The 144,179-nt window shown below is 44.2% G+C and overlaps 1 protein-coding gene across 2 annotated transcripts; it reads left to right on the top strand.

Moving 5' to 3' along the window:
* Nucleotides 1-72,691: 72,691 nt before the first annotated feature.
* On the top strand, nt 72,692-134,064 carry MAF (MAF bZIP transcription factor). 2 transcript variants are annotated; one of them, XM_083165265.1, is made up of 3 exons: nt 72,692-74,201; nt 95,586-95,646; nt 132,637-134,064. In XM_083165265.1, exons 1-2 carry the CDS (start codon nt 73,132-73,134, stop codon nt 95,617-95,619), a joined length of 1,104 nt encoding a protein of 367 aa, XP_083021391.1. In that variant the 5' UTR covers nt 72,692-73,131; the 3' UTR covers nt 95,620-95,646; nt 132,637-134,064. The 2 variants fall into 2 exon arrangements, with proteins under 2 accessions (XP_083021391.1, XP_083021392.1); XM_083165266.1 differs by lacking the exons at nt 95,586-95,646; nt 132,637-134,064 and adding an exon at nt 76,707-78,506.
* The last annotated feature ends 10,115 nt before the right edge of the window (nt 134,065-144,179 follow it).

Here is a 144,179-nt window from a genome sequence, read left to right as displayed (position 1 = left end):
GTGAACCGTTATGTACAGATGATTGAGAATCCACTAACTAGAGATGATTGAGAACTGCTAAGTACAGATGATTGAGAACCGCTATGTACAGATGATTGAAAACTGCTATGTACAGATGATTGAGAACCGCTAAGTACTGATGATTGTGAACCGATATGTACAGATGATTGAGAACCGCTATGTAGAAATTATTGAGAATTGCTATGTAGAGATGATTGAGAACTGTTATGTACAGATGATTGAGAACCGCTATATGGAGATTATTGACAACCGCTATGTAGAGATGATTGAAAAGTACTATGTACAGACGATTGAGAACCGCTAAGTACCGATGATTGACCACTGTTATGTACAGATGATTGAGAACCACTAAGTACAGATTATTGAGAACCGCTATGTGGAGATTATTGAGAACCACTATATACAGATGATTGTGAACCGATATGTACAGATGATTGAGAACCGCTATGTAGAAATTATTGAGAACCACTATGTAGAGATGATTGAGAACCGCTATGTAGAAATGATTGAGAACCACTATGTAGAGATGATTGAGAACCGCTATGTAGAAATTATTGAGAACCACTATGTAGAAATGATTGAGAGCCACTATGTAGAGATGATTGAGAACCACTATGTAGAGATGATTGAGAACCGCTATGTAGAGATGATTGAGAACCGCTATGTACAGATAATTGAAAACTGTTATGTACAAATTATCGAGAACCGCTATGTAGAGATGATTGAGAACCACTATGTAGAGATGATTGAGAACCGCTATGTAGAGATGATTGAGAACCGCTATGTACAGATAATTGAAAACTATTATGTACAGATGATTGAGAACCGCTTTGTGGAGATTATTGAGAACCGCTATATACAGATGATTGTGAACCGATATGTACAGATGATTGAGAACCGCTATGTAGAAATGATTGAGAACCATTATGTAGAGATGATTGAGAACCGCTATGTAGAGATGATTGAGAACCGCTATGTAGAGATGATTGAGAACCGCTATGTAGAGATAATTGAAAACTGTTATGTACAAATTATCGAGAACCGCTATGTAGAGATGATTGAGAACCGCTATATACAGATGATTGTGAACCGATATGTACAGATGATTGTGAACCGATATGTACAGATGATTGAGAACCGCTATGTAGAAATGATTGAGAACCACTATGTAGAGATGATTGAGAACCACTATGTAGAGATGATTGAGAACTGCTATGTAGAGATTATTGAGAACCGCTATGTAGAGATGATTGAGAACCATTATGTAGAGATGATTGAGAACCGCTATGTAGAGATGATTGAGAACCATTATGTAGAGATGATTGAGAACCGCTATGTAGAGATGATTGAAAACTGCTATGTACAGATGATTGACAACTGCCATGTAGTCATTACTGTGTGAATTATTGATGCATCTGTGAAGGGCTAGTAATATGTAGTAGTAAAGTCAGCGAGGGAATATTTAGTAAGAATTATAATGCAGGCATATGGGATTTCTCATTCATAAATCCTATATTTAATGTGATTTAAGAAATCCCACCTGTTCCTTTAATTGAAGTGACCCATCCTAGCCTTTATTTGTAGTCACTAGAAATCTTCTTGCATATATGTGTTCTGCCATTTTGTCTGTGCCCGGGAAAGGGGACGTTCCTTGCCTCTCTGCGGCAGTGTAATGGAGGGAAGAAGCCTACTGAGAACAGAGTAATTCCTGCCAACACTCCACAACCTAGTAACATCAGGCCTGTGATAACCCAACACACTTTAACATCTACTATAAATTTATTCTGGGTACTATAGAAACATAAGCTGAAGACCGTATACTTTGCACCTCTGAAGAACAGACTGTTCCACCGCAGACATCTGGCAACTCTCAGAGGAGTCAGGGTGTCTCCTAACACCACAGGAGAGTTCATCAAAACTAATTTAATGTGATGTTATATCAGAAACCATAACATGCTGCTCTTAGTCAGGAGGAGATAAGGGTTAAACTGCCGCATAGCAGCTTATATATGAGGAGACCAAGAGGTATTACTGTCAGGAATCATACACAATGCACCATATTTGCCCGAAATTATGGGAGCAAATGTATTGTATTGGGATCTCCCTGTATGCCCCGTATCCCTATCCAAATCAAAACCTTGAGATCCCCCTGTATCCGACCCACACTGTATCCAACCCACACTGTATTCCGCACTGTATCCAACCCACACTATCCAGCACTGTGGTATCCGACCCACACTACGGGGGTAATTCTGGTTGACACGCAGCGCTGCGAATCCAGCAAAAATGGTCCAACGGACATCTCTATTTTCAAGCAATTCCTATGAGCTCCAATTCCTAAGATTTCAGAGAGGGAAAGCACTGTTGACTCTAGGGGCCTGATTCAGAACTGCGCATGCGTATGTTTTGCAGTTCGCATGCGCAAAGCCGTGTTGCGATGCACTCATGCAACGTTTGCTGTTTGCAGGCCATTCCATACCGCATGGATGATGTTCTTGGGCATCATTACATCCGGCCCATAGAATCGGATTTTTCATTAGAACTCTCATAGGCTATCAATGCTTGAGCAAAGATGATTAAGTCAAAATAACTGAAGTACTAATTAAGTCGGGATCCTGACTTTAGGTAGACAGTCAAGAGGTTGACCATTAATTATCAACATGCATTAGGTCACCATGGTCAATTGGTCGACATGGTCAAATGGTAGACATAATTATGGTTGACAGTATATGGTTTACACTAGAGATGGGCACCGGGGGCCGACGATTTGGATTTGGAGTCGACGCTGGGATTTGGATTTGGCTTTGTCAAGCGGCGGTGAAAAGCTTTGGAGTTGGATTTTTTTCAAAAATGGTCAAAAAATGCCCAAATCACGTAATTTTTGCATTTTTTTGTTGTTCCCTAAAGTAATATTAACCTCAATAACATTCATTTCCAGCCCTTTCCAGACAATTTTGACCACTTTAAAGCTCACAATGTTAATTTCATTCAATTTAGGCCAAGGTCTATAGCAAGCTGACAGTATCCGTATGGTGTATGGTGTATTGTGGTGCAGTACACACAAACAATAAAGAAGGGCAAAATGTATTTGTTTATTTTATTTTTTTAAGGCGCAGCTTGCACAACACTGCGTGGAGGCAGAACAATCATAGACGGAACTTCTGACAGTATCAGTATGGTGTATTGGGTTGCTGTACACACAAACAATAAAGAAGAGCAAAATTTTTTTTTTTTTTGTTAAGGTGCAGCTTGTATAACACTGCGTGGAGGCAGAACAATCAAACATGGAACTTCTGACAGTATCAATATGGTGTATTGGGGTGCTGTATACACAAACAATAAAGAAGAGCAAAACTGTGTTGTTGTTTTTTTAAGGCGCAGCTTGCACAACACTGCGTGGAGGCAGAAAAATCACACACGGAACTTCTGACAGTATAGTATATGGTGTATTGGGGTGCAGTGCAGCACACCACACACCATAAACAAAGAAAACAAATATGAAAAGCTGACTGACCGCACCTGCCCTCTGGGCACTGACACAGCCTGCCTAACACACGACCAGTACAATAACCTAGCACAAACCCCAGCACAAACCCCTCTGCACAGCACAAACCCCTCTGCACTGCACAACACCCCTCTGCACAACACCCCTCAGACCACTGCCAGTAACACCCCAGACAACACTGCATAGCTGTGCGCATGTGACAAAAATTTCTTGAATTACCGCGTTCGTCCATGCTCGGGTTTCCGGCTCGTGGAGGGCTCGGGGGGCGCTGTTTGGAGCGGTTCGTATTCCACGGAATCCGGAGCGCTCATCTCTAGTTTACATGAGCTTTTCACTGTTTTTATCTTCCATTTTTGGAACTTTTTCATACTTTACCATCCCTGTGGACTTCGATTGCGACGGTAACTTGTGACAAATGCAACTTTAGCAGAATGAGGCACATGGCTCAAAACAAGGTGTACGCACTGAGACCCCAAAAATCTTAAAGTTTAAAAAAAAAAACTTAAAACCCGTATGAAACCTCTGCTTGTGTTGACCTTTTTTCCATCTCGACCTTTTGGGGTTGAGAGCCCTTACCCATAATGCAAAGCTCTACCTGTATTGGGGGAAACAAGTTGGGACTGAATAGTGAGTACCCAAGAAGCCTGTATCTGTGTGCACAGGACTGGATATCATTATCTTAAGCACATCACAGAGCATTGCCCTAGGGCTATACATTTATTATTTTGGCTGTCAGGCTGAGACTGTAAGGACACAGAAATGGTTTTAAGAGAATATTTCAGAGGTCGCAATTCTGTAAATTTCCAAAGTGATCTCGGATGTGTACAGAATCCATTCTCTGCCCTGCGTCGGATTTAAAAGAGAGTCGTTATTGTTTAATGTATTAACGTCTCTGTTTGTAAAAGGAAAAAGAAAGTGGATCGATTAGCATTTAAAAAGGTTCCTTTTGTTCAGTCATTTTGCAGTTTGTCTGTTGGTCTTTATTTCACAGTTCAAAAAGTTTTGCAGCGATGCGAGTGTTTGTTCTGGGCTAATGACAGCCATAATATAAACAAGAATACAGATTTGGTTCCTCGCTCCCTTGATCCTCTTGCCACATACTACACATCCTAAAATGGAAACAGATGGAGCATTTGAAAAGACCATTTTCTGTTGCCTCTATGTGCCTACATGTGACATTTCAGTGACGCCCACACCGCTCCACAAACCTCAGCAACAGAGTAGATCTTATTACATACTTTTCCCTTTGTCAATTAAAGCGATATTGCTCCTTTACCCAGGTGATTATAAGGAGTCCATGATTTAAACAGTGTTATTTTATTTTTTCATTTTTCTTGATAGTGTCTGTAGAGTTCCCTTTAGTTACCATCCATCCGTGAAAAGACAACAGCAGTGTATTACATGCAGCCCTAGTGCAGGCAGTGATGTCACTTGGGTGGGGGGTGGGATATTATGATGTCACCACCTTGGATTGTGTCACCTAGGAGCTGGGAGAACAGGAAAAAACTGGAGGCTGCCAGAGCACTGGGAAACCAGGGTAGACTTACCCCTAAAGCTTCATACCAGGCCACAAACCCTGTCTACCACCCACAAATGTTAGCTGTCAGCAGTGCCCCAACCAGAACCCGAGAGACCCGGCTTTCTTCTAAGAGCTGGAAGGTGGGTGGATCCGGTTCAGCAGAAGACAGCATTGATAGAGACTAAAGACATAAGTAAATGTGGCCATACACTTACACAATTTGGGCCCTTTTTACCCAATTTTAGTGTATCAGGCCGAGAAATAGCGTGAAAAAATGTTAAATTGTATGTGTTTTATCTCCGAATGCTATTTGATGCGCAGTCCCATGGACATTGCATCTGGAGATCGCAAGGGCTGCCTAATAGACTTATTGGATCCAGCAGCGCCCTCAGGAATATAATAATAATAATCATACAGATAGTGGTAGATGCTCAATTAGTTCAGTAGCATTTCCCAGGTGCATGAGGGAGGGGTTAAATACTGGGTCAGTAAAACAAGACATTTTTTCCCTCAACACACTGAGCAATGCTAGTAACCAATCTAGAACACTACATGATAATATAATTCAGAGATATTGGTTACATATACCTGCGCAGGTGTATGCTATGCCCCCAAGCCGCGTCAAGGCTTCTCTGTATATTGGGGGTCCCTAGCGCTATATCTAGGTGCAGGGTGCGGCACCCCAAAAAACCATCATAAGCTGGGAAGCCCAGCGCGGCATGCCAGTGATATACTAAGTGTTAATAATTAGTGATAGGTAGCCGAAGCTATATAAAAGGGAGAGATAAATTAATGTAATTAAAATAGGATAGAGATAGTGTTAGTGAGGGAAAAGTGTTAATAGAATGTAAGGGCATGCCGCACTAAAGCCACCCAGCCCAACCAGTCCAGGGGCACCGCACCCCACACCACCGTTACCCTAAATTGGGTCTACGATTAACCAGCAAGGAGCCACATGATAATGGCTCCTTACTTGATATATCCAACCTAAGAGCTACCTACCTTGGAGCAACCCCTGACTACTCCATGTGGCATATCAGGACCCACATCTCCTCCTAATATGGGCTCCCTTCTGCCTCTAACAACATACATACAGATAGTGATAGATGCTCAATTAGTTCAGTAGCATTTCCCAGGTGCATGAGGGAGGGGTTAAATACTGGGTAAGTAAAACAAGACATTTTTTTCCCTCAGCACACTGAGCAATGCTAGTAACCAATCTAGAACACTACATGATAATAGAATTCAGAGATATTGGTTACATATACCTGCGCAGGTGTATGCTATGCCCCCAAGCCGCGTCAAGGCTTCTCTGTATATTGGGGGTCCCTAGCGCTATATCTAGGTGCAGGGTGCGGCACCCCAAAAAACTAAATAATAATACAGAAACAGAACGTAGTTATTAACTACACACACAACTGCTTCACCATCATAGTAACAATGTTTGAAGTGCGAGTCGTAAACAAGGTGCAAGATAATAGAGGTGGACACAGTAGCATAGTCATTGCGTCTATGTAAACATCAGCTGCGCTAATGCCTACTGCTGTAGGAGGCGTCCTGTGTAGATAGATGCCTGCTGCCAGCTTCCGTGATCCACTGCTGTGTCCGAAGATCCAGCATCGGATCATTTGGGTGAACATCGGTCATCTGAGTAACCCTCAGGTGTTTTCACGCTGTCAGGATCGGAGAAGCTGCGTCTAAGGACTCAACCACTTGCCTTGGCATGTCCACAAAACGATGCCCACATTTCCTGGGTCACCGGCATATGCCACCGTTTCCCTGCCCCCAAACGGTGGCAGCATATCAGTCATGATGCGCCTTAGGGGGCACTGTGACTGTTGTCTCGGGCAGAGATCTGCACATGCACAGACCTGACAACATCGGAGATGTACACAAACTATCAGGCTCATGTATATGTCCTGAATCTGACCCAGAATTCCCAGTATTAACTCCAGGATCGTTCGCATTGCTACGCTCAAGCTGTTCTCGGACCATTCTTTGGATGCTCGTTTCTATAACTTGAAGCTCAATAACAAAATAGAAGCTTATGGTGTAAAACATTCAGAACACATTTCCCCATGACTATAAGGGGGTGAATCCTCTGTCTCCTGGTCTTGAGTACTTCTTAGCCCCTGTGCTTTATGCACTTAAAAACATTACGCTTAATTAGGCATAAGAGCCAATCTTTCGCTTAACTGATCAGATGGAAGTTAATGGTCCACTTCTTTTAATCAGAGGCAAAGAGACAAAGCTCCTTTGCATGGTACAAAAGGGCCCAGACATACAACACTCATATCCCTTTCACATCGTCACTAATTACCGGGTACAAGCCGGTTTCTTGCCGGCTCGACTCGGTAATTAGTGTGATATGAAAGGGGTTACCAAGTCCCGCAAATGGGTAGCAACACGGCAATAAGAACCGGTAAAAAAGCAGAGTTCTTACCGGTTCGTTGTCATTTTGCAGTGCAGTGTGAACATGTTAAACGAGTCGAGCGACCCGTTTCCCGTTCACACTATGGAGGAGGCTCTAAGCAGGGCCGGCAACAGAAATCTTGGGGCCCCATAAATTGTTATTTCTGGGGGCCCCCCCACCCCCTGCAGTCAGCCGCCCGGCACTCGATTGCTGTGGGCGGCTGACACATAACACCCGCCCACAGCAATTGAGTACCGGGCAGCTGACTGCAGGGATGAGTGGCTGATTCTGGGGCCCCTCTGATGGTTGGGGCCCGGGTCAGCTGTCCCCTTTGACCCCCCCTGTCGCCGGGCCTGGCTCTAAGCACTACCTCCTCCCCAACCCCCGATGACACGCCAACTCCCCGCCGTGCCCCCGGATGACGTCATAATGCCAGTTCGCTGAGGGGATGTGAACATCCCAAAATTCAGGGTTTCCCCCGGACTGAACTGTTTCAAAGTCCCGGTGCGACCCTGCATTTTGCTATGTGAAAGCAGTATAATATAGATCATCAAGTCTACTAGTAGTGAGTACATTAACATTGGCGGTTTATATACCAACAGCTGCGCGAGGCAAAACCTCACTATTTTTTGCTCACACCTCACCTAGAACACACTAGCCGATCCTGGCTACCGCGGGGACCCAACAGGGTTGAAGTACATACACACTTGCCAATGCCATTGGGGGGGGGGGTGGCGACGGCAGGGTAGAGGGAGCAGGGTCAATGATTTGCGCCATCATCTGTAAAGGCACAGATGATGGACGGGGTCATCAACAACCTGTGGGAGCATGCGTCTTTCACAGGTGGAGTTATACACACCGCTATATAATAAACGATATCGCTCAGAAGGTTAAAAAGGGTATGATAGCTCTCAGTTTACCGCCCAGTTTAAAGGGTATAGTAGCGCTAATTGAAAATTCCATTAGGTTGCATGGAAGCTGCACTGGAGGGACAGTAGGTGGCACTGTGTCTCAAGCTGTCACTGTGTATTCTGTCTTTGCTGAGACAGAGTACTATATTATTCCTTCTTCCTGCGAGTCCTCCATGACATGTTATGAAGTGTTCTGGTCACAATAAAGTTTATCCCACAATCGTTCCTGTGCGTTTGATACTTGAACAAAGAAACATATTTTGCAACAGACAGGAGACCATCCCTCGAGATACATTTTATTTTCAGTCCGCAAGAGCATACAATCTTTTACTGCCGTGCACACAAATGACTGGCACAGTGGCAAAGATTAAATTACAAAATAGAAGACACAAGTTTCTTGGTGTCACATATTCTATGATAATCAATGCAAAGAGAACCTGTTAGCGTTTTGCAAATACCAACATTTCCGATCCCATCGGTGTCCTTACCGACAGAATATGCTGTCGTAACAATACTTCAGCATTATATAGGACGCTGCTTCGAAAACAGGATCTCAAAGCACTTATAAAAATGCTTCACGAGGAGAACCGACAGTCAGATCTATTTAGTCCCTACTCACTTATGCAAGCCGTGGCAGGAAAAGCGCCATCCTACAGCATTTTGATGAGAGCATGTCTTAACGCTATGTTCTCGTTCCCCGTCTGAATGTATTTTGTAAATAAAACAGACTGGGTCAATGGCTCCCAGGAGACGGCGCTTCCCAATAATGAGCGAAGTGGCATTTACAGGAAGGGTTTCAACTTTTCTTCTGTGACATGAGTTTTTGTATGTCCTATATTAATTCTTCATTTAAAAATGACTAATGTACACATCTAATTAAAGTTTTATGGCATTCTGGCGTTCAGTGTCAACTGTTTGTTTCCAGTTTCTCGCCTCGTAATGCTGTCAAATAAATATCTGCTTGTTCTAATTTAGTGACATGTTACTAGCAAGTGGAAAAATGAAAGTTACTTTGGCGGAGGAAATGTGAGGTGCAATGGGGAAGTTGCTGATTGCACCGTTCCCTCATCTTGGAAGCATTCTTCATACTTGCCTGTGAAGGTCCATACACACTGGGCGATTTTGAGCTGAAAGCAGCTCACTTTTACCATTTGTGCATCTTTCAGCTCAAAAGCCGCCCAATGTGTATGGTCGGGCGATGAGCGGTGAGTGTTGACGAGTGCTACCACATTGTCGCCGGCCACCGCGGCTCATCTGCTGGGGGGGCGGCTTTCTACAGCGTCCAGCTATAAGAATCCTTCCACCCCGACAATATCGCTTGGACAGGCAAAAATAATTTCTGAGAGGGTTATTCTGGTTGAGTCCACCAAAAATTGCCTTGAGAATGGTGGCTGGCTGCCACCCGTTCGCAAGGTAAATTCGCTTGCAGGGCATGCAAATGGATGTTACAATGTAACATCCATTCGTAGCCTGGTGGGATCCGCCCCCATCATTCGATGGTCACCGACCATCGAATGATGGCAAAGGCTCATGCATCTGTAAGGTTGCCTCAGAGAACATTACAGATGCGTGTCTGCTCGGGGGGAAGTAGGCGGACAGCCGGTGATCCGGTGATGTCAGCTGCCCACCTGTCCGTCATGCCTCATTAGCATGGGAATGCCTAGCGTTCTCATGGGAACGCCCGTCAAACGTTGGGCATTCCCATATGGTAATGGGGCCCCATGCCTGAAGGTTGCTTGCATGCACCCAGCAAACAATCTGTTCACCATGGCCGCATGCAAAAATGCACATGCGCAATAAAAAAACCATCGGTCCCGGTGCGAACAAGCGGCACTTGGGAATGCACCTGAAGAAGGTCCTGATAGTAATAGTTATTTTCAGCACAAGACAAAATTGAGGTACATACTTTTTAAACAATGCAAATTTTTGATATGATACAATATATTTCTATTCATGCAAACTATTTGATTCTCATTAAGTTACATACTCGTTTTGCAATACAGCATTTTAATTAAAAGTTTCCTGTCCTGATCTGTCAATCAATCCAGCTCTTCTATTCCTTTATAATGCCATTTTTTTTATTAGAATGATATTTTCTAACTGTAATTAATTGTTTCAATTGTAATGTCATTATATTTGTGTTATCAAGTTCTATAATTTGGCTGTATAAACGATTTTATTATCTTATTATCATAGTATTGCCATACACCCATTTTCATTATATTTTGTATTTCTTAATAAAAAGATCCCCTGAAGAAGTCTGTATAAGATGAAACGCATATGAAATCAGATCCAGCACCTACGGGGTGGACCAATTTATCGGAGCCATTACTTTCCCGTAAAAGGGTATCCCTCTGCGAGGGACCATATAGTATATCTGTTCCTAACACAGAGTAACATCACTGTTGATGCAATTGTACCTCAAATGAATTGTGTTATACGGTATATCATTGATGTTTGACGATTTTTTATAAATTGTTATTTTATTAACCCTTTGAGTGCCAACTTGAGAGATGTGCAAAATATCCAATAAAAATGCCGACGTCGCTCATATTTGTTATATGAATTCAAATTAAAAAAATGTCTAAATATTTTTTACAGGTCATTGTTATGATGAATACAATAGTTTTCTTGCTAATTTTCACACCTTTGACTAATGAACTTGTCACTCAAATGTGACATTAGTGACATAAGGTGTATATACAGATGGAGCGCTTTCTGTGTTGCCACCAGCTCGTCATGTTGCTATAGCAGGCAGGAGCTGGCGGACAGTGCGACTGGGAGGTGCAAGCGTCTCACAAGCGGTGCAACCCACTGCCGAGAATGGGGCGCGAGCGTCTCGTACGGCGCGGTAAAGCGGATTGCGGACGGCGCGATGGGAACCGCTCTGATGAGAGCGTCTCCCTCCATCTGTACATAAGGTCAAACCTGAGCTGATGTGGGAATGGAACTAAGCAGAAGTGACAGACTAAGCGAATTCAGCATGGATCGCTAATTTGACAAACTGCGAATCGATCGATTATCATCCATCTGGGCATGCGCAGGGTTTGTATTGCGCTGCATGAACTCAATTTGGGAATACAAATGTTTAACAATCGCAGTGCAGTCGCAGTTTGATTGACATGAAGCTGGCGTTTTGAGTCAGAAATGTGTCATTTTCTGGGTGTTTTTGAAAAATGCAATTGTGCCCAAGCGTTTTGGGGGTGGGTCTCTGACATCAGTGCTGACCTCTTCCAGCCCGATTCAGCTGCAGATTAGTGGAAGCCTCCAACTTCCACACATTTGCTCAGAAGGCAGGTACTCCCTGATGTTCTAAGAATTGTGAATGTATCTGAGAATGCGCGGCCATTAGCGAGGATTTCGCAATACTCCAATAGACGTTTATTCTCTCCTTTGTTCTTGCAGTCCACTGCGTTACCTCTATATAGTGATCCAACCTGAATTAGGTTCTAGGTCTGGGCCAAATTGGGTAGGATATTTTAGGTGGACAGTTATCATGTCGGCAGGTGCCTCCTCATCAACATGAGAACGTCTACATAGTTGAAGTGTCAACCTTCTCAGCATGCTCACAGTGACCATGTCAACATTCATCTTGTCTATATGAATGCAATGTCAACATAAAATCTCAAAATATATTTCTATAAACAGTATAAAAAACGTAAACATCGTCCCCAGTATTATATACCCATTATTCCCAATCACCCCCATTGGGGGCAATAACGTTCGTTGCCCTTGTAGATCCAAGGGAAGACTTTATAGAAATTCGAAGAGAGAAGCAAAAACCATCATAATTGATCTGCATGTAGCTTATTTTAGACAGACAGACAGACAGCCTTCTACCTTTGGTCATCTTCACCAGGCAGTCTAATCACCCCCCTCGCTGTATTAGGCGTACTCCTAGGCCCTTATTCTGATTGACGCAGACTTTACCGCATTCTTACGGATCGCGTCTTTTCGGCGTCTGCGCATGCGTGGAGAACGCAACGCGCATGTGCCACGCCTTGACTCCGTACCAGTTCGGCCAAATCCCGTACAAAACTGTTCCCCGCAATCAGTCGGGAAATATGGGCGTATTATGGGCGTCATGCGGAATGTCACATGGGCGTAGTTTCAAAGTGGGCAAAACGGGGCGGAAACATGGGCGGACACGGGGGAGTACACTTATGTTGGGGGGCGTACATTCGGATAGCACTCCGAATGCACGCGGTCAAAAGGGGAAGAAATGTGCGGTGTCCACAAGTGTACTATTGCTTTGCGGACACCACTCGTTCATGCGGTAGGCGAACGTACGCCTAATGACTACAAGCATTAACACCTGAACCCAATAGAATCTACTCCTTTACTCATTACTCACTAATAGGCCGCTTGTCAGTGCTTTAATTGAAACCATTGCTGCTTCAAGGAACCCTTCCTAAACACCCACATATCCTGTACTTGTCAGACACTTTAAAACTGCTAACAATGGACATGACACAATATTAATACTAGCAATACACATGTGTATTCGACATGTTCCAAATAAGCAGTTTTTTATGAGGATAGGTAATTGAATAAGTGGGTCATGTGATGTCTTGCAGAAGATACTTAATAGTGGGTTGTTTGGCGTAAATACTCCGCTTACGTGCGGTAGCACCGCTTGGCTCCCGTTCGGATGCGGTATTCCCGAGCATACTCTGTAATACTCTGTAATACCGTGCCGAATCTGAGTGTTTCTCCCGCACACGCATGGTTTGTATGTCGTCCGTAAACACGCCCTGTTCTTAAAGAGTGAGTCCGTCCGAATGCGGAGGACACGTGGGCGTTTCTACGGACGATGGCCGCATGCGGCAAAACACCGTAGCGTGCGGACCGCTCCGTAAGAATGCGGGAATATCCGCACCGATCAGAATAAGGGCCCTATTACTGAAAAGCTATGCAGGAACATACGTAGATAAAATCAGCACTAAACTATTGTATGTGTGCTCCTAAACTCAGTGCGCCATAGGCTGCAGACTATTGGTTAATCCATACATGTCCAAACTATGGCCCTCCAGCTGTTGTGAAACTACAAGTCCCATCATACCTTGCCAACAGTTTTGCTATTAAGGAATGCTAAAAGTATGGCAAGGCATGATGGGATGTGTAGTTTCACAACAGCTGGAGGGCCACATGTTGGACATGCCTGGTTAATCAGAGATGGGCATATCTCCCAAAAATCACTTCACAGCAGAGACTTGTCTGCAGATGGGACAGTGGCCTTCTAATCAGGACAGTTGAGAGGTATGGTTACAGGCGTCAAGGGGGAGAAACAATACTTCATTTAAATGAAAATCTCTGAAAAAGACAGATTTAAAAGTGTAATTCATTGAGAACTTGACCCAGTTGTCCCTTTTATCGCTGCATAATGCCCTTTTTCTTACTTCCAGAATCCTCAGGACAGAGGCAACAGTGAGATGCATTGTGGGAATGGCTGACAGTGGTCCTGACCTTTATGTTACTTTTTACATTACTAAATACAGATTACAAATATTTTCCTATTTTTTTTTTATTAAAAAGGGCATTTGATCTCCTCCGGTATAGCAAGAGCACGCCAAAGTATTTCAGTCTTAGGTGTGTATTTAATGAACCATGAATGTGATGTTTTGCACTTGCCAACTTAAATACAAGTATAGAGCTTTTCGGACATTGTTCCAGCTCCTGCGGGCTCTGAGTCAGAATAGGGATGTAGACTTCACTATTCTGGGTCTTGCTCTTCATTGCTTACAGTAACACTATTAGGAAAAAAAGGAGAAGACCGAGGGGACGTAATAAGGTCTAATTGGGCAAAAGTGCAGATTTTTCTGAATTTTGTTTTGCAAAGAATTTAATGCAAGAATTTTTTTTAAAAGGCAGAAAGGCAGGTTCTGCGCTTTGGCGTTCCCTTTACACTGAACAAACTGCCACTGCACACCTGGTGGCAAAATTACAGAAAGAACAGACCCTATCACATTCCTCCAGTTGTCAAGTACTTTCATTTCAAGTGAAACTGAGGCAACAGTGAGTAACTGAGATACAGTCAGCATCCCAGCTGTCAGGATGCGTGCAATCAGTACAATGGTGCAGGTATCCTGGCTGTCACCAGAAGACCATTGCAAGAACACCGAAAGGATCAGGATTCCGACACTGGAATACCAACAGATGGCATCCTGATCGGTGATTATATGGAGTGAACAATGCTTAGGCCAGGGATGGAGGGGTTAGATTTAGGCACTAGTGGGGTGACTTAGGGAAGGGTTAGGAGGGGGTTCGGTTTAGACACTTAGAAGTGGGATTAGCATTAGGCTCAAGGAGGGGGGTAGGTTTAGACATTTATAAGGGGGGTTAGTGTCATGCTGCGGGATGGGGGAGTCAGGATTAGGGGACGGGGTGTGGGGTTTAGGGGTAGACACTAGTGGGGAGGAAGGGTTTGGGTTAAGCTGTTGAAAGGGAGGTTTGGGGGGACAGGTGGAGGGTTAGAGCCAGATGTATCAAGCTTCAAAAAGTAATAAAGTGAAGAGTGATAAACAACCAGCCAATCAGCTCCTAACTGTCATGCTACAGATTGGGTTTGGAAAATAACAGTTCAGAGCTGATTGGCTAGTTGCTTGACATAACAATCAAGAGATGCTCCTGGCGATGGAATCACCAACTGCCAGCCGCTGGAACGGGACGCACTAGATGCTCGCTTGCCCCGTTCTGACGGAGCTCTCCGCCACCCTCCGCTGCCTTCCGGCCGCTCCCCATCTCTCCCGTACCCCCCCCCCCCTAACCCTGCCCGTCTCCACTTCAAGGAGATGGGCAGGTTTTCCGCTCCCTCCGCCAAGTGACTGGGATGTGCGAGTATGTGAGACGCTAGCGAGTCCCCGTCAGATAGAGCGCCTCCCCGCCACTTCCCGTCTCGCCCGTAGCCCCCAGACTCCCCCCTAACCCTACCCGTCTCCACTTCAGGGAGACGGGCTGGGTTTCTGCTCCCTGCTGTCGAGTAACTGGGATGCACGAGTATGTGAGACGCTAGCGAGTCCCCTCCAGATGGAGCGCCTCTCCGCCGGCGATCGCCAGCTAAGGGAATCTGGTAAGGGATTCCTAGTGCTGGCTGAGAGGTGCTCCACCTGTAAGTCTACTGCCAGACCCCTGTATGGGTTCCCTCCATTGGGATGCCGTGCCGGTATCCTGACCGTCGGCATCCTGACCGGCAGTCATCCATATGTATCCCGAGGGAACTCTCCAGCCATGCTTCAAAGACCAAAGCGTAAATGTATTAAGCTGATAAATTGACAATTACAGGTGGAAAGAAACAATTTTTGCAACCTGCTGGTGCGACACCAAAGACACCTACAGCATAACATTTTATTCAACAAGAAAAGGGGAACGCTATGGCTGACTCTAATCAATGCTCTTATTCATTTTTTCTGTGCTTCTCATAGCAAAAACGTCCTCCAACTATGGTGGGGATGACCAATGGGTCTCTCTGCCATTTTAACCATCCTAACAATTCGTGGTTAGAACATGTGGAATCTCTAAACAACACTTCTATAGTGTATGTACGTCAGGGGGACTCACTTCACCAGGTTTAATACATCTGTCCCTCTGCAACGGAACTTTGCACCTCCTCCAAACTGGATTACAGAACAATGTCACTGTCATCTTGCTCAACTCTATTCTTAATAATAAAGTTATCTCAGGGGCTATTGTTCCGGTCGTAGTCAATGAACTTGCAGATTGCTGTCAATGTAATTGGTCGCCAGAGAGTTCATCTCGGTGCATCAACAAAGCAAGTTCCGTCTGATAAATGCAATTGATTTGACAATTAGTCAGAGCAGTAATATCACAGATCAGTTATACACCCTTTCCTGTCTGCAGTTATTATGTTGGTGGTAATAGGGCCATAGGATAAAGGACTGCAGCTATCTGCCCGCACAGTGAGGTCAGATGTGTCACTGCAGTTTCTCTCCTTATTGTATGCCTCGCACCTCTATAGACAGTGGGCGTATCTGCAGATGTGCCTCCAAACACTGTGGTTCGGCAGGTCAGTTCCTATGTCTCTGTATTCGAATAAGTCTGTGTATGGGGTACACGATGCAGGGCTACGATGCAGAGGGTTCCTGAGTGGTAAAAGTCGCAGACCGGCGTATGTGGTGCTATGGGGGTTATTCTGATACACTTGGAAAGGCACAATCACTCTCTAATGGACAAAACAATGTGCACTGCAGGTGGGGCAGATGTACCATTTGCAGAGAGAATTAGATCCAGGGGGGGGGAGTTTCATCGCGGCACGGCTGGGGGGGGGGGGGACCAGGCAATGCGGCACAGGGGGCTGGGTGATGCGGCGTGTGGGGAGGTAGGGGGAGAGAGTTAGCGCTCACCTGCATACCGCTGCTGCTGCTGGGTCGCTCGTGTATGTGTGCACTGCAGGAGACAGAGCATGCAGTGAATGATTTACTCAAGGGGGGGGCGATGCGATGCTCCATCTTCCGCCCTCTAGAGGCCGGCGCCCTAGGCAAATGCCTAAAGCTGCCTAGTGGTGACGCCGGCCCTGGGACTAGTTCAAACTGATATCTATATTGCAGTGTAAAAATAAAGCAGTCAGTATTTACCCTGCACAGAAACAATAAAACACCCAAATCTAACTCTCTCTGCTCATGTTACATCAGCCCCACCTGCAGTGTTGCAGGTGTCTGCTGCCTCCCTGCATGGTTTTGTCCATTAGAGAGTGAGCAGCTTTTTTCAGCATCTATGAAGCAAATAACACGCAATATTTAAGGGAAAATATGATACGCTACAGGTCCCGGGGTCCAGTGGGCCCCAAATAGCACACCTGAAGTTCCTGATCCCATACATTATACAGGAGAAGCCTGGAGAGGGGACCATCAGCAGCACTTCAAGGGGTGGAGACTGATCTGGACGGCATTAAGCCCCACCCCCAGTTCAGCAAATACTACATTTTCTTAGGTCTACGAGGAGGGGGCTGGACAAAAATGACACAATTTTTGTCCATTTAGCCCTTCCCCCGCCCTGAAGAGCTGCGAATCGCAGTATTTGAATGCAGAGCGGGGGAGATGAGCAGGGGTGCCGAGAGGGGGGGGAGCAGGTACAATATACCCGGTGCCTCGGCCTGTCAGGGGGGCCCTGGTCTGGACACAAATGTTTTTTTTATTTGGTGGCAAGTCCGCCGGGTCTGAGTCAGCTGTTCAGCGATGGAATTGGGAGTGCGGATGTAGGCAGACGTGGGCTGGTGTGGGGGCAGCAGCATCACAGAGGTCCTGAGCGTTGTTCCGCTCTCCGACTCCAGGGCCAGCTGAAAGCTAGCCACATGACTTTGGAGTTTACCGTAGCTCGACAACAGGAGGATACTTAGGGTAGATAGTCCCTGTGTGCCGGGAGGAGCTGGGTCAGAGAGAGGCCACCTCCCGCGGGAGTACCACCAACACCACAGAATCCAGCCTGACCCTCTCCACATCCAAGCCTCCATCAGCAGCAGCCGGTGCCGGTGCCATGTCTCCAGCCTAACAGTCCCAGACCTGGTTCCCCATCCATGTCCAGGTCACTGTTTTCCAAGGTGGAAGGTGGGTGGCTGGTTGCTCTTTGTCTGCTGCCTCCCTGCATGCTGCTGGGGCTGAGATCCAACTCTGGAAGTCAGCATGTAACCCCTGGCAGAGCATGTACTGTAACTCCATGGAAACGAGCGTGTTAACCCCTGGCAAAGCATGTAACCCATGGCAGAGCATGTAAACATACCGTCCAACATGACCAATTCCATTAGGTACAAAATGCTCTGTTCCTGGACTTCCCTGCCAGTGGCAGTTACAGAGGTTGGACTCCAGCACAGTCCAAAATTCAAGAGGGGGGTCACATCAACTGCCAGTGAGTCCAGGACAGTGATGTTTGGGGTAGCAGTTGATGTGACCCCCCCTTTTTGAATATTGGACTGTGCTGCATCCCCACATCTGCAACTGCCACTGGCAGGGAAGTCCAGAAACAGAGCATTTTGTACCTAATGGAATGGGTCATGTTGGAAGGTATGTGTAAATCATTTGCAAAGATCATGTAACCACTGGCAGAGCATGTAACCTATGGCAGAGCAGGTTAATCCCATTGCAAAGAGCATTTTAACTCCTGGCAGAGAATGTTAACCCCTGTTAGAGCATGTAACTCTGGGCAGAGCATGTAACCCGTGGCAGAGCATGTAATCCATGGTAGAGCAGGTTAATCCCATGGCAAAGAGCATGTTAACCCCTGGCAGAGCATGTAACCCCTGGCAGAGAATGTTAACCCCTGGCAGAGCAGGTTAATCCCATGGCAACAAGCATGTTAACCCCCTAATATGCAATGAGCATTACGGTGTGTGGCATAACGTGTAATGAGCATTATGGCATGTGGTATTATATGCAATGGGTGTGTGACATGTGTTATAGGCATTACAGTGTAAATGTTTGTACGTGTATCCACCTTGGAAGCAGTGGCGTAACAATGGGTCCGCAGAGTGTGTGGGGAGTTCCGTCCGTGGGGGCCCCAGGAAGTTTTTGTACCGGGGCCCAGGATTTCTCTTGGCGGCCCTGGAGATGAGGGGGGTCCGGTGCCATGCGGGAGGCTTGCCCACCTTTCTGGGGGGCCATGAGGGGGAACCAATTTTCAGGAGCCTCCCGACCATTCTGGGAGGGTAAGCAAGTATGCATTATACGTACCTAATGTTGTCTTCACAGACATCACCAGGGAAATGATGCAGCCTCCATTTTCTCAAGGATCAAATCACATTCAAAAGGACATGGGTGCAGTGGTGCTAAAAGGGGGTGTGGGTCACACCCACTGAGGGGTGACACCAAACTGCTGACTTCTCGGTAACCGAAGCCGGGTGCTGCACTGTAACATTATATGCAGCACTCAACTCCTGTCACAGTTTAGGGGCCAGCACTGCAGTCAGAGTGCTCCAAGGGGGCAGCCCACACCTTCCAGTCCCCTAGAGTGACCTGCAAGGTCACAGTACTTTATGTTGGTGCACAAGGAACAGGAACTTCCTCGCTGTAAGCGGCCCCTGCATGGGTGATGCACATGCAAACAGATGTGACTTACCTACTGTATACTTGGCAGCTATCAGTGAGGAGATGGCCCATGGAGATTGCATAATGCTCCCTCTTCTTTTAACCTGCTCATGCATGGATTATTGCCAACATGCACTCTAGAAATTGGGGCCTTATTCTAGTTCACTCTTTCTGACACAATCCTTCTTAGATGGACAAAACCATGTGCACTGCAGGTGGGGCAGATGTAACTTGTGCAAAGAGAATTAGATTTGGGTGGGGTTTTACATCAAAGTGAGATCTATATTGCAGTGTAAAAATAAAGCAGCCAGTATTTACCCTGCACAGGAACAAAATGACTCACCCAAATCTAATTCTGTCCGCACATGTTACATCTGCCCCCCCTGCAGTGCACATGGTTTTGTCCATCTAAGATGGATTTTGTCAGAAAGAGTGAACTAGAATAAGGCCCTTGGTCCCTTGCCTATTACAGATTTGATGTGATTTGGGACAGAGGCAGATGGAATCCCTGTTGAAGGTCAAGATTGTGGAAGTGCAGATTTTCTCTTTCCATATATCACAGCGTTACAGAGACTATATACATGACTGACACACATAGGGTGAAATGTAATAGGATGAGAGATTCAGAAAGTGAGATATTTGGTAAGAAATCTCCAGTTTTTTTATATCGGCAATCATTTACAGTGCAAAATCACACTGGTTTCACAGTGTAAGTGATTGCCGCTTCAAAAAAACTGATTTCTTACCAAATCTCGCACTTTCTGAATCTCTCATCCTATTACATTTCACCCATAGGCTTTGGTGTATCATCTGCCATTCAAGGGGTAGAAACATAAAACACTTTTTAAATTTTTTTTAAATAGAATTGAGTTACATTAAAAGAGACCAAACTATGACGGGTGGAGCGGAATCAGAGCGCCTAGCTTACACTATGTGCAAGACTTGAGCTTCTAGGGGCTGGCCGTAGGGGGCAATGTCATGCATAACCAGGTTAGGGTTTTGTTGATTAAACCCACATGGCGGCTCTCGTCAAACATGGGAACTCAGGCAGCGGTAGAGCTATTTTGGAACAAGTCATATGTTATGTGTTTCTGTCAAAACTTAATGATGTTTAGCACATGGGGTATGTTAAATAATTTTCATCTGCAAGGAAAATGAGTGTCAGACATTATGTACTTCGTGACCGTCCTGCCCACTCATGTCCTGCCACATTTACTGCATGTACTACTTACCTAATGCTACACACAGTAGTAGGGTTTGCGCCCCGCATGCGCATGTTCTTTTAGGCTCATGTGCAAATCCCGACTGCGAACAGGCGCGGTGCGTTGCTTCCTTACAGTTTCGCAGCTTCCCGAGTCAATCAGAATGACCTCCCAAGCTCCTAAAAATTTAGCCCCAATATCTAACACTGGGCCAGATTCTCTAAGCTTCAAAAGTGATAAAATGGAGAGTGATAAACAGCCAGCCAATCAGCACCTGTCTGAAGTTTTTCAAACACAGTCTGTGACATGACAGGTAGGAGCTGATTGGCTGTCTGTTTATCACTCTCCATTGTATCACTTTTGAAGCTTAGAGAATCTGGCCCACTGTCTTTAAATAATGGTGGGTATTGATTGTTAGGTGGACAGTGTAAGGACTCCTGAGCAGCTACAGCAAACCACACTTATTACAGCAAATCGTTGTCTTGGCAAAGAAAATCCTTAGTGGCACCACTGGCAGAATCCCAGGTTGACCCTATCACATTAAGCCAGGACCTGGGTTGCCGTGGCTTGGTCTGGAGTCTTCCTGGCAGTGCATGAGTTTTATGACTTATAAGAGATTTATAATAAATAAGGATATTTTATGTAACCTGTTTTGGTTATACACTACTGGAGTATTACTCTGTAGTCTGTTACACTTTTATTGCTTTTCTTTTTTTTTTTCTTTTTTTAGTTTTCTGAATTAAATAAGTTTGTTTCGTATGCTTATGGTACCCACATACACAGAAATTTGACTTTTGTGAAGTCAAACTTAGTCAGGCACCAGGCCAGGCAACCAGATTTCAGTGAAAGGAATTTCTGCCTACACTTCCTGGTTATGTAACTGATTTTCCATCGTGACCCCGGCAACACGGCACAAAATGCTCTGCTCCCAAAATCCGACACTTTATTCACTATTACAGCTAATTGCAAAATTATCTAATTGATGAGAGGAGTGCTTTAATTAACACCAAGTGATAAGTTCAGGAGCAGAGCTTTTAGTATCGGGTGATAGGGGCCATATTGGAGAGTCTAGCACTCCCGGCCCCCATCTCCTGCCACACGTGAGCTACCAGCATTTTACAGCGGGGGGGGGTGGCCACAAGGATGTGATCGTGTTGGCCACGCCCCCAAAATATGTCACGGTCTCCCCCCCCTCTTTCCCTTTTCGTCGGCTGCCCTGCCTCAAAGAACTGGCAGCCCAAATGTAGGCAACCCTGCCCTACACAGGCTAAAAGGTACTGTATGGGGGTTATTCACGCACCTATCCATGAGTCCGCTTTGCCAGGCCTGCATTTTTTTATGTCACTCCAAGAAAACGGCCCGGTAACACCCCCAAACGCGATCGTTGGCATCGCGCATGCCTACTGTGATCCATATGCATGGGCAGTCACTCCATAATCGATCCGCTTGGGAAATCGCACCACAGCGATCAGATCTGAATAAAGTCTATAGCAGCGGCGGATCCACCAAGGGGTGACTAGGGGCGGTCGCCCCAGGGCCCTCACATATCAGGGGCTCCCACACTCCAGATGGGTGGGTGTCAGGCAGTGTGGTCCGGGCAGCGCGTCCCTGGGGTCCGACCAGCGCAGGGCAGCCAGGGGGTCCCTGTGGTGCCTGGAAATTCAGCGACCTGCTCTCTTGTTGCACTGTCTCCAGACCTACCCCCCTCCCCCCGCCTGATCACCCCGTGTCCCAGGTGCCATGAAGCGGCCGTGCCTGTGCAGCAGCTCCGATTCCGATAGGCAGCGAGAATAATAACTACTCCGGTGACTGCGGCGGGGGTAGGGGGGTGAGAGAAGACGAGGGGGGTTTGAGAAGAGGGGGGGCCCCCACAATTTTTGTTGTCCAGGGCCCCCACAGACCTTAATCCGGCCCTGGTCTATAGTGTGATATTAAATATATCCTAAAGCATTAGATTTTAATATGATTTACTGTATACACCCACATCTAGTGGTATATTTACTAAAGTGTGGGGTTTTCGAAGGGGAGAGGTTGGCCATAGCAATTAGCAACCAATTAAAATGTGTTTTGAATTAAATTAGATACAATAGAATGGATTGTGAAAACACACCTCTGAAAAGTTGTGTAAAGACGACAACGAAACCTGTTGTGTGTGTAAGAAATATAACTTGAGCTCAGGGTAAGATTGGGTCCTACCCAGTACTATTATTTTATTATAATTAATTTAATCTTTTTCTGCTCTCTCGATCATGTATTATTTATTGTTTGTTGCTGCGCTCTAACTTTTTTTTATTTTTAACTTTTTCTTTTGCCCTCTATACGGTATATGTACAATATATGCATAGTATATATTCTTAGCCCACACAGCTGCGATACACTCTTTGTACAGATGAGTTGGGACCGCGAAGGGTTAATCTGTGATTAAAAATATTATCTTTTCTGTGCAGCCTTTCTTGCAGTCATAAGCGAGAGAGAGCCGAAATTCCGCCCCTTCCCCATTCTCTGTCAGCCAAGTGATCTGATTTTGTGACACAGCTGCAGCAGAAGAACACTGTTCTGCTGATAGATGGGGCTTTAGATAAGATTACATGGTATGCCTGTATCTTGATGACACACTTGTCTAAGCAGCCTTTTAGAGGATAGCCTAATACACATTCTGGGAATACTGCTAATGAATCGCATTTATCCGTCTTTACTTTGAATTATTTGCATTCAGGTTTTGTTTACATTTATGGATATATATATATATATATATATAGATTGCGGATCATTTTGTCAATCTGCATAAGGAGCTGAAAATGAGTTGGGAGTAAGCTTCCAACATGGTTCAAACACCTCCTATGAATGTATCAATCATCCTCGGAGAAGTTAAAGGAGAACACCCAGTCCACGAACCAAAGATGAATTTAATGTTTGGGACGAACCATTCAATAAGGTCAGAATGTAATCTCTCCCATTAGAAAACCACCCCAGATAAATGTATGATAGAGGAGCCCAGGGCCGGCGCCACCACTAGGCAGCTCTAGGCATTTGCCTAGGGCGCCGCCGGCCACATGAGAGCGGTACTGAACCGCCAGGTACCATAGAAAGTTTAAACCTGCAGAAGCTGAAAGTGCCGGAACTCATCCCAGCAGGGTCAGGGAGCGGGGAGCAGGTGAGTTAAGTGATACGATGCCCCCCCCCCCCCCCCCCCCGGCAATCCACGTGCGGCACCCACCTGCAATCCCACGGCACCCCCTGACACCCCCCCACCTGCGGGTAGTGCCACGCTGAAAGGGGATTTGCCTGGGGCGCAGACAGTGCTTGCACCGGCCCTGGAGGAGCCCCCAGTTTAGGGCTCCATCCAATCTAATACCTTTTAAAAGTAATTTGAACGGTAGCACATCGTCCAATTGTACTCTTTTAGCCAGAACAGTATTTTTTTTATGGTTTGTACCGTCCAAAACCAATGTTCTATATTGTACCGTTTTTTTCGGCGGTGACCCCTCCCTCTCTCTGGCTTCTCTGTCCTGGAAACAAGGACTCCGGGAAGCGAGGACACTCGGGAGCAAACATCCCCCACTTCCTTCCGCCATCTCCTCCTTCACGTACACAGTATCGATCCATGTATGACCCAACTAGGCAATGGAGACCCGAAGCAGGCCAGACTGGACATGGCGGCATCTTCCTCCAGGCACTCCTTGCAACAACAAGTGTCCGGAGCAGTGGGACAGCAGCGGGACAGCAGCAGCGGCCTGCCCCATGCCGGACTCCAATCCCCATAGCCTGTATATACTGTACCACAAATCTATTAAAAAGCTAGGAAAGGAGGCATGGCCACACCCCAGGCCTTTACCTGTGGCCATGCCCCCTCCCCCAAATTGTACTGATTTTTAAGTATGAAATGTTGGAGGGTATGCAGTAGTGGGAGCAGACACCTTCTTAGTGTGGAACCATGGAGCCATAAGGAGTAAGGGAAATGATTATATGGAGAGAACACTGACAGGGTCTCCTGTACAATGCCAGTCACAAGTGTTTGAGTTGATGCTGAGGCTCGGTAGATGGCGGTTCTGGCCTCTGTTCAAGAGACAGATGAACTGGTGGGACCTCCAGAAGACTGCTCTCTGGTAAATGTTTTCCCATTTTTCTGTGCATAAAATATATTGAAGTCACGATGACACAATAAGAACGCCCTGGGAAAAATGCATTGCAATCATTTATCTAATATATAAAGACATAAAAAATGTGTTCCAGATGAAGCTAAAACACTGCAAAAAAAAGTTACATTAGGTCTAGTGCGCAAAAACCATCAGGTTCAATGTATATCAGGGTGAGCATTTATGTCTAACACACATGGGTTACTGTGGTCGGGATGTAGAATATTTGGAGGTAGAAATACACCGTTAAAGGTACAATGTCCGACCTAACCACAAGATACCCATATAATCATCCATTCTACTGATCATTAATTCTACTGGCAAAGCCGCCATCTTGAGTGCACTGCAAAGGTTACAATGGTCGGAATTAAGATATTAGTGGAGCTACAGTATGGCGTATTAGAGCCACAGATCCTCCTATAATACCCCTTTCAGACCGCACTTTTTACCGGGTAAAATGCAGTTTTTTTAACGTTTCAAAACGGTAATATGTGCAGTGTGAAAGGTCCGTTTTGAATTTACCGGTTCAAGAAAACCGGTAATTCAAAATGGTTAAAAAGCAGGATCCTACCCGTTTCCGTGTCCCTGTGTAATGTGATGGGACAAAACGGCATTGAAACGGTAATGCCCCTTTCAGACCGCACTTAAACGTGTAACATACCGTTTAAGATATGCGGTGTGAAAGGGGTTAAGGCTGTCTGACCCATTTTTAAAAACGTTTTAAATTATCGGGTCAATGCCGTATATGCGGAGTACCAGAAGAGGCAGCCATTACGGGCTCACCACATCGGTTACAATGGGTAGATACACACCAAAGGAATATCTGCTCTTCTTTACGCCATCTCGGGGTGTAACTGAGCTATCTATTAGCTCCCCCCCCGCCCCCCAGCTTCCAGCACTGGGCTCACACGCTGCTGCTCCTCATCATCTTCTTGGGAGTAGTGGTAACAATTACCATCTTTCTGCATCAGATGCAGTCCATAGAAACTGGGTAGGGCTGCCCTATAGGCCAGGGAGGGGCTTCCCACAGGAAGCATGCCTCTGATGATCACAGCCCAGTCTGGCAGTCTCAGCCGAAGTCACAGGAGATGTTGCTATGGGCAACCAATCAGAACCTACTTCTTATTGGTAAATAAGCTAAATAGCACCTTCTAGAAGATAATGGATAGTATCTGATTGGTTGCCCCAATCTTAGTAAATTTCCCCCACAGTCTGGCTAATGCAGCCATGGACAGTAACTGGCTCACTGATTTTGCAAGGGGGGCTGCAGTCCTGAAAGCCATATGTTAAAATACGCCATTGACGTCATGGTGTCTTAGCCCCTAGTATCAATAGTGTGGCGCCATACTGTCACCATTACCCCTTTCCCACATATTCATTAGATGCAAGAATAAGGCCTACAACAAGTGCACCAACCAGGCATTATCGGTGCACCACACTGAGGCTGCACTCAAGCTCCGCGAATTCTCATTAAATCTCAAGCCCTTACTGGGGATTTAACCAGTTTTAACTAGAATATTTCAAGATATTTTTAAATGACCTTCTATATCTATTTCTGTACAGTTAGCAACATTTCAGTTCTTCATCCCAAAAAAAAGATACTTTCAGTATCCTGATCCCGAAACGTCTGAACACAGAGCATTAGGCGCTTTCTACATTCTGCCTAGGATCCTGAGCTGTACACCTCCTCATGCAATAGTAATGATACACAATACTTACATTTGTGGCAAGTAATATAAAAGTTCCAGCGCGAGAACACAATGTAATGACTTTACTAAGCAAATCGTTCCACCGCGCTGATACAATGACTGTGTCTTATGCTGCCAGTCTGCAGACACAATATAATGACATTCACCGCCAGTCCCGGTAGCTGAGGCAGAGGTGTCAAAATGTTGACATTATACAGTGCGTTCGGATTCTAGCTACATAAATAAGATGAAGATGTATCAAGCCGGCATCATGTTTTAAAAGTGCATTTTTATTAATAACCCCTGTTGGCTGAAAGCAACAGTTCATCCGCTGGCAGGAACTGACAATATAGACGTGTAGTACAATATAAATAAGGGAACTCGGAGTCTGAAAAATAGACAGTATAACATAAATATTTATATCTCAGTCATACAGAAAACACGCGCACACATACACACGCACACACACGCGCACACATACACACGCGCACACACGCTTTATTAAGCTGCAAATGCATTGATTGATTTAAATGTGGAGATTTCACATCATTAACGTATAAGTTAGAAAACATCACTTACTCTTTATATCTTTTATATTATATTAGTTAAAATCCTGTCAGAAATGACAGCTTAGTCCCTATCTGCTTCTGCCTCCAATCTCTGTCTTTGCTAGAGATGGCCATCGACCATCAATGATTCAAAAATCATCAATGGTTTATGGCCGTTGTTGAATACTTTTGCCATCGATGGGGGATAACCAAATGGGTTGCTTCCATCGCTGGCACAGCAAAACCCATGTTTTGCTTTGTTTTGTTTTTTTCACTGGGCATAGCTCCGCTCCCCCACCATCTGTGAAGTCACACCCCCTACAGGGCAATCAGTCAAAGGAAATGGATGACCATCAATATGTAAAAACATTGATGGTCATCCATTGCATAGTATAGCACTATTGGTGGCCAGTCGCACTATTGCCATCGATGGAAACCATCGATGGCAAAGGCAACGACGGACATCCCTAGTCTTTACAGCTCTCTCTGTTCGAAGCATATCATTTTGGTTTCAGTTTCTGTGAAGGAGTAATTTAGAAGCAGTGGCGTAACTAAGTTTTGTGCGCCCCCCCCCGCCGTTAGGGGGGGGCGCCCCCCCCACGCCCCGCACCCCCAATCCCCCGCCGCCCATGCAAACCCCCCTCCCCCCAATCCCCCGCAGCCTTACCTATCGCGCTGGTCCCGGCGGCTCCGTTCTTCTGCTGAGGACCACCACAAAATGGCCGCCCCCATACAGCAGACAGTTTCAGAGAACTGTGTGCTATATGAGGCGGCCATTTTGTGGTGGTCCTCAGCAGAAGAACGGAGCCGCCGGGACCAGCGAGATAGGTAAGTCTGCGGGGGATTGGGGGGGTGAAACTATAGCACCGCAGCCCCCGGCGCCCCCACATGCACAGCGCCCCCCCCCCCCCCCGCGGTGGAGGGGCTGCGGTGCTATAGTTACGCCGCTGTTTAGAAGGTAATTCTGGTTGACTTGCAGGAGTGCGAATTGCAGGCCACCAGACACCGCCTGCCACCCCCCCACCCACCTTGCATGCCGCAATCCCCCGATGTTTTGCATAAACATCCATTCGCAGCCTTGCGTGCAGGAACACAATTATTCGATGGTCGGCGACCATACAATGATTCTGCAAGTGCTCACAGATCTGAGACGCCTCCGTGTTGTCTCAGATCTGCGGGCGCCCTGTGCTGGAAGCGGGCGGGCAGCTGAAATCCGGTGACATCAGCAGCCCGCCCCCGCGTCATTGGGAAATTACCATAAGAACGCCCAGAGTTTTCTTGGGAATGCCCACGAAATGCAGGGTGTTCCCATGGGCGAATCCCCCTGACCGTCGCTCCCCTCCTGCACTGTTACTCGCACACAGCGGCTGCACATGCGTATAAATAACTATGCGCATACGCAGTGGCAAAAGTACGCGCAGGGGAGCGTCTAAACTAGAATAGGCTCCTTAATCCATTGAGCGACCTCTAGTGTTCACTGGTGGTACTACACCTAAAAAAAGTGAGGCGGATTTAGCCTTTAATACATGGGTCCTCAAACTGCGGCCCTCCAGATGTTGTGAAACTACAAATCCCAGCATGCCTTGCCACAGTTTTGCTATAAGGGAGTGTTAAAACTGTGGCAAGGCATGCTGGGATTTGTAGTCTCACCACATCTGGAGGGCCGCAGTTTGCGGACCCATGCTTTAATATATAGTGATTCATTTAAATGGTATATTTATGTGTTTATATATTTATGAGGTAATGTGTTATTGTTTTTCTATTCAATTATATGTACAGAATAGATGTTTTTTAAATATGTAAAAGCATTTTTTCACTAAGGTACATATTTAATTGAACAATTGTATAATATGACAGACGATATATTCTATAAGCATTTTTTATTTGATATACTTTTTTTATTTAAATACTAATTATTTATTAATACTACGCTCATCTTTGTCTCAAATGTGTTTACGCATCATCATTGTGAACGGTTCACACAAGAGCCTACATACCTACACAATCCTATGCACGTACATGGCTGTGGGCATGCTAGTCCTGGCAAATGACTCGCAATTGCCACGTCTAGTGGCAAAGCAGACGAAAGTATTAGCATTATTCATTTTTAATATAATGATGCATATGAACCCCATTAATGGTACCATTATATCTTGTTTTGCAATATGCCATAGATCTGGCAGGGGCTGGGGGTTTTACCGGTAGTGAAAACTTGTATTCCCACAGTCGTCATCAGGGGCCGTTTTAGCTACATTCAACTGCAACTCGACAGTTGCAATTCAATGTTCCGACTGTCGAGTGTCGGACGGTCTGAGGATTGTTGAAAAACGTCAGTTTCCGACAAAAAAAAAAATATATGTCCTGTTTTAAAGTCAGATCTGTTTTGTCAGAAGCTGCCTTCAATGCTGTCGGAAATGGTAGCATTGAATAAGTGACTTCAATTGAATACCGCTCTGCTAAATCCATTCTGACACAGATTGTCACTATACTGTATCTCCCACTCAGGTGAGGCTAAGGGGGGTATTCAATCTCCCACAGACACATCCCGACGGGAGAGATGGCTGTGGGGCCCTTTTCAATGCTGTCTTCCCCGACAGCATTGAGCAGGGTATCTCGCAGAACGAGCCCGACTTCACAAGCAGTCGGGCTTGTTCTGCCGAGAATCGCCGGGAATTGCTGAGCTCCTGGCCGCAGCTCACCGATTCCTGGCCACTTCTCGCAGCCACGCCCCTTTGTCGTCCTGCAGCAGGTGGGACTTTGAATCCCTGCAATTTCTCGGTCGAGCTGACCGAGAACCCCCTAAGATTGCAAAACTGATTTATGCCATTAAACACTTTTTTTTACTGTAGTTCCACCTAAAGAACATACGGTACTCTTTACCTAGAAGGGCGCCCATCACGGCCATCGCGGGCATCGCATGTACCAAAAAATCGCATGCGATGCGACCGACGCGATTACCCATAGGGAACAATGTTAAATGTCCCAATTGACCCGATTTTCCATAGGGAACAATGTTACCTGAAGTGTAAAATGGCCCCCCCAATTGTTAACGCCACCCCACGATCAACGTCAAACCGAAGCGTGGCGAGCGCAGCGAGCCCGCGAGGGGCGGCGGTACGCGTCCTCCAACCTTTTCATACCCCCACTATCCACGTCGGCGTGGAGTTGAGAATAGAAAGTGTGGCGAGTGCAGCGAGCCACCGAGCCCGAAGCGTGGCGAGCGCAACGAGCCCCGCGAGGGGACGCGGACACCTGTGAAGCCCCGCGAGGGGACGCGTATACCTGTGAAGGTGTCCGCGTCCCCTCGTGGGGCTCGCTGCGCTCGCCACGCTTCGGGCTCGGTGGCTCGCTGCGCTCGCCACACTTTCTATTCTCCACGCCGACGTGGGTAGTGGGGGTATGAAAATGTCGGAGGACGCATACCGCCGCCCCTCGCGGGCTCGCTGCGCTCGCCACACTTCGGGTTGACGTTGATCGTGGGGTGGCGTTAACAATTGGGGGGGCCATTTCACACTTCAGGGTGACTATTTGGCCTTTGTGGGCCATTTAACATTGTTCTCTATGGAAAATCGGGTCAATTGGGACATTTAACATTGTTCCCTATGGGAAATCGCGGTAATCGCGTCGGTCGCATCGCATGCGATTTTTTGGTCGCATGCGATGCGATCGACGCAATTTTTTTCCCTTACAATGCCCAAGATCAAAATCGTGGGCGTCCTTCTAGGTAAAGAGTACCGAACATACTAATATCTATTTGACGTGTCTGTAAAAGTATGCCACTATCATAACGCAATGCACCTACTGGACTGTACGTTACATATGCTTCTAACCATTAACAGCGGTATCAACATATATTTAGTAAATGGGTAAATAATAGCTCTACCCCTATAAAGTGGAGTGCTCATCATTTCTGAGATGAGACGTGGCTTCTCGGGACATGTTTGTGAGAATGTCATGTCGAACCTCACTTTAATCATGTGCTGTCATTTTCCTGGATAACAAATTCTACAATCCAATATTCTCCATTAACTATATTGCTGCTTAAGCTGAGGCCTTCTTAATAAATGTTCAAACCGAATTCAGCCTTCAATAGAAATTGGATGAGTCGTGTTACACATTAGTTAATAGTCCAATCTTAATGACACCCACTGAACATACACATTTAAGTGGTGAACTCTTACCTGATCTAATGTGAGTAGTACCCATGCAATCTTGGAAATCATTGACTCTGCACTTTGTCATACACACACACACACACACCACAAAAGTTTACCCTACTGAGAAGTGCTGACTTCAGGATTCTGTGCACTTTGTGGTGACCACTTATCATAATTTTTCATTCTTATCATTTCTAGCTGTTTTAATATTACTTTAGCCGTGGATGTGTTTACAGGGCCGGTGCAAGGCACCGGAGCGCCCCAGGCGAGTCGGGGTGGGGGCGCCCCGGTGCCGGGGGGGGGTGTACCTGTCCTGCGGCTGTGCATATAAAGCTTGTGGCGGCGGCAGCGGGGGGTCCCTGCAGTCAAGAAATAACGAGCGCTATCCGCCTGGCTATGCGGAAGCGCTTCTGTTGTGAAAACACTGGCCGTACGGCGCACGCTGATTGGCTGAATCTCAGCCAATCAGCGTGCGGCCAGTGTTTCCACAACAGAAGCGCTTCCGCATAGCCAGGCGGATAGCGCTCGTTATTTCTTGACTGCAGGGACCCCCCGCTGCCGCCGCCACAAGCTTTATATGCACAGCCGCAGGACAGGTACCCCCGCGGCACGGGGGGGGGGGGGAGAGAGAGATGCCGCCCTCCAGTGGCCGGCGCCCTAGGCAAATGCCTAGATTTGCCTAGTGGTGGCGCCGGCCCTGTGTGTTTAAACACTATTGGTAACAGTGACGTATTTATAATGAGTGCAATGAGTTCCGGGGGGCCCACACTGCAGTCATTTTTAATACTTACCCCACCGGAGTCCTGCGCTGAAGGCACTCACCTATTCAATGCTGCAGTTAACGACAGTATTGAAGTGTATTGCATCCGGCTTTCTTTACAGTCAGACAGTGGCGGATCTACCAAGGGGCGACTAGGGGCAGTCGCCCCGGTGGCCCCACACATCAGGGGCCCCCACATTGCAGGTGAGTGGGTGGCAGGCAGTGAGGTCTGGGCAATGCTTCCCTGGGGTCTAGGCAGCACGGGCGGACAGGGGGTCCCTGCTGTGGTTGGGAAGTAGTTCCCATCTGCCACAGAGACCCCGCCACTGCCCATCCACCGCAGCGTGGGAAGCATTGCAGCAGTGCTGGGGGATAGATGCCAGCCACGCATCTCCCCGCTGCCCTGATCTCTTGTCACACTGTCTTTGGGGGGACCTTCCCTGCTCTCCCCACCTGATCACCCCGTGTCCCAGACGCCATGAAGAGGCAGTGCCCGTGCAGCAGCTTCAACTCCAATGGGCAGCGAGAATAACTATTCCGGTGAGTGCTGCGGGGGGAAGGGAGGGTGAGAGGAGGGGGCCCCCACAACTTTTGTTGTCCAGGGCCCTCACAGACCTTAATCCGGCCCTGCAGTCAGATCTGCTTTGTCAGAAACATCCGCAGATCTTTGGATTCACGGCTGTTTTTGGACAATCTGTGGCCACTTTTGCCGATACACGAACTTTCTGACACTCAACATTGAACATTAAATTACGAATGTCGAATTACTGTCGGATCAAATGAAAACACCCCGGGATTCCGACTGTCGGCACATTCCGACAGTCGGAATCCCGGATTGGATATCCTTTAGTGCTCAGACTATACTGTGTTATGCAGTGTGGCGGGGAGAGAGGAGAGGATCCAAATGAAGGAGGTTGCACCCCGGCCTCCGACTCTCTTAAATTGCAGATGATTTGTTATCTATGTCAAACATTTACCCTTTTTAAAAATGAATATACAATTTTCTTTAGATAGTACTATTAGAATAATGTTGCAGTAAATACTGTATGACATACCCCAACACAATACATGGTAATATGATTTCTGTAAGCAATGACATACTGTAAGACACAACTGATGCTCAGCTGTTTTGGAGATATTGGAGATATATATATATATATATATATATATATATATATATATATATATATATATATATATATATATATATATATATATATATATATATATATATATATATATATATATATATATATATATATATATATATACAGGTTGAGTATCCCGTATCCAAAATGCTCGGGACCAGGAGAATTTTGGATAACGGATTATTCCGTATTTCGGAATATTTTAATATTTCAATGATGTATTTTGAAGTATCTTGCATTTATGCTGTATAAACACATAATATACACACAAATATATTTTATTACCACATAAAATACACACAAATATATTTTAATTGTTCAAAAAACAAGGTTTCAAAACGTGAAACAAAATGTGTGTACTATCTCAGCACTGAATTTGAATGCCAAGCAATCATTGTCTTGCACATATATAGTGCCAGTTACATATCATGTCCCCAGTGATGCTGTTACAAATGTCCCCAGTGAGTTTTTAGCAAAAAAAAAAAAAATTTCACTTTCTGGAATGTCCGTATTTCGGAATAATTCGGATAACGGATATTCGGATACGGGATACTCGACCTGTATATATATATTTATTTATTAACAGTTTCTTATATAGCGCACACATATTTACACACGCAGCACTTTACAGAGAATATTTGAGTCATTGCCCGAGTGGGGCTTTTAATCTATATTCCCTACCACATGTAGACGCACACACAGACATTCTAGGGTTAATTTTGTTGGGAGCCAATTAACCTACCAGTATATTTTTGGATTGTGGGAGGAAACCGGAGTACCCGGAGGAAACCCACGCAAGTACGGGGAGAATATACAAACTGTGCACAGTTAAGGCCATGGTGGGAATTGAACCTATGACCTCAGTGCTGTCAGGCAGTAATGCTAACCATCCCACCATCCGTACTGCCCATACATATATGCTAATTATTAAAACAAAATTTGAAACAAACTTCTTTAAAAACAAATTGCAAATATAAAGTGCAAATCGCCATAAGATCCTTTGCCTAAATGGATTACAAATGGTACAGATGAAAGTAATGGTTAGGAAATCATACTTCAAATGGATTTGATGATCCCATCCTTAATTAAGCAAGTTTCTGGTACTTGTGTATTATCAGGGCGCCCATTACGTAGTTTACGTACTGGTGTATTCAGAATACCAATACAGCACTATGCTGGCTATGTAAACTACGTAAGTGGCTCTGGAGCCCTAAAAATCCACAATGCTTAATATCCCCACTATCCACGTCATACCCCCAGTATCCACGTCGGCTTGGAGTTGATGTTATAAAGCGTGGCAAGTGCAGCGAGCCACCGAGCCTGAAACATGGCGAGCGCAGGAAGCCCCGCAAGGGGACATGGATACGCGGCCCCTCGCGGGACTCGCTGCGCTCGCCAAACTTTATAACAGCGACTCCACACCGACGTGGATACTGGGGGTATGACGTGGATAGTGGGGTAGGACATGGATAGTGGGGGTAAAATGGCTGATCTATACTTACCCTCCTCTGGCCCGGGCACCGCGTCGATCCCTGCTGACTCTCCGCTGAGTCACGCTGGGATCCACGGTGACTCCCTGGCAGTCGCATTCAGTCCCCCTCCGGCACTCACCACGGACGCTGTACGCAATTAGCATAGTGCCGCTGGGGGAGCAGGGAAACCATGTGATGCGCCGCCAGCGGCACTATGCTGAATTACGCAGTGCAGGGCAGCTAGGGGTGGCGAAGGACGACGGGATGCGGAAAGAAGATTATAGGCTTCAATAGGGTAATGCCTGAAAAATCTTGTGTTACCCTCTGCATCTAAAACATGGCGATCCAGCAGTTATAAATTTGAAAATGAAGTAAAAACCCAGAGAACGAGTTTTCATCCTGGCCTTTAAATCCGACAGGGAAAAAAGTACTATACAGTTAACATTCTCTTTCTTTCTTTCTTTCTTTCTTTCTTATTTTCTTTCTTTCTTTCTTTCTTTCTCTCTCTATATATATAATTTTTAAAATATTAGCTATTGCCAAAAATGCTTTATTCCATTGCGTCCCGAGATGAATGATTGCGGCTTCTCTCCCCGTGTTTGGGTGATGTGCCAATCATATAATTCCTCTGGCTTTGCTGGATCTTTGCAGGCTATCACTGCCGCAGGAAATCCGCCTTGCATTACACAGCATTACACTGAAAATCTCCAGATTATAGTTTTGGCGTATGGATCCCCATTACATACTCCGGGTTCTCAGATTAGTTGGAAACAGATGGCCAGTACCCTTGGGAGCGATTGCACTAAGCATGGGTCAAGAAGACAGCAATTATGTGTCATACGTCTTACAACACTTTGGGGAACTTAGTATTACCAGTGTAACAGAAGAGTATACTGCTTGGACGTGTTATGGCGATGAGTGAAGTCCACTTATGCTTAACAATCAATGCGGCTGTACCTCTACGCAGGGATTATTTTTGTATGAAAAAGCCACCGATACTCACCTAAACTCACCTTTGGCTTGCTGATGGTCCTGTAGCCATGTAAGTGCCACCCTGGTTTATAAAGTATCTGCAATGGAGGACACTTGTGCTACAAGTTACGGGCAGGAGGTTAACGTATACCAGAGATGATGGTGGAAGAATTTACTGTTTTGGATACCCTCAGAAAAAAAGAACGTCATGCGCCATTTTTATCTTCACAATCATCGGATTACCGTATTCTTGCACCATAATCCTACCCTAGTTTTAGCATGGTTGCACATTGGCCAGCAATGTTGATTCACCACTCTAGGCCCAAGGCTTTAGTCCTGACCAGGCCATTATCTATAAGAGGCTTGTAGGTTATCCCTGTGTATTTTAGGGGATTTCCAACCACAGTCCAAAATATAGTGGTAAATTAATTGGCTTTAGATTAAATTAATTTAAAAAAATGTGTTTGTGACGTAGAGAATTTAAAGGGCGGTGTATCAAAAATTCTGAAGAGAACAAGCGGAAGCGTTGCCTGTAGCAACCAATAAGGTCCTACCTCTCACCTGTCTAGTAGTAATCATATTTAGGCTACATCTCACACAAAGAGGCTACATGTAATGATCATTAATCTATTCATCGTGATGCTATCCATATACACTGGAATGCAGATGTACAACTGTGCCCTATATGTGTAACAGTGCTATTGGGCCGTAAAACATCGCACAATCGTGGGTATGCAAATGAGCGCAGAAGCGGAAAATTGAGAGCAAGTCTGGAGCTTAATTACCATTCATACAATGCAAACAGGAGCGAGAGCACCACCACCATTTTATCATGCAGATGAATTGTATATCTCTGCTTCCTTATTTAGGAAAACCTGTGCAATATAAAACATGTGCAGCCTATAAATGTATAGAACGATCGCTCCACATATAACAACAGTTTTCCCAATAAGTTATAAATGTCATTTTTGCTGTGTGCATTTGATGCATCAATTTTTTTAGACTTTTCAATCTCAGCAACACCATAATAACATAGTGTAGGGCCTGGTTCACAGACAGACACAGTTGCACACAGCGGTCTTGTGAAAGTTTGCTACTGTTGCAGGCAGGGCCGGATTATAATGGGGGCACAAGGGGTCAGTACCCCTGGCCCCCCCTCTTTTTTTTTTAGCTAAAGGTTTTGTGCATGGGAGTGGGGTAGTCCTGCAGCTTCACCTATATGCCAATGTGACAATGATTAATGGTGCTGAGCATCGGGAGCCAAGGCGCACTGATTGCACAAATGTGCAGTGCATTACTGGGAGTTGACTAAGTCCCATGACACTTTGCACCAGAGGGCAGAGGCTGAGACGTTTGTGCAGAGCTCTGATTGGTGGAGCTCATTACATGCTTCTCAGGCCCATGGAGAACCGCAGCAGCAGCCTAGTCATGGGAGGGTTGAAAACGAAGTAAAATCTGAAATGTTGAAGCTGATTGCGTCTGCGTAGTCATTTTTGTGAAGTCCAAAGAAGTGCCACTTTCCACACATCTATACTGTGTATATATATATATATATATATATATATATATATATAATATATATATATATATATATATATATCCCCTGCAGTTACCCATTGACCAAGTTTGTACTGCCTTAACTCTGTGTTTTGACAGTGTAATATTCTCCCATGGAGTTTGCGGCCAGTAATGACAAGTGCAAGGGGGCCCCCCTGTCTAAAGTGCCCCGGGTCCCCGAAGGCTTAATCTGGCACTGGTTGCAGGGAACTGTATAGGGATGACCACTGCTGCCATCTTTGATCCGCCGTGTGCGTAAGTCGTACCGCTGAGCCCAGTGGTTTAACTAAATATTTGTAGGCCCCCCCATAGCAAAAGTTTGTAAGGGCCCCTGTGTACCACCCAATGCTGAAAACTGAATATAGCACATGTTACTTTGATAGTAAAGGTGGGCCCCTCTCAGCACTGGGCCCCATTTTTATTATCATTATTTATTTAAATGGCGCCACAAGGGTTCTGCAGCGCCTGACAATACATAGATCGACAAAAAACAAGAGAATTACGAATTACAGTACAAGGGAAATTAGTACAAGTACATAATTGCAGCAGGGGACAGGACACTGATGTAGTTATCATGGTGGCAGAGATATATTCTAAGAAAAACATATGAGGAGAGAGGGCCCTGCGCGTGAGAGCTTACATTCTATAGTAGAAGCTGCATTCCTTGCCCGACCAGTGATCTCCTCCTGCCTGCACAGCTTCTGGGTGCAGGGAGGAGGAAGTGGAGCCCTCTCACAGCCGGCTGAGGGTTCAGGGAGGGAGGGGGGACCCGCTGCACATCGCCGGCCATCGCCTTTGCGTTAATAATCACATATGTTACTGCATATGCGATTATTAACAATGTGAGTGCCGGCGATGTGCGGCCGGGATTATTAGAGCATCCCGCCTTATGTATGCTCAGTGCATCTCTGATGCAGTACGGCACATATGGCTTACAGGGGCTCTGTGCCCACATCTATGATAGTGCTAGTAATATGATAAGACATCTTTAGCATCAGTAAAAGTCACACAGACATTTCATAGAAAGGTCTCGCGGTGTATTGTAGTTACGTTAGATGGGAGCAACAGGCGGTATCACAGTGTGTTCTAGGAGAGCACAATGCTACAGGGTGTCTGACTGTGGGCAAGCTGTAACACGGTAATGATCTTGCGGTGAATAATATTAGCGACATGATACAACATGTAAACGGCAGCTTACACAAGTCATTTGATTTATTTAAGTGTGTCACAGCCGTGTAAATTAGTGTGGGATTATCTGTAGTTAGAGAGTTGCTAGTTTATTTTATGGTGTCTGTCTTTCACTCAGCACTGGGCCAGATGCACTAAGCTTCAAAAGTGATACAATGGAGAGTGATAAACAGCCAGCCAATCAGTTACTCCCTGACATTTTTTAAACACAGTCTGTGACTTGGCAGGTTGGAGCTGATTGGTTGGTTGTTTATCACTCTCCATTTTATCACTTTTGAAGCTTAGCGCATCTGGCCCAGTATTAGAAGGATAACACCATCTCCTCACATGCTGCCGAACGGGAGAGAAATATCCGATGGTAACACACCAGCAACTGATTGTTCTCCCCTTTGGTAATACAAGTTAGTCTAGACAGGGACATGAGTCCAGACTTTACCATCTCAGTGGGCATAGAGGGAGAATAAAATAGTGTGCCGAGTACAGGGAGGCACCGAGGGGACACGGTACAGTTATACAGGGTCAATGTCCACTCATGTCAACATAGACACACAAATGTGGAAAACTCATGTCGACATTTTCTCATGTCAACATTTCCTATATTTACCTTTTTATGTCGACCTTTTGATTATATTGACCTAATGCATGTCAACCTCTTTGATCTGTCGACTTTTTGACTATCGACCTAGACACTGTCAACCGTACCTGCCTACCCTCCCGGAATCGGGTCCCCCTCCCGGGCCCCGGGAAGGTAGGCAAGTCTCCCGCTTTCCCCCGCAGCCCCCGCACCACCCTTATCTGCGGCACCAGGTCGGGGATTTTGCCAGTCTGAGGCAAAGCGGCGGGGCTAAAATGACACAAATCACGTCATTTTAGCCCATCCCCCAATCCATGGACCCGCAAATTGCTGCTTTTGAGTGGAATGGGGGCGGGGTTTGCTGACATTAGCCAAGTCCCGCCCCTCCTGGCAGCAGTATCTGGTCTCCTCTCCGGGCTTCTCCCGGAAAGGGAAGAATAAAGGTCGGTAAGTAGTATGCTGTCAACCCTAACAACCCCGACCCCTCTGAATCAGGCCTACTCACTGTGTATATATATATATATACTTTCCCTGTGCGCTGGTGCCCAAATGGGATGCAGTCAAAATCCCGACGGTCAAATTCCCGTATGGATCATAATACCGACAAGGACAAAATCCCGACACTAAAAATCCTGACAAGGTCAAAATACCGACAAATAGAATGTACAGGTGAAACAGTCAACATGACTTTCGGTCGACAGGTTGCGAGGTCGACATGGGTTTTTTCACAGTTTTTTGACCCGACATGTGCCGACAGGCGTTATTTCATGCCCTACCATCCACTAGGGCATGGTGGGAGAATAAAATAGTGTGCCGAGCGCAGCGACCCACCGTGCCCGAAGCATTGCGAGCGATGTCGAACTCGCGACCTGTCGACCGAAAGTCATGTTGACTGTTTCACCTGTACATTCTATATGTTGGTATTTTAACCATGTCGGGATTTTAAATGTCGGGATTTTGTCCTTGTCGGGATTTCAAATGTCGGGATTTTGACCTTGTCGGGATTTTGTCCTTGTCGGTATTATGACCCATTCGGGATTTCGACCCTATCGGGATTTTGACCGTCGGGATTTCATACCGAATCCGCCCAAATGACCATGATTCTATTCTTGTACCTGCGGATAATAGCAAAGTACTTTGCATGAGATTTTTTTTTTTCTTGTCTTCATAGCAAATGATTCATTTGTAAACCTGCTCTTTTCATACAAGCCCCTGAAACACTTGTCAGTGAATTGTCAGAGGCTGAATCCACCTTAAAGACATGATCAAAGGGCGCTGATCTCTGCTGGCGTTAGGTGCTCAGACAGCGGCCTATAGCTTTCCGCATTCAGGAGTATTAATGACGTTACAGCCGGGAGTTCTAAGATCTTCTGCTTAAGCTCATTGTGCACAGACACAGAATCCTTGTCAGCTTTCATATGCCCCCATTTGTCTTGTGTGCGGAGCCGAATAATCCCCACATATGTGATACAAAGGATCGCTCGCACAATTCTTCACATTGAGGGGCCGATTCAGACCTGCTTGCAGTGGGCCGAATTCGGCCTATTCTTAGATGTTTGAGGATTCTGCGAACCCCGGAAGCGGGCAGGCGGGGGTGGACACGGAGCCGGAACAGCATTTTATAAGCGTCCCCATGAATATATTGTGCGTTCCCCTGGTCATGCAGGCGGGCCGATGCCTGCTCGGAGTGGGGGCGGCTGACGTCACATGACATCAGCACCCGCCCCCTTTTCAGCCGTCTCCGTGTGAAATCAAAGTCAGGCTTTTATTTCTGGAGAGGAGAGAAATCTTTTGATGGTCGGCCACCATCAAATTAATTCTCTCCCCTTCGGCTGCAAGCACACGGCGCTGGCTGTGGGTATGCGGCGGGCAGCGCAGCTTAGCAAACAGGTCTGAATCAGGGTCTGAAGTCACTCTGAAGTGATTTGAAATAAACGATGTTCTGTTATCAATAGTCACAGCAGCCAAAAGGTCAGCGTGATCTTAGTCATTAATGTAGATTGGTCTATCTAATCACATAGACCAGTGAGGCTGTGTAGCGCTATTATCTCATTCTAGAGTAAAGGCAATATATACTGATAGGTAGGCAGCCGCAAGCTGCTGTGGAACAACAAATCCCAGCATTCCCTGTCAGCCGTTGAGCGGCGGAGTGTCTTTATGACCACTGGAGAGCCATAGAAGCCCATTAATTAAATATATATATATATATATATATATATATAGCCAGGTTGTAACGAAGTACATACAGACAGCGGCACTCAGTGGGTTTTCAAAAGGTTGTATTCAAATATTATCCAACGTTTCGGGGACTAGCCCCTTTGTCAAGGTGCAGGAAACAACAAGCTAGTCCCCGAAACGTTGGATAATATTTGAATACAACCTTTTGAAAACCCACTGAGTGCCGCTTTCTGTATGTACTTCGTTACAACCTGGCTACCTATCGTATCCTGAGGGCACCTGGGAATTTGCTACATTGAGTTGGAGTGCCAAGCCGCAACACTACTTCTATATATATATATATATATATATATATATATATATATATATATATAGATATAGATATAGATATAGATATAGATATAGATATATATCTATATATATAGGGGGGTTGGCGGCACTCGGAAATAAATGGAGACCACGCTGGTGTACCGACGTTTCTGTGCCAACTGGCACGTGGTCTCCATTTATTTCCGAGTGCCGCAAACCCCCCTCTGCATATTTGGCAGTCAGCCAAGGCCCAGCCAGGAGGGCACCGGAGGACGTAATTGCCTTTACATTTATTACAAGTAATTTTGCTGGAGTGCCTCCTCATGATCTCCTATATCTATATATATATATATCTATATATATAGATATATCTATATATATAGATATATATATCTATATATATAGATATATCTATATATATAGATATATATATAGATATATATATCTATCTATCTATATATATATATATATATACAGTATATATATATATATATGTATATATACCAATAACTGCAGGTGGCACTCAGAGGCTTATAACAACATGACAAAAGGTGGACATTTATTTCAACATTTCACGAGCCCCGAAACGTTAAAATAAAATTCCACCAGTTGTCAAGTATTGGTATTTCAAGTGTGTTTCCCACCGAAGTGAGACACCCCTGCTGACGGGGCATTGGAGTGCTGGGGACATCACAGATACTATGTGTATATATAGGAAAGGCGTGGGGCCCCGGCATTCCGGATCTAAGAAACACTTGCCCAGTGCCCTCCGTGGTGCATGCTAACGTGTTAGCGGCAATGTATAGAGACGGTGTGGCGGCGGCACTCAGGACTTCAAATAAGTAAAGCAGGAGACATTTTTTAATTCAATGTTTCAACACAATATTGTTCTTGATAAAAACGCGTTAAGCGTTGAAAAGTTGAACTCAAAAAGTCTCCTGCTTTACTTATTTGAAGTCCTGGGTGCCACTGCCACACTCTCTCTCTCTCTATCTCTGTCTCTCTCTCTCTCTCTCTCTCTCTCTCTCTCTCTCTCTCTCTCTCTCTCTCTCTCTCTCTCTCTCTCTCTCTATATATATATATATATAAATAATATGTGGCTATCACATTCAGCCTACCAATTCATTAACTAATGACCTCAGTGTGTTATGATGAAATCTCTGGCTTGCAGATCTATGATCATCAATGTGATAAACGTAATAATATATCAGCCTCTACAATGGCTGCCTAACATAATATTTATATTATTACATACATATTTTAACTAAACTGAAGTAATACTATTATAGGTCAGACTAACATGCATAACCTATAAGTATACAATTCTATCCTCACACTGTAAGTCTACCTTGGTTCACTGTCTGGCCTTCATTAGATCTGGGGATTAGATCCAGTGGTAATGGCAACAGCAAGCCTCCTCCTCTATGATGCAGTCCTGCATTTTTTGTGATTACTCACATAACCTCACCCACTACACCAAGGCAGTGCGTGTTATACACTGAATGTTGACCACTGTCACAGGAGCTGGCAGAACTGCCCCCAAAACTGTGCCAGGAGACGGGGAGTAGCCAGGTACTCTATAGCTCTCATCATAGCTGGGATTATTGACATATAATGATATTTCAGAAATCAGTCATCTAAGCATAGTACCAATGGGGTATCCAAGCATAAAGCCAATGGTGAATCTAAGCATAACATCAATGGGAAATGTAAGCTAAGGCCAATGAGGAATCTAAGCATAAAACCAATGGGGAATCTAAGCATAAGGCCAATGGGGAATCTGAAGCCTGACATTTTGATGTGCTTAAGTATATTTCATAAATCAATTAAAAATTGGTTTATTTTTTGGTAATCTAATGGTTGTATTTTACCTACACCTGACAAACCCTGTACAATATTAAATAATCCTCCTCCCTCATACAAACCTTAGCCACAAATTATGGAGTGTGATCAACATTTTGTACATAGGGCTGGTACATGTATATGGATCTTAGCACTAGCCAACATATCACGGAACCTTTACAGTTTTTTGTCATGTGATCTCTTCCTGAGGTTGATGCTGATCTATATCTCCATGGCCTCCAGTGTTTTAATACAAGTGTATCTAAATATGCAGTACCAATATAGCGCTAATTTTGAAAAAGTAAAAAATTTATTTAAATTATATAAAGATTATTTCAAGAAATGGGTGGCAATTCCCCAACAGATCCTGTGACTGACTGTATCAAAAGACAGCTTTATAAAAAAAATCTTTTTTGGGAAGCTCCCTATATTTACAAAGGTTGAATGTTCCGAAATTGCTAAGACAACAGAATTAATTACCAATAAGTATGTCTTGCTTGGCCTATAGCCAACTTTAGACCTGAGTACACCCTAAATATAATCCAATCAATCAATCAATTATAATCAATAAAAAATTACTTCATATCCAATCTAAAATTATACAGTGTAAAATGACATACAATTAAGACATAAGTCCACATTTATGGCATAATATATTCTATCTGTCTCCATTAAGGTGTGTGAGTCCACTGAAAGTTTGCTTCACACCCATAAGTTTCCAAAAGATCCTTCAACGCGTTTAGTCAAATGTGACTTCTTCAGGGTGTCTATAAAACCACAAAAGGTGGTTAAGATAGTATACAATAACGATAAGGATGATAAATGCACAATAAAAAATATCAATATACAATAGAAAAAAAGGTACTTGTGAGTTATCCGGGCGTCCGATTTTAAAATCGGGTCGGATCGGGACATCGCATCGCATCGCATGCGACCATCGGATGCGATGCGATGCGATGCGATGCGATGACCCGATTTTTCCATAGGAATCAATGTTAAAATGGACTGAGTCCATTTTAACATGGAATTCAATGGGAAAAAGGGGTCCTTTTCATACCCCTACTATCCAAGTGGGCATGGAGTTGGATATAAACCTGTGGCGAGCGTAGCGAGCCACCGAGCCCGAAGCGTGGCGAGCGTAGCGAGCCCCGCGAGGGGACACGGAATACCGTCCCCTCGCGGGGCTCGCTTCGCTCGCCACGCTTCGGGCTCGGTGGCTCGCTACGCTCGCCACAGGTTTATATCCAACTCCATGCCCACTTGGATAGTAGGGGTATGAAAAGGACCCCTTTTTCCATAGGAATCATTTTAACATTGATTCCTATGGAAAAATCGGGTCATCGCATCCGATGGTCGGATGCGATGCGATGCGATGCGATGCGATATCGTATCGCATCGCATCGGATTGTATGCCTTAACTTAAGGCATACAATCAAAAAAATCGGGAGCCCGGATAACTCACAAGTACCGAAAAAAATATTCTTATCAGAACTTAGAACAATTACGGTGAAATTTAATGTGAGAGAGTTTTTTTTTAAAAGCGGCAATCATTTTCACTGCAAAACCAGTTTGATTTTGCAGTGTAAATGATTGCCGCTTAAAAAAAACCCTGAAGATTTCTTACCAAATCTTTTTGTAAAAAAAAAGCCCTGGGATTGGCATTGCTTGTTGACCTTCCTGTGGTCCAACCTAATGATCCACACCCGGCCACACCATCTGCTATTTTTTTAAATGCCGAGTAAAAAAATAAATAAATTACATTTTGCATAAAAAAACTTTAATTTACTTTTTAAATATATTTGCTTGTTGTTGTCTTTATTTTTGATTAATAAATGATCCGACGGTAAAGAGGCAGAAGTGAGGCCTGGTGAGGTAAATGAGAGCAGGGTGGGTTATAAACAATAATACAATGGTGGGGAGAGATAAGCAGGGCAGCCGAGGAGGGGGGGGGGTGCGGGTACTAATTACCCGGGCCCAGACTTGCTGGAGGGGCCCGGCAGGGGCCCTGGTCTGACCCCTCCCTTCCCCCTCCATCCCTTCCAGGCAGAAGCAGCAGTACACACCTTCAGCATGTGCTGTTCTGACAGCAGGCTCAGCATGAGCGTCTCACTGACAGTGTGAGAGGTCATGCTGAGCCTGCTGTCAGCACAGCACATGCTGTAGGTGTGAGCTGCTGCTGAGTTTAGCGTTTTTAGAGTTTTCTTTCACCCCCCTGTAAAAATTTTGGGGCCGTGGCCTAAGCGAGGGAGGTGCCCACACCTCCCACGCATAGATCACACCCCCAAAATTTTCCTGGGGCCCAGCATTCCTCTCGGCTGCCCTGGATATGAGAGGATAAGTTAGATGAAGTACAGGACAAGGTGTGAGTTCTGCAGGCTCAGAACCTGAAACCTGAGGTAACAACACAAATCATACCCTCCAACATGACCCATTCCATTAAGTACAAAATGCTCTGTTCCTGGACTTCCCTGCCAGTGGCAGTTACAGATATGAGCCTGCAGCACAGTCCAATATTCAAAAAGGGGAGTCACACCTACTGCCACCCCAGACATCACTGACAGTTGATGTGACCCCCCCCTCTTTGAATATTGGACTGTGCTGGATTCCAACCTCTGTAACTGCCACTGGCAGAGAAGTCCAGGAACAGAGCATTTTGTACCTAATGGAATGGGTCATGTTGGAGGGTATGCACAAATGTGAGGGGTTTCTGGGGAAATAATGAGAATGAATCAATGCCTCTGACTAATATGTGATCAAGGATTGGTAGGGAAACAACACCTGGTATGTAAAAGATTATTGCAAGTCAATAATGTTATGATATATGGGTGGTAATCTCCTGATAAAAAGTAATAATAAGAAGAAGAAAAAGAAGAAAAAGAACAAGATTTAATTATATAGCAATTTTTAAAGCACCTTACAAAATGTACCATTAATATAATACAGAGGTTTAGAGTTACATGAAGAAACCATTAATATAATTTATATTTGCAGCAGTCATTTTGGGTCATCGGTTTCCACGGTTATTCATCTTACCCACAATAGTTCCAGGGAAGGCAGCCATTTTAGGTGCATTACATAGGATTATGCTGGGCAGAACAGACCATGGCTGGAAATTATTGGGGAGATAACAAATACTTCACAAGAGAGTACCAAACTAAGAAGCCATCTTGGGCTCACTACATGGGTTACGGGGCAAACGCAGGATTTTCAGAAGGGGGTTTCCAGAGGGGCGGTGCAAAGCACGGATATGGACACTTAGGTGACCCAGTATATGCCGGGTCAGTTGAAGTATTATAGATAGACCAAATGTATATAAATAATAATAATAATAATAATAAATAAATATAAATATATATATATATATATATATATATATATAGTCTCGTAGGAAGGAACAGACAGCGGCACTCCAAGGCTTTTCAACAGCGTGTATTAAAGCAAACCAATGTTTCGGGGTATCATTCACCCCTTTGTCAAGGTTTAAGTGCAATAACCATGATAAAGGGGTGAATGATACCCCGGAACGTTGGTTTGCTTTAATACACGCTGTTGAAAACCCTTGGTGTGCCGCTGTCTGTTCCTTCCTACAAGACTACCTGTTTGTTCCAGAAGGCACCCAGGTACTGAATTCCAGCTGAGGGAGTGCCAGGCCGTCTACCTCTCTCTCTCTCTCTCCTCTCTCTCTCTCTCTCTCTCTCTCTCTCTCTATATATTATATATATATATAACAGCAGTGTAGACCCCTGGGCATAGCAATGTATTGGGGCACCTACCTATCCTCCATCGGTAGGGGTGGGGGGTGCTATGAGCGGAAGCTTTGATGTCTCGCGGGTGGTAGGGGGTATTATATCAACCACTCAGCATGTAGGGCTCAGTAATTTCCACTAATTACCCCTTTACTGCACAGATGGTGGGAGATGAGGTGGGAGAAGGGGGCATTGGGCTGAATGAAGGGGTCCCAATACATAACTTCCAGGGTGGTAGAGGATGTTTAATACGCAGAGGAGGGGTGTATAGTGGAATGGGCTTATTATTCATAATTTTCTGGTAGGAGGACAGCTTGCTTTACTGCAGATATCTCCAGTTCCCGGAAATAGATTTCTTAGCTTTCAATGGAATTAAAAACTAGAGAATCCCACCTACCAAATGGTACTGGGGACTAGGGGATCAGAATTCAGGAGGCAGAGCAATCTGCCAACGAGAATATAAAACTACATACCAGGTGTGTGGAGCTGGAGCAGTAACCAGCTGCTGGAAGGCTGATATCTCTGGTTCTGGGAACAGTAGAGACAAGCTATTAGTGTCCATCAAAGGCAGAGAGTCCCAGCTTTTGGAATATACCCTCAGAAATACTGTAAGTCAGACAGAACCTAAAATATCTGACTGGGAAGAGCAATTAACAGGCTTAGATGGGGCCCACTGCTTTGAAGTCAGATATCTCTGATTCCCCAGGTCCGATTTTTAAAATTCTTGTACCCATGGAAAGAGGGGACCCTCAGCTTTCAGACTAGAGCTCTCAGATTCCTGGGGGGGGTTCTGGGTACTCAGAAACCCCCCCTGCGTGCGCTACTGGGTTACAATGTGCGATTTACAATACATGAACATGAGAGACGAGGGTAAATGAAAAGTGACTAACCGGACATACATAGTTCTGCAGCGTACAGAGGGAGGAGTATGGTCTTACTCCGTCATTGCATTATCCGCTTTTCTCCTTTACAACAATTTGATCTGAGGGGAAATAACAATGGAGATTCCAACAGGTCGGCCTAATGCATGTCTAACTTTTGTCAATATCTAAATAATGCATGTCTAACTTTTGTCAATGTCTAACTAATGCATGTCTAACTTTTGGTGTCAATCTATTGACAGTCCGACTAGTACTGTCTAACTGTAAGATTGCAGTTGGGCGGTGGTAACGGGGAGTGGCAGCCAAAATGCAGTCACGTAAAGACCATTTTTGAGGCGTGTATCAGCCTACAACTGCGATCACATATGCGCAAAACATGACGCCGTCATCTCAATCCCGTGGCCATTTTGTGCAACCTTGCGGTTACTCATGGAGTCAATTCTTTAAGGATCAGTGACTGTCACTGCAGGGGAACCATCTTCCTGGTGACACTCCCTCTGAGGATGACACCCAGCTACAGTCAGCACCCCCATAGTGACTCCTGTGGCCTCAATGCAGGCAATGCGTAGGTGTAGCTTATGCAGCATGCAGTAAAAACAACATTTTGAATGAGTAAAAAGAGGATCCGGCTGGGTACACTCCATAGCTTGCCCTCCATGTGTCAGGGATCACTGAACTTTTAAAATCTAAAACCGGTTGAACTTTTGCGGCTGTCACAGAGTTTCCCTGACACAAGCATCCATCCTTCCACCAATGGCGAGCTCTTTACCTACCTAGATGCATGCACTGACATGAGAGTGTCTGTCAGTTAAATATAGTGTAAGTAACAGATTAAAACTCAAATACCTGACACATGCAAGAATCACTTTCTTTGTCCCATAGTTTTTTTCTAAATAACATAATGAAATAATGATGTGAATATTTATTAAATGAAATGTATTAATTAACATCAAGTGGGTTTACATACAGTATATAGCTGTATACTTCATATCTGTTCGGGGATGGTGGTAGCCATATTGGTGTCTTCTGCTGCACCCCTCTCCAAACAGAAGCAGCACCATTCAGTCACGTTGTGATCTTACCCTAGCTGCTTCCCTTAGTAGGCAGTTTTGGTGGCAGTGGTGTAAACTGTGAGTAGCGGCCCAATTACTAAAATATACAATCCAAGAAGACATTGCTGATCTGGGCAGCAATGGGCCCTTTAGATCTTCGGGGCACTGATGCAATGCATCTGCTGCACCAATGGTAGTTCTGCCTCTGGGTGGGGGCATCCTGTCCTCCAGGGGCTGAAAGTGTGGAATTTAGCTCTGACCAGTGACAGTGCTGGGGGCCATTAAAGACATAATAAGTTTTCAATATGTCCCCACCTCTGGAATTTTCTACTTCTCTCCCTCAGACTCTCCACCTCTCTACAAAACTTCAACCGGGCTCCCAAGACCCACTTCAATAAACGCAGCCGACTCTTATCCTAAGCCTCTGATCCATGCTTACTGTCTATACCATCTGTCTGTCTGACCCTCCCCTTTAGAATGTAAGCTCTCATGAGCAGGGCCCTCTCTCCTCATGTGCTCTTCCTTCTCTTACTTAAACCATCTTTGATGGCACCAAATCCTGAAGTTTTCTGGCACCCTGATACTTACATTATATCAGTGTCCTCTGCTGATGATTATGTACCCTGAAAGTCGCTGTTTTTCTTATTCGTTTATATACTCTGTATGAGCACTCTGTACGGGCAATGCAGATCCCTTGTGACACCTTATAAATAAATAATAATAATAATAATAATAATCATCAGTGTTTATGTGCCCCCTAACTACTGGTGCCCTAGACAACTGCCTACGCCTGCTTCATGGTAGACTCCAGTTCCATTTCTTTTGTGCCCTTTTCTGCTCTTTGATTGACGTGCTTCTTACAGTATAACAGAGGTGCAGCATAAAGCCATGGCAATGTATGTATGTATGTATCATAAATGTTTCAGATATAGGGGGAGATTCTCTAAGCTAAAAATGCGGTAAAAACCCCGTTATCAGGGTTTTTACCGCATTTTGGGATGCACTAAGCATCCCTCGCCAGAAATATCTGGCGATGCCCCATAGAAGCCTATGGGCTTCTAACGCGACCCTCCGCCGCCCCGCACGGACCCCCGCCGCCCGCATCACCCCCTCACCTGTGTCTAGGCAGCACAGAGATGTGCTGCCCGGACCTGTGACCTCCTCCTCCCTGCACTGATCCTCTTCCGGGTGCAGGGAGGAGGAGAGCCCCCCCCCCCCCCCGCTGCAGCAGCAGCTCCAGGCCGGGTAAGAGAGGGAAGGGGGAGCCGCCGGGTCCCAATGGGACCCGCTGACTCACCGCAAAGGACAGCTCTTAACGCAAGAGCTGTCCTTTGCCATAATTATTGCATATGTTAGTGCATATGCGATAATTATGAATGTGATGGGCGGCGATAGGGGCGGAGCTGGGGTGCGGATGTTAGAACATCCCCCCCCCCATAAAACTTTAAGTTGTTTTCAGTTGCACAATGTTCTAGCTCTGGCCATATCATTTTTGGGACCTATTAGGACCCAGAGGGTTGGTCCAAGCACCATGTGAATCATGCAATGGGGATGGGCCATGATGAGGGCATAGGTGGTGAATTGCAAAACCAAGCCCTAGCTACTAGGGAAGAAAGCAGTATCCCTACAATCAGGGGGGTTGTGCAAACTGTATCCGGACGGCGGATCGATCATGTTTAGTTCGACAATACCATGAACGAGCATTAGTGGTCAAACTGGCATCAGTCTAGTAAGATGCCTAAATTTGGTCAACGGCGTCTACATAGACAGTGACGGGAGATCGACGGCTGTGAATGATCATACATACACAGTGTCCAAGGGGACAATTGGCACATTCGGCACCAGCAAAACATGAAAAACTCATGTTAACCTTGCTGTCAACCACATTCCCATCGATCATTCACAGGCGTCAATCTCCCGTCACTGTCTTACTAGACCTGGTTTTACCAAGTTTAGGCATCTAACTAGATTCCTTTAACCACTAGTGGTCGATCATAGTATTGTCGGCCTAAACATGTTTGATATTATATATTGTGAATATTATATTATATACCCCAGAACTGTGCAGACTCCCTGAAAGTTATGAGCTTCTTGGACCTCCCAGGAGAACATGCACGTTTGGCTCCAGTACATGAGACATACACAAGAGCAGGGCACTCCACGGGGGGGGGGGGGCGTTGGTCGATGTGGCCGCCGCGTCTACTCTCTACACTGGGTGGAGACGGTGTGATGGTGCCGGGTAATGCGGCGCTCCCGGGGGGGTTTCATTGATGCGACCGTGCAGATTTGCTACGGGGGGGGGGGGGAGAATTGGCGCCGCTCACCTTCATCCGGGGGACGGACCTCCTGCTCCTGATTTCTGCCCTCCAGTGGCCGGCGCCCTTGGCAAAAGCCTGAAGCTGCCTAGTGGTGGCGCCGGCCCTGCACAAGAGTTGCAAAACAATTTTAGACCAGCCACAAGCGCTAGAAGATGTGTACATATTGCAGACATGCACCCAGGCGACTGCTAAGTGCAGTATTATGTTCCATATTGTAAAGCACATGTCCCACTGTGTCAGTCCATGTGAAACAGGTCCTTTGCATTTGTCCCCAAGGCCCTTATTCTGATCGGTGTGGCCCGATCAGAATATGCGGCCGCAACCGTGCAGGCGAATCCCCGCCTTCCATACGGATCGCCACCTGCCGTCTGTATGCGGATATGTGGCGATCCGCATGAAATTGGACGGGGATACGCCTCCTCCGTCTTGGGAGCAGCCCCTGCATTCGATGGTCGCCGAACATCGAATGCAGGGCCGCACGCTCCACCAGGTCCCGCAACACAAGACCACACGGACACTTGTCCGTGTGAAATCATGTATGGGGGCGGGCAGCTGACATCCGGCGATGTCAGATGCCCGCCCCGTACCCACGCGTCACGGCCTCATTACCATGCATACGCCCCGCGTTTGCATGGGAACGCCCATGAAACGGGGGGCGTATGCATAGGGTAATGAGGCTAAGTAGCCCCTCACTCCCCTCTACGCCCCCTGTGCGGCGTATAAAGAATCCGTGCGGCGAAATCGCCTGCACATGCGCAGAGTGACCTCTGCACATGCGCAGACGATCAACATCGGCGGTCCGTCCGCATGCGGGAATTTCCGCACCGATCAGAATAAGGGCCCAAATCTTGTATAGAAATAAAATCTGCCCGTAACCCCTTCCATCAAACTGGGCTGGTCTGGCAATGAGATGGTTAATAGAATTGCCAGGAATATGGTGCTGTAGCTGGATCAGAGCTGGACGCCTCGGGGCTTGTAACATTTCCAAAACCATTATCTTGTTGGTACATGTTTCTGACTGAGATTTTTTTTTTCTTTAGTGTGATTATGAAATAATAATAATAAAAAAAAAATGTTTAACAGCTTTATGACTGTTTACAGCTGCTTTGGGTGAGTCAGAGCTGCATGCATCAAGCACTGAGGTGCTGGCGAAAGATCATTTGCACCTCATGTTATTTTGCCGACCGCGATAAGGAATTTTCCATGCTGCGAAATGACCTTCTGTGCAGATAATTATGTAGAACCGGCCACTTCCATGTCACGGTAACAAGGAAACGTATATCTGATATTGGCCAATGAGGGCAAGGGAAAGGGGCCTCTTTTATTAATCGGATACCTCTCCACCAGGAGATGAAGTTAATTATCAGTATTCACCAGATGCAAAATGCAGCTCAATGAATAATGTAACAAGGGCCCTTATTCTGATTGATGCGGACTTTACCGCGTTCTTACGGATTGCGTCTTTACGGCGTCTGCGCATGCGTGGAGAACGCTACGCGCATGTGCCACGCCTTGACTCGGTACCAGTTCGGACAAAGACCGTCCAGAACTGTTCACCGCTATCATTCGGGAAATAGGGGCGTATTATGGGCGTCATGCGGAATGACACATGGGCGTAGTTTCAAAGTGGGCAAAACGGGGCGGAAACATGGGCGGACACGGGGGAGTACACTTATGTTGGGGGGCGTACATTCGGAAACCACTCCGAATGCACGCGATCAAAAAGGGCAGAAATGTGCGGTGTCCACAAGTGTACTATTGCTTTGCGGACACCACTCGTTCATGCGGTAGGCGAACGTACGCCTAATGACTACAACCATTAACACCTGAACCCAATAGAATCTACTCCTTTACTCATTACTCACTAATAGGCCGCTTGTCAGTGCTTTAATAGAAACCATTGCACTTACATTGCTGTAAGGGTTAATGTGTGCTATGCATGTGTTAGGCATGCTTGTAAGGATATATTGGAATCTAATTGATTCCAATTCCAAATAAGCTGTTTTTTATGAGGGTAGGTAATTGAATAAGTGGGTCATGTGATGTATTGCAGAAGATACTTCATAGTGGGTTGTTTGGCGGAAATCCTCCGCTTACGTGCGGTAGCACCGCTTGGCTCCCGTTCGGATGCGGTATTCCCGAGCATACTCTGTAATACTCTGTAATACCGTGCCGAATCGGAGTGTTTCTCCCGCACACGCATGGTTTGTATGTCGTCCGTAAACACGCCCTGTTCTTAAAGAGTGAGTCCGTCCGAATGCGGAGGACACGTGGGCGTTTCTACGGACGATGGCCGCATGCGGAAAAACACCGTGGCGTGCGGACCGCTCCGTAAGAATGCGGGAATTTCCGCACAGATCAGAATAAGGGCCAAGGTCTGGAGACGCGTGTTCTGTGGGCGCAAGAGCAACGTGTGGGAAACTATTTGCTGGATGTTTAACCTCTTCAGTACCAGAAGAGCAAACTATACACTAAGCTTCAAAAGTGATAAAATGCAGAGTGATAAACAACCAACCAATCAGCTCCTGCCTGACATATCACAGGCCGTGTTTTAAAAATGTCAGGCAGGAGCTGATTGGCTGGTTGTTTATCACTCTCCATTTTATCACTTTTGAAGCATCTGGTCCACAGTCTTCCATTGGAGTAGTCTATGGAGGGTGATCTGTGCCTCTATAGCATATTCCCCCTCATTAACTATTTTAGTCTGTGGGGAAACACATATAACTCCTGATTCAGCTTTGTTAGTAAAGCATAAAAAGCATGCTGCACTGCACGTGTGGCAGATGTAACGTGCAGAGTGAGAGAGTTAGATTTAAGGGAGTTATTTTGTTTCTGTGCAGTCAATATTGTCTGCTCTATTCTTACACTGCACTTTAGATATCAATTTAAACACACCTCAACTAAATCTAACTCTCTCTGCACATGTTACATCTTCCCCACCTGCAGTGCACATGGTTTTGCCTATTTGCATGCTTTGTTGCTTTGGTAACAAAGCTGAATGAGGCCCATAAATGTGATCTCCAGCAATATCTCAAAACTCAAAATCTGTGGTAATTTGAATTTATTCAGTTCGGTTCCTCTTTTCCTGCAGGACCAATGCAGGCCACTTGTGGGCCTGAGAGAGCTGAGCGCAACATTGATCATGGAGCCATGTCTTTTAGTAAAGGCCTTATATTATTACACAGACAGGTCAGACTGGAAGATAGCATGGACAGAGAACATTCACATTGTCTCTGGGTCCAATTAAGACCCCGTTGCAGGGTATTGCAAGACCGCGTATGCGCACGGTATGTAGTGAGCATGTGCAAGGTTCCCCTGCGAAAGAAGCCAGCGATGGCCATAAGCTAGCCATTCGCAAGATAATTGACAGCCGGACGACGTTTTTAGGTGGAACCCCGGAATTTTCTAGAAGTGCTGCCGAAAAACACAGGCAAGCCAGGCCATTGGGAGGAATGCTAACATAATCAGTGGCCCCGATCTCCTCAAGGCCTTCGCAGCACTGAGTAAGTCTACATGGTGAGTGAATTCCAATGGAGTTCCCCGTCCTCACAAGCCATTCACAGCCATGAACAAGGGAGGAATTTTACTCTGTGGAAGGGGGCTAACTCAGTGATTCCCAACCTGAGGAACTCGTACCCCTAGGGGTACTCTGCAGACGAGTTGGGGGTACTTGAAAATAATATTGTTAATGGCAGAAGAAGAAGTCTCCCGGTGGCGGAAGAAGTCTTCCATTGCCATGGAGACTAGCCACGTCGAATCAATAACGGTTCTGTCTGCATCGTCACCAGCGTCTCCTCGTGCTTTTGCCCGACCAGAAATCCACTGGGAGCTACCCGCACTGCCCTCAGACAAATTTGGGCCCTATGTGACTGTTTTTTTGTGGTCCAACATTGAACAATTAAAGCAGCTTCTTCGTGTGGGCCAGTGGGCCATTAGGAAGTCCTTATTCCACACAGACCCTCTTTTATCCCGACTGCTAGAGTGGTGAGCCATCGCAGGACTGGGGTGGTTGCCGTCCGCTCCCATTTTGAAAAATGACATTATTCTCCCATCTGTGGTGCATGGTCATTGAGACATATATGCTTTACTATATTCTATTGTGTAGTCTTGTAATAATGGACATCCTTTGAAATAATCATTGCTCATCTCCCAGAAATACTCTAATTTGGGTAACACTACAGTAAATAATTACCTCAGAACTCTGACTGAATTCTTTCATCTTTTGCAACAATGGCTAACTCCTCTCTCTCTATCCCTCTCTGTACACTACCAGGAATTTCAGGTAACAGTGGCAGAAGTCGGGTTAATGATAATACCTTGCATGCCTGAACCAGCAAACAAAAATGAGTTCCCTGTGCCAAAGGTGGTCAAATCTGGCAGGGTGAATAATTAATGAGTCATATGGGATTAATGCAGTCTGCCAACGTTTGCTACAGTACATAGTATTTTATATGCTTCAGATTGACTATTCTGCATCTTTGCCTTGGCACCAGTCAAGTGCTCCGCTTGTGCCCAGTGCTGCCACAGCGTAATATTGAAGAGGTTCTCCCTCGCATCGGTGCACAGTGGAAATCTGCATTAAGAAACAGCAGAGATGACAAAACGTGCATTCTTGGTTTTATTGTGCGCTAAGGGAATATCTGTTAATGCCCCTCGTGTTGTGAGGCCTACTGTCACCTAATCATATCCCCCGTCCGTACTGGACAACAGGGGAAAGCTAAATTTCCACTCCATGAAAGCTCTTCAGCCATTGAACCTGAGGTAGAACTGATCTGGGATACGTTCCTCTGCCTGGGATTACTGAACTGCAACAGTCAGAATTTCCTGATTTACAGTTCGCTCCTAACCCCCCCCCCCACACACACACACTTCTCAACTCCCTCCATTTTCCTTGGCATATTCCGAGCGGGATTTTTGCATAGAAACGCATTGGGCCTATGTTTATGCTAAGCTTTTAAAAAGCCAACTATGTTTAAGTAATTCATGAGGTAAGTGAGTATTTATGCAAATGCGGCAGATATATATTCAACCGCATAATACATTACATAAATATGAATACAAAATGCTCATTTATGAGGTAAATACAGGTAATAAAACCCATAAATTATCTGTAATAATATAGAACATGGATCTTCAAAGGCAGGAAAGCTTCAACTTTCCTCACGGAGACATTTAAAATAGGCAATCAATTAATTTCTGTTCAATTATCATACAGGTTATTTCGCCTCTAATTTAGAGGCGCTTAATAATCCGTCTGGTTATTTCTGCTGCTCCAAACAGCCTTAATTCTTCAGCGAATTTACCCATAGTCCTTTGCAGTCTATTTCTCTTCCGCCGTAAATCAGCTGTGAGATAAACAGTGGAATCATTGCAATTCTGGAATCTATAGTCTAGCGATGATAATCTAAATATTTTCTCATTAAAGCTGTCCTTTTCACAGTTTTTGTTTAAGCCCTTTCAATGCCAGAGAGCGATGCTTCGCAATGGCTGGAATTGCAACGCTGAGCGGTGACATCAAACACGGGGTTACGGCAGGACATGGGAATCTTTATTACACAGGCTTCACTATGGTCCTTATTCTGGTTGGTGCGGTTCTGTCCGCGTGCGGTCGGACGGCCGATGTTTGGTGTTTGCGCGTGTGCAGAGGCGTATCTGCGCATGTGCGTACGCGGCGCACGTCCGAATACGGCGTGAATTTTGTACAATCCGAACATGGGGTGGAGAGGGGCGTGAAGGGCTGTTTGGGCTCATTACCATATGCGTACGCCCCGCGTTTCATGGGCGTTCCCATGAAAACGCTTGGCGTACGTATGGTAATGCGGCCGTGACGCACGTGTGGGGGGCGTACATATGACATAGCCACATGAGAAATTCACTCGCGGTCCATTCAGTCGGCGTCTAACCGCATTCGTACGGAGTGAGCGATCCGTACGGAAGGCGGGGCTAAGAACGCTCGGTTCCTGTCCGAAAATACGCATTCGACCGCACCAACCAGAATAAGGGCCTATGTGTAGCTATTGCCATAGGCGTCAGGTCAGGTATCGTGAAGATACCAGGTGATACCTTTATTGGGGTAAAGAGGAAGAAGCACTATGCCCCACCCCCCAGCGATTTGTGGGTCTGTGGGCGGGGACAGTGCTAAATGATGCAAGTTAGGGTAATTTAGCGTTGCAATTCCATGAATAATCTCATCGCACCTTATTCACTAGTAAGTGATCAGATGCGGGAGATTCAGGCTCTATTCCGTGGGTGTGGGAGACCCAAAAATCAGGAGAAACAACGCCATTCACTGACATATCACATGGTCGCCAACTATTGAATGATTTCGACAGCAGTCACGAATCTAAAGGTGCCCATACATGTGCCGATGCTGCCGTTGCGATGTGTGCTTTGAGATGCTCGCTCCCGCTGCATCTCATCGCACAGTACAATAAGTATGTACTGTCTTTTTATCACATCGCATTGCATTGCATGCACATGGCATGAACAACGCATGCAATGCGATGCAATGCTATTTTAGCACAAAACGCATGCTGGAATCGGCACGTGTATGGGCACCTTAAGCTTTGTACAGGAAGAGGTTGGCCAGCTACCCAACCCGGCACTACGGGCAAATTACCATGAGAACGCTCAGCATTTAAATGGGGACACCCATGAAATGCTGGGCATTACCATGTGCGAAACCCGTGTCTGCCACCCCCCGCCCCCCCCCCACCCACACTGCTAAGTGCGAAAGGGCCGGCAACTATGCAGGTCGCAACGTCCATTCACACAGATGCCATGCACAATGCGCATAAGCGAATATGCGCAGTCCATCACCATCGCTTCTCGTTGCGATTTCGCAACAGTGTGTATGAATTAGAATGACCTCCTAGGTTCATAGAATAAACATCTGTGGTTTGGCCCCCTGGGAGCAGGTTTCAGAACAGCGAGTTGGAGATTTCGCAATCGTATTAGAGATAGTTATTTTCTAGCTGGTTTAAGTGATTGTATACATTGTAATTAATGCCCCCAGCCAGATAAATCAGATGGCTGCGCAGGGGGACTCTGTCTCTGCCTTTCCTTGGGATAGAAATGTCCAGAGTACAACACAATGACCAGATATTATTTACTATCATTAAAGGCTGATGTTTTACAGCCTGGAGCAGGGCCATCTTAACAGCATTGTAGGCCCTGGACGAAGCCATGCATTTGGGGCCCCTCCACACCCATTCACAGGAAAAAAATGTAAACAAATAAATTCAAAATCATAACACAGCCCTCCTGTGGTCTCGCGCCATACAGTTGGCTGAAATCATTTATGTTTCCACCTGTGGGGTGTAATCACTACAGCAATAAACAGCCTGTTAATGGTACTTGAAATGAAAGCTGTAAAACCACAATATAACAGTGTGATCATCTGCGGATACTACAGGATGCACAACTCTATGGTGCCTTATTACAACAATGTTAGATATCTGGTTACTGCCTCACAGCGCTGAGGTCATGGGTTTGATTCCCACCATGGCTCTAACTGTGCGGAGTTTGTATATTCTCCCTGTGCTTGGGTGGGTTTCTTTCGGGTACTCCGGTTTCCTCCCACTATCCAAAAATATACTGGTAAGCTAATTGGCTCCCAACAAAATGAACCCTAGAATGTCTGTGTGTGCGTGTACATGTGGTAGGGAATATAGATTTTAAGCTCCACTGGGGCAGGAACTGATGTGAATGTTCAACAATTCTCTGTAAATTGTATTCTTTACTTTATGAATTGTTGGAAGGTACATTGGAAGCTGATCTAGTGACATCACAATGTCATAACTGTGGATTCCCCTCTAGCGAAAGCAGTACAGTACACATGGGATGGGTATGGGTCTTTGGGTCGACCAAATTTAGGTTGACATGCACTGAAGGTCGACAGGGATTGGGGCGACACCTAAAATAATTTGACATGACTAAGGTCGACAGTCAAAAAGTCAACGTGAGTTTTTCACGTTTTTTTTGTCCCGAATGTTGACATGGACACTGTCAAAGTGAACCGCGTCCCCTGGAATGGCTCGCTGTGCTCCCCATGCTTCAGTCACGGCGCCTCACTGTCCGCGGCACACTATTTTATTCTGCCACCGTGCCATAGTGGATGGTAGGGCATGAAATACCACCCGTCGGCACATGTCGGCTCAATAACTATGTGAAAAATGCATGACGGCTTTTTGACTGTCAACCTTCCCATTGTCTACCTAATGCTTGTGTCGACCAGGGACGTGCAGTCAGGGGAGGCAGGGGAGGCAGTGCTTCCCCTGTCAATTTGTTTTAAAATAATACAAAGAATATACCTATGACACATATTCTATGTCATAAGTATTTTCTTTATATTATTTGACTGGTTTGAATGAATTAACCTAGTTTGGGAGGCATCGATAAGCGTGCCTCCCAAACAGAACTGCAAGGGGACGAAGCAGGGGGCGGGGCTTGGGGCAGGGCTAAGCAGTGGGCTAAAAAGCCCATTAAAAATAACACTAAAAGCGGCACTTCTAGAAGTGCCTAATTGACAGGGGCTGCTGTGATTGGACAGCAGATCCAGCTGCTGGCCAATCACAGCAGCCCCTGTCATGTACAGTAAGCTTCTGAAAGTGCCGCGTTTGCTCCCTTCTCCCCTGCTGTGACCTGTGCCGGCTCCCTGCCTGTGTGGCTACTGCTCCCCTCTCCCCTGCCCAGTGAGTATCATTTTGTTTTCGGGGGGGGGGAGAGTCAAACGGGCGGGGATGGAGGTGGCAGCAGAGGACGGCTGCAGCTTGCGCCGGAGTCGGCGGTCAGCAGGTGCGTAGGGGGGGGGGTATTACAGCGGGCGGAGGTTTGCGGCAGGGGATGGGTGCTGGCTGCTGCTGGAGGAGGGGGGCAGCGGGTGTCGGCGGCAGCCAGGGGGGGGTTGTGGTGCGGTGCGGTGGTGGCTGTGACAGTGCCTCTCCGTTCACAGCCACCACCGCACGTCACTGGTGTCGACCTTCCAACCCTGTCCACCTTAGCCATGTCAACCTATTTCAGGTGTCGACCTAACCCCTGTCCACCTTCAGTTTTTGACCCAGTGCATGACGACGTAAATGGGATCAGCCTAATGATTGTTTCCCGTACACATGACCTGCGGTATCATACAACTGCATTGGTCACGGTAGGTGTCACACTGCTGCGCATGTTGTGTTGTCTTTTGTTTCACTGTTTTGCGTTTAATGATGAGTAGATTACGCTGCGCTCGTTATGCACCATTACCGCGTTACAGTTCTGCTCCGGTAAGCGCACTTCATTTGATAAAACTCTATTCTGATGAGCAGAACATGAGGTTGCATTGTGCGAAACTGCCGAGCGAGGAGCATTAATTAGAGAGTCGCAATCTGTTCATAACTGACACACTGGAAATGGATGTACAAAGAAGCTGCAATATACATTGCCCGAATAGATTCACCTGTCTGCTCTGTACAGTCACAAGGACGTACCCACCTCCTGGGTTGTGGAGCTGCCCATGCAGAATGGAGAACTGTTTTTGCAGCATTGACTCACACTGGGCACAGCAATAACGTCACTTCTAAGTAATGCAAACAGATGGTAAACTGGTCATTTTTTTTAAAGCATGGGGCAAGGGGAAAAGTTAAATTGAATGGGGCTGATCTGTAGCCTCCCATACCTCCCAACAAAGCAGGGTGATCTTTTGAGCATGTTTGGGTGGTGTGTGCAGAGTAGGGGGCGCTGTTGGTCGCAATTGTCAATTATCTGTTTTAATTACTTTCACTTGTAGCTAATACCTATACAACATTCATGAAATTAGCTCAAGAGCTCTTTGCAACAGGCGAATGCAACAGGTTATGGGTCTGAATCCTAGGTACAGCAGTGGGTGTGGATTAGTTGGTCGTTGTTAAGCCCTGTACACACACATCGATTTGTTATTGATTCAATGTTAGATTCGATTTTCTATTAGATCTGGCATTAGATCTTTCCATTCGATTTGGCATTAGATCTGTACTTTTGCATTAGATATCAAATTCAATATCGAATTCGATATACATTCATGGTACATTGTACACATTCGATTTACTGCATCGAATTCGATATTTCCTTGGCTGCACAGATTTTTCTGTTCGATTTTGTGAAAACGGGGGCGCGCATCAAATGTAGATCGAAAGTGACACAAAAACCATTCGATTTCGTTTACGATTCGATTTTGCATCTATAAAATCGGGAAAAATCGATGCATGTGTACAGGGCTTAAGACAGACAATCAATAGGTCGACATGAATTTAGGTCGACAGGGTCATTAGGTCGATATGGGTAAGGTCGACAGTGAAAAAGTCGACATGTTTTTTTTTATTGTTATTCTTTTTTATTAAAAAAAACGTACCCTAATGTCGACACAGTCAACATAAACACTAAAACGTACCACCGCATCCCCTCGCATGGCTCGCTGCGCTTGCCATGCTTCTGGCCATCCACCACGCCCTAGTGGATGGTAGGGCATGAAATACCGCCTGACAGCACATGTCGTGTCGACATGGACACCGAAACGTACCACCGCGTCCCCTCGCATGGCTCGCTGCGATAGCCATGAAATGGGCATGAAATACCGCCTGTCGACACATGTCGGCTCAAAAAAAACGAAAAAAAAAAAAAAACATGTCGACCGAATGACCCTGTCGTCCTAATGACCCATGTTGACCTAATGACCCTGTCGACCTAAGCCATGTTGATCTAAAGTCATGTCGACCCAAAGTCATGTCGACATATCTGCATGTCGACCTAGTGGTGTCGACCTAATGCTTGTCGATCTACTTGGTGGTGACCCAATGACCGTATCCCACAGCAGTACACATGGAGCGCCTTTTACCTTTGCAGGGGCTGATCGGATCACCAGCCACCAGCCCCCGCCAGCCGCTACAATTGGATGCTCGCGCATGAGACACACGCGCATCCCCTTCTAATGGAGCTCCCCCGGGTCCCCGCCACCTCCTCGCCGGTTCCCAACGCCGTACCCCACCTCCCCGCTCCCCTCCCCCCTAACCCTGCCCATCTCCATGAATCTTCGTGGAGAAAAGTCAGCCTGGACTGACTTTTCTAGCGCCCCCTATCCGTCGAATTCAGGTAAGGCGCTGATGTCATGTGACATCAGCCACCCGCCCCAATCAGGCATCACCACGCCCAGCGTTTTCATGGGCACGGTCTCCTTTGTCTGCCCCGTGGCAAGGCATTTGCTCCAGGGGTTTGCACATGTGCATGTAGGCGCATGCGCAAACCCAAAACATCGAGCAAATTTGGTTGCTACCCGTGGGCCTGAATCACCCTCATTATAACAGATTTGAAAAGAACTCTCACGTAAGGTGCAAAAATGTGATTATTTGTGTCCAAAGCCATTTCTTTGCAATGTTCTAAAAATGTGTGTGGAAAATATCTATCTACAGTATCTATCTATCTATCTATCTATCTATCTATCATCTATCTATCTATCTATCTATCTATCTATCTATCATCTATCTATCAACTATCTATCTATCATCTATCTATCTATCTATCTATCTATCATCTATCTATCTATCAATCATCTATCTATCTATCAATCATCTATCTGTCTATCCTATCTATCTATCATCTATCTATCCTATCTATCTATATATCTATCATCTATCTATCTATCTATCTATCTATCTATCTATCTATCTATCTATCATCTATCTATCTATCTATCATCTATCTATCTATCTATCTATCTATCATCTATCTATCTATACAGTATATTCTATCGTATCTATCTATCTATCCTATCTATCTATCTATCTATCTATCTATCAACTATCTATCTATCTATCATCTATCTATCTATCTATCTATCATCTATCTATCTATCTATCTATCTACAGTATCTATCTACTGTATCTATTCTATCATATCTATCTATCTATCTATCTATCTATCATCTATCTATCTACAGTATCTATCTATCTATCTATCTATCTATGTATCTATCTATCCTATCGTATCTATCGTATCTATCTATCTATCTATCTACAGTATCTATCTATCTATCTATCTATCTATCTACAGTATCTATCTACTGTATCTATTCTATCATATCTATCTATCTATCTATCTATCTATCTATCTATCATCTATCTATCTACAGTATCTATCTATCTATCTATCTATCTATGTATCTATCTATCCTATCGTATCTATCGTATCTATCTATCTATCTATCTATCTATCTATCTATCTACAGTATCTATCTATCTATCTACAGTATCTATCTATCTACCATCTATCTATCTATCTATCTATCTATCTATCTATCTATCTATCTATCTACAGTATCTATCTATCTATCTACAGTATCTATCTATCTATCTATCTATCTATCTATCTATCTATCTACAGTATCTATCAATCTATCTATCTATCTATCTATCTATCTATCTATCTATATCTATCTATCTATCTATCTATCTACCTACAGTATCTATCTATCTATCTATCTATCTATCTATCATCTATCTATCTATTTATCTATCTATCTAATATCTATCTATCTACAGTATCTATCTATCTATCTATCTACAGTATCTATCTATCATCTATCTATCTAGCTAATATCTATCATCTATCTATCTATCTATCTATCTACAGTATCTATCTATCTATCTATCTACAGTATCTATCTATCTATCTATTTATCTATCTATCTATCTATCATCTATCTATCTAATATCTATCATCTATCTATCTATCTACAGTATCTATCTATCTATCTATCATCTATCTATCTATAATCTATCTATCATCTATCTATCTATCAATCTATCTATCTATCGATCTATCTACAGTATCTATCTATCTATCTATCTATCTATCATATATTTATCTATAATCTATCTATCATCTATCTATCTATCATCTATCTATCATCTACCTACATATCAATCTATCTATCTATCTATCTATCTATCTATCATCTATCTATGTACAGTATCTATCTATCTATCTATCTATCTATCTATCTATCGATCTATCTATCTATCTATCGATCTATCTACAGTATCTATCTATCTATCGATCTATCTACAGTATCTATCTTTCTATCTATCTATCTATCTATCTATCTATCTATCTATCTATCGTATCTATCTATCTATCTATCTAAAGTATCTATCTATCTATCTATCTATCTAAAGTATCTATCTATCTATCTATCTATCTATCTATCTATCTATCTATCTACAGTATCTATCTATCTATCTATCTATCTATACACACACACACACACATACACACTTATCACAGAAGGTGGCTTCTGCTGGTGACAGTCATCAACTTTAATCCTGTAAATAGTCAGAAACCCTAAATCCTGCAGAAATGGGATTTGGGACGTAAGTGCCTTTGCCCAACAGACCCCATAGAGGCTCTAAATGGACATATAACAATGATAAACATTCTGCCTTCCTGGCTCATACGCCCGGAGCAGCAGAGGGTGCAGTACTGACAGGATGAGAGTGGGCTGTGAGCAATGCATAATGATGGGTAAGGATTCAAATAGGGAACCCCAAGCTCAGAACTGTCCGTCACCCCCTCCCAGGTTGTGCTTTTGGTTACCCCCATTATTAAAGTGCTGCACTTTCTAAGCCTTAGCTCATATTGATTACTTGTAGCGACTAAAAAGCAATTACACTTCTTAATTAAGAAGTAAAATAATAAGGAAGGACACACAGCAAAAGTCAGAACCAAAATCTCCTAACATTGTATATAATGATCAATCCTATTTATTTTATTTTTATAGGAAAATCCATTGCGATAAGACAAGCACTAGGCAAAAATGCAATTGCGTTAATACAATATATTACTGTGTAGGATACCGGTAGAGGAGTAAGGGTACATATCCATTTGAGTGGGTGTTCAATAATTCATTTACTGGTTAGGATAACCCAAAACATCAATACGTCTTCTGCACACTTCAGTTCCTTCCTCATTCCCCTGGAGGAATAAATATTCACAGCTTAAAAAACAGTGCCCTACCTATTAACATCCCCCCCATTACAGATCCGGGTCCCTATGTGTTCTCTGTCCATCCTGCGGGACTTCAATCCATTTACGTCGAGGTCACCATTAAACCACTAGTCGTTTCCCTAACCCTGTCTAAATGACTCTGAGAGTTTTGACATCAGGAACCTTGCAGGTAAACCTGACAGCGCTTGTAAATGCAGAGAATGTGATGACAGAGACCTCAAGATGAGAACGAGGAAGGATAACATGAGCCTTAGTCATAAAAATAATGCAAATTGATATATTAAAGGAGTCACAAGTGCCTTTCGAAGGGTGCTTTTAATGTGCTTTTAGCTGCATCTGGTTTTTGTTAGGATACAATTGGGATTAGTGTTTTACTTCAGTAAATACATCTTCAGACTCAAGTGCAATTTAGAAAGCTTTACATGAAATGGGTAATTTAAATGTATGTTGTACAAGAGTAGGATTTTCACCCAATCATCGGCGGATATTTCTCTCTTGACTGCACACAAATTGAAGGTTAAATGTGGTTTTTAAAACTGTTAACGGTTTTTCTTTTGAAAACCGAAGAGCAGAAAACGTTTCGTTCTGCAAGGACAGGATGGATTCCTGCTGTGCAGTGCGTACGGGGTTAAACGCGCTCTTCCCGCTGATTGCTCTGTTTTATCAGCATTGTCTGCTGTAACCCAGCAGACTGGAACTGTAGATATAAAATATAGTCGTTAGCTTTAGAGCAGTGTTTCCCAATCCATGGCGAAACGGTCGTCGTGGAAGCATGGTCACAGCATGCTGAGCTTTGTAGTTCAACAATAGCTGTGGAGAAAATAAACAAAACTGGAACAAGTATTATAGTACTAGTATTATGGCTGTAGTAAGGAGATGGGGGGGGGGGCAAATGTAATAGGGTATGAGAATCAGAAAGCGAGAGATTTTGGAAAAGTTAAAGCAGTCAATTACATGGCAAGATCAACCTGATTTTGTCAGTGTAAATGATTGCCGCTTTAAGATAATTCGAAAACTCTCCCAAAATCTCTCACATTCTGATTCTAACACCCCATTATATTTGGCCCGGGATGTTGAGAGTATTACTTTATCCTAAATATAAAGGAGTGATCAAAAACTTCATAGTCAGCCAACCCGATAGGACAAGGTTCTTGGTGCTTGGATGTCAACAATATCAATGAAATGTAAAAACGGTATAAAAACGTTCTATAATTCTTAATTTGTTTAAAAAAAACTATAGGAGGATGTCTTTCAGTTTGGCAAGAAATACAGTCAATTGGAGAGAGATTTTAAGGGGGACTATTATCTAATGGGGCCTACACACTGGGAGATTTTGCATAGCTATCACTATTGACCCTACACAGGGAGCGATGTAGGGGCATTTTCTAAGCGATCTAGTGTCTGAAACATGACAGGAGATGGTTGGATGGTACAGGTTGAGTATTCCTTATCCGAAATTGCTCGGGACCAAAACCATTTTGAATAAGTGATTTTTCTGGATTTCTGAATAATTTTTTTTCATACTTACCGCTTTTCGTACTTGCCCTATGGTCCCCCGACGTCCGCAGTGTCCCCTGGCACCATCGGTGGCCATCGAAATCCTCTTGAGTGGCATCCCCGATCCCAAGGATGCATTGCGCGGGTGCGCAGGTGGCGTCACCGGCGCACTTATGCAATGCATCCATGCTGCTCAAGAGGATTCCAATGGCCGCCATGGACACCGGGGGACAAGCTAAGTATAAAAAGGTGCGGGAAGATGGGAAATAAAAAAAAAAACTATTCTGAAAACCTAAGGTTTTCGGAATATTTTGGATAAGGGATGTACGGATAAGGGATACTCAACCTGTACTTTATCTCTGTCCAGTTATAGGGGCCACATGGATGGCCCTACAACCTTTGATAGGTTGTACCCACAAATCTCAGTAGTCAGTTTGAACTGCACATTACTGTAAGACCCTTATATGTAATTACATAGCAGAAGGCATTGTAAAGATAAGTCACAAGCTAGTCACAACCTATCAATATAGCAGAAAGGAGGGGGTGGCTGAGGGTTAAAGTTCACAGGGTCACATGTTGTACGCCAATGACCTAGACTCATACCATGTAAGCAATTACATTTGTACTAATGGTAGTGCTCTTGTTTAAATGATGTATGAATGAATGTCCTGCTTTACAAAAGGAGTAGTGGAATCGAGCCATTGACTACATGAAGAGGAGGATTGTAACAGAACATTGGGAGATTTTAATTCTAAATTAAAATATATAAAACTGAATGTCTTACTACTGTGTCTAAGTTCATTTATATCAGTGTAATCTCTTTCTTCCTGAACTGTATTTTAAGCCAATTCTAACAGTGGAAGAGCACAGCTACAGGAAGTGGGGTGTGAGGTCCAGGGCCATCTTAACTATGGGCTCAATGGGCAGCTGCCCAAGGGCCTCCTAATTCTAGGGGCCTTCAAACTGGGGCAGATTGGGTTGTGGGCATCTGCCTTCTGAGCTTTTTGGGAGGCAATAGAGCAGTGGTGTCAAACTCATGGCCCTCCAGCTGTTTTGGAACTACACATCCCAGCATGCCCTGCGACAGATTTTATATAATGGATTGCTATAGCCGTGGCAGGGCATGCTGGGATGTGTAGTTCCACAACAGCTGGGGGGCCATGAGTTTGACACCACTGCAATAGAGTATGCTGCCTGGTCACCATGATGGTGAATCCCACACAATGAGAGTAGCCAGGCTGCATTGTCTACCTGCTTCCAAGTCTACAGCCAGACAGTGAATGGATGTCAGCATGCTGATTGGTAGATGCTGGAGCTATTCACAAATCAGAGTTCAGCATTCTTTACCTGCCTCCCAACCTGCAGCCACACAGTGCATAGCTGTCAGCATGCTGATTGGTAGATAGCTGGGGCTATCTACCAATCAGAGTGCTGACAGCCATTCACTATATGGAAGCAAGTGGAGAGATAGCATGGGACCACAGGAGGGGCCCCAAATAAATTGCTTTGCCCGGGGCCTACATTGCTGTTAAGCTGGCCCTACGGAGTAGCTAGACCTGGGTGCTGGATGTGATACTGATATGTGTATACAGGGGGGGGGGATCCTAGTTTCAGCCCTGCTTAGAGAACTGCCCCCATTATTTTAAAAAAGAGGTGCTTTATTACTCAACTTGGATTTCTGTTTCCCTTATAGTATAAGGCTTATACCATAAGTCATATTATAGGTGTGACATTATCAGAGGTATAGTAATTATATGTGATACACTAGCATACGAGCAGGGGGTATCCCCAAGTCTAGGACCCTCAGGACTTCCCCAGAGACGAATTCCATTTGGAGCTATAATTCATAGTATAGTTGTGGAAGAGCCGGTGCACAGCCTGTTATATCAGGAGGGGGAAGGGTTGGCTGGATATAAATAGTACACCTAGAAGGGAGAGAACAATGTACAAGAAGTAAGATTAATATATGACTAAGTGATAGAAGTTAGGTTTCTGGGAATTACTTCTCAGATAAACAACTTTATAGCAGGGCACTTAATCTTACTTACCAGCGACATTTCATTTATTACAGAATTACAAGTAACTTTAATGCAATTGATATTGCCATTAATTCCCCTCCAAATAACGGGCGGCAGGCGGCAGTCATAAAGACGCTTTCGGTCTTATTTTCGTAACAAAAAGTAAACAGTCTGTAAGAGAAACCTCTGAATCTTATTTATCCACTGAATGGAGCACAGGGGGTTAACGTCGGGCCTTTTGCATATATTTTTTTAACCCTTTAACGTTGCTGTGAGAGATCGTCAAAATGTCCTTTAAAAAAGCCAGCGTCGTCGCCCTTTTTTTTGGGTGCCATATTTAACTAAACTTCAGTTCATTGACTTGGCTGTATTTGTATTTAGTTCTACCAAGAGAACAGTCGCTGTGAGCGATGCTGGGGTTTTTTGCTGATATTTTGAGGATCGCTCACAGCGATGTTGGCACTCAAAAGGTTAAAGGAATTGAAACGTAGATGAATCCTGCCTATGTGTAACCATTTGTTGCACCAAACTTTTATAAAGCTTATCAGTTTCACGCACACCGTTACACAGGGGTGTTACTCGTCTGGGGGCGGGCAAAGGTGCATTGATAACCTACATCCCCCCTGAATATTGCAGCAGCATAAAACGTAATGCAAATACAATCCCTTCGATTGTAATAAAATGAAACAACCAACCTTTGTTAAATGTGCACTAGTTACTAACACTGGTGGCACACTGGCATCTGCACTGAATAGAAAGTGAACCGGGCACTTTATGTGGTTCAGTAGAAGGTTAAAAAAAAAATCAAGTTAATTATTTTAATGAACAGTGGGCCTGAGAAATGCAATGTCAGTGTTGCACACTGTAGAGAGATTTATTTGCCATGTGCTGCGATGGACTGCATTGACAGGCAGGGAGTGTCTGTTGGAGGTAATGTGGGTGATAGCCACTAAAACTCAGGCATGTTGTAACAATTTCAGGGGTGTGATTCTGTAAGCAGTTGCAATGGCTCCGGTCACTAACACTGCTGCCCTATTTGCATATTTTTGCACAGCTGATGCATACTAATTGGCGGTTCCTCTATATCAGGCCCAGCACTGTGGACTAATAAAACTGCAGAGGAAATAAAGTATTCTCTTACTCTGAAAAGCCAGACTGATATCACCGGGAACAAGACATTCTGTAACTGCTGGGTTTAGAGGGGATCTCCAGTAACTAGGTCGACAAGCATTAGCTCGACACCACTATGTCGACATGCATGAAGGTCGACATGACTGAAGGTCGACATGCAGGAAGGGTAAGGACGTTGCGGAAGGTCGACATGCAGGAAGGTTGACATGGGTTAGATCGACAGGTTATCAGGTTGACACAAGCATTAGGTTGACATGGGGAAGGTCAACAGTAAATAGGTCGACATGGGATTTTTTACTTTTTTTGAGCCGACATGTGCCGACAGGCGGAATTTCATGCCCTACCCTTCACTAGGGCATGGGGGGGGGACAATAAAATGGTGAGATGAGCGCAGTGAGCCATGCAAGGGGACGCGGTGCTACGTTTCAATGTCCATGTCGACTGTGTCGAAATCCGGGACAAAAAAAAGTTAAAAACCCCATGTCGACCATTTGACTGTCATTCAATCCACATGATGCTGGAAAATATAGAGCAGATGATTGAAAAGATAATGTATAGTATAATGATAAGTGCAATTTTTCATATATATATATATATATATATATATATATATATATATATATATATATATATATATATATACATATATAAGGACAACAATAATTTCTTTATCTATATATATTTTCCAGGACAATATGAGGATCATAAATACATATAGCCTTATTGATTGTTATTAGCAATAGTATTTGGCTAGCCTGTATTTAAAAAAAACTGTTAGTAAATGGGAACCGTGAATAGGTCAATTATTATTAAAAAAGTGACTCTTAGTTCTCTAGAGTCAGATTTATTCATATTGATCCAAAGTGATCACAGTTTACAGTTTATGTGTTCTGGAACTTAATGTTAACACAGTTTCCTATGATGTAACATTCACAGAGATGTAAAACCAGGTCGTGCCGTGGTCAGTGCTCTAGAGCGGAGTCTGGAAACAGATCAAATAAAACTAACAATCGCCAATAGGTGGCACTGTGGAGTTTCAGAAAACCAAGTAATATACTGTGTATTCCACTATATTAGCCTTGTAACATCAACAGGATAATAGAGAAAATGTGAGCAAGTGTAGAAGGATAAATAAAAGGTCCAAAGGGATAAGCCCTGCCAATGCAATTGAAATGTAACAATATATATATATATATATATATATATATATTTTTTTTTTTTTTTTTTTTTTGCATATTTACAACTGTTAAAGAATATGTAAATATTTTCATTTGTTTCATTTCTATCACGAGAACGTTTCATGTTATTTTTTTTTCCTACTGAATATTGACAATATTATTGATTTTCTACAACATAAAGCTATATTTTTGCAATTTTCAGTAAAGAAACATTTTAGTGACATAAGAGAGGTCAATGTGAGATTCCACTCAGTGCATTATTGAATGCAGTTATTGCTTGTTTATAAGTCTGGGTCAGATAACGGGACAAATGGATCATTTCAGCATTAGCTGGAACCACACGATTATTGTTAAAGAAAACGTGCGTGGAAGGGTGGTGTTCTAGATTTGTAGCAGGGAAGCTTTGCGTTTGCTATTACACTTAATAATAAATACAAATATAATAATAATTATTATTATTATCATCAGTACTATTATAATTATTCTTATTATTAATAATAATAATAATAATAAACTATATTTTTATAGTTTATTTTTATAGTTTATATCTATATGTTTAATATGATTTCTTGCTGCAGGCGTGTGAGAAGGGGTGACCATAAATAAGCCTATAATATGTTTTTTATTATACTCTATAAGAGTCATGTGGCTTAGATGCTGCCATACTCCCATATTAACTATAGCCTGTTTCTATTACAGGCCTCTGGGTTACAGAAGAATTTAGTTAGCTGTTTTTACTTGTCACGACTGAGTACAAAATAGTTAAGTTAAATGTGAAAGTGCAAAGGGCAGGAAGCCCCAGCAAACACTGAGCGTGTTACAGTAGGAGATGGTCCAGCTCACAGGGGCTGGGATCAGCTGGCAGGCTCCTGGCTCCGGCTATGGGTGATCACTGCACCCCACAGCATCATTTTGCAATGTACAGTCATTGCATAACTATTACACAGCATGGCAATACACGGCAATCTGCAGGCACTTGTGTTATTTGTAAACCTACTTTTCTAAGGATTATTTTGCATGCATGCACAGATATACTTTCTTTATATGCCCACTACACACTTACTGTTGAACAGCACACACACACACACATGTCCAGGCAGTAGTAGCACGGGACAGGGGATGGGTAGCAGAAAATTATGTGTGAGTGCAGCCCCAGCACCGGGAGCCCAGATGTTGGGGGGTGCTTGTGATCTGATCCCAGTACTGGGGATCCTGGCTCATAGCAGCACGTTACACATCCCCTGCAGCAAAAGACTCAGGCTATAGGCAGGGAAGCGCTCCGTGCAGAAGTTTGCAGCTGGATTTGGGACCTGAAAGAGTTAACGCGTGTCTCCAGTAACCCCATCGCTGCCGGAGAGGATGGCTGCAGTTGCCAATGGAATGGCATGCACCCAGTAAAACAGGGATATATAGTATCCATACATATAAAGACCCCCATGGCCAGTGCAGCCAGCCCCCGCCACACCAAGTGGGGTAAATTAGGGGCAGGGCAGACTCCCCATCAGGGTACCACCGCTCCAGCAAGAGTTAATTCAGACGTAGTCCCATCTGACAGTCAGCTGATCGCCTGTGATTGACAGTCCCGTCCCCCCCTGCCTTCCCCCCATAAAGTTTATATACTATTATGCAAATGAAGCCTGGGGATCCGTGCTCCCATTGGTCCGTCGTCCCCAGTCCGTTTGCCATTTGGATTGTGACGTCACGGCGGCTATAAAACTAAGCAATGCTTTTAAAGTGCCTCCGCTGAGTGATCCCTGATACCCCGGCTCTGCCCGCAGCTCTGTCCCGGGGACCAAGCTCCGGCACCGCCCTCTCTGTCCCAGGGAACCGTCCGCTACAGAGACAAGTGACAGCCCCTTCTGCCAGCTCCGGCAGCGGCAGCAGGATGCGCCAGTGACCGGCTACCCCCAGCCCAGCGCCCGGAGGAGAGTGCAGCCGGTGCGGGACGATGCGCATGTACGCCCCCGGGAGGCTGCACTGAGTCCCCCCCACCCACCCACCCCCCACCCCAGCACTTGTACCGCCGCCGCTGCAGCATTCTGCGCTCCTGGGGCAGGAGCGGGGCAGAGAAGAGAAGCTGGCTCACCCCGGCGCCGGTGCCCCCAGCAGCAGCAGCCTGGTCCCCCCCGTGCCACCCCAGTGGCGGGCTGCGAGCGGCAGGAGGATGGCATCAGAGCTGGCACTGAGCGGCTCCGACCTGCCCACCAGTCCCCTGGCCATGGAATATGTTAATGACTTCGATCTGATGAAGTTTGAAGTGAAGAAGGAGCCGGTGGAGAGCGACCGCATCATCAGCCAGTGCGGCCGCCTGATCGCCGGGGGATCGCTCTCCTCCACCCCGATGAGCACGCCCTGCAGCTCGGTGCCCCCCTCCCCGAGCTTCTCGGCCCCCAGCCCCAGCTCCGGCAGCGACCAGAAGAGCCACCTGGAAGACTACTACTGGATGACCGGCTACCCCCAGCAGATCAACCCGGAGGCGCTGGGCTTCAGCCCGGAGGACGCGGTGGAAGCGCTGATCAGCAGCAACGGCGGTGGTGGCGGCACCCAGCAGCAGCAGCAGCTCCAGGGCTACGATGGCTTCGCCCGGGGCCAGCAGTACCCCTCCTCCGGCGCTGCGGGGGGGATGCCCGGGGAGGACATGGGCTCTGCAGCCGCGATGGTCTCCGCAGTGATCGCAGCCGCGGCCGCCCAGAACGGAGGGGCCCCCCACCACCACCATCAGCACCACCACCAGCACCACCAGCAGCACCCCGGGGTGCACGGAGGAGCCGGGGGGCCACCCTCGGGGCCAGGAGGCGGCAGCTCCCCGTCCTCCTCCTCGGTGGTTGGGGGTCTGCACCCGCCGCCCCACCACCACCATCACCACCACCACCACCTGCACTTCGACGACCGCTTCTCGGACGAGCAGCTGGTGACCATGTCCGTGCGGGAGCTGAACCGGCAGCTGCGGGGGGTGAGCAAGGAGGAGGTGATCCGGCTGAAGCAGAAGCGCCGGACCCTGAAGAACCGGGGCTACGCGCAGTCCTGCCGCTTCAAGCGGGTGCAGCAGCGGCACGTCCTGGAGTCCGAGAAGAACCAGCTGCTGCAGCAGGTGGAGCACCTCAAGCAGGAGATCTCCCGGCTGCTGCGGGAGCGGGACGCCTACAAGGAGAAGTACGAGAAGCTCCTGGGCAGCGGCTTCAGAGAAAGCGGCTCCAGCAACAGCGAGAACCCCTCTTCCCCGGAGTACTTCATGTGAGTGTCCCCATTACTGCTGCCCCCACCCTGCCGGGGGTATATACCATTCTATACTCACCTTGTTACTGTTAGCTGTCCTCACACCCCCACTGGGGGTAACTAGTGTTCTATACTGTCATACCCGCCCCAACTGGGGATAACTAGTGTTCTATACTGTCATACCCGCCCCAACTGGGGGTAACTAGTGTTCTATACTGTCATACCCGCCCCAACTGTGGGTAACTAGTGTTCTGTACTCACTTTATTACTACATACTGTCCTACCCGCCCCAACTAGGGATAACTAGTGTTCTATACTCACTTTATTACTACATACTGTCATACCCACCCCAACTAGGGGTAACTAGTGTTAGATACTTACTTTATTACTACCTACTGTCATACCCAACCCAACTAGGGGTAACTAGTGTTCTATACTTACTTTATTACTACCTACTGTCATGCCCAACCCAACTAGGGGTAACTAGTGTTCTATACTCACTTTATTACTACATACTGTCATACCCACCCCAACTGGGGGTAACTAGTGTTCTATACTCACTTTATTACTACATACTGACCTACCGAACCCCAACTAGGGGTACCTAGTGTTCTGTACTCACATTATTACTACATACTGACCTACCGAACCCCAACTAGGGGTAACTAGTGTTCTATACTCACTTTATTACTACATACTGAACTACCAAACCCCAACTAGGGGTAACTAGTGTTCTATACTCACTTTATTACTACATATTGACCTACCGAACCCTAACTGGGGGTAACTAGTGTTCTATACTGTCCTACCCACCTCAACTAGGGGTAACTAGTGTTCTATACTCACTTTATTACTACATACTGACCTACCGAACCCCAACTAGGGGTAACTAGTGTTCTATACTCACTTTATTACTACATACCGACCTACCAAACCCCAACTAGGGGTAATTAGTGTTCTGTACTCACTTTATTACTACATACTGACCTACCGAACCCCAACTGGGGGTAACTAGTGTTCTATACTCACTTTATTACTACATACTGTCCTACCCACCCCAACTAGGGGTAACTAGTGTTCTGTACTCACTTTATTACTACATACTGTCATACCCATCCCAACTAGGGGTAACTAGTGTTCTGTACTCACTTTATTACTACATACTGACCTACCAAACCCCAACTGGGGGTAACTAGTGTTCTGTACTCAATTTATTACTACTGTCCCATTCCATCACTGCTGGAGGCTATGTACTCTACTCACTTTGTTATCATGTACTGTCCCATTCTTCCCTACTGGGGGTATCTAGCCATCTGTACTCACTTTGTTACTACATACTGTATACTGTCCCATCCTTCCCTAGCCTTCTGTACTCACTTTGTTACAACATGTTGTATACTGTCCCATCCTTCCCTAGCCTTCTGTACCCACTTTGTTACTACATACTGTATACTGTCCCATCCTTCCCTACTAGGGGTATTTAGTCGTTTTTATACACTATGTTAGTACATACTGTCCAGTCCTTCCCTCATGGGGTAAATCATCTGCCATACTCACTTTATTACTATATACAGTGCTTCCTAATATAACTAGAACTACATAAGTATCCCAACCATCCCTACTTGGGGCATCTTAAAGTATCTTCAACTTATCAGTACAGACTACCCCACATAACCCTACTTGGGGTATTTAATCTTCTATACTCGCTATATTACCAGTTTGGGGCACACCAAAATGGTCATGTAGAAGTCATCTGCCCCACTCTCTTAATTTAAGAAGGGGGTTATACTGAGTTCTCCGAAACTGAAGACCCCCCCCCCCTTATTGTTGGAATGTACTGTCGAATGTAACACAAGGGGTGAGAGCTCTTACCTACTGCTCCCACCTTATGCATCTCACCTATCACACAGTATACATTGCTGTCATCGCAGCCACTGCTCCGCTGAGCTGTCATTCTAACTTGGATTTGCTTAGCTTGGATTTGATTGTCACCCCCCTAGGCATGGGCACGTGTTCTTACCTTACATTATGATACACATGCACTCTACACTCCCCACACACACACACACACACTGTAGTCCAGGGATGTCTTATTAAACCCTGACCTGTTAGCATTCACTTCCAGGTTTCATCCTGGAAATTGAGGATGTGCCATCAGTGTGTCACCATTGTTACTGCAGCTTTTCTAGTTACTTTACTAAAAAAAAAAAAAAAATTTGCATGAGGCTCCCTGTGTTTATACTACTGACCCATCAATCTATATTGATGTATATATATAACTTTATATATATATTCTAGTGTCGGTATCTAAACCACAGAAACAAGCTTCGGGGTGTTTGCAAACAATATTTAATTTGATATCATTTGGGAGATTGGGGGTTGCATCAACATTTCTCCTTTCACCGTTTCCCATTCTTTTTCTGAGTTTGTCTGGCACTAATCCAATCCCCTATGCACTCATATGAAGATTGCTCTCTGGTTCCTACCATCCACCTTATGATTCCTATCTGTTTTGTTTTTAAGGTCATGAGCATATGAGGTCGCTGTGGAAAGCAGAGAAATGTTGCCATCCCAAGTTCTTCATATGAGATGCAATAACAAAACAAAACAAAAAATGTGAATTTTTAGACTATCTCGCTGAATTCATCATTTTTGAGCGTTGCTGTCCTAAAAAAAATATATCTATTATAAGAGGAGATGGTGGAAAGCAACCTGCCAAAATGAAGCCTGCATCAAACTTCAGTGTTTCATATGACTTTATGGCCCTAATGAGTGAGACTGGCCCGCCATTAATATACCATCATCATCTCATGCATTGCGCTTGCTGTTGTGTCTTAGCAACAAAGAACTGTAAATTGTCATAAGACTTTATGGAAAAGAGACAATATATTAATAAGAAGGCCCTGCATGCTGGACATGTACGGTATAATTATTATTTTTTTTGTTTGTTTGTTTCGTTTTTTTTTTTTTCTTTTGCTTGGAAAATGGACTTCCTGGAAAAATATGGCATGACATCCATTTTTTATTTTTATTTAAATTTTTTTTTTTTTTTTTTTAAGTTCCTCATCACTTTTTTTTTTTGAGTTGCAAACGAAAAAAGGGCAACCCAGATCCCCCTCTTATAAAAAGTTTGCATCCGCTAAAGAAAGAGAAAAAAAAAAACTTTTTTGAAAAATATGCAAAATTTCAATTTTATTATTATTTTTAATGCACTGATTGCTTTTCCTCCAAAACACAGCAAAATGGATTTTGATATTTAAATGTGGCAAAATGTGTATAAATATATATATATGTATAGAAATATATATAAGGACCTTTGAAAGATGTCTGATAAAAGTAACTCTTATTGGGACTAGGTGCTGTGAGCTCTTGACAGTCGAAACAAATTTATTTTAAAAAAAGAAAATCAAATTGAAACCCTTTTTTTTGCATTTGGTTGCTGTCAAATGTGGAATGCTATGGGTTTGTAGTCCATTTTAGGAATACTTTTTATTTTTTACAATCTGTTTAGCCTTGTTAAAATGTATGCTACGGAAAGGATGTCATAGATTCATTGAAACGAGTTAGATCTGTTTTAGATGTAGAACCTTTTATTGACTGATGCACTAAGTTGTTTACTGTTGTGATGTTGGAAGGGGTTAGAAATTGCATTGGGTCTGGTTTTTTTTAAAGGTAGTTTTCAGTTGGGTATGTGTTAAACCCAGGCTTTACCACTGACTGTATTTGAAAACCAAAGTATTAAAAGGGTAGATACCCTTATGTATATTTATGGGGTATTTCCATTCAAAAATGTATGTTTTTTTTTTTTTTTTTTTTTTTTTGTTCTCAGAATTGAAGTATTTGGGACTGAATTGCACTAAGATATAACCTGCAAGCATATAATTAAATGCAAAACTGTTTAGAACGCTACTACATAAAGTATGAAGTTATAAACAAGAAAATGGCATTACTGCACAATTTTAAAACAATGCAGATTTGTTTTTTTATTATTTACAGTATAATGTTGTGGTGCAGAACTGGATTTTCTGTAATCTCACAAATTCCACAAGTCTTAAAGGCAATAACCAGGAAAATTTATTATCAGGGACTGATAACATGTCTTTTGCAGATGAACGTAAAGTTAACCATAGTAGATAGAAATCCTTGTCAGCTATATTATGTTATTATTTTTCCTATGCATATTTTGCTGTGCAAAATTGTTTTATATTTTGAGTTACTAAACGACATGTGTTGTATTTCGTGCTCTGTCATTTTACTTCTTTGGTCATGTCAAAAAGGAAAAAAATTAATCTACAATAATAAACTGCAGTTTTTGATTCGGTATCCAGTTTGGATGTATAATTTTGTGTGTGTGGGGAGGGGGGGGGGGGTAACTGTTTTTAAATGATACTTTTTAAATGAGGCATATACATTAACATTTGATTTATAGTAGAGGCTGTTGTGAAAAATACCCAGAATTCCGAGGTTATCTTGCTAGAATGCTAAATATTTTGACATGTAGATTTTAACATACATATACTAATTTACTTAAATTTGGAGAAGCCGAGCTTCTTGCCAAATTTCTCAATGATATTATTTTTGGTCCTCTGCTCAATCTAAGGGTCACTGTGTAACTATTGTCCCCACTCTGTCAGGACTCTCCTTGCTAAAATGTGCACATTGCAATCTGCTTATTATGATAATTTAATGTATTCAGTGACTGTCCTGTAACACTGTATATTATATATATATATATATTTTTTTTTTTTTCTAAAATCCTGTGTGGATAATGCAGACAGACAGTATTGCAGTGACAGAATAAGCAGTGACAAACTTTGAAAGGAAGTCTCCCAGCTGCTAATTGCAACAGTAATTAGTGTCATGATCACATATCAATCTACTGCTGTAAGATAGTGTGCAGGAAAATCATTTCCAACCCACATTAACGCATACAGTAGGTGTGCATCAGATTCTTTTTTGTATAGATACAAGACCTTATGTCTCTCATGTTATAATATATATATATATATATATATATATATATATATAATCACATGTATTTAATTCTGTACATTATATTTGGAAATGTTTTACAGGATCAAACTGCTCACTGACATTTCCTCACTAGTTATTTTAATATGAGCACAATTTCCTTAGCACACCTCTGCTATTTGTAAAGTAAAATCACCATTGCTACTCTAATGATCACTGAACCGTCGCCCTTTGACATTTGACCTTTTGTGTTACACCGTTGTTTGGATAATGATTACAGATCCATATTCTAGTTAATTTAGCTTCATATTCTAGTAAATCTTTAGTGAGAGGGTAAACAGTGTTGCATTTGGAGAGACCTCATCTGCAAATACAATCTCTCCTTATAAATAAAAATAAAATGTAAAAAGTCCAGCTGTAGTTTCCTTCCCTGCCTGCCATAAATCAAATATTTACATTTTTCTCTAAATGAATGTTTCTGTTCTGTAGACTTCTACAAGCCCCCAAGCAATGAAAGTGTTAAATGTTCTACTGTGACATCCTGCGAGTTAAGATATGACAGTAGTCACAATAAATTCTAGAGTACATAGACCGGAGGATTTTTATAGTTAACATGCAGCCTGTTAACCCCTGGCTTGCCATAGCCTCTGATTTTGGTTCTTTCTCTGCCGCTTATGTAGCAAGAGGGGATGTCAAGTCTGTTTCTGTAAACATCTGTCCCCTCAAACACAAGCTGTGTCTGATTCTCCACCACCCTCTTATCTTAAGTACATAAAGTTGCAAAATATGCTCCTTCACCCTTTATCCTCGATTCCTTAACCCCTCGCGGGACTGTGAATGTAATGGTAAATCCCTGTTGTGCTGCCGTGTGGATACTGAGGCTAGAGACATGTCGGACTTGGTGTTTGGCGTTTGCTTAGGCAAGGTGTGGGTTGTAGGACATGCGGTGTATAGTGGTGTGTGTGTGGTATTCTGGCCAAGAGTGTCGCCATGTTGACCGTGTATTGATGGTTCTGAATGTAGACTCTTGGTGATTGAAATCGGCTTTGGGGATTAGGTGATCTATAGGGAATCCATAAGATGCATTTGGCAACATGCAGCGTTTGTTTGTATTCCAAACCATCAGAACATTGGTTGAGTTGTTATATATACATATACCAATCACACAGGACTGATCCACGTCACCAGTGCATTTGCAAAGGACACAGACTGGATATCTAATATAATACTTGTGCTATATATAATATATATATATATATATATATATATAATCTCATAGAGAAATACTATTGCTGTCACATTGTCAGAGATGTGGTGGAGTTTCAGATAGAACCCCAGCTCAGTAATGTCACCTGCTCATATGTACTGCAGCTGCCATAAAGCGAAACCTTTGACATTCCCCAATTATGTTTCACAGCAGGTAATTAATATACGATGCCTCGTGAAGGTGGGGATCATTTAAACATTTCATACTGTGCGTTATTTATGGCAGGGGTGCTTCTAAAATTCCCATGTCTGAGCTTCCAGATGAATATAAAATAAATGAAACCGCACAGAACTATTAGGCAGCATCTCTGCACCAGAATCTGTAATCAAGCGCGTTTAACAGTCATCTTAATAGCGAGAGATACCGTTTGCCATTAGGTCAATAGAAGCACACCTTTCTGCAAGGTATCCGTGACTTACCACAATGTTACGGGTGGAGCATTCCAGCCTTTGATGTGGAGTCATTCGTAATATTTGAAAAAATATATCCTTGAAGGGAGAATAGAATATCATATATTCCCTGCTTCCTGTAGTAAGTTAGTAAATTATGTATAGAGTACATTAGAATTATTTTTTCAAACACTGTAGATTGCTATCCTCGAAGCGGAGCGTGATTTGAAAGGAAATCCTTTATTTTGTTTTTGTTTCACTAAATATATATATATATATATATATATATATATATATATATATATATATATATAACTTTCACAGTGTGAATTTTAACTCACATTAAGCAACACCTGCTTGGAAGCTGTCCAAGTTTGTGCCACAAAATAGCGTTTCTTATTTATTTTATGCAGAAAACTTACGTTTAGTGGCAGACACATTTTGAACACCGCAGCTGTTGCGAAATTGTTGTGTATCATTTTAAAGTGTACGTTACACTTTTTTTCCCCTCTTCTCTAGAGAGGTTTCCGTGTCGTTCAAGTACACAGTTCCAAATGAAAAACTTCTGATATCTATATATATTTTTTATTTTTATTTTTTTAAATAATTTTCTGCCGGTTTTGAGCTGATATTTTTTGAAAGATGATATTTTTGTGGAATATATTTAAAATGTGTACTTTGTTTAAGCCTTTTTTGCCTTTTATTAATTCTACTGACATTAAAACAGGCAAAAATAACATAATGTTTTTAGGCCTGTGCCGATACTGCAGCTTAAGTATTTTCAAATACAAATCTGTTAATATGCACTGTAAATTAAATCAATATTTATTTTATGCAGCAAAGTGTTTGGCAAGCCCGTGTCAAGCCAGAGATTAATATTAGCCAGATGACAAGGGTCAGGCTGGGGGTTACGTGGCTAACCAATCAGGCAGTCCCTGTGTTTAATGATTCATTCAGTTCAGCACACACCTTCATGTCTTTCTCTGATACACATATATTTTGCAATGCCCCCTCTTGTGTATGATTATACCCATTAAAAAACAAATTGATAAGAAAATGGGTGCAAGAGTCTATAAGCAGCCTCTGATAAGATGCCCTCATTTACACAGCTGACATACCATGAGCAGTCTAGGAATGTGATTTACAATAATGTCACTTAGATCACAGGAGTTTGCAGTAAGAGTGCTGAGTGCTCAAGAATATCATTATCTTATTACCGTGCCCTGATTATTATTTTTTTCATTGAGAAAAATTCAAATAAATCATAAATCTGCATTGGATGTGACGCTGAGGGAAATAATGCACTATGGAAAGTGTTCTCAGCAAACAGAAACTAGATATACTTGCAGTTGTATTTATCGGTATATGTTCTGTGATGTTATCCTGCTTAATTTCATAGCGCAACATTTTCCAAATGGTTTATCAGCCTTATACTTGATTGACGCATTTGAAAAGTCAAAAGTGTTTGCGGTCTAGAAAACAAGGCTTTTATTTGGCAGAAAGAGTAACTAACAAAGTTACCCTTAACCTTCTTTTTGCCTATTATGTGTACATAGCACCGATTATACCACATATTTCAGACATATTACAGAAAATATTTTTTATTCATTTTCTGGTGACAAATAAATACAGGTACTGTGTAATGGTTATGGCACGGGCGTCATGACCAAAGTGTAGAACAAGGCCATTTTTGTTGTCTATTCACTCTCTGTGGATAAAATACAATATGATAACCTGTCTATTTCATAATATCTGTCTGTCTATCTATCTATCTAAATATATATTATTATTTATAACAGTTCCTTATATAGCGCACACATATTCCGCAGCGCTTTACAGAGAATATTTGAATGTTCACATCAGTCCCTGCCCCAGTGGAGCTTACAATCTATATTCCCTACCACGTGTACACGCACACACAGACATTCTAGGGTTAATTTTGTTAGGAGCCAATGAGCATACCAGTATATTTTTGAATTGTGGGAGGAAACTGGAGCACCTGGAGCAAACTCACGCAAGCACGGGGAGAATATATAAACTCCACACAGTTAGAGCCATGGTGGGAATGGAACCCATGACCTCAGTGCTGTGAGGCAATAATGCTAACCATTACACCATCTGTACTGCCGTATATGTGTATATATATATATATATATATATATATAATCATATTACTAAGAACTAGAACAGAGCTGACGTTAATAGCTATGTACATGCATGTGTGTGTAAATATATTTATTTATCTATATATATATATATATATATATATATATATATATATATATATATATATATATATATATATTACACACACAGAGACATTAGGCATATAAGACACTTTTAGGTGGGGACCACATAGATTTAATCAGTTAATCACACTTCCTTTTGCTGCATGCCTCCTGTCTGTCTACATATATATCACCTCATTTTCCACTGCAGGTAGATGTGTTAAGTTTCAGATGTAGTATCTGCATGTGAGCAGCTTGGGTTATATATACTGCTATGAAAGCAAGACGAGGCATTATGGAAGCCGAAATCAGTGTGGATGATACAGCAGAGAAAGTCTCATTTACTGTAAACTCCAAGTAAGCAGAATTTAACACATAATGAGATTTTCAGCAGGCCGGTTTAAAAGGTGTTTTTCCCTTTTTAAAAAGTCAATAGACTTTCTTTGGATTATATCCTCACTGTCAGCCTGGCAGTTTTAGTAGGCTAGGCAAGGTCACGCTGTCACACACTAAGGAGCACATATGTTCCTTGATAATTATTCATCTGCAGACAACTTTCTCATCATTTTGGAATGGGAGGGTTTTTTTTTTTGCTTTACCCCTGAGCTCCTGATTACAGGGAGAACTTAAAATATCGTCTGCAGTGGAATCATTTCAGGCCTGAGTTATATAGTCCATGATTTCACCACGTTTTCTAGAATTTAAATACACCTGGTATAATACTTTACTTTGTGTTATATAGCCCTGTAAAATTTTATTGCAGTGATGTTTTATGTAGGGGCGGGAAGTTGAAACACATTTACTACATTAATCCTTTAACACAAATTTTACTTTATTTTATAATAATAAAATATGGAAAGTTGCCAATATCTAAACCCTTATTCTTATTTCCTTTATCACGCAATGACCATGTGGCGTACACAGTTTTGACCATTGTGCATGTACTGTATAGTTTATACTGGCCATGGAACACCTACATTGTATCTTATGGCCTGTAGCGTTCCATTGCCAGGACGGACTTTGGTTTAATTCCTACATTTTCGGATTCATTATTCTAGACAGATTTATTTATTGTTAACCCTTATACAGCGCAACATCCTACCTCCCACTTTACAGAGTCTCCTCACTTATGCACATATACCGTTGGCCTGAGAGCTCTTTGTTACAGAAAGCTGTGACTCATTCTCCCTATATAACAGACATTCGCTGTAGATGTTTATAACATTACTATGACACAACTTGACCACAGGTGACAGACTCTGAACAGTCATTGTATCAAAATGTTTATAATTCACAAACATATATATATATATATATATATATATATATATATATATATATATATATATATATATATATATATATATATATGAAAGATAGATAGATAGATTTAGTATATATATATTTTTTTTATATTCCCTAAGTAAAAATGGTTGTAGGACAATAAGTCTTGCAGTGTGTTCTAAGGCCATTAGATCAATCCTGGTGAACACCCCATTAGCTTGTCTTAGTGGGGCACCCTGATAGAACGTCCTGTTGTCCTGTACGATAGAATATGGTTGGTAAATGTATCGGCAAGTGTAATGTAGTATATTGGAAAGTGGGGAGATTGAGGATCCAATGTTCTAAGGTCAGACAGGCTGGGCCATAAACTGAGGTGTCCAGAGTCAAGTATAATCGTAGTTACACTGGTAGTAATATAAAACATTTCTGCAGAATAAAATAACACCGGTTCCTAAAAATGTCGATAACCAAAGATAAAAGTGTTGTTCTACCTAATAGAGTAGGGGTAATTGGACATCATTTAAACATAATTTATATGACGTGCTTTGTCTATTTTGTAGTATTCCTCAAAAGGAGGCTTTTTTTACTTTTCAGTGAACAGCGATACATCCTTGTATAGGCGGACAGTCCTATTACTTTGTACTTTTAGGGGTAGATGTTGGAAAATACAACTTTACATCGAATGTGATTGAAAGTGGGACTTTACTTTGATCTGTTTCTGAAATGAAGTCTTAGTTTCAGTTCTGCATCACATTCACAATGAACCAACTTTGCTGATCGAGTGTCTCTTTACCGCTGATCCAGAAAACATCGTTTATCCAGGCGTGTACGTTTATTATTTGACGGTCAAGTTTTGTGTATCGTTACATTTGCTCCGATCAATCAGATGAAAGCTGTCGCTTTAGCACATGTATGCAGATTGCACTACTGTATGTTATAAATGAACCCTTTCAGTTCCAACGTTGCTGTGAGGGATCGACGAAATATCCATTAACAATGCCAGCGCCGCTCACAGCGACTGTTCATTGTTAGGGTGCAATATTTAAACTTAAACTCTGAACTTCAATGAATTGACTTGGCTTTATTTGTATTTATGGTACTTACGTATTTGCCGGGCGCCCACTGGGCTGTTCTCCATAGTGAAATCGCATCGCATTGCATCGCACGCCGTGTATAGAGCCGTGAGATGCGATGTCCCTTTAGTTAATATTAAGTGCTTATACAATAAAATATCGCATGGCATCGCATCTCACGGCTCTATACACTGCGTGCGATGCGATATTTTATTGTATGGTCACCCATGTAGTTAATATGAGCTTATACAATGAAATATCGCATGGGATCGCACGGCACCATACACACTGTGCGATCCTTTGCAATGCGATATTTTATTGTATGGCCACCCATGCAATGAGATATGATGGGTGCTTCATTTTTTTGCACACCCCCAGTCTCCACGCCACCACGAAGCATGGTGAGCGGCTCCAGAACGCGTCCTCCCTACCTTTGCATACCCCTACTATCCATGTCGGCCTGGAGTTGATTTTATATAGTGCCTGAAGCGTGGCGAGCGGACGAGGATTACTTTACATGTATTCCGCGTCCCCTCGTGGGGCTCGCCGTGCTCGCCACGCTTCAGGCTTGGTGGCTCGCTGCGCTAGCCACACTATATAAATTCAACTACACACCGATGTGGATAGTGGGGGTATGAAAGGGTCGGGAGGACGCTTTCCGCCACCCCTCACCACGCTTCAGGGTGGCGTGGATACTGGTGGTGTTTTAGGAACAGATTCTACTCTCTCTCTATAGTAGTCATGGAATCCCAAGCGGGAGAGTAGCCCCTGTAAGTTGGGATCCTGGCTGTCGCGCAATTTAACAGTCGGGATTCCGAAGTCGGAGTACTGACCGTCGTAATCCCGACTGACAGCAGATCATCCAGCACCTGAGGGAAGAATTGTCAGAATTATATACATTTGAAATTACACAGTCAACATCAAAATAAAAGAAACGACATGCTCCGGATCTCCACACTGACACAATGTGCTCCGGATCTCCACGTCAAAACCGTACCATGCGATGTGATGAGATTTCACTACACTTATGTACGTAGGCTAATTGGGCACCCGGCAAATACATAAGTACCGTATTTATTTATGCTATAAGAGAACAGTCGCTTTGAGCCATGCTGGCATCTTCAGCGGATATTTTGAGATTGGCACTCAAAGGGTTAAGCCCATAGGAGATGTCCAGCCAAAAGCGATTTTCAATAGCCTTCTGTCTGCCTTGTTAGTGAAACGCTACCATTCAAAAGAATAACATCATTTAGCTCCTGGGACATAACATGACCCGGGTTTATGATACATAAAGTGCATCTGAGATACCCAGTACAGGTGTCACTGTGCCACAGGCCCAGATGGAAGATTTTCCGTTTTAACCCTTTCTGCATTGAGCTGGTGCTCTGCTATAAAATGAGAATAGAGGCATATCAGCGCTTGTTAATTAACTGCCTGATACTGACTAGCCTGCGCTTGGGAATAGCAAGTCTCCGGAGGAACCCTGCAAGGAAATAACATCTTCCAGACTTTGTAAGCGTGGTTGGATAGGAGGGAAAGGAAATCGTCTCCTATTCAGCCGTTCACGCCACCTATTTGCGCTGCTCCCCCCAAAGGCTTGTAATCTGATTCAGTGTATAATGAAGTAGCTGCATTGTGCAACATTGCAGCCCCTGTTTCAGACTGTGGCCTTCACAGATTCCGATAGATTTCAGATCTGCGGTGTAGAAGAGTGTGAGAAGGGCGGTGAGCTCCTTGTCTGCCGGAGCATTTGATAATGGGATTATGGGAGAATATAATATGTTAATTAAAGGCAAGAACATTCAGGGTGAAAGATCAAAGACGCCTCCTTGCAGTAACTACAGAGAGGGCAAGATAGTGCTGTCTCTAATTGTTACATACAGAAGGATGCAAACATCTTACAGGTACTGTATGTGCTTGCAAGCTCAATGTTACAAAACCTGGTCATACAATAGAGCATGAATGGATGATAGAGGAAGGTGAGGGTTTCCTCCAGGTCAGGAATTCACTCAATGTCTCCTCTTCCTGGTGAATTTGGTGGTACACAGTGCACATAGCAGATGAGACGGTCGGTGGCATAAGTTTGTCCCAGTTGACCGGAGGCAAGATATTAAGCCCCACCACTCACACACACACACACACACACACACAACCTGAAATATCTATCTATATAGTGAGAACACATATATATATATATATATATATATATATATATATATATATATATATATATATCTCAGCCTCAGGAGCGATATCAATGGCTTTCAATTAAGTGATTTAAACTTGCAGGGGAGGAGAGGTGCCCCCTTGATGGCAGGAGCCTGGCGGCAGATGACTCCATTGCCTCCAAAAGTTCTTCCTCTGGAGACGGTGGCTACTTGGTGAGGCCTTCTTACTAATCAGCTGTACAGTAGGTAGTCCATAATGTGTGAATCCCATGATATGATGGTCATCGTATGCCAATAATCAGGGGCGAATTTAGGGGTCAGGCCGCCCCTAGGCACAACATTTTTGTGCCCCCCCCCATTTTAATGTAATCATATGTACATTGTTATTTATATATTCCATTAAAATTTTACTGTAGCCCACCTTAATATTTTTTTAAGCACTCTGGACTGCTCACGGTTCGGAGGACCCGGAGGGAGGGAGGCACTAATTAGTACAGTGATTAGCACAGTGTCTCCGTCAGTCTCTCTCCGGCTCACACACTGTGACTAACAACTGAGTGCAGGGGGGATCTGCGTGCCACTCAGCTCAGCTGTTTGATACACAGCAGCCAATAGACTGTGTGTGTGTGTGTGTAGAGTAGCCAATGGGCAGGAGCCGGCAGCAGTGAGTCTGAGCCATTTCTGGAAGCGCTGGGGGACCATCGGACCCAGCCACTAAGCGGTGATGTAATGTGCATGGCAGAGTGGGTGGGCAGTGGCGAGTGACGAGTGGCGCTGCCGCCGACATATGATAATTCATGTCTGCGGTAGCGTCACTCGCCGCTGCCCTCCTGCTGTGCCATGCTGCTATTTAACTGAATGTCAGCCTGCCTGCCGCCCTTAATTGGTGCCGCCCTGAGGCCGGTGCCTCACGGGCCTAGGCACAAATCCAGCCCTGCCAATAATGCATGGGGCAAGGACCACCTGTAATTCCCCAATATGTTGTCCACCACTGATGTATAAAGTGTAGAAGTCTGATAGATGTAGTTTTTTTTTTTTGCATCGCTGCAACGGGCAGTAATGGAAAACAGAAAGACAAATTGTTTCGTCACAGGAAATGTTTTTACAAGGCAATTTTCTGGTGTATCTGAGCGTCGTTCTAGAGTAGCGGAACACAATCTCTTCTCCTGAACAGTTCTATTCACCAAACAGTCAGAGAAGGAAGTAGTCACTATCAAGGTGTGATTTATCATTAATAGTGCCAACAGTTGTATGTAATTCATCTGTGATGGAGTGCTTTACAAATTGTGCTGACAGGTCCTTGTATTGTCCATACACTACTTACCCATGTATCTAGTCTACTAGATGGGGTACAGTAATATGTCCATTTGGAGCCTGTACATAAGAATGCTTTTTTTTTGCACAGTGGGCTATACTGTTCTTTATATGCACCCTGATATAAAACTCAAGCCACGCCCCCACTTCTGATTGGTCCACTACCCTGGGATTACCCTGGGATTAATAGAGCAGGGATATTCGTCGGTGGGAACAAAACCACTGGTGCCATCGATGGGCAGTGGTGCCGAGAGGCGGGGAGAGGGTACTAATTACCCAGGCCCATGTCTGGGCTGCAGTGTGGCCAGGAGGTGCTTATTTTTTCTGTATTTTATTCTAATGGTGCATGGCCATGCCTCCAAAAATTAGACCACACCCATTGAAAAGTACCTGGGCCCAGTCAAACTCTCTACTGACTTGTCGATGGTAAACCCACTGATGGCCATTGATACACGACGACATATAAAAATAATGGAGGCTAATCTTTGCGCTGACGGGGCAATTTATTGATTAAGGTCATTACTTAGAATGTGAGCTACACTTTTGCAGAAATGTAACAGTGTGCGGTGAGCAATGTATTGAATGATACTTTAATAGTATAAATATTATAAAGCATAAATACCAAATACCACTTGCGCTTTTTCTCAATAGAGGTCGCAAAATGCTAAATCTATGGAATCTCCATTTATTGTTAAAGAAGAAATAAAAAATATATATTGGGAACACTTCCGATAGTAAGGAGAGGTGATTTTGTATTTGAACTGCACAAAACTCACTTTAAAGCTTATTTCAAAAGGAACTCTGAGAAAGAAAGATACAGATATGATCAATAAAATCCCTTCCCCCATCTAGTACTGTACAGGGGTGTGTACAGAATTGTGGGCACAGTGTGGCTGCAGCACCCAATTGGCATAAGCTCAGAGTAGGGCATTTATGCATGAAGGGGTTAATAGTGCCAGTGCCACAGGAGAACTTTGTACTCCTTAATTAGTCTTTGTACTGAATCGGAAATGGATATCTGATTCCTTGCTACATATTACTGTATATTTGCCATCCGCAGTGTTCAGTTATGTTTCATATTAAAGAAGCCTTTGTTTTAGGCCGTCAAATTTTAAGAATAATTAATATGTTTTCTTAAAGATATGTCAATCCTGATGATTTTCTCTGATGCTAGACTATCAGGACGTTCACCATCTCTTTCTTCACATATATTCAGCCATATTATCTGCTCCTCTTCCTCCTATTAAGTGATTATTGCTTCTCTGTTCCATCTCTCATTTTCCTCCAAGCAACTAAGCCACCTTTTCCTCACTTATCCAATTTGCCCACACATATCCCACTTTTCCTGCTCCATACTCTGATTCCCTTTCATATTATTACCTGGTTACCCATCATTCAACGGGTCCTCCCCTTTCACCCCCGGCCTGTGGACATCTGCTCTTTTCCGTCCAGGATAATCTTAGCTCCTGGCCTGCAGAGGGCAACGTCATCAGTATGTGCAGCTGTCCCATCCATTTGTCGCGCCAATGGGAGCTGATAGCCAGGGGAGGCGGGTCATTCTGCAGGTGGTACAGAACCTCCACAGTTATGATATAGATTCTGACAATTTCCAATCTGACCGCTGACTATGAAAAGAAATTAAAACGAGATAAGAAATTGGTTGAAAATATATATTTTTAATGACCAATACTTTGGCCTACTAAATGCAACTTTTCTATCCTGCCAAGTGGGACCTGCCCAAAGGGTGGGCATCCAATGGAAGGGGTTGGGCATCATGTGGGGGACCACAACCCTTGTTGTCATCATTTTGGGGTGTGCCCAGTGCTCCCTGTGCAGCTGGGCAGCCCCCGCTCCTGTCATTGTACTAGTAGATACCATGCTCCTCCAACTGTCCCACCAAGTCCGCAGGACACTGCAACCCGTGGGTGAGACAGCGGGACAGTGTCCAATTAGCGGGACTGTCCCACTGTAAAGATTTAAAAGTTATGGTACATGTATTGTGTAGTTTAATAGTAGTAGTAGTATGTAATATTTTTATTTGTCAGTGTATGTAGATTTTTTTTACTGATGACCCAAATTTCTTCCAAGTCAATTTACCAAAGGCTTGCAAGCATGGTTTCCCCATTCATTTACTCTTAAGTTAATGTCAAATGTACCTCTCCTTCTCCCCCCCCCCCCCCCCCTCCTCTGCGCCACACCTCCACCACCACACCTCCCCTCTCTCCCTACCCCTCTCTCTTCTCTGGGGTATGTTCACTAAAATGCTGGGATATATCAGTGGAGATGTTGCCAACACTAACCACTAAATATACCCATATCCTCCCTCCCCCTCTCTCTCTCTCTCTCTTTCTCTCTCCTCTCTCTCTCTCATTTTTTCCACATTACATATAAGAGTGATCCAAGAGCGCAGTCTTACTGTTTATACAACTGCTTTGATGAAATATACTTTGTGCGCTCTCGGGTATCTTTGTGCTAGAGCAGTGGTTAGAGGCCTGGTAAAGCGAGAGACTGACTTCAACTCCTCGTCAACCCAATCATAACAGTAGCAAACTAGGATTTTTTTTGGACTCTATTCAGGTGTGAAAATTGAATAGCGTTTTTTTTTTTCTTCTTCTTCTTCTTCTCTCCCTCATGAAACTGAATGCATTAATAACAGCATCTCTGGCATGAAAGTAGAGGTCATATTGAGGAAAATGACACCGAATGTCTAAAAATGTCATCTACTTTAAGAGATCCCGGGCACCAAGCCAGCAGTAGCATTTAAGGTAGTCCTGAACGTATGCTCCAAAAATAACACCCTCCAGGATCTGGAGTAGAAGTCTCGAAGTGACACCTTAAGCTGAGGAAGATATCATTTGCAGCCTATCTTTTCTCAATAAACATATTCATATGGCTTTAGTTTAATCAAGCAGAGGTGTTGTGGTCTTAATCAAAATGCATCAATGGGAAGCACTATGCTGGTGTGCCATTGTACGGCGTTAATTGTGAGCTTGATGTAAAGCCTGACCATCCAAGATAAAGTCCCCCTACCATCCTTTTAATGCAGAAAGCCTCATCGAATATTCCCCATGCAGATCTGCTCTCCACCGCGGCCCTGCTGGGTTCATGTTTCCATAAGCCTCTTACATTAAACGAGAGAGTGCGGCTGATCACCGTACATCAGCCGTGCTGCAAGAGGAATCCCAGCCGCCAGATCCCAGTAGATTTATGTATAGGCGCTCTGCTGAATGGTATATAGAATAGAATTCAAAGTGTACAATGCACACAGTAATGAATTAGCTTGCAAGCATTTCTAGCAACAACACGTTGTGGCAGTGTTAGATAGAATATGATACTGGACTGGATTATTATATCATTTCAGAAAGTTCTTTTTTCCCTTTTAACCTCATCAGTACTTTCTGCATTTTTTTGCTACTATTTTCCTGCATTTTTAATTATATATATATATATATATATATATATATGTATCCCCAATATTCCAACTCGCGCTAGAGCCTATTTAACAGAAGAAATTTTTTGTTTTGCAAAGTGATAGATAATTATACGTATGACAGCCTCACCACTAAGTTCCCTGAGAGATAGGGAACGAACAAAGCCCAATGTTTTTACCCAATAGTGGTATGGCGCCAATAACAAAGTCCAAGCACAATAGTTTGCAAATTCCGTATCCAGTGAAGTAATACAGGAGGTCTTTTTCCAATGATTTGTTTATTTAATATTCTTCACAGGATAAAAAACGCTTGTAGACAATCCCAACGCGTTTCGTCTCACAGAGACTTCATCAGGGGAAATACAATAATCTATGAAGTTGCAGGTATTAGGATTCCTGTCAGCCTCCTTTAAATCGTGCTAAAATTAATTTTCCTAAAAACGTGGATGATGATTCTTCATCTAAATAAAATAAACATGTATATCTCCAAAGAGACTCCTGTGTGCTTCAAAGAGGCTAGCAGAATGCTGATGAAGTCTCTGTGAGACGAAACGCGTTGGGATTGTCTACAAGCATTTTTTATCCTGTGAAGAATATTAAATAAACAAATCATTGAAAAAAGACCTCCTGTATTACTTCACTGGATACGGAATTTGCAAACTATTGCGCTTGGACTTTGTTATTGGCGCCATACCACTATTGGGTAAAAATATATATATATATATATATATATATATATATATATATAATTGTACTTATATAACGCTTTTCCCTCAACAGGGCTCACGGCGCTTCACAGACATAAAAACAATGCACATGATACAGAAGACCTAAGCACAGGTTGAGTATCCTTTATCCAAAATGCTCGGGACCAGAAGAATTTTGGATAACGGATTATTCCCTATTTCAGAATATTTTTATATTTTAATGATGTATCTTGAGGTATCTTGCATTTATGCTGTATAAACACATCAAACACATGAAATACACACAAATATATTTTATTTGTGCATAAAACAAGGTTTCAAAACATGAAACAAAGTTTGTGTACAATGGGGCAGATGTATTAAGCCTGGAGAAGAGATAAACTGGAGATAAAGTGGAAGGAGATAGCGCACCAGCCAATCAACTTCCAACTGTCATATTTCAAGCACAGCTGATTGGCTGGTGCGTTATCTCCTTCTACTTTATCTCCAGTTTATCTCTTCTCCAGGCTTAATACATCTGCCCCATTCTTAGATACTGAATTTAAATGCCAAGCAATCGTTTTCTTGCAGATATTTAGTGCCAGTTACATATCATGTCCCCATAGTGCCAGTTACATATCATGTCCTCAGTAGTGCCAGTTACATATCATGTCCTCAGTAGTGCCAGTACATATCATGTCCTCAGTAGTGCTGTGACAGATGTCCCCAGTAGTGCAAGTTACATATCATGTCCCCAGTAGTGCCAGTTACATATCATGTCCTCAGTAGTGCCAGTACATATCATGTCCTCAGTAGTGCTGTTACAGATGTCCCCAGTTATGCCAGTTACATATCATGTCCTCAGTAGTGCTAGTTACATATCATGTCCCCAGTAGTGCCAGTTACATATCATGTCCTCAGTAGTGCCAGTTACATATCATGTCCTCAGTAGTGCCAGTTACATATCATGTCCTCAGTTGTGCTGTTACATATTATGTCCCCAGTAGTGCCAGTTTCATATCATGTCCTCAGTAGTGCCAGTTACATATCATGTCCCCAGTAGTGCCAGTTGCATATCATGTCCTCAGTAGTGCCAGTACATATCATGTCCTCAGTAGTGCTGTTACAGATGTCCCCAGTAGTGCCAGTTTGAAATCATGTCCTCAGTAGTGCCAGTTACATATCATGTCCCCAGTAGTACCAGTTACATATCATGTCATCAGTAGTGCCAGTTACATATCATGTCCTCAGTAGTGCTGTTACATATCATGTCCTCAGTAGTGCCAGTTACATATAATGTCCTCAGTAGTTCCAGTTACATATCATGTCCTCAGTAGTGCTGTTACAGATGTCCCCAGTAGTGCCAGTTACATATAATGTCCTCAGTAGTGCCAGTTACATATCATGTCCTCAGTAGTGCTGTTACATATCATGTCCTTAGTAGTGCCAGTTACATATCATGTCCTCAGTAGTGCCAGTTACATACTGTATAATGTCCCCAGTAGTGCCAGTTACATATCATGTCCCCAGTAGTGCCAGTTACATATCATGTCCCCAGTAGTGCTGTTACATATCATGTCCTTAGTAGTGCTGTTACAGATGTCCCAAGTTTGTTTTTAGCAAAAAAAATAATAATAATAATTTTTCACTTTCTAGAATGTATGGTGTTCAGAATAATTTGGATAATGGATATTTGGATAAGGGATACTCAACCTGTAATACAGCAATAGACAATATATATATATATATATATATATATATATATATATATATATATATATATATATATATATATACACACACAATAGGATATATTTGTACACAATAAGAAAAACTATTTTACATAAAAATATAAATACACATCATTATTGGCGTACTTATGTAGAGAAAACAAAGGACCTTTCTCACACAAGCTTATAGTGTGTTTTTGTGTGTACAGTATATATATATATATATATTTGTGTGTGTGTGTGTGTGTGTGTAGATTCATAGCAGCGCTCGCAAATTGTCCCGGGGGCACTCCACGGTAATACAATACTCTCTCCAGGATGGCGGCACTTAAGGAGTAAAAAAGAGACTTAACAAGCTTTAATACTGTCTCAACGTTTCAGCTTCATTCTTACGAAAGGCTCCTATTGAAAATTCTGTTACAATTAAATTGAAACATTGAGACACTATTGACGCTTGTTATCCTCTTTTTTACTCTGTGAGTGTCGCCATCCTGGAGAGTGTATATATATATATATATATATATATATATATATATATATATATATATATACAAATAGTTAAATAATTTTATTCTGTAATCCTGTATTAGACAACATTATAGATCATACATTGCGATGTTTATTCCAATACCAAATGTAACAAACCATGCATGATTAATTTGTGTGCATACAGTATCCCACCAGCCCAAGCACTGAAGCAGTTAACTGGTAGATATTCCAATCGCAGCGTGTTGTATAAATGTTTTATAATACAAGACAAGGTACAATCAGTGTATTTAGGTGCTGTAAGTGTGAGATCTCTCTGTATTAAGCCGTGAATATTCATGAACTCTTGTTTCTTTTGATATATCCACTCGCCCAGGTACACTCGGGAATCCTCCACATCGGTGATGTGAAAATCGTTGATGCCTGAAGTTCAAAAGGTTTGTGTTCTCTTTACATTTCAGTCTGTAAAAAGAAAGAAATAAGGAGGGCACACTGTACATGTATCTCAACAAATAGCTATTGAATGCACTAAAATGTTACACCGACACCAGGATAGAAGAGGTTCACGTACGGATGAACACTGGGGAGTAGAGAATATTCCAGCGGCTGGAAAACTAATGCAAATCTCAAGTGAACTTAGAACGAGCTAGATGTACCATTATTGTGCATTGCTGGGAAGATCATGGCAATAATGCAACCAGTAACTATTAACCCTACATGTGTTTCCTCCAGGACGCAATTGTTTCAGCGTCTGCAAAAGCCAGTTTTTTTCAAATTGTTGTCTGAACAAGAGAATAATTGTATTCTTACTACATTATTCATTTGTGCTGCCTTTAAAAAAAAAACCCTTATTTTAAAATTGTAAGTATGGGTTTATAAAGTGTAAGATGGCCTATATTTGGTAAGGATCTTAATTTGGGTTAAGCCATATCCATGTCCTAGGATTTTCACAATACGGAACCCTATTCTGAGGGTCCCAAAATAATCCAATTCCTGGTTTGTTTAATTACATTAAGCTAGAGGGGCTGCAATTACAAAATGTTGTAAAGGTTTTTGGACCCCGGAACAATAGTTTTGCATCATTAAGTGTCAAGGATTAGCATTGACGTAGCTATTGTCTAAGGATTTGGTTGTACCAGTCTTTCTAATATTCTTTGGTGATATGGCTGATGCCCAGACTGACTACTGAATGTGATGCACATATGTGGTGGGGTGTACGTGGGAGAGGAACCTGATTAAGGATGTGAACTGCTCCTTATAATGTTCTCTTGACTTAAGTATATTAAGTTATTTATGTCTGTTAGTTTTATTGGGCTTATGCAATACCCCAACATGAAATAAGAGGTGAGATTTAATAGGTTGAGAGATTCAGAACGTGAGAGATTTGGTAAGAAATCTCCAGGTTTTTTTAAAGCGGCAATCATTTACACTACAAAACCAGTTTGATTTGGAAGTGTAAATGATTGCCGCTTTAAAAAAAAATGGAAATTTCTCACCAAATCTCTCACTTTCTGAATCTCTCATCCTATTAAATCTCACCCATATAGTCAGCTGCTTTCTTTTAATAAAAGGCAAAAAGCCAACAAACAAAAAAAAAAAACAATTAATATGAGTATTAGGGTTTTTCTTCAACCTTATATTGCTTTTTGCTACACATTGTAGCCATGACGCGATAAGGAGAATTATTTATGGCAGAGTAAATGGCAGTTACCTTTGTGAATGTAATGTAATTGGTGCTGTATGGGTATTATGTAGGTGACTCTTATGTTATTGATTTTGAGTGCTGTTACATAGGTGACTCTGATGTCATTATGGCAGCCTCTCCGTTACTTAGGTGACTTTCATAAGTGTGGCAATTATGGAGGTGATTCTGATATCATTGTGCAAAAACATTACAGAGTAACCGATTGGCAGATTCCCACAACCAAATGCTGATGGACAATACAATATACTGATATATACACACCACAACAATCACAAATACCGACATCAATATACTGACAAGTAAAACACAGACAGGAAGAAAACACAGACACAACCACAGTGCCGACAGCCGAAATAATGACACAAATAATTGAATAGAGTTTTTCATGGGTTTTTTTGTTCATATATTACCATCCGCGTGGGCATAGAGGAAGAATGTAATAATATGCTGAGCGCAGCGAGGCCACATGCCCGAAGCATAGTGAGCGCAGCCATGGGGACGTGGTACACTAATGCAGTGCCCATGTCGACTTTATAACTGTGTCAGTATTTTAACATGTTCGGCGTTATGAGCATGTTGGTATATTGACTCTGGGTTGGTATTGTGTATGTGATATTTACCATAGGTATTCACACCCGGCCGGTATAACAGTGTCGGTCATGTCATTGTTGGTAGTACAGTTGTAGGTAAATCATACTGATTTATCATACATACAAAGTAATGGGGCTGTAGTAAAGGCCAGCATTGTTCAGAATTTGTACCTTTTATATTGATAAGACTAAACTTTTGATCCTGCATTCTCAATAGCCCTTCCAAAATAATAAAGACTATCCTTTTATGTGTTTTATGTTACATTTTGGCAAGATTTACCTTCTCTTCTTAGTTAAGGCATAAAGTTAACGTTGGCTGCCAAACAACATTGCTGCAGTATTGTATTATTAGACTGCAAGACAACTTTACAGATGGAGCCGGCCTCTTCCTTGCAGGGGCAAGGCGACTGGCTCTCGCCAGGGGTACCTGAGACGCCCACTCCCCATGGATAGGGAGCTGGCTCCGCCGCCTTCCCCGGGGCCCTTCGCCGCCCCGCTGTGCCCCTATCCCTGCCCGTCTCCCTGAAGTGGAGACGGGCAGGGACCCGCAGCGTCGTCGTCCTGAAACTGTGTGAGACGCACGTGCGTCCCAGTCAGATGGAGCGCCTCTGCACCGGCGATCGCCAGTAGAGACATGCTGGTGATCACCGGCCAAAGAAGAGAGGCGCTCCATCTGTATATTATCATCAAGGAATGGGCAAAAAAAATCATTCAATGCTGACCATCAAATGACCTTTTTCCTGTTCGCAAGACTGACTTTTATATGGATCAGAGAAGTTGGAATATAGAGAGGGTGCTGACGTCAGGCTACGTTAGTCACCTGCCCTGTGCAGGCTTCAACATGCCTGCGTTCTCATGGGGATAGCCAGGTACACCCACCGTTTTTGTGGACACACCCAGGAAATGCTGGGCATGCCCATCAGATATCCGCCTGCTAGCCCCCATCCCACCCGGCGACAGACCTGGTACCCTTCAGCAAGCACAGGCCTGGTAATTAGTACCGATCCCCCTCCCCCTTTTTGGCAAAACTGCACAAAATCAGATAAACTTGTATCTGAACACTGTTGCCATTGTATCAGCTGTCAGTACATGATCCAGCATGGAGTAATAATATCTCTGCACAGACCACAACAGTGGATTTTGTGCAAGTGGGTAATCCACGTATCCTGGTAAGAAGCAGAATATGGTTATTGTACCAAACAAGGTAGACAAATGACGGGGCAGCCAGCACTTGACCTGGGCCTACACACATCCAGGCCTGAGCATGATTACGGACTGGCTTCACATTCAGGTGTACATGTAGAGCATGGAGGGGGAACCTTTGGCCCTCCAGCTGTTGTTGTACTACACATCCCAGCATGCCTTGCTACAGTTTTGCTTTTTGGCCATGCTAAAACAGTTGCAGGGCATGCTGGGATGTGTAATTCAAAAACAGCTGGAGGGCCGAAGGTTCCCCATCCCTGATGTAGGGAAACACCCATGATTTATCCGATGTCAACCAAGACCTCCAGACAACAATCCCAATCTCTCAGTGTGTGTGCGGTAATCACTTAGCTGCCCTAAATGGGAGCCATGCATTCCGCTCTATTTTCCTGAGCGCCGAACTTCACGTACAAGGCAGATAATTGGCACAGATTAGGGAGAGATTGTATATCTAATACATAAAAGTCATTGCGCGGACAACTCTGCAAATAAGGGTTTGCCAAGATAAGCTGTAATATTTAGGGATGTGGTGGGAATTGATCTACTAAACAAAATAAGCATCCATAGTGATACTTGTTAAAACATAGTGTACAGCTGATGCTGGAATTCACACCATATCAAGCACGCACTTAGAGGGGGTTTCCAGTAGCCTGGAACCCATGCCAAGAAGTTCAGAATAGTAATAGTGATATCGCTGTATATCAAGAACCATATACTGTATCACAAATGGAAAAAACACATTGTTTTCTTTCAAGAATATTTTGAATGATTATAGCATGCCGTACCACTTGGATTGCAGTAGAATGATTGCACTGATTTTGGAACATAACATACTATAGGTAACGTAGCATGGCATAAACAGTTTTAGGGTTTCTATTTTTACTGAATATGGGTTGGTGTTATTGTTTTACTATATAGTTGTAACCAGGGCCGGATTAGGGGTCAGGCCACCCCTAGGCATGACATTTTTGGCCAACCCCCACCCACCCAGCCCCCCCTTCTGCAGCCAAGCACACATGGCTCCCTTAGCCAGCCTGGCCCAGCCCCAGTAACTTGGCTTCTGCGGGGCCAACGGCTGCTCGATGACCGGATGGGTAGGGCGGTCTCCGGGGGTTGTACACCAAGGGGCTCCAGGGGAGTTGTGCATCGGGGGGTTCTCCTGGTCTTTGGGGGGTTGGTGTAGACATGGGGATCTGTGTTGCCCAGTGGGCGCGGTGGGCCCGTTCCTCATGGGCATAGTGACAAGTCCGGCCCTGGGTGCAGTCTGCTCCTTTATTCTTTGCCAGTATTTATTGTTTTTACATTTTTTGTTTTTTAAATAATAGGCCATTTATAATATTTTGGTAAATTGTGGCGAAGCCTCTCCCAATCATTGACATGCCGTTGTCCTAATATTTTTCTACTTTGGTGTTTGTTTCGTGTTTTGTTTCGTCTTGCAATTATTCTTTAGAAAGATGTACTTTCCACTGTATTTTCCCTGCCAGTGTAACTGCCTGAAAGTGATTTAAGGCAGCTGTTCCGGTCCTTGACTACGCATTTATTAAAAGCACAAATTGAGATGAAACACTTACCAAGAGTATAAATCAGATTTATTCATACTGTTGATCAATTGGACACTTTCATCAGAACATTTATGCAAACTCATAGTTTAGATATATAGAGTGAAGAGACAGAAGAGTTAAAATCATCGGTCTTCCGCTGGATATAGAGTCGCTTCTGTGACAGACTGGGAGGGGGAATGTTAGTGAAGTTGTACAAGTTGCTTCTTATTGTGATGTTATAAGAATTGCTGATCAAACTGTTATTTATGAGTAACGCTAATGGGCGATGAAGTGCTTTTCTGTTGGCGTTCTAGTAAAGTGGTTTAATAGAAAATAAAAGTGATGTAAACAAGTTCTTAGTACTATCCAACTGTGCTACAATGGAATGCAGTCCATTTCCCAACAACCAAAATACCAACAATCATTGGCCAATGGTCAAAATCCTGAAAGGGTCGAAGTGCCGACATTTAAAATGCTGACACAGTCAGATCCGACATTTAAAATGTTTACAGGTCAAAAAGTTGACATGAGTGTTTCATGATTTTTGCTTTGAAACCTACAGTACTTGTTCTTACTTCATGATCCAAGTGGTCATAGAGTTAGATTAGTTAGATTAGTAAGTTAGACCATGCCCAAAGCGGGGGTGTGATAAGCTTAGACAATGTCCATGTCGACCTATGTCGACATTGATGCCCCAAAAAAAAACATGTCTACTTTTTTGACCTATGGACATTTTAAATGTCGGCATTTTGACCATGTCGGCATTGTAAGTATGGGCATTTCGACCCTGTTGGGATTTTGGCCATGTCTGGATTTTGACCATTGGCCAATGGTTGTCCGGATTTTGAGCGCTGGGTTTTTTACTGTTGGGAAATCATACTGAACCCGCTAGAACGCACGTTATTTTGGGACAGTAACATGTAGAAATATAGGCAATTTTCTAATCCAGCGTACGTCTTACACCCGCATTGGTAAAGTGTATATATTGGGGACTATACAACATTTTCCTAATTGGTTGCTGAGCACCAAAATAAGCAAAAAACATTGGTTTGATTTGTTTTGCCTGTATCAAGAGGAGCTGGATCTGGATGTCTTGATTGCTATCCTCAACAAAACTCATGTTACTCATGGTTTTGCCTACCTGTCTGCTAATGAGGACTAAGCTAGTCCTTGCAGTCCTTCCACAATTTGCATCACTATACTGGTCGTTCTCACGGAGACTCTGGCTGCACTGCCAGCCCGTGCTGAGTAACAGGAGCCAGGCGCTGCAGATAACGTCACACTGCAGCACCTTCTTTCTGAGTAACAGGAGCCAGGCACTGCAGATAATGTCACACTGCAGCACCCTCATTCTAAGTAACAGGAGCCAGGCACTGCAGATAATGTCACACTGCAACACCCTCATTCTGAGTAACAGGAGCCAGGTGCTGCAGATAATGTCACACTGCAACACCCTCATTCTGAGTAACAGGAGCGAGGCGCTGCAGATAATGTCACACTGCAGCACCCTCATTCTAAATAACAGGAGCCAGGCACTGCAGATAATGTCACACTGCAACACCTTCTTTCTGAGTAACAGGAGCCAGGAGCTGCAGATAATGTCACATTGCAACACCCTCATTCTGAGTAACAGGAGCCAGCCGCTGCAGATAATGTCACACTGCAGCACCCTCATTCTGAGTAACAGGAGCCAGGCGCTGCAGATGTCACATTGCAACACCCTTGTTCTGAGTAACAGGAGCCAGGCGCTGCAGATAAAGTCACACTGAAACCCCCTTATTCTGAGTAACAGGAGCCAGGTGCAGCAGATAATGTCACACCCAGGACCCAGCTGCTTCACAGTGGAGGGATTTTGATGTCACACACAAGAAGGGCGATACCTGGCTCTTGTGACACCTTTGTGTGGAAGTAGACATGCTGGCATGTGGCAGATGTAACATATACAGAGAGAGTTAGATTTGGGTGAGTTATTTTGTTTCTGTGCAGGGTAAATAGCGGCTGCTTTATTTTTACACTGCAATATAGATATCAGTTTGAAGTACAAACCCCACCCAAATCTAACTGCATGTTACATCTGCACGACCTGCAGTGCAGCATGGTTTTGTCCATTAGAGAGAGAGAATTTGCTTTTGTGAGTGAACCAGAATCAGGCCCTTAGATTGTAAGCTCCACTGGGGCAGGGATTGATGTGAATGTTCAAATATACTCTGTAAAGTGCTGCGGAATATGTGTGCGCTATATAGATAACTGGTATAAATAAATACATGATATTAACAGACAGACAAAAAAGAGGATAGAGAGCCCTGCTCACCAGCTTACACTCTACAAGGAAGTAGACAAGACATGGCACATGGTCAGCATTATACGGCACATGGTCAGCATTATACGGCACATGGTCAGCGTTATACGGCACATGGTCAGCGTTATACGGCACATGGTCAGCATTATACGGCACATGGTCAGCGTTATACGGCACATGGTCAGCATTATACGGCACATGGTCAGCATTATACGGCACATGGTCAGCATTATACGGCACATGTCAGCATTATACGGCACATGGTCAGCATTATACGGCACATGTCAGCATTATACGACACATGGTCAGCTTTATACGGCACATGGTCAGCGTTATACGGCACATGTCAGAATTATACGGCACATGGTCAGCATTATACGGCACATGTCAGCATTATACGGCACATGTCAGCATTATACGGCACATGGTCAGCATTATACGGCACATGGTCAGCATTATACGGCACATGGTCAGCATTATACGGCACATGGTCAGCATTATACGGCACATGTCAGCATTATACGGCACATGGTCAGCATTATACGGCACATGGTCAGCATTATACGGCACATGGTCAGCATTATACGGCACATGTCAGCATTATACGGCACATGCTCAGCATTATACGGCACATGGTCAGCATTGTACGGCACATGTCAGCATTATACGGCACATGTCAGCATTATACGGCACATGTCAGCATTATACGGCACATGGTCAGCATTATACGGCACATGTCAGCATTATACGGCACATGTCAGCATTATACGGCACATGTCAGCATTATACGGCACATGGTCAACATTATACGGCACATGTCAGCATTATACGGCACATGTCAGCATTATACGGCACATGGTCAGCATTATACGGCACATGTCAGCATTATACGGCACATGGCCAGCATTATACGGCACATGGTCAGCATTATACGGCACATGGTCAGCATTATACGGCACATGTCAGCATTATACGGCACATGGTCAGCATTATACGGCACATGGTCAGCATTGTACGGCACATGTCAGCATTATACGGCACATGTCAGCATTATACGGCACATGTCAGCATTATACGGCACATGGTCAGCATTATACGGCACATGTCAGCATTATACGGCACATGTCAGCATTATACGGCACATGTCAGCATTATACGGCACATGGTCAACATTATACGGCACATGTCAGCATTATACGGCACATGTCAGCATTATACGGCACATGGCCAGCATTATACGGCACATGGTCAGCATTATACGGCACATGGTCAGCATTATACGGCACATGTCAGCATTATACGGCACATGGTCAGCATTATACGGCACATGGTCAGCATTATACGGCACATGTCAGCATTATACGGGTCAAATTGTTTGCTGTGACATTGTAAATTTGAGGTGAAGTTGTAAGGTTCCGGTAGTTGTTTGTTATCTGTCCTGCAGATAGGGCTTGTCTGTGCTTATCCAGCCACAAGGATGGATGAGGAAACATGAAGAATGTAGTGTTACTGTGCTTGTGGAGTGCCACTGTGCTTGTGGAGTGCACATTTGTATGCAGAGTGCCACTGTGCTTGTGGAGTGCCACTGTGCTTGCTGGGTGCTACGGTGCTTGGGTATGGTGCTACTGTGCATGTGGAGTGTCACTGTGCTTGTGGAGTGATACTGTGATTGCAAAGTGCCATTATGCTTGTGGAGTTTTACTGTGCTTACAAAGTGCCACTGTGCTTGTGGAGTGCCACTGTGCTTGTTGGTTGCTACTATGCTTGTGGGGTGCTACTGTGCATATGGGGTGCTAATGTGCATGTGGAGTGCCACTGTGCTTGTGGAGTGCTACTGTGCATGTGGGGTGCTAATGTGCATGTGGAGTGCCACTGTGCTTGTGGAGTGCTACTGTGCTTGTAGGGTGCTATTGTGCTCGTGGAGTGCCACTGTGCTTGTGGAGTGATACTGTACTTCTGGGGTGCCACTGTGCTTGTGGGGTGCTACTGTGCATGTGGAGTGATACTGTGTTTGCGGAGTGCCACTGTGCTTGTATACTGCCACTGTGCCTGTGGAGTGCCACTGTGCTTGTTAAGCACTGTAAATTAAAGTTGTGGCAAGTCATTCATTTTTAGGATGATGCAAAGAGCACACCTATACTTTATAGATCAGGGGTTGGGGGGAGGGGACCCCTGGTCCTTTACTAGCCGTGCACCCTGCACTAACAGTACAGCTGCCACTGGTTGTATTAAGGGTTATAATAAATAAACTCCACAAAATGTAATTTCTGAAAGGGCAAACTAGGATAAATATTAAAGTGCAATGGATATATAATAAATAATTGTAAGGTTACATAATCGCTGGCAATTATACACCCATCTGTGCTATGTTACCTTTCAGTGAACGCAGAACAGGGCAATGCATCCTGGCCAACTCCTGTTAGTACATACCAATAAGGATTATTCAGTAATATGGCGCACATAAATGTATAATAACATAATGTAGCATGAGAGCAAAGCTTTGAGTAGTCAAATGCAAATCGTACTAAGGGGCCCAACAGCAGTACGGCCATACTGAAATGTGCCTATAATGATGTCACAAGTATAACAACATTCAACCTTGGCACAATTCCCAGACTACTATAACAACTATGGTCTTAATTATTGTACACTGGTAAGATGCATTTTATTATTTTTTGGCAAGTGACATAGGATTGTTTTTGGCTGGTAGTAGAAACCTATCCTCGGAGAACATAGACATAGACATGCTGAAATTCCCCCTATAAATCAATGCCTGACATACAGACAAGTAAAAAATGTAATACAGCAAATAATACAAGAATTAATGTAAATTGCGCTGGCAGTATTTCAGGATCGTCCTCGTCTCATTCCAGTGATCTTCTACAGGCCCCAGAAGGAACACCCCTCCGAATAAGTTATTACGATACCTCCGAATTGTTCTGATTTTAACGGGATCGCATCCAGCTTGAGGCCGGTAGTGTCCCGCGGTGGGGGAGAAGTTGGGAGTTCCCCCTGCCCGCCGCTGCTCTGAGTTAAATAGATGCTGGTGCGCATGCACACAGAGTCTATTCCAGGGGACAGAGGGGCAGGGAGCAAAGAGCTGCTGGCCATGCCCGCAGAGCTACGATAAAGGGAGCATGGCCTCACAAGAACTACACGTATATAGTCCACGAACCCTTGCTGCTAGGCCACACCCCCAAAATTTTGCCCATGCACCTTCGGCACGCACGCAGTCCCGCTTCCCGTCCCCTACATGTTGGAAAATATGTATTACTGTAGATCAAGCTTAGACAATCAGAAGCTAGCTGGCGTGGAAGTTGGAACTAAGGGCATATTTATTAACAGTTGCTTATATAGCGCAGCAAATTCTGTACTTTACAATTGGTGTCAGTTTCTTATATTGTGCAGCAGATTTCGTTGCGCTTTACAATTGTAAACAGAGATAAAACAAACTGGGTAACTACCAGGGGCGGGCTGGGCCGGGGGGCAGGGTGCCACATGCCCCCCCAGGCCGGTATGACTATGTACTGGCTGGGCCGCTGTGTGCAACTTGCACACGCTGCCGCAGTCGTCACCGCTGCAGCCGCCTCCGTGTGTCCAGCACATCCCCGGCTTCCTGGCCGCACGAATGTAAGGCGACGGCCTCTCCAAAAATTGCTGCCGCCTTATAGGAGACAGACACTAGAGGTACTGCCATACCTCTAGTGTCTGTTAGAAGAAAACAGCGCGGCCAGCTCTACCCAGAAGTGCGGATTCGGGTAGCGCTGGCGCGTTGTTTAAATGGGACCCCTTGGAGGTAATCAGGGATATTAAGCATGTTATAAAGTCCTGATTCTGGGATCCCCGCCTGGATCAGAATTTTTACACATGTTTAATATTCACGATCCTTAGGGGATTGCCCCAATACCACCACTCATGTATGGGCGCCTTTACTGTGTGTCAGAAAATAGACTTAATGTCCAATTGCAAAATATACAGAAAAGCAGCGCTGGGGTTACAATGAACACAATATAAATGATTATATGATTATAAAAATACCTTTATATAAAATAACATTGTTACACAATTACACAACATGTATATACATGAAAACATACAATTAAAGAAATAATTAAAATGGGTCTCACTCTGTGATTGGATCGAGAAAAGCACCTGGGCCACTGCCCAAATATGTCAGTCCAGTTGGTAAGTGCACTGATTGTGGGGTGGTCTGCCAAGTGGGAAAGGATGGAATTTGGTGGGGTACCGGTTCACTGGTCCTCACTATGTCGCGGAGGTCTGCTTGATGCCGCTGGAGGGGTCAGTGATGGGGATTCCGGATATGTCCCTTTATCCTGGGCCCTTCAAAGGTATTTGGGGAGGGTTTGGGGCACTCTGTACCCATGCAGTAGAAACCTCCTGTGTGTGTTAATGTCCAATTGCAAATGAGTCCCACACGATATCAAATATATCAAATGCAAAATATGACAGAAGCCTGTGCTTTGATCAGACCACAATGTAATACAAAGTTTTTATGCTGTGACTGCTAATTGTCAGTTCCGTCTCCAAAAGCGCTCCAGAATATTCTATTATGTCTCAGCAAGCTGCAAAATAGCTCAAATAAGATCATAATTCCCAACTTTCAGGTGCTGCAAGGAGTGACAATGTCCAAAATCAGGGGACGTGGCCTATAATCGCGACATCCCACGAGGCCACGCCCCCATTTAGACGATGTGGGGGCATGGCAGAGAGGCTCTGTGATCCTCTAGCCATGCCCCCAGCCCCTCTGACTGAGGGAATAGAGGCTGTGCGCCTGTCGGCAATTTACAAGGGGGACTTCCAACTGCCCCCCCACCCTCCGCCCCCCCACAGCGGGAGGGACGTGGGAACGTCCCCGAAAACCATGACGTTCCCGCGGTATTCGGGACAGTTGGGAGGTATGATAAGATGGAGTTTCCACATAGATTTTTACCAACCTGATGATCTCGAAAATTGCGTCTCATTGAGGGGTAAATGTATGAAGCTTAGAGAATCTATCCCCATAGAGAACATTTTGCGCAAGGTGATAATGCATCAGCTCCAATATGTAAATGGTCAGTTGAGAGCTGATTGGCTGGAGTATTATCCCCCGGCACATTACGGGCCTTATTCTGATTCACTCGCTCCCCCCCGCACAGAGGAGCGAAGTTTTCCATCTGCGCATGCGCTTTCTGTGCATGTACAGATGCTGGGTGTGAGCGGGAACTGCGAACTGCTGCCAGTGCGGGTCGTGGGGCGGTGGCACCTGGCTGCGCCCATTGAAACGCCCAGCGTTTCATGGCCGTTCCCATGCAAACGCTGGACGTTCACATTCAAATTGCTGATCTCCGTAGGGCCTGTGTTTAGAATGATACATGTTGGCGCCATATTTCCTCTACAACAATACACGCATCATTTACAAAATAATGTGCAGGCGGCAGTTTTACATTCGCTCTAACCCAAAGGTAACATATAAAATCACGTTGTTCTCTCTCCGGCCTGATGTCACTCGCAGCGTCCCACCCTTGTTAACTTGATAAATAATTTTACTAGCGGGAATCTGTGACATCCTATACCACTGTTATTGTACATATGTAAAAATGATTTGTGGTCAAACGTATATACCCTGTAGTTAGTTATATAAGGTAGATAAATGGCAGCTGAGATGAACTCTTATTAATTTCCTTACAGATGAAATGCCTGTGTTTACTTGTGGGCCTACCTTTATAGAAGGTAAAAAGGACTTTATTAAATATGCTAGTGCACCCAATAACAAACTATGTCTATTCAACATTGTTCTATGAACTTTGTGAAAGGACCAAGCCGAAGTCCCTGCTTGTCAGGGAGTCTGTAGGTGGACATAAGTTACACTGTAAATAAAGTTTTCTGGAGCATGGGCAAACAGGCACAGTGTAGCATGATGGGAAGTGGTTAAAACAAAAGAGCTGTTGAAGCTGTTGGGCAGTTCCCTGGAGAGTCTGCTTAGGAAGAGATTGCAGGCAGAGCTGCGCATCAGGACCGAAGCAGAAGCGGTGCTGGAGTCAGAGAGAGCCTTACCTGCGGCGAGTGTTGCAGAGGCGTGTACAGAGGCTATCCACAGCAGCCGCAGTCCATCTGTGTGAGGTCCAGTGCTTCGGGCAAGGTGACGCTGCTGAAGTGGGAAGCGGCATATGCAGGTGACGTGGGAAGGCCTGTGCTGGAGAGGCGGAGCTGTGTGAGGGGATCTGGCAGCCAGAGTAAAAGCAAGGAGCTGGTGAGTGCACAAATCTCTGCATCCCACACGCCCAGACAGGGAGGAGCAATGACACAGAGTTTATGCAGTCTATATGACACTGGATTCCACAGCCCAGTGCGCTCACCCAATAGTAATTTAAGCAATAGCCATAAACTGAGGGGAATCTCCTTTAACCTCCTAACTTTTGGCATTATTACACCAGAACAAGGGGAGATAAACCCGGCTTAGAAGCCTGGAGACGCTTCACAAACACAATCTTAACCAGGGAATCTCTGCATTGCTGAGCAGTATCATCATTTGTGGCAAACAGAAGCAAGTAATGACGAAACCCGGCTTATCCAGCCTGGGGATGCCTTTCGAGACCTATAAAGTGGTAATAAAAACAAATATAACAGCACAGGAGAAGTGAGTTAAACCCGGTGGGACACCAGGGGACACTCTGAATTAGTGCTAGCAGCATATCAGGAGACTTTCAGGGATAGAGAAAAACTGCATCAGATTAGCAGCAAGCAAGTTAATATTGTGTCTACCAGAGTGATAGCCAGTTAGAAAAACCGTTGGAGCAGCCATTTTAGCTAGAGTAAGAGTTACACAGAGGAGAATAAAACTGCACTCTCTCCCTCTTAGTGGCACAAGAAAACTGCATCATTATAGTCTACACGGTGTGCATCTAAAAGGGAGTAAAACTTGAGACTAGCGAGAACTCACCTGCAGTCGTATTCAAGACTTTTGGAAAGGAACTGCAACCTATTAGGACAGTGGCCACAGGGAGGGACTCTGTAATGTAAAGAAGCGCTTTAGTTGTTTAAGTTAAGTAGGAAATTATTGCGCAATAATATATTGATTACAGTCTAAAGTAACAGCTCTAAGATAAGTAAATTGTAGTAAGTTAGGATTCATGAATACTGCCAATAGTAAATGATAGAAGTATATGCATGAATTTATCTGATAGTTGGTATAGAATTTACAGTAATTTGATGCGTTTCATGTACCAAGGGAACTGAAGTTCGGAGGAGCAGCTGCACGTTCCAGTATAATAAAATGTTTGTAATGGTGAAATTGTTCATTTATATTCGGTAACTGATTGGTAATATATGAGCTATAATAAATTACGTTGAAGTCATTGTGTGCTGCTGTATTTAACCTGTTACCTAAACAAACAAAAGGAGTGATACTTACCCAAGTGACGGAAGGTCACATTTGGCGTCACACGAACAGGATAGGACAGAGAACGGAAAATGGCATCCGAGGAACAAGATGAAGTGCTGGGGGACAGGGGGAATGGTGTGTCATCCAGCGTACAAACGGAGCCCATGAACACAGGCACGAATGCAATTACCCTTCCCTACTATTTTGGCGCTCCATGGCTTCCTATGTACTCCGGCGAAGAAAAGGATGGAGATGGAAGTGTATTCAAAGCCTTCAGGAAAAAGATTAGATCGACGTTTAAATTGTATCGGCCTGGAGGGGAACAGCAAATAGAGATATTGTTGGGTCAGCTGAAAGGAGCAGCTGCAAGAGAGGTGTCCTCTTGGCCTTTGAGTCAGAAACAAACAGCAGACCAGATCTTTCAGAAGTTGGCTACGACATTTGATACCAGCACTTTGCCGGAACGCAAAAGTCGGTTTTATAGTCGAAAGCAAAAGTTAGGGGAAACGCTAAGAGACTTTGCGTTGAGTCTACAAGAGGCGCTCCGTGATATTAATGGGGACAGTCATGTAGAGGGAAGAGAGGAGGACAATGAAAAATTGATTACCCAGTTCATTGAAGGAGCCAATAATGAAGGCATTAAAATACAGTTAAAAATGCTGAAATTGCAGAATGGGCTAAAAACTTTTGCGGATTTCAAGGAGACTGCTATTAAGGTGCTTGGATACGGGAGGCCTAAGGAAGTGACTTTCTCTGAATGTACAAGTGGTCAAGAAGGTTTCGGTAGCGACAAGGAAAGATCACTAGTGGGAGAAGAAATGAAGATGAGGCCAGCAATTGCCCAAAGTGTGCAGACTCCTGTGGCTGACCTGAACTATACATTGAAGGGTCAGGTGGAAGATTTGGCTGTAAGCGTCAATCAAATAAAACGAGAGTTACAGAAGTTAGCCCAGCAAAACCTCTCACCCTCCGGTGAAGATGGCAGGAGAACCAATAATCGACAAGGACGAAACGATTGGCGGGAGAACTCGGCAGGAGGAGGACGTCATGCAACCGATCGCTTCGATTCACAGGAGCGTCCTATATGCCGAAGATGCGGGCAGTGCGGACACATTGAGCGATTCTGTCAAAGCAAGGAGGCATTAAACCAGGGACCCCTTGAGGACAGAGACCGATCCTCGGGGGAATTGAGTATGCAAGATCTGTCACCTGAAGAATGGTCCCCACAGTATATTGGACATTGCCCTGTTATAGGCATCAAAATTGAGGGGCAAGAAGTGTCAGCCTTATTAGATACCGGTTCTCCTGTCACCACTATACAGCAGGGGTTATTCTATTCTCATTGGACATCAAAGAGAACACTATCAGCTCCTCCTGCATGGTTGAAATTGCTCGCAAGTAACGGGCAGGACATTTCATGTGTAGGATATTGTGAAATGAATATGCAAATCGGACAAGCTGTGATGGCTGACCAAGGATGCTTGATCACCAACGTGAATGACCCGTTAGTTCCTGCAATCATAGTGGGCATGAATGTCCTAAGAAATTGCCCTGAAGAACTAATCTTGACACTGACACAAAAACCGTACAGCCAACCTCAGACTCTGAACCAAATAATGCAGCACACTATCTATGGCTGGAGCGGCCAGGTAGAGAAGAGAGTGCTGGCTACTAAGGTACAAGGAACTGTCACGTGGTTTAATGTCCGGAAGAGATATGGTTTCATCAACAGAAATGATACAAAAGATGATGTCTTTGTCCATCAGACGGCTATAAAGAGAAACAACCCCCAGAAGTTGCTGCGCAGTGTTGGAGACGGCGAGGCGGTGGAATTTGATGTGGTGGAAGGAGAGAAGGGTGCCGAGGCAGCCAATGTGACTGGCCCTGATGGTGTACCGGTTAAAGGAAGCCGGTTTGCTCCCAACAGACGTCGGTTCCGCAGGCGGTCCTACCAGCCAAAAGTAGAGGATGCTGCGGAAGCTAGTGGAGAAGGCATCAGGATGGACCAAGCGAGAGAAGGGGAAAGAGTGGAAGAAGCGTTTCGTCCGCAGAGACCTGTCCAATGCGGAAGTCCACCCACATTCTTCCGCAGACGATATGTTGGTAGAAGAAGCAGAGTCGCGAAACAAGAACTTACCACCCTTCCTGAGAAAACAGAAGTTATACAGACCGATGGGGTGAACAAGCATGAGTATCGGCTTGAACTGGCCGAGAATGTAGTGGAAGAAAGGACAGAGACAGTCCACCACCGACCAGGGCTAAGTTATGGTCAAGCCACGAATGCTGCATCATTCCAAGTAGGAGACCGAGTTTGGAAGATGAACCGCCAACAGAGTCATGAGTTATATCCTGTCTGCGAACCTGAACCTTATGTAATTGCCCACATCTCGGCTGCAGACACTGGGGTGTATGGGATACGAAGAGATGGAATTGACCACCAAGTTCTTCAGATGATAGTTAATACCCATGTTAAGTGTAATTGGTATTGATGTTTGTAACTTACGAAAGTAGAGATGGTTTTTAAATGCATGAGGACATGCAATTATTTAGAGGGGAAGAATGTGACATCCTATACCACTGTTATTGTACATATGTAAAAATGATTTGTGGTCAAACGTATATACCCTGTAGTTAGTTATATAAGGTAGATAAATGGCAGCTGAGATGAACTCTTATTAATTTCCTTACAGATGAAATGCCTGTGTTTACTTGTGGGCCTACCTTTATAGAAGGTAAAAAGGACTTTATTAAATATGCTAGTGCACCCAATAACAAACTATGTCTATTCAACATTGTTCTATGAACTTTGTGAAAGGACCAAGCCGAAGTCCCTGCTTGTCAGGGAGTCTGTAGGTGGACATAAGTTACACTGTAAATAAAGTTTTCTGGAGCATGGGCAAACAGGCACAGTGTAGCATGATGGGAAGTGGTTAAAACAAAAGAGCTGTTGAAGCTGTTGGGCAGTTCCCTGGAGAGTCTGCTTAGGAAGAGATTGCAGGCAGAGCTGCGCATCAGGACCGAAGCAGAAGCGGTGCTGGAGTCAGAGAGAGCCTTACCTGCGGCGAGTGTTGCAGAGGCGTGTACAGAGGCTATCCACAGCAGCCGCAGTCCATCTGTGTGAGGTCCAGTGCTTCGGGCAAGGTGACGCTGCTGAAGTGGGAAGCGGCATATGCAGGTGACGTGGGAAGGCCTGTGCTGGAGAGGCGGAGCTGTGTGAGGGGATCTGGCAGCCAGAGTAAAAGCAAGGAGCTGGTGAGTGCACAAATCTCTGCATCCCACACGCCCAGACAGGGAGGAGCAATGACACAGAGTTTATGCAGTCTATATGACACTGGATTCCACAGCCCAGTGCGCTCACCCAATAGTAATTTAAGCAATAGCCATAAACTGAGGGGAATCTCCTTTAACCTCCTAACTTTTGGCATTATTACACCAGAACAAGGGGAGATAAACCCGGCTTAGAAGCCTGGAGACGCTTCACAAACACAATCTTAACCAGGGAATCTCTGCATTGCTGAGCAGTATCATCATTTGTGGCAAACAGAAGCAAGTAATGACGAAACCCGGCTTATCCAGCCTGGGGATGCCTTTCGAGACCTATAAAGTGGTAATAAAAACAAATATAACAGCACAGGAGAAGTGAGTTAAACCCGGTGGGACACCAGGGGACACTCTGAATTAGTGCTAGCAGCATATCAGGAGACTTTCAGGGATAGAGAAAAACTGCATCAGATTAGCAGCAAGCAAGTTAATATTGTGTCTACCAGAGTGATAGCCAGTTAGAAAAACCGTTGGAGCAGCCATTTTAGCTAGAGTAAGAGTTACACAGAGGAGAATAAAACTGCACTCTCTCCCTCTTAGTGGCACAAGAAAACTGCATCATTATAGTCTACACGGTGTGCATCTAAAAGGGAGTAAAACTTGAGACTAGCGAGAACTCACCTGCAGTCGTATTCAAGACTTTTGGAAAGGAACTGCAACCTATTAGGACAGTGGCCACAGGGAGGGACTCTGTAATGTAAAGAAGCGCTTTAGTTGTTTAAGTTAAGTAGGAAATTATTGCGCAATAATATATTGATTACAGTCTAAAGTAACAGCTCTAAGATAAGTAAATTGTAGTAAGTTAGGATTCATGAATACTGCCAATAGTAAATGATAGAAGTATATGCATGAATTTATCTGATAGTTGGTATAGAATTTACAGTAATTTGATGCGTTTCATGTACCAAGGGAACTGAAGTTCGGAGGAGCAGCTGCACGTTCCAGTATAATAAAATGTTTGTAATGGTGAAATTGTTCATTTATATTCGGTAACTGATTGGTAATATATGAGCTATAATAAATTACGTTGAAGTCATTGTGTGCTGCTGTATTTAACCTGTTACCTAAACAAACAAAAGGAGTGATACTTACCCAAGTGACGGAAGGTCACAAATCTGCTGAATTTTATGCACGCTGTCTGTTTTCCACTCGCTGCATATACATTTCCTCACTCTGAAGGTAGTAAAATCCCAAACACACGGTATTTTCCCACTTTGCAGCCGAGCGTATAAAATATTTATTTCATCTTCTCTCCCTAATTTAATAAAAGACAGCAAATGCTTCACAATTAGTTTTGAATGAAGAGTTTTATCATGTACATTTTTATTTCTAAGATAATTTTCGGCTTGTTGTTTTTTATTGCTGCTGTTAAAGGTGGAAACACAAGGGTATATATTCACGGCGAGCACTTTTGGGTTTGTGCATGTGTGTGGTTTTTATAAGATAACAGCGATAGAAATGTTAACTCTTTGTTGATTTTTCTTGCACGCGATCTGGAGATTACAGGTTATATCCCTTTCACATCGCACTTTTAAAATGGTATATTGCCGTTTTTTTCCCATTTTAAAACGTTTAAGGCTGCAGTGTGAAAGTGCCAGAGTTGATTTACCGGTTAAAGTTAACTGGTATTTCAACACGGTTAAAAAGCAGAGTCCTACACGTTTTAAAGCCGTTTTTTAGGCAGTGTGAACGGCTCTATTTCAATGGCTTGAAACGTGTCCCTTGGGGGTTAAACGGGTTGAATTTTGAATGGTATTAAATGATTTTTAAAACGGTTTTCACCTGCAATGTGAAAGGTCTCAAGGCTCAGACCCGTTTTAAAGTCCCATTTAAGAATACCGTGTCATTACCCATTTCTGCAATGTGAAAGCAGTATTAGAGTTTATGGAGAATTGTAAAAGACTTTATTTATGATAGGTTATTTATTAGGAAGAGCATTAGCTAACCCTGTATTCAGACCTACCGCATAGGCATATTCCTATAATAATTATATTTATTATTATTATTACTATTATTATAATTAATAACCCTTTGAGTGCCAAGTAAATTTGTCAAAATAGGTGTGAAAATTGCAAATGTTTTTATTCACCATAATGACCTGTAATGATTTCCTTTTATGGGAAATATAATCTTTTTATACAAAACATTTTTTGTTTGAATTTATATAACGAATGTGAGCGATTCTGGCATTTCTAGCAGATATTTTGAACATCTCTCACAGAGATGTTGGCCCTCAACGGGTTAACTGTTATCCAATTAACAGACATAAGAGGAGTGTACACTGGACTGCTACATTGTTTTCTGTAAAACATCTCTACAACTTCACAAGGGGTTTCTGTCCCTTCTAATTGGGCTGAATTCCAATTCTTCAAACTCTTACGTATTTTTCATTTTACTAAAACAAATTGTCTACTGTGTGTAGGGTTTTAGTTGTTTTGTTTTCTCTCTTTTTTGGCAGATTTTTGGATTTTCTTTTAGTAGAATACTGGAATAAACTTCATTTTAGTTATGTCACCTTTATAGGGAAAATACACCTTTTCCCAATTGTGCTTGCTGTAATTAGTGCATAAATAAATATGTGTACGACGGTATTATAACCGTAAATGAAGAGTCCTACTATAGTTTTTATTATTAGCTTTTCACTCTTTATTATATTTCTATTTATTATTTTATAAAAAATTTTTAGGAACTATGGAGACCAAAAAAAAGGAAATTCATAGTTTTTGTATGTCTGTCTGTCTGTCTGTCAGTCCGTCCAGGCATCACTCGGAAACTACTGGAGGTATTTTGATGGCAGTTTCATTGTTGTATAGCTTAGTGACTTAGAAAGAAACGGAGGTACAGTATGTGTTATCTCAATGTGACATCAGGGAGACAAGCAATAAAGGAAAAATCAGACGCTTGGCGCTCGGCACATGCATTGTGCAGACTCAAGCATGAAGGCTCCAAAATGACTGTGATTAGATGGCACTACTGTCTGTGCCAAAAATAGTTCCTCTGGGTCATTGGGTTGACCCTATTAAGGTTGACATGCATTGCGTTGGGCACTGAAGGTCGGCAGGGTTAAGATTAGGTGGCAGGGTGCTGGGGTTAGGTTTAGGCACTAGCTTGGAGGGATCAGGGGAGGGATTAGGCTACTACAAAGGAAGCTTAGGATATGGGAAGGGGGGGGGGCAGGAGGAGGGTTACCTAACCCCTGTCGGGTTCCCTCCTTCAGTGTACCAGCGTTGGTATTCAGACCGCCTGCATATTGACCACTGGTCAGTGGCGTAGCTACAGGGGTCGCAGCGGTCGCAGGTGCGACCGGGCCCCTGAGCCAGGGGGGCCCAACCCCCGCCACCAGGGCCGGACTGGCCATCTGGCACTTCTGGCAAATGCCAGAAGGGCCGATGGCCTAGTGGGCCGATTTTGTGCAGCATGATTTGAACATAGTGAGCGCCGCTATGCGGCGCAGCACGTCTATTGTTTATTGACGTCATGACGCCGCAGCGTCATGACACGACAGTGCTTGAGCCTCCGGCGCCCACATCCTTCCAGTCAGTGTGAGTAGCGCTAATAGTGGGGGGACCTGAGGTGACGGGAGAGCCTGCAGATCATCACCTGGTGGGATCCGTCCTAGCCTGCCTACTGTGCAAGTGAGTGGCCTGCTTCCTGCCTTGTCCTGCCTCCTGCCCCATACCCTCATGTATATGTATCTGGCGCTGGAGGGCATAAGTACCTGGCACTGTGGGGCATATGTACCTGGCACTGTGGGGCATACTGTATGTATCTGGCACTGTGGGACATATATATATCTGGCACTGTGGGATATATCTGGCACTGTGGGACATATATATATCTGGCACTGGGGTATATATGTATCTGGCACTGTGGGGCATATGTATCTGGCACTGTTGGGAATAATATGTAGCTGGCACTGTGGGGCATATGTAACTGGCACTGTGGGGCATACTGTATGTATCTGGCACTATGGGACATATATATCTGGCACTGTGGGATATATCTGGCACTGGGGCATATACAGTATGTATCTGGCACTGTGGGGCATATGTATCTGGCACTGTGGGAAATAATATGTATCTGGCATTGTGGGGCATATGTAGCTGGCACTGTGAGGCATATGTAACTGGCACTGTGGGGCATACTGTATGTATCTGGCACTATGGGACATATATATCTGGCACTGTGGGATATATCTGGCACTGGGGCATATACAGTATGTATCTGGCACTGTGGGGCATATGTATCTGGCACTGGGGGGCATATGTATTTGGCGCGCTGTAAACATAATATACTTGATGTATTAAAATATAAACAGACCGAGATTTTAATTTTGTTGTATGTAGGGGGGCCCCAAGCTGACCTTTCGCACCAGGGCCCATGAACCCTTAGCTACGCCCCTGCCACTGGTCATGATTATGGAACAAGTGAAGACTGCAAGATGCTTGCCTAAAGAATCCAAAGGACGTTGGGTGCAGGAAGCCACTTCCGGAACCCTACTAGCCAGGTGGCAGGGCCATACATCTGCGATGGTGCTGACCCAGAACCTTCTACACGTTACAATGGCACCGCTTGCACTCCGGCTGTCTTTTGAAGAGCACAGAGCTGGCATTTATGTTACGTGCCAGCAAATAGAATGAAACGGTTTCGGAATAATTGCTTGATCAGTGAAGCTCTGCAGCCACCACCACAATCATGAAGCCTTGTAGGGTTCCAAGTCCACTGCAGTGCCGTACATACAAAAGGTTGCTGTACAGTGACTTATGAGCACCCCCAAATCATCCATCCCCTGGTAATCGGGCAGTTAAATAACCGCGGCAGTGGAATATCTCTCTGCATCAGCTAACAGAGGCTTCCCAGGGGGAATGACCTGTGCCTGCTATAAAGCCAGGGGCACATAATATTGTCTAAAGGTTCTCCGAAAGTGGACAGTTCCATTAAAGAAGGATTATTGGTTGTAAAAGTAGCTCTAGAGAACTTATAAACAGAATGATTTCATTCAGGCAACATTGACGGGCACGGCTGCAGCACAAGGTTCCAGCCTAGTTTGTCTTGTGATATGGAAGGTCTGTATTTTCATACTAAAGTGCGTTTTGTATCAAAAGCAATGAATTTCTTTGCGGAATTAATTTTCAGATGAAATCACATTTGTGAGCATGGTCTGGTTATTGTGTTCTAACAGACAGATGTATTTTGGGATTAAGTAAAAACCGGAACCGGACCACACCCTGGAACGCCGAACCAGACAGTGTGTCTGGTCTGTGGGGGGAGGGGGGGGCGGTGGTACCTGTCCAGGGGAGTGTCCCTTCCGCATGGGTGTCTGTGATAGCTTTCACCAAGGATATGGGGAGGGGAGATTACAGCCTCTCCGTAGGGTCCGGATCATTCCAGTTTCCTCGGACCATACATGGAGGTTTTATTCTCTCCTCCTCTCCATGGTGACAAGTGTCACAAGAAGCCCCACAAGATGGAACACCCCCTTAGGCAAGCACTTCCCCCCCTCCCCGGACCGGACACTACAAGCTCCGGAATGACATAGATTGATGAATGGAGCCTATCCAGTCCAGCATTCCAGGGTTCTACCGGTTCCAGTTTTTACCCATACCCTATATATTGCAAACCTGCCTAATTTACTTCACTCCTCTGTGTGAGAAGCCTGGAGAGGAGTGAAAGGGGGCGGGATGAGGCTACTAGTCAGGGGGCGGGACACCAAGCCACGCCCCATGACAGTCAGCCGGAATTTTATGCAGCGGGGAAGGGGTTGCGGAGGCGATGCAGGAGACTTTCCCACCTTCCCAAGGGGGCCGTGAGAGGGACCCGATTTGTGGGAACCTCCTGGCCATTCCGGGAGGGTAGGCAAGTATGCTATTGTCCGGCCCAATAGATTGTTTTCCCTTGTTTCAGAATACACCTAAATGTTTGTTATTAAGCTGTATATATTGAACCTGTCAACATGTTTCTCTGTAAAGTCTTCATATGTTATTAGTAGCTGGAGCCTTTTTAGTAACGCTTCTGAATCCGGGAGCGAGATACTATTTTGCCGAGGTCATTTTTGGAGTGAGTTACAGTGCTATGTACGTCAGAGACGGCAGCAGTGTGGGAATAGGATAGCATAACGAACACTGAGGTTAAGGAAGCAGCATTGAAAAATATAGCCACTTACTGAGTTTACAAGCTATGCTACTGTGTTCCTAGCTGACCCAAAGTATCACCTTCCCCAGGGGTGAGAAATGGTTGGGGCTCTGTATCTGCAAAATCATCCATCCCATCTGCTGTGACCTTACCACTGACACCAGACGCAGAATTAACCTCTTCAGACTTAAAGAGGCCACAAGGTTAGGAACCATCCTGCTCTGTGTTAGCAATTTACTTCCATAGCATGAAATAAGTGACAACATTCTATATTTATCTCAGAGTGTAACCGTGCCCTATCAGAGGGTGAAGGTGGATTCCCCATTACAGTGCACCTGTTACCTACACCGACAGTGTCCCGCGGCGGGGGGTGGGGGGGGGGGTGGTGGTGGGAATGCAGTTGGGATTCTCCGCCACCCTGAAGTGAATTGCATCTATTCAGCGTTGCGGAGGAGTGAAAAATGGGGGCGCGGTCCAATCACTGCTCATTTGCATATACCACACCCTCATTAGCATACACCTTTTCGGGCGCGAGTGTCCCTATTGCCCTAGTCCAGAAGTTAGGCGGTATGCAATAATCAACTCAATAAGGAGGTTTAGCACAGCCGATTGCTGTCCGATTACTGGATAATCAAATGACTGCGCACGGATCGTAGCGTGCATGTTCGAGCCAAAATTGTGGCATAAATAGTGAAAATATCCCTCGCAGTTTGAAGAACAGCAGTTCTGCTTTAGAGGGGTGGTAACGGGCGTTTTTTTGGGAGTGTCAGAAAAACTGCAGGGATGCCCAGGTGTTTTAAGGGAGGGTGTAGGTTGTCCAGGCCCCTGTAAAATGGAAAGGGGTGGGGCCTCCAGGAGGGGCGTAGCCATGCCCCTGTGAAAAAAATAAATGAGAGGGAGAGAGAGGACAGGCTGCCGCAGTAGATGTCTCTCACCTCAGCACACAGCTCTGAGCAGGGGAGAGAGGCTGAGCTGTGGTGGCAGCCTGTCCTCTCTCTCACCACTTCTCTCTGCAATGGGGAAGGGGGGAGCGGGACCCGGGACCCTCCAACAGAACCGCCCTCCCCCCCTCTCAACGCCACTAGTGACGTTAGCATTGGCCTCGATCAGCTTGTATCTGTCACAGAGTTGTGGAAATATCAGATTTAGTGTACTCACGTTTGTACAGACTGGGAAAATTGTTTGATAGTGAGTGAACTTGCACATTTGCACGGGGCGGGTTTTCACTGTTTGGGTGGTGGCTATCTACTCGTAGTCATCTGCAGATGAGCAATAAGGTCTGAATCAGGTACTTTTCATCCACAGAGAAAGCAACATGGCTGCTCACACAAATAGTAATGAAGGCAAAAAAACAAAAAGAAAAGTTTGCTCATTCTTTACTGAACATTTTTCTGGATCATAACCGAAAAATTTATTTTTACTATTTACTTTAACCCTCACATAATACTTATGAATTTATTCTAGAACTTATATACTGGTGTATATAATACTGTTTTCAGACCGCAAATGCTGGGTCGCACCCGGGTCCCATCCCCAGAGCGACACGGCATTCACGGTCTGAAAGCTCAGACACCAACCCGGCTTATTGCCTGGTCTGTGACATCACACGGGGCGGAGCTGAGTGGCGGCGCGTCACCGGAGGCTTGGGATGAGGCAGCACTTGGAGCTGCCTCCTCCATACTGTGAACGGGACCCGGGCCGCTCGACCCAGGCACCCGTTCACACTGCACTTGACATGGGTCAGAGCCGTGTTCAACCCTGGTCATTACCAAGGTTGAACTCCCGTGTCGCTCAACCCAAGGTGGCCCTTTCAGACCGCACCTCGACCCATGTTGGGACTGCAAGGACATGGCAATAACCCGGGTCTAGAGTGCGGTCTGAAAGCGGTATAAGTTTCAGAATTCTTTTTAGCTTTGGATTTAACGTTACGTTTACCTCAGCTCAGCTACTGGATGATAGACAGACTGTGTCTAGGTAGAAAGTCAATAGGTCAACAGCATATGGTTATTATTGTTAAGGTCAGCAGTTCCAAAAGGTCAACAGGTGAAAGGTTGACAGTTCAAAAGGTCAACAGGTGCAAATGGTGGACAGGTGCGAAGGATAATCGGTACAAAAAGTCGACATGGCATTTGTCGACATAAAAATGGTCAATATGAAATAGTAACCTGTGGTGAGGTGTGCAGTAAGGGGTGAGCCACCTTGCCGGAAGTGTGGCCAGCGAAGGGAGCCCACAAGGATATACTTTCCTACTGATGGTGGTTACATATCAATGAACATACAAGATTTGGTAAACAAAATGAAAAATAACCTGTGTCTACTATTGTCATGTCAGCCTTTTCAACCTTTCGACCTTTTGTACCTGTTGAGTCTTGACCCTTTGCAGTACCTCTCTTCAGTGCAGAGAGGGAGGGCATAGAGGGGGTCAGGGGCTGCCCAGTCGTTAGGGGAGCGCTGGGCACACCCCCGAATATGCATAACGGGGGTTGCGGTACTAGGCCACACCCCATTTACAAGAGTCCCCGTTCACCACACCATAGTTCCGCCCCCTTTTCAGGTTACGATTTAGAAACTAAGAAAGTTTGGATGCATGTTACTCTGTGGCCTTAATGGTGTGCGTGTAGCATAAAGCTGCAAATTGTGTCACTGAATCACAGCAGGGCCAAACCGCTTCATTTAGCCTGGTCAGATTATTTTGCTGATCTCCCCTACACTTCCACTGTGAAATATCTTAAAATTCATTACTTAACTGTTAAGTGCAAGGCCTGTTTTTGTTTTGGAGCATTCACAGCACCTTGCCAAAATCATAAATTTTTGCCCCCCGCTGGAAAATATCGGCGCCCCCCCCCCCTAAATTTAACCCTGCCCTGTCTTACCCTGCCTCCCCCGCCGTATCGTCCGGGAGTCGGGACCGCAGATCTACTAATCTACGTCCCGGCGCTCCTCCTGGCTCCTTATGACTCAAATATCCATCACAAAATGGCCACCCCCCTTAAAGCAGACCATTTGTAAGGATGCTAGAGGAGGCTGCAGCTGCCTCTTCTAGCATCTTAAAAAGCTGTCTTTCTAAGGGGGGTATTTTGTGATGGACATTTGACTCATAAGGAGCCAGGAGGAGCGCCAGGACACAGATTAGTAGATCTGCGGTCCCGACTCCCGGTCGAATACAGACGCGGCGGCGGCGGGATAAGGCAGGTAGAGTTAGCTTAACCATAGCCCCGCAGACCCCGGCACCCACACTTACTTGGTGCCTCCCTGCCACCGCGGGGTCTGCTGCTCTATTTTTACGCCACTGCGGAGTCACAAAGGGGGTTATTCTAGTCCATTCTTTCTGCCAAAATCCTTCTTAGATGGACAAAACCATGTGCACTGCGGGTGGGGCAGATGTAACATGTGCAGAGAGAGTTAGATGTGGGTGGGGTTTTTCTTCAAAGTGAGATCTATATTGAAGTGTAAAATCATGCAGTCAGTATTTTCCCTGCACAGAAACAAAATAACTCACCCAAATCTAATTCTCTCTGCACATGTTACATCTGCCCCCCTGCAGTGCACATGGTTTTGTCCATCTAAGAAGGATTTTGTCAGAAAGAATGAACTAGAATAAACCCCTAAGTGACAAGATGTTCATATAACTGCTGGGTGCACATACAACATGACCTATTTCTGCATGCAATAATGCAATTACTATTTATTGAATTGAATTTGACGTAATAAAAAACAGTTAGGGCCACATGTATCAAGCTTCAAAAACTGATAAACAGGAGAGTGAGTTGGGCTGGGGCAGTGAAATTCGCTCCCGGCTTTGGGAAAGGGCATAATCTCACATGCGCAAACCCCGAACATCGGGCCGGGCACAAATTCAGACCCAGATGAACGGATCTGAAGGTGCAGCTGACGTAAGCTGTTGCCACACAGGTCCACACCACAGCACCACTTACTTCTGACGTGGGGTACACAACAGAACGATTTGGCCTCAATTCCCCCAATTTCGATACAATCTCGACCGATTGTATGTAAATGGGCATGTTTTGGCAGGTTTTAGATCCGATTCCGACCCGATGCACCGCTGGTCATTTGGTCGTTTTGCAGATCCTACCTGCTGCAGTCAGGATTTGAAAACGATCCCTTGAACTGGTGTGTACCGAGCACTTCACAAATACAACTTATCACAAAAATCAGCATGTCAGGTTTGCAGAAGAAGACTGAGATAAGCTATAAACTCTCTGGAACAAGTGATTGTGGATTGCTCAAACACATAATCTTTTTTGACCACGACCACTTAAGATGTATTTGGAGAAAAACAGGTGAAGCATTGGGGAGAAGACAAAGAACGTCATGTCTACCATTAATGATGCTAGTGGATATAGTATGCTTTGCTATTGTGTGGCGGTAGAATGGATTTAGCTAAAACCCACAAATCTAAGAAGTGTTGGCCCGGCAGTAGGATTAACCCTTTGAGTGCCAAGTGAGTTGGTCAAAACAGGTGTGAAAAGTTCCAAGCAAACATTTTTATTCAGCATAATGACCAGTAATGTTACCTTATATAGGAAATATAATTTTTTTTTACACAACATTTTTTTATTTGAATTTATATAACAAATGTGAGCGACGCTGGAATTTTAGCCTTTTTTTTTTTTTTTTTATAAAAACTTACTGGGGACATCTGTAACAGCACTGCTGAGGACATGATATGCAACTGGCACTATATATGTACAAGAAATCGATTGCTTGGCATTCAAATTCAGTGCCTGAAAACCTTGTTTTTTGAACAAATAAAATATATTTGTGTGCATTTCATGTGGTTGATGTGTTTATACAGCATAAATACAAGATACCTCAAGATACATCATTGAAATATTAAAATATTCCGAAATATGGAATAACCCGTTATCCAAAATTCTGCTGGTGCCGAGCATTTTGGATAAGGGATACTCAACCTGTGTTTTGAACATCTCTCACAAAGATGTTGGCACTCAAGGGGTTAATAGCGGGAGGGGCTCGTGTGGAGGATCCGTACAAGTGAACTTGTACATGCACAGGGAGGGAGGAGCTTTGCAACGCTGCCCCCCCTCCCCCCCACCAGTGCCAGAGTTCACTGCACATTCATCTATCCTTCATGCGATAAAAGTCATGTTTTACATCACGCTGTGTGATTCTGTAGCACCATGCGTCAAATAAACAATCTGCTTCTGCTGATTAAAATGATAATGCATATGTCTATATTCAGGGTGTCAATAATGCTGTATTTTCATATGAAATGGAACAGTACAGTGTTTTCTTGGAAACCCACTCTGAATAGGCCGCAGATCATTTTAATCAGCAGAAGCTGCTGGTGTATCCTATTCACTGATTTACAAATGAGACACAAATTAACTGAAAAACTGAAAAAGTAAAAAAAGAAGATGCCCACAGCTTGACTAGGAGCGCACGTAGAAAGTAAGGATATTGAGGACCTTATTCAGGTCCGCACAGGGACCAATGGTGTGCGTCTGCGCAAGCATAGACGCATTTCTGCACAGCGTGCGTGTTCCCACAGCGAACAGGCTGTTCGCCGGGCGCACGCACCCACTATTGCATGCAGGCGGTGGGGGGCACACGGCGGACCGGGCGATTTCTCCATGGGAACGCCCAGTATTTCATGGGCGTTGCCATGAGAACGCTGGGTGTTCCCATTCAAATCGCCCGTTGACATCACCAGATGTCAGCTGCCCGCCCACTTCCTCCCGAGGGTGCACACATATCTAAGTGACCTCAGAGTCACTTTAGATAGGTGTGAACCCTCGCCATCATGATGGGGGTGGGTCCCCCTTACCCTGCGAATGACTGTTTATGTTAAACATCCATTTGCAGCCAGTGCAGGTGAACCTGCGTTGCGAGGGGTGGCAGGTGGCCCAGCATTCGCCGGGCAGGGTCTGGTGGACTCACAAGGCTATGAATTTGCAGCCTTGCGAATAAACCAGAATAACCCCCTAGATGTATGTGAACACATCTGTATAGGTAAGTTACGGTAGTGCCGACTTTGTGAGTTTTCCCTCCCACCTAGGGCCAGGGCCGGTGTAAGGCTTCTCAGCACCCTAGACAAAACTTCAACCTACTGCCGCCCCCCCCCCCCTATACTGCCACCTATAACCATTTTCCAACCCCTTACTGCATACTTGCCTAACATTCTGGAATGGCAGGGAGCCTCCCAAAATTGAGTGGTCCTCCCAGCCCCTCAGGTAGGTGGGCAAGACCCCTGCTTTCTCTGGAGGCCCCCAGCACCCTCCCCTTTGCCACCCACAACAGAGTACAGGAAGAGAAGGCAGCAAAATAGGGAAGTATGCCTCAAGAGGAAGTATGGAGGTGAGGTCGTACAGGTTCCACAGGAACCACCTGCATTAAGTGCAATAAAGATCCTCACAGACATCCTTGATCTTCTGATAGGCAGACTTGGTGGCGCTCCCCTAGATCCCGGCACCCTAGGCAGCTGCCTAAAGCTGCCTAGTGGTAGAGCTGGCCCTGTATAGGGCACGATGTGCCATCCGCAGCAGTACATTGAATCCATCGCATACAATTCAATGCCACCTTATGTTTGAAACCACTTATGTGATGAGAGCATTTCTGTACATAACTGTGCGAGTCAGACTCACACCAGAGACGTCTCCGCCATCTACGATGCCATGAGACAAATAGCATATTGCATAGATTTAGTTCATTGTAAACACCTGCTCTACTATATTTATATTATTTACTTCAGTAATACTAATGATCTGACATATACTTATATATATATCTGACATATACCTACTGACTACATACACTGTATCTATGTCAACTCAGCACAAGTCCCTAAGGCAGTATAAATAAGCGGTGGGTGGTAAAGATGGCTGTACACTACCGTATTAATAGATACTGTCAGTGGCAGCCGAAGGGTTTGATTGATTCGGTTCCTGTCCTCTTATTGCTGCCTAAGGCTCAATGAGAAAATAAACAACTTCTTTTAGGTTTTAGGGAATACTTATGGGGATATACATACACCCCCCAAATGCAGTAACTACAACTAGGATAAAACCGCATCAGTCTTTGCTCAAAGCACATTCTACAGAAAAACACGACTGGCATCGAGAATGATTGGCAGGGGCCCTGTCACTGGCACTATGGTGCACCTAGCAGGCAGGGTGCTGCTGCTGGGCAGGTGCGGGGGGGTTGTGTGTCTCCTGTCACATACTTTAGTATGCACCACTATGCTGCTGGGCGGTGGCGCTGTCACTGCCTCCGCTGGCAAGGCAGCACACTGCTGACAGTTGGATGCGGCTAAATACAAAATTGCCTTCTTCCAAGGATGTTCCAGAGCCACATAAATCTTGGGTGAGGCTTCTGGGTGCCTGAAAGAATGGATAAGACCACCCACTTCACTCTGGAATTGCTTAATTGAATCATAATGGGCACACATCAGAATGCTGATAATTGGGTCATTTTTATCAGGCCATGATCTCAAAATCATGCCCCCACTACGCCCACTTTGTCACACCCTTCCGCCCCTGCAGAGCTGCTTTACCTGGCCCTCCCAGAAGGATGCAGCCTTAAGTCAGCAAAAGTATGGGTAAAATAACAATATTTGTTTTAAAATGGGCATATGTGAAAATGTGTTTAGTCAGAAAGAGAGGAGAGGAAGCCAGCCAGTCATGATGAGGTTATTGGAGCGCATGTAGTGCAGTTTATTTTGCTATGCACCTGGACGTGGTTGCAATTGTGGATTATACGTGGTTTCACTGCTATTCAGAGGGAGAATATGGTATGTGATGGGGGTCAGGGCAGGGATGGACCAGCAGAGGAGGGTGGGCTAGCATTTCCGGGGTCCACAAACCTGCTGATTCCGTTGTGCTGGTGTTTCATTCTTGTATTTGATGAAATATATTAAAAACTATTACATTTCTGTAATTGTTTTGCAGTTATGTATTACACTAATCTATCTATATATATAAAAGGCTAAATACTCCTCACCTGAGGTGAAGTACCGCCAGTGACCACTAGAGGTCACGTAAGAACCAAATTACTTAACAGAAAGCAAAAACAAAATGGATTGTTTCAAACTTGCTGCATATGGACAGAGGGAGCCGTGAAGCTGTGAAGGCAGAGATTGGAGGTAGAAGCAGATAGGGACTATGCCGACATTTGGATCGGGTTTTTAACTAGTTTACTATAAACCCCTAATCTAGTGTTAGAAACACTTCTGTATTATTTGAGTGATTTCCTGTATGCACCATCATGTTGTCTCTTATTACACTCTGCTCTGTTGATGGAAGAAGTCACGCAGTATAGTCACTCATTTGTGTTTCTGTCTATGTGTAAAAGTTTCCTATCGACATGCATGAAGGTCGACATGACTGAAGGTCGACATGACTGAAGGTCAACATGGGTTAGGTCGACATGGTCATTAGGTTGACATGGGGAAGCTCGACAGTGTCATTAGGTCGACATGGGGAAGGTCTACAGCCAAAAGGTCAACAATTAAAAGGTCGACAAGGGATTTTTCGCCTTTTTTTGTCCCAGATGTCAACACAGTTGACATGGACACTTAAACGGAGCACCTCAGCACACTATTTTATTCCCCCACCACACCCTAGTGGATGGTAGGGCATGAAATACCACCTATCGGCTCCAAAAAGTGATAAACCCCATGTTGACCTTTTTTATTGTCGACCTTCCCCATTTCGACCTAATGTTTTTGTTGACCTAATGACCCCGTCGACCTAACCCACGTCGGCCTTCAGTCATGTCGAGTTTCCTGTATGTCGACATTTAGTCATAAAATGAAATGTAACAGGGTGAGAGAATCAGAAAATCAGTTTTTTTAGAGCGGCAATCGGGAACCCTGCTGCACGCGAGGAGGGGGGATGCCCAGCAGGTGCCGCCCATAGGCCTAGTGGGAAATCCAGTCCTCACTGTGGGGTAATGCCAGCTTTTTGGTGGCGTTAACCTCCACACCGAAACCCAGACGTGCAGGGTTTAGTGCATCCAATCTGAAGACTTTTAGATATGAACCGGATCATAAATGTCCTGGGTCTGCCTTTCACACTGCAGCTGACCTGGGCATAACCCAGGTCTGACCTGGTATGCAAGACCAAGTTATCCTTTCACACAGAGCCTCTATCCAGTTTCTTGGCTGTGTGTGAAATGGGTACTAATATCCCACTAATACCATGTAAATTTGTGCACTGCAAGGGATTCTGGGAGTTATTGCTGTGCACAGAAGCCTGGTTTGCGCTGCGGTGCTGATTACAGGATTGCGGTATTGCCGGTTTTCTAAGTTGCTCAGTTCTTGCTGGAAACTTTAATAACAGCTTCTTGTATTGTCCTTGAATATATTGTTACAAGGTAGGAGTCAGATCATCACGGTGCCATTGCTTTTAAAGTAAACACACAGAATGTGGCTAAAGTTTCTCCAATCCCATTTATTCCTCTTGTCACCCACAGCTGAACTCTTCCCACTTTCATAATGCCTTTTTTCAGAAACCAAATGCCAAAATGACATCCAAGGTGATCCTTCAGGGACAGCGCCAATATCCTGCCATCACTGAATGCCAGCTGATACTAGCAAATACTGCTCAATATACATATCTGTACTGTATACATTGAAAGGCTCCTAATAAAACAACAGTATTTGGAGCTGCATTATCATCCATACCAACACCAGCCCTGCCTCTGTCTGCAGTAAGGTCATCTGTGTGCAATGGTGTGATGGGCAGGCTAGTGGGGGTCCCAGCTTTCATACAGCACATGATTATGCCAGTACGTTTCCTCCTAAGATTATACAGAAATGCCCAATTCTAGAGACACTCCATTATTATTAAGTCCCCCCGGTTCATTCCACTTGACTTCAAATATAGGCCCCCATTTATCTCTACATATAAAAGGCTAACTACTCCTCACCTCTATGAGATGAAGTACTGCCAATGACCACTAGAGGCCCACCGATGGACCAAATTGCTCCTTTGTGTGCTAAAATATGCCATAACAGAAAGTGAAGGTAAATTTTGCAGGGACACTGATCTGTTTCAAACTTGCTAGATATGGAGAGAGGGAACTGTGAAGATTGGAGGTAGGAGCATATAGGGACTGGGGGTGGAGTCGAGAGTTTGTGGGCTAAAAACTGTCACAGCTCAAAGTGAAAGCAAAAACTGTCACAGCTCAAAGTGAAAGTACATGGCAGAAGCCGTCATTTTGACCGGCTTTTAACTAGTGTATTAAGAAATATGCTGAGAGAAAGATGGCAGCATACCTATAATTTAGCACCTTTGTGGGTGTTGACACACCGCCACATTCTGTGTATAGGCCCCAAAGCTGTAAACCCAACCGCCAGAGATGTCATAAGGGGGTGGGGTGAGTGAAGGCCACATCGGGGTGTCTCCCTTTGAAGAGGTGACACCAACATGCCGACTCCCCTGCTCCCTGGGACTGCTGCCTGGGGTGCTTAAACGAGGGAATGGATACCTGCGATGCCACGCCCTGTAGCACTGCAAATAAGAGTTTCCAGTGAAGCCACACCCCTGACTGTGAGACCCCGCCCTCTTTTTGCCACCACTGCCAACCGCCCTTATTATACTCCATCACCGGCTTCACAAAAGCATTTTTTTTAAATGTAACTGGACAGGTATGGTTGGATTTACATACACACGGCCACATAGTCCTGTATGTCTCAGATAAGAATGTCAGGAAACAATCTTTTTATTGAAGCCTATTTACAGTATATTAGCACAACAAATAATTCTTCTGGATAAAACAGGCAGCTTGTAATGGTTTTCTTTATGAAAGAATCATGTTTCAAGGGAGCAGAGATACAGTATATGTATATACAGAATGTATATAGATTTGTTTCTGTGAAATAGAAAATACATTATTAATATCGGAGGAAGATGCATCTTATCTGAGTGTAGTCAGAAAGCGTCTTGGGTCTAGAAAATGTTCTATTGAAATGACTGCACACAGAGGTATAGCTGTACAGCATTGCACACTCTCCATAAAGAATACCAGCCATTCATTAGGAATCAGTCACTGATACCTACTGAATACATTGTCATGGACACAGGGCCAGCCTAACAGCACTGAAGGCTCTGTGCAATGGGAAATGCAATATATACTGTACAGAACCATACACGATTGGCTGTAACCTATGGGTAGCTCCAACCATGAACCAATCAGCAAGCTGACAGCCATTCATTGTCCAGCTGGAGGCAGATAGAGAATGCTTCACTCTGATTGGTGATAGCTTCGGCAAGCTGATATCTTCCTGAAGACAGGGAGCCTGGTATAGAATGCTGTTAGGCTGCTCTGATTGGGTGTTATTCACAATCATAGTGGCCAGGGGCGTTACTAAATATTTGTGGGCCCCATAGCAAAAGTTTGTAAGGGCCCCTATTTACCAACCTATGGATAAATGTATATAATACATGTAACTTAAACAGGGAAGATGGGTTCCCTTCAGCTCTGGGCCCCATAGCAGTGGTATGATAGTGGCCCTTGATAGTGGCCAGTCAGCATTCACTACCTACCTCCTAAAGAAGCTCTGGAGGCACTGGGGGGAGTGTTGACAGCAGCAGTGGGCATGGATACTGGGGGAGTGGCCAAATCAGTGAGGCCACGCCCCAATTCCCTACCACCATTACCCAAAAAAAGTACCATGCGCAAAGCAGTACCACAAGCTAGGAGCAGATCCACGGTGGAGGCATCGGTGTGATGCCCCCCCACCACCTGTAACACCTGCGGGAAGAAAGCGTAGGTTATTGCTGCTCAGCGGTAGGGCAGCCTCCCTGGATCTTCTACATAAGCGCTTGGCTGTGTGACACTGCAATCGTCCATCTCTCCTTGCCCAATGTGCTACTGAACTTCTACTGGCCTGGGCTCAGGTAAGTAGTAACAAGCCCCCCAAAATTCATGGTTCAGAAATTTTGGAAGCTAATTCAATAGAAGGAAGCTGACTACAGGGTGTTGGCCGGTGAATCAGACTATTAGGTATTAATCTGAGAATCTGGCACATTGTGGAGATAGGAACTGAGTATTGCCCAATGCCAAGAGAGGAGGAAAGCATGTAATCGGGTGTTGCATCATTTCCTGCTGATCGGGTAATTGGAATCTAATCAGTAACTAATGCAATTAGATGGTGAGTAGGGAAACAGCCAAGTGGACACTGTGTAGAGATTCTGGCAATGAAATATATTATTGGGAAGCAGGAAACTGCATATTGGTTAAGGTAGCAGGACAGTATGCATTTGTTCTGAAGCAAGGTACTGTCCCACTTTGCTTTGACCAATTACTAACTTACACTTTGCAGAATGTCCAATTATTGAGCAGTGGGTCAGAGTTGTCGGTTGCCCTCCACTTCCAGTGCCAGCGCCAAGGCATAAAGCTCTGTAGATGGAAATATATGAAATGTCCCTAATTTCCATTTTTGACTAAGGGCCTGATTCTGGTTCACTTGCAAAAGCAAATTCTCTCTCTAATGGACAAAACCATGTGCTCTGCAGGTGGGGCAGATGTAAAATGTGCAGATAGAGTTAGATTGGGGTGGGGTTTGTACTTCAAACTGATTTCTATATTGCAATGTAAAAATAAAGCAGCCAGTATTTACCCTGCACAGAAACAAAATAACTCACCCAAATCCAATTCTCTCTGCACATGTTACATCTGCCCCCTCTGCAGTGCACATGGTTTTGTCCATTAAAGACAGAATTAGCTTTGCAAGTGAACCAGAATCAGAAGCTGCAATTCTAACCAAGTAGACGTACCTGCTGCTAGTCCAGATAACCAGTATTTATATGGATATATTATGTTATGTGTGTCAGAAATATGTACTAACAATTCCGTTTCTTACTATGGGAATAAGTAACTGTACACTGGACCGCCGACCATGTAATGCAGGGGAGAAGGAGACCACTCAGTGATCATGTATGTAATATATGTGCTGGGTAGTTTCTGGATGGACAGGGCTGAATAGAGCAGAGCCCTGGAATCAGCATGCATCAAATAAGCCTCAGCCCACCCCTAGACTCCCATTGGATAGTATCGCAGAAGACTGGGGGCGGGCTTAGGAGTGTGTGAAGCATGAAGATTCTGGGGCACCGCACAGACCCACTGTATTCAGCGCTGTCAATACCTGGGGCAACCATCCAGTACATATATTGCATTGAACCCCCCCATTCCCCCTGCGCTATTTGTACATTGAGTGTTGATGCTACATGTCACTTGTATCCAGAAACTGAAGTGCTCTTTTTCATTGCAGGTGAAGTAAAGTTGGGTAGCTTCCGTGAGAGCTCCCCCACTCTGCTCCTCTGGCGACTTCAGAGCCTCCTCATTTTAGACTTTCCCACAGAGGACTACTTTCCAATGGACATGCAGAATCATGAACCTCATCATTGTAAATACCACTGACCCCAGTGGGACTTTTGGCCTCAACATTTCGGTTGCATGCTTTTCTTAGGATCTTTATATCGCTTTCTAATGATGACCACTCTATGTATGAATTGCTCTCGGTCAATCGATGTTCTCAATATGCAACAGGTTCTGCGATTGAACCACTCGTCCGTCACCCTTCGGGACGATGACTATTCAATGGATTTCTTGAGACTGGATAGAACTGTTCCACATTCTTCCAAAACGTCCTCAGGTTGGCATAAGAGGCACATAACATAAGCTCAAGCTTCCGACTGTAGGACATCATGAATAACCACCAACCCTCAGGATCTAACATTTCTGCACACCGCTGATATATCCTTCAGTCAACAGCCAGCAAACAGTCCCCAGATCCCGGTAACCCAACACAAGGCACAGAAAGACTTCTCACTGACCACGTCCTACTGGTTATTGTTTTTTATACTTAGAAAAAGGAGTCAAATTGGACTGCTGATCAACGATGGTAAAATGTTCTACGTTATACACTGAAAAGCAATGAAATATTCTTTGTATATACTTCTGTACAAATTCTCATTGTATATATATGTAAACGTAAACTTTCCCTGCTGGGGGGGGAGACTGAAAGTGTAACGGAGACCCCCAGAGTACGAAATGGGGGGGGACAAGAAGGGTGCAAACGTCTGTGCTGGTCATAACGTATCCATCCATGAAGATAGGAGAAAACCGTATATACAGTTTAATGTATAGACCTTAGCTCTCACCAGCATTTCATTTACTTCTATCAAACATACACAGAATATGAAATGATATAGTTTAGTATAGTTTCTTTAACAGACGCTATATCCGCCATGTACAGTAGATACACTGGGTCATATATACAATTTGTGCTGCCCTACTCTATAACCATGCATGCTTATTCCACACTAGACAAATCCACCGCTCCGTGTTAACGGTTGGATTAAGAGGGATTAGCAAACTTTCAAAATAATTAGGGTGATGGTGGGTTTACATTAAAATAGGTTTCCTGTTGCCCCTCGTACGATTATATAATAGATTCAGCCCTGTAGTTTGATCATCATACAGTATGTCGATTATTCTAGTATCTCATTAGAAGCCACATCTCCATGATAATACACTAATAAGGGTGGAGAGGGGCTTTGTGGATATAGGTGTCCAAGAAAAGTGTTCTAAGTCTAATCAACCCATCCATTTCTAAATTTGATTTAATTTCAAAGAGCAACTTTACAGAATATTGGGGCAGATGTATTAAGCCTTAACAAGAAATAAATGCAAGGGTGATAAAGAGAGATAAACGTCCAGCCAATCACCTGCTACTTGCCATGTTACAGGCTATGTTTGAAAAAAGTCAGTAAGGAGCTGATTGGCTGGACGTTTATCTCTCTTTATCACCCTTGCATTTATCTCTTGTTAAGGCTTAATACATCTGCCCCGCAATTGGCTACTACGTCATACAGCAACTTTTTTCTGTGCACCTGTTTTTTTGTAATTAGCCCCCATTTCTGCCTTTTTAGTTACTGTATATCTTTCCTGTTCACTTCCCTTAGATGGAAGGAAATAATCAAGAACAGTAATTAAAAGATGAATCTGATTTTGCATTGATTCCTACAAGGAGAGGAAATATATACGTATCAGTAATTGTCACATGTAGGCGCATTCCTTAGGTAATTGACTTAACAAAGTAGATTATGTGTAGATGACACGTAAATGATTTATTTGAAACCAGTAGAATGACAGTATGTCAGGAATATGCACAGTCAGTGCAGGCCTGGGAGATAACGTTACCTATACATATCGGGACTGATGTCGCATCTAACTGCCTCTCAGCTCACCCCTAGAATCGTGGGGCCCTGGGCTTCAGCCCAGTGTGCCTTTACATTAAGATGGCCCTGTCACCGCTAAGTGGGAAACCGTCAGACATTGCACTAGGTGGCTTCCCTGCATCCACCTCCTCATCACTCCCAGAATTCAGCTGGAGCAAGTGTATCCTGGCCAGGATGGTAACGGGTATCAAAGTGTGGCACACTACAAGATGCATGCAATCTGCATACAGGTGATGGTACTTGTGGAGTATCACGGCTCCCATCGTATGCCATCGTATGCCATATGTAGTGGCATACGATGGCATACGATGCGATGCGATGTTTTACCGATTTTTGAGCATTTTTGCTCAAAAATCGTATGCCATCGCATGGCATCATATGCCATATGTAGTGGCATACGATGGCATACGATGCGATACGATGTTTTACCGATTTTTGAGCATTTTAGCTCAAAAATCGTATGCAATCGCATCGGATGCCATACGATGGCATCCGATGCGATGCGATGGCACCCGATTTTGCACAGAAATGCATCAGAATGCATTGAAATGTGTATTAAAGTAGTGAAATGCCCCCAAATGCCATTTTTCATAGTGCACCACCCCCACTATCAACGTCAACCCGAAGCGTGGCGAGCGCAGCGAGCCCGCGAGGGGTGGCGGTACGCGTCCTACGACCTTTTCATACCCCCACTATCCACGTCGGCGTGGAGTTGAGAATAGAATAGTGTGGCGAGCGCAGCGAGCCACCGAGCCCGAAGCGTGGCGAGCGCACGCGGATACCTGTGAAGCCCGCGAGGGGACGCTTATAGCTGTGATGGTATCCGCGTCCCCTCGCGGGGCTCGCTGCGCTCGCCATGCTTCGGGCTCGGTGGCTCGCTGCGCTCGCCACACTATTCTATTCTCAACTCCACGCCGACGTGGATAGTGGGGGTATGAAAAGGTCGTAGGACGCGTACCGCCGCCGCTCGCCACGCTTCGGGTTGACGTTGATAGTGGGGGGTGGTGCACTATGAAAATGGCATTTGGGGGCATTTCACAAGTTTAATACACATTTCAATGCATTCTGATGCATTTCAGTGCAAAATCGGGTGCGATCGCATCGCATGCGATTTGATCGCATGCGATGCGATGCGATTTTTAGCATACGATCTGCATACGATGCAGGTCATGGGAGCCGTGATACTCCACAAGTACCCAGGTGATTACTGTATACACATTTCAGGCCCCTGATGTGAATCTATATAAAATGGTTATCTGTCCTAAGTGATATGCCAGGATTTTCTGGGGGAAAGTTAAGACCTGATTCACACCTGTTATCAAGACTGCAATTTTTGCAGACAGGCAAAATCATGCTGCGCTGCAGATGGGTCAGATGTAATAGAGAGTTAGATGTGGGTGCGGTGTGTTCAAACTGAAATCTAAATTGCACTGTAAGAATAACGTGGCTAGTGATTACCTTGCACAGGAACAAAATAACTCCCCCAAATCTAACTTTCTCTGCACATGTTACATCTACCCCATCTGCAGCGCAGCATGGTTTTGTTCATCTGCAAAAATTGCAGCCTTGCTACCAGGTCTGAAACAGGCCGATTGACAGACATACATATAGTAAGTCTGCTGCACACCCCAGTCTGACCCTCGGTGTTTCCTTGGGTCACAGGCACCAAAAATGTACTTGTAAGATCTACTGGGCAGGGAAGGGAATGGCATCTAGCTAATTCAGGGCATATAGCCCTTTCTAAAATTGTACACAATATATTGACATCAATCAATACATGAAGATCACCTTTTACTTTTTTTGTATATTATACAGACATGAACTACAGTATATATACAGTAACTAACATTTTAGTACCTCTATTGAACCATGTAAATCACTTAGGTGCATATTTATTAAATATTGCAGTATGCAGCCAAAATGTAACATTCCTTATAGTTGCATATTGCGGCAATAAGGGATATTTTGTACAGTATGTATTAAGCTTCAGTCACTGGAACATGGACTGGGATCAATCAAATAATCACTTTACCTCCATATACAGACAGAACCGCACAACACACAGGTTGCAAAAATACTGGCATCGCCCCATTGCTATCCCCTAAAGCCCACCAGGAAGGGATTGTGTGATCCAGCTCAGACAGGGCCGTTCCATTGATAACGCCACCTCGATGGGGGAAATTTACTAAGACAACCAATTGGGAAACCAATTAGAATCTTATTTATTTAGCACCTTCTAGAACATGGATGGGGAACCTTCGGCCCGCAAGCTGTTGTTGAACTACACATCCCAGCATGCCCTGCAACAGATTTAGCATTAGCCAAGTAACAAAACTGTAGCAGGGCATGCTGGGATGTGTAGTTCAACAACAGCTTGCGGGCCAAAGGTTCCCCATCCATGTTCTAGAAGATAACAGATAGTATCTGATTGGTTAGAACGAAACAATTTGCCACCTAGGTGGAAAAAACAGGCGCTAGTGGGATGAGTGGTTGAGCTAGCTGCTCACACCTGGGAGGGAGGGGGGGGGGGTCAGTCCCCAAAATATTCTAGAAACAAGAACAAAAACAATGGTGGTGGAGCGCTCAAATTTGCTGCAAATTTGCAGTAAAAAGGATTATGATCAATTAGGTATCACATAAAACAATTTATTTTAAGCTAACACGTAGATATATAAAAAAAAAATAAGATTAAAATTACATGTACACATATAATATAAAATGCACTCTGTCGTAAAGTAAAAGGACAATGGATTATTAAGCTTATATTCAATCTCACTTGTTCCTAGTTATACTCTCCTCTGGTCGTTATTAGTGGTGGGTGTCCATATACCTGGCTGGATGTCTTATATGTTATATCCACTTATGTGAGACAGGTTTGTTGTAGTCTCTTGATCTGGATAGGCTCCAATATTTAGCAGGTGGTGGTGTCCCAAAGTGTAGAGTCCAGTTGATAAATGGCAGATATGGAGAACCAAAAGTGGGAGAATCGTGTGGAGAGCTGGTCCAAGTGGGAAGCAAATTCAAAGTCCAGCAACAGAGTGTAGCCTGGTTCTGACGCGTTTCGTTGTTCTCAGACAACTGTATCAAAGGTTTGGTTCTCTATCAACTATGTCAACTATGGACACTATGGGAGACCACATATAACGACCAGAGGAGAGTATAACTAGGAACAAGTGAGAGTGAATATAAGCTTACTAATCCATTGTCCTGGACATTTTATATTATATGTTTACATGTAACTTTAATCTTATTTTTTATATATCTATGTGTTAGCTGAAAATAAATTGTTTTATGTGATACCTAATTGATCATAATCGTTTTTACTGCTAATTTGCAGAAAAATTGAGCGTTCCACCCCCATGTGATATAGAACACTCACCTTAGTAAATTTCCCCCTATGTTGTTACATATCTGCCACAAATCAGACATTTCCGCATTTTTGAACATCAGAATTTGCTCGACAAATACGCTCTTAATGCGTCTCATTGAAAGTTGTCATTATGAAACATGACCGTTTGCGAACCGGTTTAACCGCATAGCTTCTGAACGTGGAGTGCGGAACGCCAAATCTGCTAAGTGGCATATTTTAAACATTCAAAAGTTGATTATTAAATTTAGAAGAAAAAAAACAGTTACTGTCACTTTACAGGCTTCAATAGAATGTGACAGAGAGGGAATGTAAAAATGTTGGATTTAATCCAAAGTTAAAGGAACACTACAGGCAAAAAAATTGAAAATACATACAGTAAATGAGTTGAATTCTTAGAAGTGCTGACTGCACTCTTCCTGCATGTCAGACCTCTGCTTGGAAACACGTAATTGCTCCTGTTGTACCTTTAGATTATTTATCCCTTAATATTGCCTCTTTAGCCCTGCTCCCTGGATGGGAATACAGCTGAAACATTCTACTGAATATGCTCAGGTTGGAGTATATGGCAATGGTTACTGGTAGGGACTTCTATGGATAAAATCCAGGGAGATTTAAGGTACATTAGTCATGAAGGCCACCCTGCACTTCCACCGCAACACCCAAGTCAATGATAGACCAGAGCCAGCCATTTATAAAGCAATTTTTTGTGCATATTGTACAGTGTATTGCCCCATCGTAAGCAATCAAAATCTAGTTCAATTTTATCCAACATGATGGAAAATCAGGCCAACTACATATAATATCATCAGCCGATGCAGAAGGGCTGTGACCAGGTGTGCTGTCTTCCACCACAATCCCATTGTTCAGCCCAGTGCTAGAATATGTAGATCTGTTATGTTATTTTACTCATCTAATGCGGTGATTGTGACGACTGACCATAACGCAACATGTGTTGCAATCATTAGCTTTTTAACTCTTGTATCTGCTGAATTATGTTCTGCCCACTATTTATTTGGGACAACACAGAAGATAAGTGCAGCTTTGGTAACACCCCCCCCCCCCCCCCCCTCCCGTCCCTGTTCCCAGCTTCCGTTCAAGCTATCCCAAAAAACACCGCTCACATAATAGGCGCATTTGTGTTATTATGTATTTATTTATTTGTAGTTATATCACCAATGATCAATGTGATGTCTTCTGTTACTATTAAGAAGCAGTTGTATTTATGTTTTTATGCCTTAATGTATTGATTTATTCAAACCTGTCTAGCCAAATGCCTCCTTCCTCTCCAAAGATATGTTAATTAATGTCTCTCGTTTCTCCCTTCCTTTCCCCAGGTCCTTCCTTTAACTTTATGTATCACTTCTGTCTCTTCACTAACTCTTTTCATCCATTTGGGCCAAATGGACTAAGCTTCAAAATTGATAAAGTGGAAACTACCAGCCAATCCGCTCATAACCACCATGCTACAGGCTGGGGTTTAACAGTGACAGTTAGGGGGCCAAGTGGCAGTTGTTTAATAAGGTGTGTACACACTGTGATTTTGGCTATTGATTTCGACTTCAAGATGCGTAGGCCTGTGGCTTTGAAATCGAAAATTAAAAATAGACTGTCCGGAACTGATTTATACTATCTCATCATGGCCCCCACTCCACATGCCCCCCCCCCCCCCCCAACCACCACCTGTGCGCCCTCCCTGCCACTGTATCAAAATTGGTGGCCGCTGAATCAAACTACTCTCCACTTTTTGAAGCTTAGTACATCTGGCCCCATCTAGGTAGACTTATACTCAGTATAGCGTGGGGAACAGCAATCCCTAATTTATGCTTACCATGGTCCACAGCTTACCATGGGGCGGTGGGTGGATATCAACAGTCAACGGAATTGTGCAAATTTTTTTTGGTGACATATTTACATTAAATGGTGAAGACAGGTATTTCTTTGCCCCTGTCCTCTTTCCCATCGACGTAGGCCGACACCCAGTATATCTAGACACTCCCGAAATCACATATAAAAGTTAGGTATTTCAATTGTACAGTTTTAAACACCCAGCAATATCCCCCGCTGTCCCAATAATCCACAGCTGCTGGTTTACGTGTTGCGATCACAGGACAACAATGGCTCAAAAACAGACAATGGAGCGGCACTAAAACAAAACTATACGGTACATGCATGTTCATCGTCAACGAGCTTTTAATTAAGCTTCGAAGCGCAAACATTCCTCTTCCAGTAATCTATGTATAGATTTTATGAATAAAATTCTCAGCAAATAAACAGTATTCTCTTATTTATTTTTTATATTATACGGTTTTCTTCCAGATATGTTTATTTAATACATTTCCATGCGTCAGCCAAGTGTTTACCATGTTACCATGTTTTTTCTTTAATGTAATGAATATTTTCTTTGAATTACGCTCGCCGATCTCAGAAGATTGCTGTTATTATTGATTTTGCACATTTGTTAACGGTTTTACACCTTCGCAGCAAAAACATGGTATTTAAAAATAGCTTTTGCTGTGTTTCAATCATATCTGAAAACAAATTGATCTATAAATCATACCTTGAATAGAAATGAGCCAATGAATCAAACATGAAAACGAATGTGACAGGCAAATCAAATTTGCGCAAAAAAAAAAAAAAAAGCGGAGAACAGCGATGTGTCATATTAGATACTTTTATTAATTAAGCTATTGTCATACAGTATAGGTGACCTGGGATTTTGTACATTAGCATAGCGATGGACAGGGTGTGGTATGACACACCGACAGTCGGGATCCGACAGTAATTTCTCTGATGTCGGAATCCCGACTGCACAGCGGGGGAGCGCAATGAAGCCTCTTGCGGCCTTGCTGCGCTCGCCACACTGCAGGCACGGTGGCGAGCTGCGCTCGACACCTATTTTATTCTCCCTCTATGGGGGTCGTGGACCCCCACGAGGGAGCAGTCGGGATTCCGACGTCGGAGTAATGACTGTCGGAATCCCGACTGTCGGGGAGCCGTCCGGCACCCGATGGACAAAGGGCCTGATTCACAGATTACACAGCATCTGAATCTTTGGCCGCCGGTGCTGCTGTGTGTAAATATGTAAATGTTAAAGGAGGCGCCTTGAGTAAATAGATGCCTCCTGCTGGCTGCTCTAATCTGCTGCTGCATAAAGATACAACAGCGAATCATCTGTGAGAACATTGGCCGATTGAGTAACCCTCAGCTTACTCAGGAGGACCAGGAAAGTTGGGAAAAGCATCGGCCCTAGGTATTCATCCGGGTGTGGCCTGGTCAGGGGTCATGGGCTTGGCGTGCTACTTGCTATGGAGCACTGGTAACAGGCAAGTGAGAAGTGTTATGGTGGCAATCGCACTGGTAGATTTTTTTGGAGGGGCCAAATCAGTTGCCAATTAACCTAACAATGTGTTTTTGGAGTGTGGGAGAAAACCGGAGCACCAGAGCAACCAACAGAAAGAACATACAAACTCACACCGACGGAGCAGCAATAAGGATAAACTGCGTCTCTTTGCTATATTCTCATCTGTGGAGGCTTACCATAGTATCCCTTTAAACCGGGTTGCTCAAGGGTTACACAGGTTCTGGGGCAGTTTAAAGCCAGATGAAATGCAGCTTGAAGCCAGCCAGCCACAAAACCTGTGTAACTCATTAGTGTCCTGGTCTAAATGTATAGTGTGGCAAGTCTATCTATGGTGATTACCTACTGTATTCTTATTACCTAGCACATCCACATAGGAAAGGTTGACAGAGTCAAAATGTAGATAGGGTCATAATTTAAAAAGTAGACCAAAAAATTGGTGTCAACACCTGTCGACTTAGACCCCCAATTAGTGTAAGGCATACCCTCACATGGCTTGGGCAGGGTGCCTCGCTACGCCCAGCACACTATTATATTCTCCCTCTATGCTGACATGGATGGTGAAGTAAGAACAGGGGGGTTAAAAAAATCCTGAAACATTTATATCGACCTTGTCATGTGTGTCTGCCTATTTCATGTCGACATTTTGACCCTGTTGACATTTTGATCACCCACCTTAAACATTTTGGACGTGGCCTAATTGCAGGAGGCGGGCACGCCCCAAAATTAGGCTACACCCCAAAATTTTTACCTGGCATACCTCTCCGCTGCCCTGATGTACAGAATATCACCGGCTGTACTGCATGTACCTATCCAGAATCACAGTACGCAATGCTAACACATTCTAATTGATCATTTCATGTACCATTGGGTGCTTACTGCCAGTAGCCTAGCAATTGAGTCAACAGCAGGAGCCACAGCTTTGGGCTTGGAGGCTGTGAGAGTGCTGGCTCTGTCCCTGTCTATGTATAACAGCCTGTTTGGCAGCTATATGCCGCTGAATAAATCAAGAGCATTGTACGATGATGGAATCAGGACACAGCGCTACCACCAGAGGTCAGAGCAAGAATTATTCCAAACTAGGGATGGCCATCGTTGCTTTTGCCATCGATGGTTGCCATCGAGGGCAAAAGTGCAACAGTCCATCGATAATGTAGTACTATTCAATGGATGACCATCAATGTTTTTACATATCGATGGTTATCCATTTTCTTTGATTGATTGGTCTGTGGGCCAATCAAAATATGGGGGCGGGGCTTCGCAGGTGTCAGGCGGAGCTATGCTCCCTCTCCCGGCACCTTGGGGAAAATTAGTTGACATGACAATGGGCAACACACACACATGGGTTGACACATGTTTTCTTCCTCAACTTTTCATCATTTACCATCCATGTGGACTACAACTGGGAATAGTAATATTGCTGGAAGCGGGGCAGGCGAAGGGAGCCCGCGAGGTTTAACGAGGGTATACATTGGCTTCGATATGGTTAAATATACAACATGGCACACAAAAAACCTTGTGTCGGCCATTTCTGTGTTGACTTTTTTTATGAAGGCCTTCTGAACCTGTTGACCTTTTGTACTGTCTACTGTGTTGCCGTTTTGACCTTCTGAACCTGTGGACTATATGGTCTTGACCTACTGTCTGTTAATCTATTTATTATCGATCTGTTGATCCACACTAGCTCGAAGCTGTTGTTACCAGGATTTCTCCCATCAGGCCACGCTCTACAGATCACATGGTCTCACCAGCAACAGCATTGCTACATGCCCCTGCTTGGCGAAGCCTACAATGATGAAAGAAGAACATCATGAAATAATTTAACAATTAATTCATACATTTACTGATAGTTCATTAATTAATTGATGATTACAGTAAGTAATGTAGTAATGATGCAGCAAAAATGATTCCCTGGGCGTTTCCACGGGAGCATCCCCTCACTGCCGCCCCAGGCCCCCTGCCCAGACTGGCGGGCGTGAACGAGTGCCCGTTTTCACCCAACGTATGGACATGCAAAGAAATCCGCATGCACATTGCGAAAACAGCCAGCGGATTGACCAGAATAAGGTCCTGTGTGGGTTAATTACAGCACTATTAGTCACATGAGGTCAGATCAAGGGCAAAACACTCCCCAAAAGTCTAACTTAATGTTGAAATAACAGATACGAGTTGTGGTACCATTAAGCCTTGTTAAAGTTAAACTGGTCAGGCCGAGGCTGGCAGCCAACAACCCAGTAAGAGTAGATCTGCGTCTTCATTTCAGTGGGGGAGGAATATATCGGCATGTTTAAATGGTACTCCCTTAATCTGTAGAAAACTTACCAAAACAAGGAGCCGGGTGCTGGCTGTGGGGAGTGGACCAGAGGAATTTCCTTAATACTTCCTGAGTTCTGGGCTGCCGACTTGGGGGCACTTGGAGGGGGTGGGGGGGGGGGTATTTTATTTACGTTAATGGAATATATTTACGCTTGAAATCTGCGGGATCTGACATCTTTCATCGAGCTGCTGCATTTACACATTAAGTTGCACGTTTATTTTCTGAAATATAAATATGAGCTTGGTACATGCTTCTTCTGTATAGCCTTAGGGCAGGAGTATCCAGGGGCCAGCAGATCTTTAGTGATGTGAATAGATTTTACTTTTCATCTTTTCTTTCTTGGCATAAGTCGGGATAAACGCCTCTGCTAATATCCAAAACTACCTGTTTGGTAGCTAAACACAGACCCCTTACCATACTTGCCTATCCTCCTGGAATGGCCGGAAGGCTCCTAAAATTTGTGTCCCCCTTGTGGCCCCCCAGAAAGGTTGGCTAGTCTCCCGAATGCTCCCCAAAGCCCTCGCAC

This window comes from Crinia signifera, chromosome 11 (genome assembly GCF_055691185.1).
Source record: "Crinia signifera chromosome 11, ASM5569118v1, whole genome shotgun sequence".
Taxonomy (NCBI): domain Eukaryota; kingdom Metazoa; phylum Chordata; class Amphibia; order Anura; family Myobatrachidae; genus Crinia; species Crinia signifera.
Note: the sequence above shows the minus strand (reverse complement) of the source record. Positions and strands in the feature narration are given on the sequence as shown.

Bases quoted from the DNA above. Each gene is read 5' to 3' on its own strand.
- MAF (XM_083165265.1), top strand. From the start codon at position 73,132: ATGGCATCAGAGCTGGCACTGAGCGGCTCCGACCTGCCCACCAGTCCC. The intron at 74,202-95,585 runs GTGAGTGTCCCC...CCACTCGCCCAG, and splicing joins TCTTCCCCGGAGTACTTCAT to GTACACTCGGGAATCCTCCA.